The sequence below is a fragment of the Natrix helvetica genome (assembly GCF_964273705.1).
Source record: "Natrix helvetica genome assembly, chromosome: Z".
NCBI lineage: Eukaryota > Metazoa > Chordata > Lepidosauria > Squamata > Natricidae > Natrix > Natrix helvetica.
Window position 1 is genome coordinate 26,532,382 of NC_138554.1, and position 138,733 is coordinate 26,671,114.

Genomic DNA, 138,733 nt, shown 5'->3' on the forward strand with positions numbered 1-138,733 from the left:
CTTGCTGTCAATACAGCCCTAGGCTGCAATGATTTCTTGTCTTCTACCCAATGGGATGTGTTTGTATAGTAGCTTAATTTATATTGCAGGTGTTAGGTGTCAAATTGTCCCCATTCTATTTTCTAATTCTTTGGGCTAAACTATAAATCCATAATGTGTGCCTTTTATTGGATCATATACTTTAGTGGGAGGAAGAAGGAAAACAAATGTATATAAATCAGCTGGGATATTGCTGTCTGCAGCATTCCTAATGCTGTTCAAATTCTCTTGCCACAAACCCCTTAATGTTCCCTTTCCTTAAATAATTCTAAACATGACTGGCAAATTGAGACAAGTTTTAACCCACATTGTGCAAAGCAAATGCTTGAAGTCTCCAGACAATACCATCACAATAGATATATAGACAGCCCAGATATAAAGCTAGTTCATGTGATCCAATATGCAGAAAAATCAAGTAAATTAAATGAGGTGGGAAATATCGAACTTCTCAAGCTATTTTGATGTTCTGTGACTGCTTCAATCCCTTCTCCCATTCCATTAAAGAATACAGAAGCTGCTAGGACAGCTTGTGTACCTTTGCTGTGAAAACCATCCACCCATTTTTTTGTACATCTGGACTGAAGTTTAGACTTCAACTTAATGGGACAGATTTAATAATTGGCCCAAACAAAGGGCTTTATATTGTCTCTAGAGCTTTAATTATGCTCTTGATTGTAGTTTAATTACTGAAATACTGTAATTGAAAACAACAAAAAAGAACAATCACCATCACAAGGGCATGTTAAGATTTTATTATAAATGAAAGCAAACTTCAAGGAATTGTGATATGATACATGTCTGTTCTGCAAGTCCCTTGGACTGCAAGGCGATCAAACCGGTCAGTCCTAGAGGAGATCAACCCTGACTGCTCTTTAGAAGGCCAGATCCTGAAGATAAAACTCAAATACTTTGGCCACTTAATGAGGAGGAAGGACTCACTGGAGAAGAGCCTAATGCTGGGAACGATTGAGGGCAAAAGAAGGAGGGGATGACAGAGAATGAGGTGGCTGGATGGAGTCACCGAAGCAGTCGGCATGAGCTTAAATGGACTCCAGAGGATGATAGAGGACAGGAAGACCTGGAGGAACGTTGTCTATGGGATCAGGATGGGTCAGACACGACTTCACAACTAACAACAACAACACATGTCTGTTCTAGTAATTTAAAAATAAAAAATAAATTAAACCGTGCCCTAATTGAAGTTTATGCAATGCCAAACTGTATGGAGCACAATTTTCTCTTATTGGCAGTAAGTGTAGGATCAAAAACATCTTCAAACAAGGCACATTTACCCAGCGGTTACATTTCGCAATTATACAAGGCCTTAAACTACCCTAGAAGAAATGAAGAATGAGCATACTATTGGTTAATAGGCTGATTGCCACATCCACAGACAGGAGAAATGTAACTGAATACCACAGACTGAAGACAAATCACAAGGGAGACCATTTATTATTTAGTGCCTGGATTTTCAAAGAAGTCCCTGTTTTGAGGGGGCTCTGCTACCATTTCAGAAAGTAAAGAGAGTAGGTTTAGGTAACATTTGAGGAAGTGAGATATGTTGCTCATTCATTAGGCCTACCTAGGTTTTCTGTTCAAAAATGAATACTGGACTGTTTTCATATTCTGCTTTTGCTGTTCCAGATAAAGCCAGCTGCAGCCAGAGAGGGTATGCTAGGCTAGATATGTGGGTATGGAGCCCAGCCTTGTGGGTTAGTTTTCTTCTTATTTTCCAGCCAAAGCACAATCAGTTTCAGCTCCAAAGTTGCTTTTTTCAGGAGACAACTGGACTTTCTTGTTTTTTTTTCTTTTGAAGACGTTTCGCTTCTTATCCAAGAAGCTTCTTCAGCTCTGACAGGATAGTGGGGAATGGAAGGATTTATATTCCTTGCAGACAGTTGGCAATTTGCATCCTTTAGTGGGTCCTTGAAGCACTTGGAAGTTTATCTTTGTCCTCAGGGTCACCTGAAGAAGAAGAAGCTGAAGAAGCTTCTTGGATGAGAAGCGAAACTGCATTCAGTTCTGGTCGCCACGATGTAAAAAAGATGTGGAGACTCTAGAAAGAGTGCAGAGAAGAGCAACAAAGATGATTAGGGGACTGGAGACTAAAACGTATGAAGAACGGTTGCAGGAACTGGGTATAATTAGCTTAAGAGAAAGAAGGACTAGGGGAGACATGATAGCAGTGTTCCAATATCTCAGGGGTTGCCACAAAGGAGAGGGAGTGAAACTATTCTCCAAGGCACCTGAGGGTAGAACATGAAGCAATGGGTGGAAACTAATCAAGGAGAGAAGCAACTTAGAACTGAGGAGAAACTTCCTGACAGTTAGAACAATTAATCAGTGGAACAGCTTTTGCCTCCAGAAGTTGTGAATGTCCCAACACTGGAAGTCTTTAAGAAGATGTTGGATAGCCATCTGTCTGAAAAGGTATAGGGTTTCCTGCCTAGGCAGGGGGTTGGACTAGAAGACCTCCAAGGTCCCTTCCAACTCTGCTATTGTATAGTATTGTATTGAAAAGAAAAAACAAGGAAGTCCTGAAAAAAGCACCTTGGGTACAACTATGACCTGGATGACTGAGAATCTCTACAGAGAATCAGTTTCAGAATACTCCATTGTTTCCTCCTTCTCATATGGTCCCTTTTGTAGATACACACTGGAAGACAGTGGCCCCAAACTTTTTGGGAACCAAGGACCAGTTCTATGGAGAGAGGTTTTTCCGCACAGACTGGAGGGGCTGTTGTTTCACATGCTGCCTGCATCCCATAGATAAGGTGTTGCTTGTTCGTGTGGCCCAGTTTCTGACATGCCATGGACCAGTGCTGATCCATAAACCAGGGGGTTGGGGGCCCCTGCTGTAAGGTGTTCAGACTTAAATGGGTGGTTTGTTGTCCTGCTAGTTTTGCTCTTTAATACATACATGTACTTCTGTACTTAAACCACTCTTTCAGTTCCTGAAAATCATTGTTACTTCCTTATGTACATTTATGTACCAATGGGCCATTTTGACTATTTAATGTTCTTTATTCACCCTGCAGTAGGGAAAAATTGAAGGCAAAAGGACAAAGGGATAGCAGAGGACAAGATGGTTAAACAGTGTCATTGACACAGTGGGTGTGAATTTGGGCAAACTCGGGCAGACAATGGAGGACTTGGGGGTCTAGCATTCTATGTGTCAGGCCTGCAGTTATATTCCTTTTAGGATCTTTGGCCTGCCACACTCTCTATTATTTTACTATGCTGTTTCATTAGTAGGGTAATTGGGAGGGGGAATAGTAAGGAGTAGAATGTATTGTTGTCAACACATTCTAGAAGCCCAAGGTCATTCTTTGTCTCTGCACCTCTGCACCTGACCGGAACTAGATGGGTGGAAATGCCAGTGTGGCAGAGGAAGATTGGACCATGTGATGAACTTGTGGGTGTGGGGGTTTTCAACTGGATGGAAAACCCAGGAAGCTTTCACATTCACGTTTTCCACAAATGTGCCAACATGTCTCCCTTATTAAATTGGAACTTTGATGAAAGCTCTGCCTTGGATTCTGATTTAATTCTGGATGATATTTGGAATGATGACACTATGGTCCATGGAGTTGCGAAGAGTTGGACATGATTTAGCAACTGAACAACCACAAAACTCACTCTTGAATTCTGGAAATGAAAGGGAACTTTTGAGACCTTGTTTGCTGAATCAAATGCAGCTTTGGAGTCATTTCTCCCTTATTCCTGGCTGTCATGACATGGCTTGGTGGCAAAATTGCTGCTAGCTTAACTGGATTTCAAATAATAAATTGTATTTTTAGAAGGCTTCTTATGCTCAGGGGAAGAAAAGAGAAATACGATGCCATTAGAATTATCAGATCAATTTTTAAAATGTTTTAAATTGTGTCCCATGGAAAAATGTGAAACAAGCAGAAAGCATGAAAGAACTGACAAAGTGCATGAACTTACCAAAGTTCCAAACCAAAGGCACTGTATTGAATAATCTCAGCCATGTCAGTGACAAATGTGTGACTTTCAACCTAATGTTCATCTCTCATCACTAGCCAGCAGGGCTGTAAACAAAAAAACAATGGATGCTGAACTCTATCTCTGAAAGACCATAATTAATGACTGAAGAAAAGACAATGGTTATAGGCAGAGGTGGTATTCAGCCGGTTCCCTCTGGTTCAGGCAAACCAGTAGTGGTGGCTGCGGGAGGATCTGCTCACCCATCTCGATGTAATGCGCGAGCACTGCATGAGCACAGAAGGTGGTGCGCATACACGGTGCATGCAAGTGAAGTGAGAGTGCATGATCACATTTGCGAACCAGTAGGGGAGGTAAGTGAATCCCACTGCCGGCGATAGGGAGTCCTCGACTTACAACCAAACTTGAGCCTAACATTTCTGTTGCTAAGTGAGACTGCTGTTAAATGATTTTACCCCATTTTATGATCTTTCTTGCCTCAGTTGTTAAGTGAATTACTGCAGTTGTAGAATTAGTAACACAGTTGTACAGTGAATCTGGCTTCCCCATTGACTTTGCTTGTAAGAAGTCACAAAAAGGTGTCACATGATTCTGGGATACTGCAAGTATGATCAATATGATCCAGTTACCAAGCATCTGAATTTTAATCACGTGACCATGGAGATACTGCCATGGTAATAGGTGTGAAAAACAGTCATAAGTCACTTTTTCCAATGCCACTGTAACTTCAAATGGTCGCTAAAAGAATGGTTGAAAGTCGAGGATTCCTGATTTGGATTGCTTGAGCCTTGGAACTGTCTAAAGCAGTGTTTTTCAACCTTGGCAACTTTAAGGTATGTGGACTTCCTGGGGAGTTCTGCTAGGGAATTCTGAGTGTTGAAGTCCACATATTTTAAAGCTCACAAACACTGGCCTAAAGATTGTGGAAGTTGATGCCAAACCTGATTCCCAGTTATAAGGAGCAGGATTAGCCAAAAACATTCCCTACATCATGTGAAAGACCAGATGTGCTCATCTTACCCATCCCACCTGCAGAATCCGATCGGCTAGTTGTTGGTTCATCATTGGTGACTGGATCATATTTAATGTAGAATAGGCCTCAGGATATGTCTGTGAGCATGTGCATCAGAGAAGGGCTAAGAGGAATTGGTAGCTCTTCCCAGATATTGTAGTAGAGTAGAGTAGAGTAGAATAATAGAATAGATGGAGTGGAGTGGAATGGAGTAGAGTAGAGTAGAATAATAGAATAGAATGGAGTGGAGTGGAGTGGAGTGGAGTGGAGTAGAGTAGAGTAGAGTAGAGTAGAGTAGAATAATAGAATAGAATGGAGTGGAGTGGAGTGGGGTGGAGTAGAGTAGAGTAGAGTAGAGTAGAGTAGAGTAGAGTAGAATAATAGAATAGAATGGAGTGGAGTAGAGTAGAGTAGAGTAGAATAATATAATAGAATGGAGTGGAGTGGAATGGAGTAGAGTAGAATAATAGAATAGAATGGAGTGGAGTAGAGTAGAGTAGAGTAGAGTAGAGTAGAGTAGAGTAGAGTAGAATAATAGAATGGAATGGAGTGGAGTGGAGTGGAGTAGAGTAGAGTAGAGTAGAGTAGAATAATAGAATAGAATGGAGTGGAGTAGAGTAGAGTAGAGTAGAGTAGAGTAGAGTAGAGTAGAATAATATCATAGAATGGAGTGGAGTGGAGTGGAGTAGAGTAGAATAATAGAATAGAATGGAGTGGAGTAGAGTAGAGTAGAGTAGAGTAGAGTAGAGTAGAATAATAGAATGGAATGGAGTGGAGTGGAGTGGAGTGGAGTAGAGTAGAGTAGAGTAGAGTAGAGTAGAGTAGAGTAGAATAATAGAATAATAGAATAGAATGGATGGAGTGGAGTGGAGTGGAGTAGAGTAGAGTAGAGTAGAGTAGAATAGAATAATAGAATAGAATGGAGTGGAGTAGAGTAGAGTAGAGTAGAATAATAGAATAGAATGGAGTGGAGTGGAGTGGAGTAGAGTAGAATAATAGAATAGAATGGAGTGGAGTAGAGTAGAGTAGAGTAGAGTAGAGTAGAATAATAGAATGGAATGGAGTGGAGTGGAGTGGAGTAGAGTAGAGTAGAGTAGAGTAGAGTAGAGTAATAGAATAGAATGGAGTGGAGTGGAGTGGAGTAGAGTAGAGTAGAGTAATAGAATAGAATGGAGTGGAGTGGAGTAGAGTAGAGTAGAGTAGAGTAGAGTAGAATAATAGAAAAGAATGGAGTGGGGTGGAGTAGAGTAGAGTAGAATAAAGGAATAGAATGGAGTGGAGTGGAGTAGAGTAGAGTAGAGTAGAGTAGAGTAGAATAATATAATAGAATGGAGTGGAGTAGAGTAGAGTAGAGTAGAATAATAGAATGGAATGGAGTGGAGTGGAGTGGAGTAGAGTAGAGTAGAGTAGAGTAGAGTAATAGAATAGAATGGAGTGGAGTGGAGTGGAGTAGAGTAGAGTAATAGAATAGAATGGAGTGGAGTGGAGTAGAGTAGAGTAGAGTAGAGTAGAGTAGAGTAGAGTAGAATAATAGAAAAGAATGGAGTGGGGTGGAGTAGAGTAGAGTACAGTAGAATAAAGGAATAGAATGGAGTGGAGTAGAGTAGAGTAGAGTAGAGTAGAATAATAGAATGGAATGGAGTGGAGTGGAGTGGAGTGGAGTGGAGTAGAGTAGAGTAGAGTAGAGTAGAGTAGAGTAATAGAATAGAATGGAGTGGAGTGGAGTGGAGTAGAGTAGAGTAATAGAATAGAATGGAGTGGAGTGGAGTAGAGTAGAGTAGAGTAGAGTAGAGTAGAGTAGAGTAGAATAATAGAAAAGAATGGAGTGGGGTGGAGTAGAGTAGAGTAGAGTAGAATAAAGGAATAGAATGGAGTGGAGTGGAGTAGAGTAGAGTAGAGTAGAGTAGAGTAGAATAATAGAATAGAATGGAGTGGAGTAGAGTATAGTAGAGTAGAGTAGAATAATAGAATGGAATGGAGTGGAGTGGAGTGGAGTAGAGTAGAGTAGAGTAGAGTAAAGTAGAGTAGAGTAGAGTAATAGAATAGAATGGAGTGGAGTGGAGTAGAGTAGAGTAATAGAATAGAATGGAGTGGAGTGGAGTAGAGTAGAGTAGAGTAGAGTAGAGTAGAATAATAGAAAAGAATGGAGTGGGGTGGAGTAGAGTAGAGTAGAGTAGAATAAAGGAATAGAATGGAGTGGAGTGGAGTAGAGTAGAGTAGAGTAGAGTAGAGTAGAGTAGAGTAGAATAATAGAATAGAATGGAGTGGAGTAGAGTAGAGTAGAGTAGAATAATAGAATAGAATGGAGTGGAGTGGAGTGGAGTAGAGTAGAATAATAGAATAGAATGGAGTGGAGTAGAGTAGAGTAGAGTAGAATAATAGAATGGAGTGGAGTGGAGTAGAGTAGAGTAGAGTAGAGTAGAGTAGAGTAGAGTAGAGTAGAATAATAGAATAGAATGGAGTAGAGTAGAGTAGAGTAGAGTAGAGTAGAGTAGAGTAGAATAATAGAATAGAATGGAGTGGAGTGGAGTAGAGTAGAATAATAGAATAGAATGGAGTGGAGTAGAGTAGAGTAGAGTAGAGTAGAATAATAGAATGGAGTGGAGTGGAGTGGAGTGGAGTAGAGTAGAGTAGAGTAGAGTAGAGTAATAGAATAGAATGGAGTGGAGTGGAGTGGAGTAGAGTAGAGTAATAGAATAGAATGGAGTGGAGTGGAGTAGAGTAGAGTAGAGTAGAGTAGAGTAGAGTAGAGTAGAATAATAGAAAAGAATGGAGTGGGGTGGAGTAGAGTAGAGTAGAGTAGGGTAGGGTAGAGTAGAATAATAGAATAGAATGGAGTGGAGTGGAGTGGAGTAGAGTAGAATAAAGGAATAGAATGGAGTGGAGTGGAGTAGAGTAGAGTAGAGTAGAGTAGAGTAGAGTAGAGTAGAGTACAATAATAGAATAGAATGGAGTGGAGTACAGTGGGGTGAAGTGGAGTGGAGTAGAGTAGAGTAGAGTAGAGTAGAGTAGAGTAGAATAAAGGAATAGAATGGAGTGGAGTGGAGTGGAGTGGGGTGGAGTAGAGTAGAGTAGAATAAAAGAATAGAATGGAGTGGAGTGGAGTGGGGTGAAGTGGAGTGTAGTAGAGTAGAGTAGAGTAGAGTAGATTAGAGTAGAGTAGAGTAGAGTAGAGTAGAGTAGAATAATAGAAAAGAATGGAGTGGAGTGGAGTAGAGTAAAGTAGAGTAGAGTAGAATAATAGAATAGAATGGAGTGGAGTAGAGTAGAGGTAGGGTAGGGTAGGGTAGGGTAGGGTAGAGCAGAATAATAGAATAGAATGGAGTGGAGTGGAGTGGAGTAGAGTAGAGTAGAGTAGAGTAGAGTAGAGTAGAGTAGAGTAGAATAAAAGAATAGAATGGAGTGGAGTGGAGTGGGGTGAAGTGGAGTGGAGTAGAGTAGAGTAGAATAAAAGAATAGAATGGAGTGGAGTGGAGTGGAGTGGAGTAGAGTAGAGTAGAGTAGAGTAGAGTAGAGTAGAGTAATAGAATAGAATGGAGTGGAGTGGAGTAGAACTCTCAAGGGGGGAGGGGCTGGTGATGGGGGGTTTTATTGCATCTGGAGGAATGCAGGAGGAGAAACAATTCTGCAGACTAGAAATGACAAGAGGAATGAAAGTCTCAGACCAAACTTCTTCAGTAAAACGTGAGTGCATGCTCCTCCTCCTTCCCCCCCAGCTTGGAGGCAAGGCTTGGAGAAAAAACATAAAACCCTAGAACAGAGGTTTGGGCTCCTTCCAGACGGCAATAAATGAAATGGCTTATTACTCTGCAACTAACTGGGAGAAAGATTTCCTTTCAAAATGGGAATTTCAACCGAGGCAGGAAGAAGGGATTTTGCCAGCATCTTTCACTTGCAAGCCACCACAAATGGGGCTGCAACCAGTAAATGAAGCAAAACCAGATTGGGTTTTCTTCCCAGATTTTGGATGGATGAGATGCCACTGGCCACCTTTGCCATCAGCATTGAAAAATGCTCCAAGCCAGCAGAGGGCACCTACGTGGCCCATAACTCCTCCAAGCCAGCAGGAGGGTCCTTGGCACATAAACCCCACTAGCCAGCTATCATTGGTTGAGCTGCAACCTGTGAAGCAGGCAACCCGGGGATGGGTCTTAACCCCAGGTCATGGATGGGAGGGATGCCAGTGGGAACCTGCCCTCCCTCAGCAGATGGCACCATGGCAGAAAGCTGGGCAGTGGCCAACCGAGGGATTGACCTCCCCACCGGTTCCAGTCTCCCCTGCAAGGCCCCAAAAGGTTCTTACCAGACCTTCCTACAGAGAAGAAATCTCCATGGAAGAAGGTATTATCAAAGGGAGGCCTGCGGGATGGATGGCAGGAAAATGTGCACCTGCAAGGCCCCAAGTGGTTCTTACCCCACCTTCCTACAGAGTAGCAATCTCCAACATGGAAGAAGGGATTACCAAACAGAGGCCTGCAGGATGGGAAGCGGGACAAGGTGCATCTGCAATGCACAAGTAGTTCTTACCCCACCTTCCTACAAAGAAGAATTCTCCATGGAAGAAGGGATTACCAAACAGAGGCCTGCAGGATGGGAAGCGGGACAAGGTGCATCTGCAATGCCCCAAGTGGTTCTTACCCCATCTTCCTACAGAGTAGCAATCTCCAACATGGAAGAAGGGATTACCAAAGAGAGGCCTGCAGGATGGGAAGCAGGACAAGGTGCATCTGCAATGCCCCAAGTGGTTCTTACCCCACCTTCCTACAGAGTAGCAATCTCCAACATGGAAGAAGGGATTACCAAAGAGAGGCCTGCAGGATGGGAAGCAGGACAAGGTGCATCTGCAATGCCCCAAGTGGTTCTTACCCCACCTTCCTACAGAGAAGAATTCTCCATGGAAGAAGAGGCCTGCAGGATGGGAAGTGGGACAAGGTGCATCTGCAGTGCCACAAAAGGTTCTTACCCCACCTTCCTACAGAGTAGCAATCTCCAACATGGAAGAAGGGATTACCAAAGAGAGGCCTGCAGGATGTGAAGCGGGACAAGGTGCATCTGCAATGTCCCAAAAGGTTCTTACCCCACCTTCCTACAGAGAAGCAATCTCCACCATGGAAGAAGGGTGTACCAAGGGGGAAGCTGTAAGTTGGAGAGCAAGGCAATGTGATGAAACGGTTCCTAAGTTTAGAGATGTAACTAGGTTCCATTCCTCATGGGGGCCAATTAAATGCCACCATTGTTGTCAACTTGGCCACAGAGCATCAGAGTGCTTGGCTCCAGCCCCAAAGCCACAAACGTGCGCACTAACCACCACGGCGGTAAAGAGAGGGTCCCAAATGTCACCACAGAAGAGTCATCTGGGCCAACAACCTCTGGAAGAGGATCCCCAACTTAAGGTGACGAAGTGTCCTACCAAGGGGGAGGCCTCGGAAGAGGAAAAGGGCAAACTATCTCCGGAGGAGGATCCCCAACTTAAGGTGACAAAGAGTCCAACTAAGGGGGAGGCCTCGGAGGGGGAAAAGCCCAAACGACCTCTGGAAGAGGATCCCCAACTTAAGGTGACAAAGAGTCCTACCAAGGGGGAGGCCTCGGAGGAGGGAATTGCCGAAGAACAAATGTGTGTACCAATTGCCACGGTGGTAAAGAGAGGGCCCCAGATGCCACCACAGAAAAGTCATCTGGGCCAACAGCCTCTGGAAGAGGATCCCCAACTTAAGGTGATGAAGTGTCCTACCAAGGGGGAGGCCTCGGAAGAGGAAAAGGGGCAAACAATCTCCGGAGGAGGATCCCCAACTAAAGGTGACAAAGAGTCCAACTAAGGGGGAGGCCTCGGAGGGGGAAATGCCCAACCGACCTCTGGAAGAGGATCCCCAACTTCAGGTGACGAAGAGTCATACCAAGGGGGAGGCCTCGGAGGAGGAAAAAGGCCAGCCGTGGATGATTGAATCCAAGAGCTCAGAACCTTCAGCATCTGCAGCAAAGAGCCCTAAATGCCATGGGAAGAGGTCACTCCCAGACAGCAGTGGGCATAAAGTAATTTGGACAGTTATTGATTTGGTTTCTAAGCAGGCACACTTCATTGCTTGCTCAGGATTGCCATCCGCAAACGAATTAGCGAAAATGTTTGTGAAACACATTTATCACCTGCACGGAGTTCCCAAGAGGATCATTTCAGACCGCGGAGTCCAGTTCACAGCCAAGTTCTGGAGAGAGGTTCTGAGATCCATTGGGTCCACACAAGAATTGAGCTCAGAGGTTCATTCCAGCATGAACGGCGCAACAGAGGGAGCCAATGCGGTGGTGGAACAATACATCCAGTGTTTTGTGGACTATCAGCAAGACAACTGGTCGGACTTGCTACCCTTCGCCGAAGTGGCGTACAGCGATACGGTCCACAGCAGCACAGGATTAGTGGGGTTCCAGATTACCAATGGCATGGAAGTTGTTGCCATGCCTGAGTTGCCTAGAGAACCTCCTTCCTTCATGTCTTTGAGTGAATGGATGGACATGGGAGAATACGAAGAAGGCTCTAGCAGTTGCGGCAGAAGCCTACCAGAAGCAAAATAATCAACATCGCTCGCTCCAAAACCCATACCATGTGGGGGACAATGTTTTTGTATCTACCAAATACATAAGATTAGAAATGCCTAGCAAGGAATTGGGTCCAAAATTTCTAGGTCCATTCCCAATAGTGAAGATAGTTAACCCAGTTACAGTTCAACTCAGTCTACCCAGAAGTCTAGGGGAAATTGACCCAGAATTTCATTGTAACTTGTTGAAACCAGTAATTGAGTCTAACAGAAGAGCATCCACCCAAACTCAATCTCCTCCTGTAGTGATAGGAGGGGAAACACAATCTGAGGTGGAAAAAATTGTAGATTTCAGGCTGAATAGGGGTCGCTTACAGTACTTAGTGCATTGGAAGGGTTACCTTTGGTCTGAAGCTACTTGGGTGAACAGTGGGAACCTAAAAGTGGAGAAGTTAGTAAAGCAATTCAATGGGAAGTTTCCCGAGAAGTCAAAGGGTTCCCCTGGGTGGAGAAGAGGTGGTTAATTTTGTTATGTTAACTTTTATGTTATTCTCTTTGCAGGAAACATTTTTCTTCTGAGGAGAGGCCGCCTGTCAGGCCTGTAGTTATGTTCTTTTTAGGATCTTTGGCCTGCCACACTTTCTTATAATTTTCTATGCTGTTTCATTGGTGTAGTAGTTGGGAGGGGGGAATAGAAAGGAGTAGGATTGTGGAATGTATGTTGACATTCTTTTATAGAAGCTCAAGATCATCTTTTGTCTCCGCACCTCGACACCTGACCGGAAGCAGAGGGGTGTAGATGCCAGCATGGAAGATGATGATTGGAACATGTGATGGATTTGTGGGTGTGGGGATAGATCATGAACTTTCAACTGGGTGGAATTCCAGGATGCAGATCAGAGTTGGAATTCCATAGCCGTGCTAACTTAGTAGAGTAGAGTAGAATAAAAGAATAGTATTGAGTAATGTGGAGTGGGGTGAAGTGGAGTGGAGTGGAGTGGAGTGGAGTGGAGTGGAGTGGAGTAGAGTAGAGTAGAGTAGAGTAGAGTAGAGTAGAGTAGAGTAGAGTAGAGTAGAGTAGAGTATAATAATAGAATAGAATGGAATGGAATGGAATGGAATGGAATGGAATGGAAAGGAACGGAACGGAACGGAACGGAACGGAACAGAACAGAACAGAACAGAACAGAATAGAATAGAAGCTGTACCATTTCAGACAAATAGTTGTCCAATCTCTTTTGGAGGCAAGTCCTTCCACTGATTAATTGATCTAACTGTCAAGAAATTTCTCCTTAATTCTAGGTTGCTTCTCTCCTTGATTAATTTCCATCCATTGATTCTTGTTCTGCCTTTAGGTGCTTTGGAGAATAGCTTGACACCCTCTTCTTTGTGGTAGCCTCTGAGATACTGGAACACTTCTATCATATCACCCCTAGTCCGTCCCCAGTTCACTTTCTAGAGATGCCCCCAGTCCACTAGACCTAGAGATGCAGTCCACTATGCGGGTCAGAGGGCTCTTACATTCAGCCTTTTAAAGAGTTGGTCACTGAACCCATTCTATGGACCCATCTAACAATAATAAATCACCCCACTGGGACCCTCAAAAAATCCTGCATCTCTTCCAATTAAAGGAAAAGAGGTAAGATGCGATGTGGAAAAAAATTGCCTGAAACCCTTAAATGTAGCTGACGTTCAGAGCTAGACAGCACTGAATCTAAAGGGACAAAAATTGTAGAGTCAAATGACTGACAGTTATTGCTATATAGCAAAACATTCATTCAACTGTGTTCTCAAGAACACACTGTTAAATGCCTCCCCATAAACATTGCCCTTTAGACAAGTTGGGTTAACAACTTGATAGCAAATTCTAGCTTGCATGACAAGAGGTGTGTCAGTGATAAAAACCCTGGAATTACTATTCTTTGCGCAATGTATCAAGCTTATCTCCTTGGACTTTGTCAGCTGAGGAACAATACATATATTATATTGTTGCCCCTAAACCAATTACAAAGCCTTCCCTCCCATTTCTCTCCTCCTTCACTAGTTTTTATGTTTTCATTTGTCTTATACGGGAACAGCTTTTTAGTTTGCTTTGTCAGGGAAACTCGTGGAATTTAAGGAGAGCAAAAGGAAAAGAAATTTGCCAATATTTTCTTGACAGTCTCTTCCAGAGTCTGATATACAAACTTACTCAACTCTATAAAAAAAAAACACCCGTCCATTAAACAATACTCGTGAACTACTGTATATTCTTTGAGCGTTTGCAAATGTAATTGCACAAATCAGTACAGTTTGGTCCTCGACTTACAACAGTTCATTTAATGACTGTTCAAAGTTACAACAGCACTGAAAAAAGTGAGTTATGACCATTTTTCACACTTATGACCATTGCCGCATCCCTATATCATCAAAATTCAGACGCTTGGCAATTGACTCATATTTATGTCAGTTGCAGTGCCCAAGAGTCATGTGATCACTTTCTGCATCCTTCTGACAAGCAAAATCAATGGGGAAGTCAAATTCACTTAACAACTATGTCACTAACTTAACAACTGCAGTGATTCACTTAGCAACTATGGCAAGAAAGGTTGTAAAATGGGTCAAAATTCACTTAACACATGTCTTGCTTAGCAACATAAATTTGGGGGTCAATTTTGATTGTAAGTTGAGGACTAACTGTAATCCACTTGCATGGTTATAATAACTGTAAATTTACAGCACTAATACCTTTCTAATGTGTTATAGATCATTATGCATCTGGAACAGAACAGTCATAAAAGGTTGGATAATTACTGGTCCTCATATTATTATAATTGCAGAATCAATATATGTGGTGAATATTAACTATCTAGGTATACTTTTATTACAGGTGACATTGCTCAAAATTTCCATTAATTATAAATACTTCATATAAAAAGAGTCCTTTGGAGAGCTATCAAATAGCAGCCTTATCCCTTGGCCTAGGTTAAACATTCTAAAAAGAAATCCAATTTCCAGGATACTTTATATATGCAAACATTTTTTAAAAAAACGAATGCACTGCTCTAAAAATTTATGTGGGTTTTTCCTACTCCAAAAATATCTTTGAAAAAGATGCAGTTTTCTGCTGAAGAAGGGGGCTTTTGTGGATTATGCAAATTTTGTGGCTAGTACCAAATTTTGCTTAATGTAAACCAATCTTCCACAGAGTTTACATTTTAATTTTCAGCATGAAAGACAGCAAGAGAAAGGAGGTAAACATATATAATAGAGGTAGTCCTTGAATGTGGCAACCATTCAAAGTTAGAATGGAACTGAAAAAACTTACGGCAGATTCTTACCAGCTATGACCATTACAGCATCCTTGCAGTCACATGATCAAATTTTGGGTGCTTGGCAACAGGTTTACAATAGGCATGCCTATGGTTATGTGACTACCACCTTTCTAGTTAGTTTTTGACAAGCAAGGTCAAGGGGTTGGGGGAGAAACTGGATTCATTTAACTCCCACTGTGATTCATTTTACAACCATGGCAAAAAAAGATGTAAAATCAAACACGACTCACTTAACAAGTGCCTTTTTTAGCAATGGAAATTCTGGTCCCAATTGTGATCATAGGTTCAAGATTACCTATGTTAATAGCACTTAGCACCTAGACCTATATGCTGCTTTACAGCTCTCTCTAAACAACATATTGCCCCCAACAATCTGGGTCCTCATTTTACCGACCTTGGAAGACCTTGAGCCTGGTGTGATTCAAACTGCCAAATTGCAGGAAGCAGAAGTAGCCTGCAGTACTTCATTCTAACCACTGTGTCACTGCAACTCTTAATGTTTTTATATTGCTTTGGTGAGTATATAGTATAGGGCTTTTTAAACTTTAAAACCATAATGGTTAGCAAGGCTTGAGTGACCTTGTTTGGTCTTACAATATAAGCTAAGTAGAATTTGGCATGATGAGCAATGGAAGATTCTGTCTCAATTTTGATTGATTGATTCATTCATTCATTCATTCATCCATTATGCCACCCACTTCCCCTATAAAATGGCTCTGGGTGGTTTACAGAGTATAAAAAGATAAATAGAAAAGTAATTAAAATATTAAAACTATGCAAATTAAAAATCTAAAGATAAACAAAAACCCAGGACTAAGAGACAAACAGCACAGGGACGAAGTCTTCTTACCCCATCAACCACCTCTAACGTGAGCACCCCTTCCCCAAATCTCAATGCCTGTGACATGTTTGGGATTGGGAATTCGGGATTGGGAATTCGGAGGAAGCCAGAAAAAGCCACAAGTGTGCGCACCTATCGCATTACCAGTTCATTATTTTTTTCTTTTTATTAGTATTTCTGATGGACTAGGCTGGGAAAGAAAGCTATTTCCCCTACTTGGTTACAGATGAACTAAAGAGAGAAATAATAACGATCAGTGGTCCTTGTAAATTTGGTAACATTAACCTGTACATGCAACATGTTATTCAAATCTTTGAAATGATTTTGAAACATAATTACTATTCACAGTTAAACTAGGCGTCTTATTTGGTAGGGAGAAAATAGTGCTTGAAAATTGTTTATAGAATTTGTGAAACTACGTGAAATCACTGTTGGGTTTTCAAACTGGAATGTTGAGGAGACATATTTCCTATCTATGTCTTGTTTTAACTAGCTCCATACAGCTGCCTAGAACTAACATTCCTCATAGCTACACCACAAAATCCTTGACTGAATACTTTGTTTCAGCCAAGAAGCTACTTGTGATCTTTGTCATAAACTAGGTGATCTTCGTCATAAATGTGTGAAGTTTTAACCTTCTAGTTTTCATTCCAGTCTGGGGAAAATGACCAACCACATTCTCTGTGACTAGGGCATTTCACAAATTGAGGAGGGATGATGTCTATTGTATAGCTTAGGATTTGATGATGCTCAAGTGTGGGGTATAAATGTTGTTATATCCTCTAGCACAGGTGGTGGCAACCTATGCATCTTAAAGCCAAAGGCCATAATGTGGTTGGATAATGGGCCGCTCTCTCCCTCTCTCTTGGGCAAATACACTGGCCCTTAGGAGGACTTTGCAAGGCCAAAGGGGAAAATGTGACAAAATCTGTGGCACTGCAAACTAGGGGCTTTAGTATTGGCCTTAACACATCATGTCCATACAAAAGGGGAAGAGGGCTGGATTGTGCCACTGCCCACCGTCTTGCAGATTTTGACCCCTCTTCCAAAGGGTGTTCCTGTGATACCTGTATTGACCCAGGCTTCCCGAGAGCATGAAGCAAATTCCTTGTCCCAACAAAAACCCATTTTATTAATTTACTTTGAATTATGCTCATTCACATCCAGCAAAGTCTTTCATGGGAGGATTTACAGTCACAGACCTTATCTGGCTTGGAGAGCTGACAGGCCGATATCTGCAAAACTTGCCAAGGAGTCTCGGAGAGTCATGAACCAATTAAGCAAATTAATTGTCTCCTGCAAACTCCACTCCCCTTTTGCTCCTCTTTTATTTCTTCTGGGAGGGGCCATTCATTGTCCACCTGTGGTCTTATTCCCAAGTCAACCCCTGTTCTTTAGCTGTTCACTTTGTCTGGCAACTCTGCCCATGCACAGACTGGGAACAGGCTCCAGCTGTTCATCTGCCTCACTGATGTCTGACTCAGAAGGCAGCTGATAACTGGCATATGGCTCTGGCTCTCTCTCTATCCTCGACACCGAGCCCTCATCAGAGTCTTCCCCAGACTTCAGGACTGGCCCATGTTCCTCCCCAACCTCCTCACTGTCCGAATCTACTGACAGCTCTGCTGGTTGCTGGCGGACCACAGCAATACCATCCATTTTAATGCTATTTCAAGATCTGATATCTCTTCCTCCCGTGCAACCAAATTTTACATCTCTTCATTTGATTAAGTTCATCTAGCAAGCTAAGCCACAAGTTAACTTCCTTAGCAAGTTGGCCATAATGAAAACGTCATTTATTCACTTCCTTAAATTTTATGCAGACCTATTATAAATCCATTTTTTTCTCTTCTTCTTCCTGGAGGCAGCAAAACAAAGAATTTAATTTCCTCTTTTCGTGACTCCTTTCCAGATCTGATTCTTTCACAATAACTCATCATGAGTTTAATGTTGTCATCTTAAAAAAAAAACAAGTCAGGCGGGGGGAAAGTGCACTGTCACAAATGGATAGCTTAGTCACATGAGATTGGGAGAGATAGGTTTAAAAGAGATCAAATCTATATGGTGGCTTCTCCACCATGGGTGCCTATCACAATTTGTAGAATTCTCAACCAACAACTGCAGAACATAAGAGTGTGAACCTCTGGCAGACACCAGGAAAATAAAGGTTCTTGGAAATAAGGCATCAATAAACTGACCAAGAGGAGAATGGTGGGAAACAACAATCTGTCTTGCTTCTCTATTTGCTTGTTTAAGGATATTGTGTTGTGCAATGTTTCTGCCAAGGTCACCATCATGTGGCCTATGACAGTGGAAAGGTAACTTAGACACTTTTGTATTCAAGAAAATGGGGAGGTTAGAAGACAAAAATCTATATACGTGAGAAGATAAATAAATAGACAACCCCTGACCCTTTGGGTCATTGTTTCAGAGATACATCCTCATCCAAACTGAGAAACAGAATGACCACAGGTGGGCAAAAAAGCAGTGAGAATGACTTCTGACTTCTTGCCAAATCCTCCATTGGCTTTCCTTGTGGGAAACTGGCAGGGAACATCTGAAATGACTACATGGATATAGCTACTTATGGTGGCCCAATGGCATAGTGGCATTAAACAGACACAGCTTTGCCAGATTTCAATCCCTCTGGAGCAATGTGTCCTGAATTTTGGACACATTGTTTAAGTTAGCCCATCTTCGATTGTTGCCCTTTGCCTAATCAAAGGTTTGTAACAGATAATCAGGATAGTTTTAGTACTATACAAATATTTTGGTTTGTCTTCATCACAAACTGCTCATGTTTTCTAAAAAGTGCGTCACACAACACCCGAAGACATTAACAAGAAAATTTAATAGAGAGGCAAGCATTGTTTTGGTAGGATACAATTTAGCAGAAGCAGTTTTTTTCCAGCATAAATTTCCAGTCTATAATTATATGAGGTTAAACATTCCAATCTACTGAAAAAAATGGGAGTGGGTGGTTGAGTGGGTGGGGAGATCTACCAGACACCTGTCTTTGACTGCTACAATTCTACAAAGATGGAAAATTCCATTTTCAGTGTAAAAATACACTCATCTCTTTTTGTTTAATTTTTGTTTACATAATCTACAAAGGAAAAGGAAAATGCAAATAGAGCCAAATAGAGCCAAATAGAGCCAAATGCATGAAAAAGTGAAAATATTCCGAAGGGCACAAAAATAATAACAAAAGAACTCATTATAAGCAACTTAGTTTTTAAATAAGAAATTAAAGCTTGCAATCTTAATAATCAGCCTTTCCATTTATTTCACAAAGGCCCCATTTGAATGCTTTCTGAATCTTCTACCTTATGACCATTTTTCACACTCATGACTGTTGCAGCATCCCCATGGTCACACAATTTACATTCAGATGCTTGAAAACTGAGTCACATTTCAGTTGCAGTGTCCCCGGGTCATGTGATCACTTTTTGCAACCTTCTGACAAGCAAAGTCAATGGGGAAACCAGGTTCACTTAACAACATGTTACTAACTTAACCATCTTAGCCGTGGGGGCACAGTGGTTAGAATGCAGTAGTAGAATGCACAGTGGTTAGAATGCTCATTCCAGGAGTTCAATTCTGATTGGCTCAAGGTTGACTCATCCTTCCATCCTTCCGAGGTGGGTAAAATGAGAACCCAGATTATTGGGGCCAATTTGATGACTTGGAGAGGCCTGTAAAGCACCATAAAGCGGTAGATACACGCTACTGCTATTAACAACTGCAGTGATTCACTTAACAACTGTGGCAAGAAAGGTCACAAAATGGAGCAAAGCTCACTTAACTAGTTTCTTGCTTAGCAACAAAACATTTGGGCTCAATTGTGTCTGTAAGTTGAGGACTACCTGTAACCACATTTTGTTTTTAAAAAAGTATACATAGCATATTATAATATTACAGCAAAGTTCAGGTAGACCTCAACCAACAGACACAATTCAGAACAGAATTTCTGTGGCTAAGCAAGGTGGTTGTTATGCGAGTCATGCTGTAGGAGATGACCAAGCTGAGTACGAGGGAGGGGGTGAAACATGTCATCAGTCATGAGTCCTTGCATACCTATAAGAGCCCACCTTGAATTCCTTTCTATTCTTAACTTCCCCTAATTCCCTTTGACCATTAGTAGCTCAGATTCTTATAGAGAGCTTAAGTTTACAATAAATCTGTATACACATTTGAACTGCCCGGATCTCCCAATTTCCCTGGTGCTTGACGTTAATCTGGATGGTGGGTCTATAATTCTCTTGTTTTTCTTATTTTATCCTTCACAACATCCAGCTCACTTGGGGTTACCATGATGGAGGAATTAGTCTATGGAAGTGGGGTAGCCTAGTTTTGCTTTAAAAAAAAACAAGATATTTGGTTCCCCACCTCCATGTACCATTCCAGTGAAGTCCCCCCCACCCGTGAGATCAAGGATTAATGGACAAAACAGCCTTGATTTTTTTTTACAAAGAACAGGAACAAAGTATTTTTTGCTGAATCATCCTGAGCTGGTTTCTTTTGGGGGGTCAGACTATGTAGGAGTTCTTTTTGCTGAGTCACTTTAATGAGGGAAGTACACAGAGGGGAGGAGTAACATGATACTCCAGGCTGTTGAACTTCCTCTCCAGGCAATGCTGTCTTTTTTTAAAAACACATTATGAGTGGTGCAAGCACTTTTTTAAAAAAAAAATACCATGGATGGACTTTGTGGTCTTATGGGCTGAATCACTTTGTTTCAAGATAAAGTAGTATAAGTATAATCTTTATTGTCATTGTACTTAAATACAAAGAAATTGGTTAATATGAATGTTTTAAAAATTAAATGAGCATTTGCACCCTTCTATTGTTAATCACGTGTTACAAAAGAAACAAAGAAAGAAAGGATATTATGAGGAAAAGGATCATGGCCTGGTATGCCCTTTGCTGATTCACACAACGCATTAATGTAATCCTGTAATTGGAGTTAATAAAATGAGACTTTAAAGGTGCTTCAAGTCAAACCTGAGTCCGGAGGCAATGGGTATGTCCATATCATTGACTTGGCAACAATTTGCAACAGGTCTGCTGCTATCTTTTCCACAGAGAACTTTTTCAACTACACAGTCCATCCTTCAGCTTAGGATCTCCTCGTGGTCTCTCATCTACTTTCCAGACTTCATCCAATTGGGCTTCAGCCCACCCAGGTGCTGCTGCCTGTAGAGGTGACCTTTGCGCAGTGTTTCTCAACTTTTGCCCCTTGACAACATGAAGTCCGCACATCTTCAAGGGACAGAGGTTGAGTAATACCGGCCTAGTTCAAACCAACCAGGGATGGGTTGCTGCCAGTGTTACTGATGGCTCGCTGCATGCACACTTTGCACATGTGCCTGATGCCTGCTCTGTGTGTGTGCACAGTTGCCCGTAAATAGGTCTGTGCAATGGCAGAACATTAAAAATGACAAAAAAAAAAAAACATGCTGCGGTGAACGGGCCCCCGGTTCGGAGGCGTGGCCAGCCTGGGTTGCTGCCAGTTCTGCGACCCAGGCTAATATTCCACTACCGGTTTGCTTGAACTGGTGCAAACTGGTAGCAAACCATCTCTGAAATCAATGCAGTGTGCAGCGGTAGCCATAAAAAGCCAATGCTAAGTTGCATTAACAAAGGGGTACAATCAAGATCAAGTGAGCTACTAATACCCCTCTATAAAGCCTTAGTAAGGCCACATCAGGAAAACTGCATCCAGTTTTGGTCACCACACTACAAAAAAGATGTTGAGACTCTGGAGAAAGTGCGGAGAAGAGCAACCAGGATGATTAGGGGACTGGAGACTAAAACATATGACGAACAGTTGCAGGAACTGGGCATGGCTAGTCTAGAGAAGAGAAGAACCAGGGGAGACATGATAGCAGCTTTCCAATATTTGAGGGGCTGCCACAGAGAAGAAGGGGCCAAGCTATTTTCCAAAGCATCTGAAGGCCAGACAAGGAATAATGGATGGAAGCTGACCAAGGAGAGATTCAACTAGAAATAAGGAGGAATTTTCTGACAGTGAGAGCAATCAACCAATGGAACAGAAGTTTCCTTCTGTTGTGGGAGCTTCATCACTGGAGACTTTCAAGAAGAGATTGGACTGCCATTTGTCAGAAAGAATGCAGGGTCTCCTGTTTGAGTGGAGGTAGGGTGGGTTGGACTAGATAACCTATATAAGGTCCCTTCCAACTCTGTTAATCTGCTTATCTGCCCTCCAAGTTAGGATCAGCCCTAATTAATGCTGCTACTGTTGTTACTTTCTGATCGTATTCCACAGAAGAGCAACAATACCCCGATAACATTTTCAGCACTCCGGAGCTGGAAGGGAAGCCAAAGACTCGCTCACAACCAGATTTCGCCCAATCTCAACTCACCTCCCCCCTCTGGTCAGCCCCCCTCCCTCCCGTCTAGTCCAGGGGGGCGGAGCCTCGCCTTTGCGGTCGGCGCGGAGGGAGGGTTTCTGGAAGAGCCTCCGACTGCCTATAAAAGGCTCCTCCCGGGCTCGCTGCGCTCAGTTCGGACCTCGCTTTTGGCTTCCGTTCCTTCGCTCTTGCTTCAACAGTGCTTGAACGGAGCAGGATCGCAGCCACCCCGTCCTTAAGTACTTTTGCCAGCCAGTCCAACCAACCTCGACTTGCACCATGAGCTCTCAGATCCGCCAGAACTACCAAGCCGAAAACGAAGCAGGCGTGAACCGCTTGGTCAATCAATTCCTTCAGTCCAGCTACACCTATTTGTCCTTGGTGAGTATCAAAAGGTAGAAATCGCCCCCTTTTTCTCCTCTCCTCCTCTGATGTTTTCCTGGCTTTGCCTAACCCGGCGCCCAGCATTGATCTTGGAATTCAGCTCCCACCATCCGTACCCATCACTTGGTACATATATGATAGGAGTTGGAGATCGGTGTCTCTGGAAAGTATCAGGTTGCTTCGCCCACCCTACCCCCCGTTTTTCCAAAAAGCCGCTTTCCGTGTGTGTGTGCAAAGCCAAGAAAACATTTTTCTCTCCACTTAAGTGATGGCTACACATTTACGTGGTTGGAGGGGCCCGGTTGCTTTATTGGAAGAAACTAGGAAAAATACTGCGCTTTCCTATAGTCCAGGATGGCGGACTGCTGTGTGGGTTGTTGTGATGTGCTACTGTGTACCATAGCCCCACCCAGCGAGTCCTTTTTTAAAAACCCGTCGAGCCTGGCTGCTTCTGTTTATAAACTGCGTAAGAAAAACACTGCCCTTGCCCCCCCCTTCCCCTACAGTAGGCTCTGGTTTTAGATGGGCCTCTCCCCCCCTTCCTTCCTTCCTCCAGAAAATTCACCCCTCCCCCTTTTTTATTTTCCTTCTGTAACCATGGAGACCTAAGCAGAGTTTTCCATCAGCTCTGCTTTTCTGTTCACTTGGCATTAGAGGAGAAAGAGAAAAAAGCTTTTCTTCATGGGGTAGCTTATTGAGACATGAAGATAACCTTCCCCACCCTGCATCTCTCAATGCGTGGGACTTCAGGCCCCATCATCCTCATCTTTTTGGGGGGCCATACTAGCCCTGTAGTTTTCTTTGTCCTCTGCTTTTGATCCTTTTAGTATTCTGATTCTGCGTGAACTCTTTTACACACCAGCTTCTCCAGTTTTATCACACCACCAACGGCTCCCTTTGAGATTCTTGATAAGCTCCATTAATTATATATACATAGTCCTATTTTTAAATGCTATGCAGATGTGCCCTCAGGTTGTCTTCATTTGTTCCAAATCCTGTATATGTATATGTTTGCATGTATGCATATATGAATAGAATATATGTATATATGTATAATATGTATGTGTGTGTATATCAGTGCTTCTCAAATAGTGGGGCGGGCCCCCCAGGGGGGGCGCGAGGCTCCGTAAAGGGGGGCTCAGCTCAAATTATTTTATATATTTTTGTTTTGCAGGTTAAAGTTTTTTTTAATATTGTATTCCTTTAAATCCTGTGCTCCTTTAAATCTTTTCTGCTACAGTTAATAAAGCTATTCTTTGTTCTAAATTGATCCACATTTCTTTCTTTTTTTATTCTCTTATACCTTAATAAGGATACAGTGTTATGCAGAGGTGTACTTATAACAATTTTATAGACAAATGATACTATTTACAGTCGCGCGGGGGGGGGGGAGAAATGTTTTCTTCTTCCTAGGGGGGGCATGACAGAAAATAATTGAGAAGCACTGGTGTATATGTATGTATGTACACACACAGACACACATTCAATTTAGCTCTTTATCAAGAGCTTGCCTAGTTCACCAGGCTGTTCTGGTTGTGGATGATGGAGATCGTATCCCACTCTGGTTAGGAAAGGTGCCATGGCAAATAGTCCCTTTCGCCCTGTAAATAAGATGCCTGTTGTTTGTCCTTGCTGTGTACTTGGTTTTGGCAAGGAAAGAGCTCTACACAATTTATGTTTTGATACAAAGTCCACCTCTTCATGTTTACCAATTATTGCATCCCCTAGAATGATTTTAAGGGAGACACTAGGTAAGGTTAATGATTTAATTATGTCAAACTTCTTTATCAGTACATAAACTAGAAACAAAGGCTGGACTGATAAACTGAGGAAGGGGCAATGGGCATTTTGGCTAAGGTTTAACCATGATTTGTTGGGTATGACAGCACTTACGTTTGGTTAGTCATGAACTATAGTTTATAAACCACAATATATTAAGCCATAAATGGAATGTTTTGGTTATTGGTAATAAAATTTAAATTACCATATTTTAGAAGCAAATAAACATTTTTGTAGCTACCCATAAGTCTCCCATTTTTAACACTTGTGGCCCATCCATATGGTAGATATAAGGGAGATTGTCTTTGAATATGCAGAGACCTAGAAAAAACTTTCAAAGAAGTTAGGAATGCTGCTGGTCAGGGTTGAATCAGGCAATTCTTACATAGGGTTCATGTACCCATAATCACTGCTGATTAGTGCTTTTCCATAAGCATATCCAATTTTCTTGCTAAAGTGACTGTTAAAAACACACACAAGCAACTGCTCAGTTATGCATTGCATCAAACTGCAGATTTGCTGTAATCATGGAAATGAATTACTACATTGAATCTGGAAGTCAAGCTATATTTATTTATTTGTTCTAGCTTTTGGTCTTCTCCAGATTGTTGGGTGGGGGAAAAGGAGAGCTGCAAACCATTACTGTGGATTGGCTGCAAACTATCATGTAAAACATTGCCATATTAAAAAAAAGTATATTCGTGATTCTAGACAGCATAATTCACTCCACTCCCAAAATAAGATGCAGCAGCAAAATATGGTTATGTATTATATTTCAAATCTTAGGCTTTTTGGCTTTGCAGATTAGTTACAAATCTATTATTCTATTTTGAGGTTTATCAAACTGTAATTACACTATTGATTCCAACCCATGATGTGAGAAGCATGCTGGATTAAAACTGCCAGCATTTGGGAATGTAGCATGCTAAAAGATTTATTCACATAGTGATTTATTCACACAATAAAACCAAGCCTAAACAAACTATATTATAACATAGCACAATATGTGAATTAAATCAAAGGGAGGCTGGGCTCTTTCTGTGTAAGTAGGCAATAGTCACTGAGTGATAATCCTACAGGGTGTAAAGGCAATTTTAAACCTCTGCCAATTCTAAACTTTTTCTTTCTTCTGCCCAGAGTTTTTACTATACCCGGGATGATGTGGCACTGTCCAAGTTCGCCTCCTTTTTCCACCACCTATCTGAAGAGAAGCATGAACAAGCAGAGAAGTTCTTGACTTTCCAGAACCGCCGTGGGGGCAGAGCTGTCCTGCAGGATGTCAAGGTGAGAATGAGGAAGTATGTTGTGCCAAACACAGGGCTGGGCTTCAAAAATTGCAGTTCATTGCCCCGTTGCTGGATGGGTGTGTTCTCGTCAGTGTCCTGAACCATGGTAGGGGGAGGGCAGTTTTTTGCCTTCCCCAGGCTCCAGAAGCTTTCTTTGAGCCTCCGGGAGGGCGAAAACTTCCCCCAGGCTGCCGAGACCCTCCAGAGGCTGGAAACGGTCCCATTTCTGGACTTCTGGAACCTCCAGTAGGCCCATTCCCCACCCCCTCCTCAAGCCTCCACGCGGGCCTTGCACTTATCTGGCATGATGAATGGGTTGCGTGGAGACTCCTGGGAGAGGGGGGGGGCTGGCTTGGCCAGCCAGGGGTGGCATTTGGGGGTTCACCAAACTGGGCAGAATCCTAGCTAAAGGATCACCCAAACCCATGCGACCCCCCCCCCACAGCCCATCCCTGGGCACACAGGCTGAATGAAACCAGTGGTTGGCAGATAGGGGACATGTGTGTGTGTGTGTGTGTAGTGCTACTGAGACATGATTAACACTTTCTAATGCTCCAGAAACCAGAACAAGATGAATGGAAGAATGGAATCACTGCCATGGAAGCTGCCCTGAAGGTGGAGAAGAGCCTGAATCAGGCTCTGCTGGATTTGCATCGAACTGCCTCACACAATACAGATCCCCATGTAAGTTGACAGGAGAAGGTTTGCAGGATTAGGTTCAGTCCCATTTTTCTATTACAGTAATGCCCATCAAGGTAGCCTGGAATAATACGTTCTTTAATTACACTTGTCAAACTTTGTTTTGGCACATTCACACAGGGTTAGTTAGGGAAGGAAGGAGAACTTGCAGTTTTCCTCATTGGTTAAGATGGGCAGTTGAGATTCAGCAACATCTGAACATCATGAGTTCCCCATTTAACCCACTCTAAACCACCCAGTTTAGCTGATTAAGTGAATTGTAATTGGATGAACCATCCTCTGAAGAAGTCAACATCTGCTTTCAATTTTTAATGGTGTTATGGTTGAGTTCTTTGCATGGTGTATCACTTTTTTGCATTCCTATTGCCCTAAAATAAGGTTAAATGGATCCCACCTGGCCAACTATCAAGAATGCAGTGGGTGGGTTTTTTTTATTGGTAGAAGATAGGCTCAGCTGATTTTTGAGGTTCCTTCTAGTTCCTGATAGATTGGATGATTGGCAGGCATTCTAATCCTTGGACTATTTAAGATAGGCAGTTTTTTCTGTGGCATCCTTGAATTAAAACTCCTTTCTTTTCCTAAGCTCTGTGACTTCTTGGAGACTCACTATTTGGATGAGGAGGTGAAGTTGATCAAGAAGCTGGGAGACCATGTGACCAACCTGAAGCGTGTGCGTGCCCAGGAGGAAGGTCTTGGGGAATACCTGTTTGACCGTCTCACTCTGGGCGAATCCAGCGACTGACCCCAGAGGTGTCGACTCCCTCCCAGCTCCTGCAGCCTTAAATGTATTAAAAGCTGGCTGCTCAATAAATATGGCCTCTGTACCCCTATCCATTTTTTTGGGGGGGGAAGGAGCTGAGTCTGTAACTGGCATTAAATAAACTTGGCATTAAGCACTATATCCTGTATGTGTGTATATAATTGGGAGAATGTATAGTGGATATGGCTGTCCTTCATGTTTTGACGACTGTTGCATTAGATTAGAGCAAATGTTTGTTTAATTCAGGATCCGGTCAGAAATAATGACCGGTGAACACACGTAACCAAGGCCAAACACACAATCCTCCTAATGTAAACTCCATTTAGTGCTAATGGAAGATTTGAGATAAGAGTCATATGGAATTGGAAGTTCTAGGTAAGGAATGCAGAAAAAAAATTAACAGGACTGTGTCACAAATGCTGGTAGGACAATTTTTTGCTTGCTTTTAGTGAGGATTTTAAATTTCTTAATGTGGCATCTGTATACTGCTGCCCAGTAAGTTGCAAGAAAGAACATTGCTAATTTACACCAACGGTAGTCAGGAGGGATCCTGTTGCCAACTCAATGTAGAATCTGGACCCGTAGATGCTGATATAGTTAGAAAGTGCTCACAAAGGAGGCTGTGTCATTGTAGTTTGCAGCTTCTAGTGTCTGCTTGCGTTTTGCAAACTCAATCCCAATTCTGCTTATCTAATGGAAGAACAGAGAGTAAGGGGGATGGAAGAGGCCTTAGAGGACTTATCATCCAACACCCTGCTCAACCAAGAGATCTTAGATCATTCCTGACAATCTCTTATTGCAAACCACCCATGACTGAGCACACACAATTTCTGGAGGCAAGTCATTTCACTGATTAATTCTCACTGCCAGGAAATTTCTCCTTGGTTCTAGGTTGGATCTCTCTTTACTTCACATTGGTTTGGAGAATAGGCTGACCTCCCCCGCCCCATTTCTGTGTGAAGTAGTGCTCTTCAAGTACTAGAAGACTGCTATCAATTCTGATTACAGGATTTGAAATTACAATGCTTAAGATTTGAGTTAATTTAAATGGGCAAATATGTTTTGTGCCTAAGCATTAAGCATATAGAATTGTACCTGTATTTGCCCTATCTGCATATAAAAAAGTCATAGTTAATGCACCCATCAGAAAGTTAACTTGTGTACTGTGTTCTCAACAAGACACATGGAACTAGAGGTGAAGGCAGAACTTTGAGCCTGCAATACTCAAATCAATTGTGTTAACTCTGAGATACACTCTTTTGCATCATGGCCATCCCTTCCTATGAAGGGGCTCCTTTTCCAGTGCTATCATCAGCAATCCAGCAGGCTTCAGCATTTAGTGCCTATTATTTTCGATGGCTATTTCTGCCTAGGATAAGGGCAAAGTCCCTAGGAGGACCTGAAAGCCAGCAGATTCAGAAGAGTCTAAAAAAAAAGCAGCACAAGGCACACTTCCCATTTTCCAAAACAATTTCCAAAGCAAACTTTATTCTGAAATTATTTGTTTTCTTCGTTGTCTGTTTTTCCACACAAAGGGGGAAGGAGAAAGACACACACAAAAAAATTCAAGCATTTATCTATAAATAAAAACCTAGATGGGGAAAAGTTGGAGAAAAGAGAAAAGGGGTTTAAGGCCCAACCAATGTTCTGCTCTGTTAAAATTGTCTCCCCAGATTTAGTGCCAAGTAGGTCGGGAATTTGCAGGGCTGCATCCCAAAACACCTGGTTCTTCACGCATGATTGCATCACAGAATTATGAGAAAGGAAGTTCACATGATTTTTAAAAAAAAAAAACTGGTTTTCCGTATTGATCAATAAAATTTGCAGGAGAAGCAGAACAGAAAGGGTTTTTGAGTGTGTTGGCATCTGCTTTGCCTTTTGAGGTAGTTGCCTCTCGTGCTAAGGGTGGGTATTATGTGGGTAATACCCACATAACAGCTAATTAAGTCTCCCAGCCTCAAGGAATACTTCTTCGCTGCATGTCTGCACTATAATACCTGCTTTGGTCATAGCTACGTCGTCCCTGATTCAGGGTCACACCGTTCTGTACTGCGTCGTCAGCAAAGCCCTCATCGCAAACATTACAGTATAGGATAGGGACTGTTCAACAGCTCTGGCTGATTCTCAGATGCAACCAACCAAATCTATCTAGAGCAGCGGTTCTCAACCTGTGGGTCATGACCCCTTAGGGGGTCGAACAACCGTTTCACAGGAGTTGCCTAAGACCTCTAGGGCCTAGAGTCAATAACTGGAGAGGGGAATTAATTTGCCTGATGTTAGCCAACGGGAGTATTCGCCAACCTCGGTGTAGAAAGGGAGGCGCTTTGCAGAGACAGCCTCCACACCGTAAACAGCTAGTTTCCGCTGCTTTCTGGGAAGTGTGGTCTTAAGACGCTCCTTTCACCTGCCAAGATGCCACTGGCTCCGGGATTAGTCGGTCATGTGTCGCCTGCCCGGTTCTGCAGCAGCAGCCCTCGGGTGTAGTAGACATATGGCGGCGGGGGGCACGAAGAAGCAGGTGGGGAGGATGCGACCACTGGAGAGTCGCTGCCTGGAAGCTCGGTGCCGCTCACCCTTCAGCCGGTCGTAAAGGTGGCTGATGGGAGCGGGCGAAGAAGCCAGGCAGGTGGCGGCCTTGGCGTGGGAAAGCTGGTGGCGGTGGCTTCCCGGGGGGCACTGAAATGGTGCATTTCAGCTGCTCTTTGTGCAACTTTCCTGGGCCTGGTAAGGAAGCACTTTAGAAGGTCATAAAAATGCACATTCAGATCCTTCGGACACTTTACAATATCTGATGCCTGCCCATGTTGGCTGAGGATGATGAGAGCTGAATCCCAGCACAACATCTGGAGAACAACAACAGGGTGGAAATCATCAAGCAGGGAAGCTGCCACTTTCCTCTCAGTCGGATCCCATATCCTCTTCCAAGGGGACTTTTTCAACGCTTTCTACAACTGCCCTTTTCAGAAAACCCTTTTTTTTTTAAAGACTCTTTGCTCTAAATAGCTTCGCAAATTCCTTTCCAGAAACAGACAGAGCTGACTGACAAACAGTCCCAAAGTATGAATTGAGATTGTCTGGACATATTATGAAACATCCTCTCTTTTTTCTTTTTAAAGGCTCTGCCTAAAGAAGAGCTGAGTTATGGCTTTTAAAGGAAGTTTCCAAACTCTGAGCAATGTTCTGACTCTCATAGTCCTCCAGATCACTATAAAATCCTGCTGAGCATACATCCTCACTGGGCCTCCATGCCAACCCTCTAGGGTTACCCAACAGAATAATAATATTAGATGCATTCATTTTATGAGCATCGTTTAAAAGGCCTGCTCTGTTTCTGGTTCAATGAAACCTTTGTTGGTAGGGAAGGAGGGGGAGAGTTGGGTAACATGATATCTTTCCTGTGTCCTTCCCATGAAGGCCTCCCCTTTTCCCTTTTCTCCATTATTTTTTTAAAAATTCAGCAAGGTTCTTAAGAACTGGAGAACGCCTTCCAAAACATCAGTAGCATACGGAGGGTGTTTGGGAGGAGGAGAATGCAGGAACGTACATTCTTACTCTTGCTCAACACAAGGATGTTGTCTTGTGTTCTGAAAAAAGAGCCAATGGGTCACTTCCTGACTCCTTCCCGAGGAAGAGGTCCTCCACCCTTGGCATTCTGTGATCCAGAGAAGACTGCCTTACTGTCCTTTAACCGAACCACGTCGAGTGTGAGCACCCAACGCTTCTGCCTGGAGCACCCTAGAACTTACAACTCTAGGCTTATTTCAGAACGCAGCGCTAGGTAACAAGCTCTTGAGGATAGGGGGAGGCGTGGGAAAAAAGAGCAGGCGGGCGAGTCAGGACAACCATCCTGCCCACCTAATTCTTCTCTTCGATCAGAGAATTGGTGGGGCTGCTCAGGTCGCTGGGGCTGCTGGGGATGGTGGGGGTGCTAGCATTGGAGGAATTGCTGGCCTCGCTAGACCCTTTCTTGGAGCGCTTTTGCCACTCGGGGACTGGACCCATCATGGATGGCGGTTTGATGTTCTGCCTGTCTTTTTCTGCCTCTTCTTCCTCGTCGTACCGTTCGTCATCCTCTTCAGTCTCGCTGTGATGGGGGCTGGAATGGCGGGAGATGGAAGGAGAGGGTGGGACCGAGGCTGGGCGGGGGTAGCGGAAGCCCTGAGCCTGCAAGGTTGAGGACAGGGGAACAGAGGGGATGAAGAGGGGTGGGGGGAAAGAATGGCGAAAAATCAATCAATGTCACATAGCGTCCCCCTCCCCCCTGCCTTCAACCACTTTCTAGGACCCTGGAACACTTTTTTTCCAAATCACCCTTTCCAGCATCTCCGCTTCTAGTTCATTTTTCCAAGATGAGAACAATACCTGGCCTTTGACAAGTGCATTCCGGGCAACAGAGAGAGGGCCAGGACAAAGAGTGGCCAGGTCCATATTCAAACACATTGTTATGAAATGCCATAAAATAGCATTCCCTTTCATTAGCCACTTGTATTAACTGTTTTTTCCCCCCATTCTACCACAGTTTGCATCACAGGGATAATATTGCAAAGAGGGTTACTAGGACCTGCATCATGGACTTTTATCTCAGGGTGTGCAAAGATTCCCCTTGCACATATTTACTAGTCGTTCCCGACTCTAGGGGGCGGTGCTCATCTCCGTTTCAAAGCCAAAGATCCAATGCTGTCCAAAGACATCTCCGTGGTCATGTGGCTGGCATGACTTAACGCTGAAGGTGCATGGAGCGCTGTTACCTTCCCACCAAAGGTGGCTCCTATTTTTCTACTTGCATTTTTACATGCTTTTGAACTGCTAAGTTGGCAGAAGCTGGGACAAGTAACAGGAGCTCACTCCGTTACACAGCGCTAGGGATTCAAACCGCCGAACTGACGACCTTTCTGATCGACAAGTTCAGTGTCTTAGCCATTAAGCCACCATGTCCCAAAGTAGAATCTATTTTGCCCTTTTATTAGAACCTTGATGTTCACCAACTGGAACTTGCTCAAATAAGTGGACAGATCCTACAAATTTGAAGCAGGGCTCCATTGAAAATTTGCTCAGCTAGGAGTTTGTGATCAATAGTAGAACAAAATCACACACAAATCCCCTCAATCAGAGCTTTTTAGCAAGGCAAAATCTTTTTCTAGATAAAGGTAGTCTTTGACTTACGGCCACAATTTATGCTGCTAAGTGTTGTGGCGCGCCAGCGGCCAGCAGAGCTGGCAGCAGATTCGGACAGTGAGGAGGTTGGGGAGGAACATGGGCCAGTCCTGGAGTCTGGGGAAGGCTCTGATGAGGGCTCTGTATCAGAGGCAGGGAAGGGGCCAGATCCGTAAGCCATTTATCAGCTGCCTTCAGAGGCAGACATCAGTGAGGCAGACAAACAGCTGGAGCCTGTTCCCAGTGTGCACATGTGCAGAGTTACCAGACGAAGGTAACAGTCAAAGAACAGGGGTCGACTTGGGAGTAAGGCTACAGGTGGACGATGAATGGCCCCTCCCAGAGGAAATGAAAGAGGAGCAAAAGGGGAGTGGAGTTTGCAGGAGACAATTAGTTCACTTAATTGGTTGGTGACCAATGTTCCCTCTAAGCTGCGTGGCTGCACACACATAACAAGAAAACGCCGCGCAGCAGTTTCCAACTGCCGCACAGTTTTTTTAATGTCTTAAAATATGACTTAAAATATTCCCCCTCCCTCCTTCCTCTCTCTGCATCGAACTCTCTCCTTCAGCGGGTGAAGTCAAGGAAGACTCTGCCCGGAGACTGATGACACTGCAGAAGGGAGAATTCCCATTGGGGAACCCCTTTCCCTCCCTTCTTCATCCTTTCCTTTTCTTCTTTCCCATTTCCTTTCCTTCTCTCCCCCTCCCTTCCCTCCCTTCCTTCCTGGGGGTCTGAGGGAGAGGGAGGAGACCCTTTTCCTCCTTGCCCCCCTCCCCAACATCTGCTCTGATGGCAATTATGGCTAAAAAAATTCAGATGCTCAGCCATGAAAATGTGCCGCTCAAACACCTTTTCCGCACACACTGAAAAAAATTTAGAGGGAACATTGTTGGTGACTCTCCGAGACTCCTTGCCAAGTTTTGCAGATATCGGCCTGTCAGCTCTCCAAGCCAGATAAGGTCTGTGACTGTAAATCCTCCCTCGAAAGACTTTGCTGGATGTGAATGAGCAGAATTCACAGTCAATTAATAAAAGGGGTTTTTTGTCGGCACAAGGAGTTTGCTTTTGCTCTTGGGAAGCCTAGGTCAGAACACTAAGCAAGAAAGTTATTAAGTGAGTCTTGCCCCATTTTACGACCTTTCTTGCCACAGTTGTTAAGTGAATCACTGCAGTTGTTAAGTTAGTAACATGGTTGTTAAGTGAATCTGGCTTCCCCATTAATTTTGTCAGAAGGTCCCAAAAGGGGACCACATGACCTTGGAACACAGCAATGGTCATAAATATGAGTCAGATGCCATCTGATTCTTGATCATGTGACAAGGATGCTACAATGGTCTTAAGTTTGAAAAATGGTCATAAGTCATACATTTCAGTGCCATTGTAACTTTGAACAGTCACTACCTGTAGTGAGCTATCATCTGAGCTGATGTTAGATTTTAAAGTCCTCAGCTTACAACCACAATTGAGAGCAGAATTAAGCAAGGGAGTTGTTAAGTGAGTCGCAGTTAATTCTACAGCCTTTTTCTGCAATGTTTTTTAACCAAAACCTGTAGCTACTAAGTGAATCCTGTGGTTGTTAAACAAATCTAGCTTCCCCCCCATTGACTTTGTTTGCCAGAAGCCAGCGGGGAAGGTCCCAAGTGGCATTCACATGACCCTGGGATGCTGCAACTCTGGTAAACACATGCCAGTTGCCAAGCACTCAAACTTTGATCATGTGACTGTGGAGATGCTGCATCCGTTCTAAGTGCGGGGATCTATCTTAAGTCACTTTTCCCCAAAGCCATTGTAACTTTGAATGGCCACTAAATGAACAGTTGTAAATCAAGTTTAAGGGGGCCAGAGTAGGGGTGCCATTACTACCAGTTGGGTAGTAAAAAAATTGTGGGCGTGCATGCACATTTGCACTTAAAATGATCTGCGCATGCGCACAACATTAAAAAAGGAATAAAAATTACATTTATTCAATGAAGAGTGTTCTGCACATGTGCAGAACATTAGATCAAGATGGCGCTGCTGAGGATAGAACCGGTACGGTCACATGACCCCCCGGAGTTACTACCTATTTGGCCGAACCTGACTGGATAGGTAAGAACCTACCTCTGGATCAGAGGTGGTATTCTACCAATTCAGACGGGTTCGCCTGAACTGGTAGTGAAAATCGAGGGTGGCTCCGCCCACCCGACCCGGCTCTACGGCATCCCATTTAGGCCCTTTTTTCACCAGAAACGCATGTGCAGAGGTGGGAGTGCGCCCACAGTCACATTGTGAACCGGTAGGGAAAGTAAGTGAATACCACCCCTGAAGGGACCCCATATAAGGCTTATGTCTCTTTCATCTCCCACGAGAGACCTCACTCACCGCAGTTGTTTCGTGTGGCTCATAGGTGAAGTTATCAGGGAATGCCTTTGCGAGGGCCATGTGCCGGGCATACATGTAATACTGCAAAGAAGAGAATGGTGGGAGAAAAGAGAAAATGAATGCTGGCATTCTGCCCCCACCGCTGAATTTCTTCCCATTCCCACTGCAAGCAACAGAATCTTTTTTCATTCAGGCAGTCAACACACTTCTGGTTTCCAAAACATGTGGAAAATATTCCCTCTGGGCCCAGAACTACAAAATCATCTGTTTGGTTCTAGAACAATTAATTTCCATCTTCAAGAGTTGATGGGATCAGGTTTGTCTACATTCAGGTTCTTTGATGGGTAGAAGGTGATGGGGGGGTGATGTGGATAAGCAGGGGAGCTTTCTCTGTGTGCACACTTAAGCTGTGGCATACTTTGCCCTGGGCAGCTCAATTCTTATGTTGCTTTTGCCTCTGTCTATGGAGATTCTCAGTCATGCTTTTTCAAGAGGCAACAGGACTTCCTTGTTTTTTCTTGAATGGTGTGGAGTATGAATGGTTTTCCAAAAAAACGGACTACAGGACCATTTGCACTTCAGTTTGAGGTGCAGTCAACACAGACTTATCCCCAACAGCCTGCACCTGTCTTCAATAGTGAAGGGACACAGGGCAGAAAACATCCTGTAGCCAAGAAGGTTCCATACCTATTTGCACAACTCAGGTGATCCGAGGACAGAGATAAACCTCCAAGTGGCCTCAACAATTCTCTAAAATAATGCAAATGACCAGCTGTCTGCAAGGAATATAAACACTTCCATTCCTCACCATCCAATCATAGCTGAAGAAGCTTCTTGGATGAGAAGCGAAATGTCTTCGAAGAAAAAAAACAAGGTAGTCCAGTTTTTTCCTAAAAAACACCTTTGGGACATTTGCATCTGTGTAACAAAGTGGTCCTCATCTCTTGATCTGTCAACTGGCATCGGGCTGTGGCATGCCAGAAACTGGGTTGCGCAAACAAGCAAAGCCCCATCCACCGAATGTAGGCTGTATGTCCTTGGAAAACCTCTCTCCACGAAACTGGTCCCTGATACCCTCAAAAGATTGGGGGCCTCTGGACTGTAACACTCTTTGAAATCCATGACTAACGTGAGTTGATATGGCTCAAAACAAATGAGCCATATCAACTGGGTGAGATCAAAACATGGTCTCCATCTTCCCCAACCAACTTTCTTTTCTGTAGGTCGTGAACCAGAGGCACTTTTGTCAGCTTACAAAAAAAAATATCCAGCAAATTGGCAAATGCCATATCACTTCCTGAACTGCATGATTGTGGAAAAGAGACAGGTGAGGGATAAGGGCAAGTTACGATATTTTAACGGTTTGTTTAACTTCCTTTTGATTTTAGGAATGAATGAACTTTGCACTCCATAATGAAGACTTCATAACCACATCAAAACAATAAGATGTTGCCTATTTCCGAATAAATGAAATTAATTCATGTTTGCAGCAACGTCATTTATATTGCAGCTTGTGCGGTGGAATGCTTTCCTATAGAAATATGTCTTTCCATTTAAAAAATGAATTATTTTGAAGAATATGCTAGATCAGTAGATCTACAGTAACCTTTTTCTTATAATGAAAATATGGGTAGACTGAGAGTTGTGACCACAATTGTCACTAAGCAAGGTGATGTTAAGTGTACTGTGTCCAATTTTATGTCCTTTTTGGCCATGGTCCCTAAGTGAATGACCACATTGGTTAAGTGAATCACGTGGTTGCTAAATAAATCCTGTTTCCCCCTCACTATGCTTCAACTGACACAAAGCCATGCCAGTTGCCAAGTGCTCCTCAATTTCTTATCATGTGACCACAGGGATACTTTGATGGTCATAACTGTAAAATGTGGTTGTAAGTTTTCAGCACCTTTATAATTTCAAATGGTTGCTAAATGAATAGTCCTAAGTCGAGGACTATTTGTATTATTGTATGAGAAAATTTGCAGTTATTAAGTTCTCATTTAGGGAGTACATGCACAGGCTTGCCACTGGGGTGAATAGCAGTTGCCACAGGAATATGCATCTACCATGCTCATTTGTTTTAACGACTTCATTTATCAAGTTAAGTTGAACAAGAATTTTTCTCTCATTTGTACTAGATTTTTTCTAAATTAGAAACTCAGGACCTGTATGTAAAATTTACTCTTTAGGTAAAAAAATATTTAATAATGATAGTTTATAAAGTAGTCATTTTTCCTTTCTGGATTAATTTTTACTTTAAGAAAGGAAAATCATCCAATCACTTCAAATGCAGAGTTGCGTTTTGACATGAACCAGAATATATTGGGAACAAAACCCTTTCAAGGAGCTTTTACCCAACTTTTCAAAGAGGTGTTAATGAGAATAATTTGTCACTAGCCTTGTTATAGGTGGGGAAAAAAACTTCTTGGAGACTTTATAAATTGTAAATAAATAATTATGTCCATAATTGTTTGTACTAACTTCCCATAATCGCCTGACATGTGCTTTTACTTAACCCCCCCCCCCCGCCTCCAAAAGCTGATAATATTCCTGATCTGTCCTCAAATTTATTTCTGCTTCCAGGAAATTGTACAGAGCAGAGAAGACAAGTTACCATCCTATTAAAGGACTGGTTGAGCACGAAAGGTCCCTCAATGAAAAAATGGATAAAGTAGTATTTGGACTATACGACCTCTGGAGGCAAACATGGGGATTACAACACAGGAAGACAATAAGCAAATGAAATGCAAAGAGTAGAGGAGAAGGACTATCACCATGGCATGTGCATGTCACGGTGAAAAAAAAGCTCACCCTTCCTAGATATTTCCAATCCAGGAGATCAGAAAGCCTCTCGGTGCGGTTTCTCTGTATAATGCGCTGTCGCCGTGACTGCTGGCAGAAGCTGTAGAGGAAAGAGGTCAACTGCGTGCACGACTCATCCAAGCCCCGGAAACGCCTGTCTAAGATGTAGATGCCTGGTGGGAACCAAAAAGATATCAAAGGAGCAGCTTTACCTTGATTCAATACAGAGAGTTTACTTTATTGTCATTGTACGTGGTACAATGAAATTAAATGCTGCCTTCGGTGTACATTATAACTATAAAAATAAAAACATAAACATACTGTACATCCTTTACTTTCTATATAATTGAAATGGAAAACCAATATTGCACTATACCATAAAATTCAATAGGGTTACTGCACTGGGATAGAAGCTGTTTTTCAGCCTATTTGTCCTTGGATTATCCTGCACCGCCTGCCAGATGGTAATAGTTTAAAAAAAGGGTGCCCAGGATGAGATGGATCTTTAAGAATGTTTTGAACTTCCTTAAGGCAGTGGGAGCTATAAAGCTCTTGCAAAGAGAGGAGAGGGCAACCAATGATCCTCTGGGCAATGACGTTGACCCTCTGGAGTGCTGTCCTATCTGCCACTGTGCAATTGGCAAACCAGTTGACAATTCACCAAAGACAGACAAGGATGACTCTCTTCTGCCCAACTGAATGGATGTTGCCTGAGATGCTAGAGAATAATATACACGGTCCTCAAGTTATAACCAAAATTGGGACCGGAACTTCCATCACTAAGTGAGAGGTTGTTAAGTAAATCACTCCCAACCTATTTTGCTGTGGCTGTTAAGTGAATCATCATGGTGGTTAATTGAATCACATCTTTTTTTAAGTGAATCTGGCTTTTCCCACTGACTTTGCTTGTTGGAAGCCGGCTGGGAAAATTGCAAATGGTGATCATGTGAGCCTGAGATGCTACAATTGTCATAAATACATGTCAGTTGCCAAGTGCCCAAATTTTGATCATGTGACTGTGGGAACACTGCGATGGTTGTAAGTGCAAAGACTGGTGGTAAATCATTTTTTTTCAGTGCTGTTGTAACTTTGAACAGTCACTGCGTGAATGGTCCAAAGTCAAGGATTGCCTGTAATGAAAAATGTTTATATGTACGTATGTATGTATGTATGTATGTATGTATTTGTGTTACAACCCCTGGTATGCCCAAAGTCTCCCTTTATTTATTTATCAGCACAAATACAACATATATATATAAATATATTCATTCTGCAATGAGCCGAAGGACAGAAAGGGGGAGTAGTGAGCTCCCTCTCACATTTGGGCATACCAGGGGTTGTAACACACACACACACACACACACACACACACACACACATGCTGGTTTTGTTGTATTCGGGTCTTTTCCCGTGTAAGATTGAGATTGTCTTTGCAACGTTTCGGCAAGATCTCACCTGCCATCTTCAGGCTTGGGCTTAAAATGAGAACGGAGCTGCCGTCTTTCTGTAAATCTTGGTGGGAGGGGATGGGGTGCTGGCTTTGTTTCAGTAAGTGGAATGATTGGTTGTGTGGTTGTATCATGATTGGTAGATTGGTGCTGATTGGTGCTGGCTGTGTGTGCATTGTGTTTTGTATTGTAACGGCTTGGGTGGTGGGTGGTGTTCGTTTGTTGGCTAGGGCTGGTTTCCAGATGTTTGGTAGGCGGGAGGTATCATTACGTTTATTCATGTTGTGGGGGTGTTTCTCTATTTCGATGGCTTCCATACATGATACAACCACACAACCAATCATTCCACTTACTGAAACAAAGCCAGCACTCCATCCCCTCCCACCAAGATTTACAGAAAGACGGCAGCTCTGTTCCCATTTTAAGCCCAAGCCTGAAGATGGCAGGTGAGATCTTGCCGAAACGTTGCAAAGACAATCTCAATCTTACACGGGAAAAGATCTGAATACAACAAAACCAGCATACCTACACCCGTGAAAATCTACGAAAACAAATATATATATATATATATTTGTTTTTGTAGATTTTCACGAAAACAAACATACTTGCCTTTATGAGGCTCTACCATATACAGTAGTTTGAAATGGCTTAATTTCACTAATCTTTGAAGTCTTGCTCTATTGTGTGTCCCAGCACGTGTTGCTTTAATCAGCTAGGTGTGGGATAGTACGGGCAGAATAGAATCATCCTAGATCGCCAACTAAGCTGTGATGGCGCAGTGGCTAGAATGCAGTATTGCAGGCTAATTCTGCTGACTGCCAGCAGTTCGATCCTGACCAGGTCAAGGTTGACTCAGCCTTCCATGCTTCCGAGACTGGTAAAATGAGGACCCAGATTATTGGGGGCAATATGCTGACTCTGTAAACTACTTAGAGAGGGCTGTAAAGCACTATGAAGTAGTATATAAATCTAAATGCTATTATTGCTATTTCACCCATTTTTCCCCTCCAGAAATGTATAGGTTAATCTACCCACCCAATTATTCCCCCTAGATCCACCTGAAGGAATTATCCAATGGTCGAGTAAGGGTTGGTTGCATTATATGCTCCCCTTGTGCCAAAACTGTTCCCAGAGATCCCGAAATGATACCAACCGTAGGCAGATGGATCTGCTATGTGTTCCTCCATGAAGCAGCCAAAGCCAGAGAGATTGGTGGAAATGCTGGGGATCCCCATCACGGTGCATTCAGCTGGAGAATAAGAAAGAGGTCATCGGAGGACACAAAGGGATTAAATCCCAGGGATATGCACTCAAGAATTTACCTTGCAGCCTGTTCAGTTTGGTCACTTGAGTTTACTAAACTTTCCAGTCCCTACAGATTTTACGTACATGTTAAGAATAGTAAATAGCTATTTTACCATCATCAAAACTTTGTTTTAGGCATTACAAGAACCTGTGCTTTCCTCACAATTTACATCCACTTATCTCTCCCTCTTTTCACTTCAGCCACAATTCACAATGCAAACTTGTTTCTATTGTCTTTTCAATTAATGAGGTTCAGAGTTTTCATCCTTTTCTAGCCAAAGCATCATTGCTCACATATTTTATTTATTTATTTATTTATTTATCAAATTTATACACCACCCATCTCACTATCTAGGTTAGGGGTCCCCAACCCCTGGCCCAATACTGGGCTGTGGCCTGTTCATAACTGGCCATGTGAGGAGGAGGCCGGCACATGCACCATACAGCTCAACTTGTGTAAGTGGTGGCCTGGCAAACAGTGCAATGCACATGAAAGTGCAGCTTAACTTGGGCAAGTGGTGGATTGGTGCACATGCCCAGTTCCCTTCTCCCCTTCACCGGGCCGCCAAGCTGTAAGTGACTCTGGCTGATTTACACGATATATGATACGATATGATATATGATATGATAGGAGTACTGCATAGTTATATAAAAAGCTGATTGGCTAATGGGGGAGAAGGAAACAATAATCTGGAATAAGGCACATGGCTAAAACCACTAGCAATCTACTTAAGTGTTTTATTATCATCCCCACTTGGAAAATTCTAATGTATTTTGATGTCATATTATTGGCAAAAATTATTCTGGAAAAGTTTTTGTAATTAATTGTATATAAAACACACCTCCATTATTCTTAATAGTTCCTTTGAGCTATTGAAATTGAAAAATGAAGGAAAAACCATCATTTAGGAAAATACTTGCAGAATTAAGTGGAAAAACATGTGTGAATGGCTAAAAAAGGCCTTATTATTTGCAGTGGGCCAAAACAATGATAAAATCCACTAAAAGAAACGAATTTCAGATGAAAAATTCAAGACTATATTGGCTCTTTCTCTTCCATCACTTTTGGAAAGCAAAGTTACCAGGCCTCAAGACTAACAAGATGCACACATAATTACTTGCAAAACATACCTGGTGCAATCTTGTGTCCCTGTAGTATCCACTGACAACCTGTGCTTGTTTGTCCTTTTAGAGATATTGCCTTACCAGATTCCTCAATGCCTTTAACAGTCAGTGAGTTTCTAATGTATTGCCTTCACTGGAAAAGTTGGGATACATTCATTGAGGTATCTGTCTTGAAAATAGCCCTCAGTCAAACGGCACGGGAAATGTTGCAAGGCATTTTGTATTATGTCATAAACTGTTTTATGATAATTTTTGTCATAAAACATTTTATAACATTTGCCCATTCTGAACCCATACCTTGTTTTAAAAATGTTGCCCTATGATGCACCATTTCACCCAGTGAAAAGTTATATCAACCAGCACTTTAGTAGAAGGTAGATTTTTTTTACCTCTTTTTATAAACAGAAACTGAAAAATTGAAGTACAGCCAAAATATGTATTTGCCTTATTCCAAAGAGGCTATAGTTGGGGAGATTGCCTGGAAATTTCAGTTTTGTTGCGGAAAAAAAATCAGGTTGTCAAAATATAAATTTGCCCTTTTCTCTGAATACTTTCCTAGTTGTTCTCATTTCCAACTGCTCCTTCAATTTTTCGTATTTCTTCTTTTCTGACAGTTAAAACACTACTATACACCATTTAATTGTGCAAAAAATACAATCCTGTATTCCTCAACTTAAAATGCAATTGTCATAAATACATAAAGTGCAGTTGGCAAGCACTTTAATGTTGACCATGTGACGATGGGGATATTGCAACAGTCGTAAGTGTAAAAAATGGTAAGTCACTTTTTTCAATGCTGTTGTAATTTTAAACAAGGGTTGAGTGAATACCCATAAGTCTGCCCTTACAACCCACCTACCTGGTGTGTAGCCCCATGGTTCATAATAGGAAGGGAACACCCCCAAATGGCAGCCTCTAACGAATTCTTCATAATCAACAGGAAGCAACGGACTAGTGGAAGACAGAAATTCTGGATGGAAAATGACCTAGGGAGAAGAAAGGTTAAAAAAAAGAAGAGAATAAAACAGTGATGGTTATCCTTTTTCAGAGTGTCCAAAGTGCCGCATGTGCACCCGAACCCCCCAAATGCAATATGTGCATCCCTCAACGCATGTGCCCTGCCCCTGTGCATGTGCACATGACCTCCCTACATGCCCCACACCCCCTGTGCATCCATGCACACCCTTCCCCCCACGCATGCATGCCTGACCCCCCGTATGTGCCCCGCCTCCGATGCATGCACAGCAGAGACCCAAAGACCAGCTGGCCGGCGGGAGGTGCCTGTGCATGCGTAGAGAAGGTGAACTGGGGCGACAGCTTGCGTGACATAGGTTTGCCATCATAGGTATATAATTTGTTTATATACTTTCAAACTTAGGAACCAACTTCTAGTGATTTAATATAATGTAATACAGGTTGACTTACAACAGTATGTTTAGTGACTGTTCAATGTTACAACAGCACTGAAAAATGTGACATGATTATTTTTCACACGACCATGCATCCCCATGGTCATATGATCAAAATTCAGATGCTGGGCAACTGATTCCTATTTAGAGAGTTGTGCAAGGTCATGTGATCACCTTTTGTGAATTCTGACAATCGAAGTCAATGGGGAAGCCAGATTCACTTAACAATCATGTCTCTAACAACTGCAGTGGTTCACTTAACAACTGCTGTAAGAAAGGCTATAAAATGAGGCAAAGTTCAACTATATTGCTTAGCAACACAGGTGGTAGCTTCAATTGTGGTTGTAAGTCAAGAACTACATGCAATACTATTATGGATAATTATAAAAAAGCCATAAAACACAATAGTGGTATAGTGAGGATACATTTGGAAAGCTATATCACATCTGCCTTTGTAAGCAGAGCTATCCTTAAAATTTTATACTGCATTTTGTCCATATGTATTTTTATGTGTGTTCATATTAGCTGATTCAAGTTTACGCTGCTAGGATTCAATTCATGAGTCTGTAGGGGATTAAGCAGGATCCTTTAAAAAAATAATATATTTCATGGAAATAAATAGTTAAAAACAAAACTAAAAGTACAAAGATTCTGCTAAACTTAACTTTTGTTTTAGGAATAAGGGCAAAAAATGAAAAGAAAAAATAACATCACAGCAACTATAAAACGTAGTAAAATATGGCCATGTACCACAATTACAATAAAACATTTAAAATACATTGGACATATATCTAAACTGCAACTACTAAAAATTCTTAGTATTATTTACAGCGACTATAGACACCAAGACTAAAAGAAAAGAGCCTGAATTTTAAAAATGATAGCACAGGAAATTTGGAATAGACTTCACCATTCTTTCCTTCAATCATTTTCGTTTATTAAAAGTCTGAACTTCTAGATTTGCAAGAATAAATAAAATATGGGGCAAGACAATTAAGAGACAAAAATTAATAGATAAAATCAGGCATTAAATATTCCAGCATCTTCTTAAAAGATGGTAAAAATTATAATATTTTAAAACTCTTCTAAAAATACAGTATGGCAAATATCTCCCCTCACCTGGCATGGACAGGCACCTGTAACTCACCTTGACACGGTCGGCACTGCTATTGAATAGACCGATACGCCTGATGGTGTTGAGAATAGGGTCGGTAGAATCATCCAGCATGTTGTGAGTACAGATTGGGGGGAAAGAATGACGCTGATTGAAAAGGAGAAAGAAAGAAAAAACCCAGACAGATGTTAACAGCTCAAATTTAAAACCTTAAGTCTGGAAGAGAAACAAAGCCTGTAATTGACACATTAAATTGAATTAAAGATGGCTTCTATGTTTTTCTGCTTCTCCTTCTGAGTAAATCTGGCAGGACAACATATTAGGGTTACCTGAAGGAATCACTTTATATTTAAAGATAATCTCTCTCTTTCTGTTTCCTCATATGTTTTCTGAGTGAAGACTGGATTTCCTGTCTAATCACAGATTATATGAAGTGTATTTAGGGCCTGTGCAGAATTTATCACTAGGAATCTTACATATATCAAGTGTTTATTTATTTAATCACATTTTTTATTGCCACTCACTCTAGCTGATTCTGGATGGTGTTATATTTAAAAAATATATAGTTGAAAACAGTTAAGAAACACACAAATGAAATACGTGAAAGCCCAGATTAAAAACAACCATACCAATAAAAGCATAATGCAAAACATTATAGGGGCTTCCCAGACATGCTAACCCAGGCCTGAGAACTAACTAGATTTTAAGGGCCTTCTGGAACCCCAGGACAGCAGGTGACATCCATATTTCTGGGGGATCTTATTCCTCATTTAGAAGCCCTGGAAAGAAAATCAGCTCTTCCCGCTCCACACATATCAATGTGATGTTTTCGACCTAATATTGGAATATTCTCTGCTAAGTGCAGAGATGGTAAACCAGAGACTGAGCTGTAAGTGTCAAATCCCACTTGGCCAATAAACTATTCTATTCTATTCTATTCTATTCTATACTAGAGAGAGAAAGCGCAGGTAGGATTAAATGTTATTTTATACAAAACACAAAATCCTTCCTCAAACCCAAACATTATTCATCTTTTTCTTTTTTCTAAGACAAGTTTAGAAACCAAGTTATCTTAAACCAAGGAATTGGCTTAATTAAGTAGCACAATATCCTTCTTTTCATCTCTGTTCTAATATTGCTTCAATCATAAGAGTGTTTTCTATCCCCAGAGCCAAAATGGTCATTGTTGACAATCCTGAGAGTCAGAAGTCCACACAGCCAATATGGGGAGGCTGAATGAAAGCAACCCATATAATCCAGGAATTTAGATCAACTCCTAGGATCCTCTCTTCCCACTCACCTAACAAGATGTCCTTCTAAGAGAGCTCAGCCTCTTAGCTGCCCTGAATCTTTGCCCAGAATCTTTGTGTGAGATGAGCAGTCTTATAAATAAATGGTTACAGGTAGTCCTCAACTTATGACCAATTGCTAATCAAAGGGGTTATGAGTTGTGCCCAATTGTACAATTTTTTTTTGCTACAGTTGTAAAGCAGAGCTCAGCAATTGTTAAGTGAATTGTGTAGCTGTTACAACAAATCTGGCTTCCCTCATTGACTTTTATTGGACGTTGGCTGGGAAAGTTGAAAATGGCCATCACACAATTCCAAGATGCTGCAACTATTGTAAGTGCCAGTTGTTACCGTATTTTTCGGACTATAAGACGCACCGGAGTATAAGACATGACATCATTTTGAAGAGGTAAATTTTAAAAAAAAGTTTTTTCACTCTGCAGGCCCCCCCCAAACCCTCTGCACGCCTCATTTTTTTGCAAAAAAAGGTCATGCAGAGCTTTGGGAGGCTTGTAGAGTGCTCCTGGGGGCTGGGTGGGTGGGGGGCAAAAACGAGCAAAAAACGGGCCATTTTTTTCTCGCTTTTGACCTCCCCAACCCCCAGGAGCATTTTGGAAGCCCCCCAAATCCTCTGCGCATCCATTTTTGCAAAGGGGGCAGGGTTTTGGGATGCCAAAAATGCTGCATAAGTGTATAAGACGCACCCAGATTTTCACCCTCTTTTTTAGGGGAAAAAGATGCGTCTCATACTCCGAAAATTATGGTAAGAGCCTGAATTTTGATCAGAGATCATACGTGTGAAGTCTGGTCGCAAGTCATTTTTTTCAGTGTAACTTTGAACTGTCTCCAAATGATTGGTTGTAAGTCGAGGAGTACCTGTGTTATTAATGTGAAATAAATTCATTTTTCATGTGCAAATACTCTGACCAAATTTTTTTTCAAGGCTCATTTTCTTCCTGTCCCAAACCTGAGTGGCAAAGATGGCTCTCTTCATCATTGTGAAATCTTCTTTGTCCAACATTTTGTTCATGTCAGGAAGGTTCCCCCTGAATTGGAAAAGCAGGCAGGCAGTGAATAATGTGGAAATTAATGAATAACATTTACAATACTGCTTTACACTTGGACGCACATTCACGTTTTTATGTCAGAACCAAGATTTCTGAAATAGGTTTCTATCAAATCCATATTTCTCAGAAGAGACAACACAAAGAGAAAGAGAAGGTATCTTAAGTTCCCATTCTCTGTAACCATGGCAACCCAGCAGCCCATTCTCAGATGCTCAGCACTTTATCATATTTCTTCTCGCTTTTTCCCAGGAGACTTACACGAGGAGGGATTCATACAGCTTTTTGCCAAACTTCTCCTTCACTGCATTGGCTGTGTCCCTAGAGTTAAAATAGGAGAAAGTAAAGGGGGGGGGGGAAGGGGAAGGGAAGACGAAATTATGATTTGTGACAGAACCTAGGATTCCTTGAATGCTTCTGAATCAAGGATTAGGAAAAATGGCTTCCAGTGGCTGTGGGATTTTTTCCTCTAGAAGAACTAAGTCAGATCTAACAGACTGGAGAAAAGAGGAAGACTATGTCAATATTAGTATTTCTTCAGGAAAAGAACGGACTTTGCTGTAGCTCATAAACTGCACAGCTGAAGGCCGAAATGGGTGGGAATTATGGAAATATTTCATTACTATGTTGTGCCTTTTTATCCAGCCTTTTACAGCCTTTATCACAGCAATTTACAGGGAGGGGTCTCACCCACTAACTTTAGCCCCATAACATTTACTGTATTTGTGGGAGTATAAGACCCACCAATGTTTTGAAGAGTCAAATAAAAAAAAAAGTTTTTGCACTCTTCAAACCTCCCAAAAATGACCCGTTTTTCGCAAAAACGGGCCTGGTTTTCCTCCCCAAAAGACCATGAATAGCCTTTAGGAGGCTCCTCGGGGGGTGGGGGGCACAAAACGGCCTATGTTTTGCAAAAACTGGCCCGTTTTTTGTCAAAAAATGGCCATAAATAGTATTTAGGAGACTTATAGAGTGCTCCTGGAGGCTGGGGGGGGGGGGACAAAATTGAGCAAGAAATGGCCATTTTTTGCACATTTCTGCCCTCTCCAGCCCCAAGAAGCCCCCTGAAAGCCTCCTACAAGCTATCCACGGCCATTTTGGTGAAGGGGGCGGGATTTCAGGAGGCAAAAAATGCTGTATTCAGTGTATAAAACGCACCCAGATTTTCAGCCTTTTTTTTTTGAGGGGAAAAAGGTGTGTCTTATACTCTGAAAAATACAGTACTCTTTGTGGTAGTTTGGACTGTATACAGGTAGCAGTCAACTTATAAAATTCATTTAGCGGCTGTTCAAAGTTACAATGGCATTGAAAAAAGGGAAATAAGACCGTTTTTCACACTTACGATTGTTGCAGCGTGCCCAAGGTCACATGATCAATATCTAGGCACTTAGCAACTGACTCATATTTATGATGGTTGAAGGGTCATGGAATCAAATGATCACCTTTTGCGACCTTCTGACAAGCAAAGTCAGTGGGAAAGCCAGATTCACAACAATCATGTTACTAACTTAACAACTGCAGTGATTCACTTAACAACTGTGGCAAGAAAAGTCATAAAAGGGACTAAAACTCACTTAGCAACATAAATTTTGGGCTCAATTGTGGTTGTAAGTCAAGGACTACTTGTAATAGCCATCAGGCTAAAACAGCGGTTCTCAACCTGTGGGTCGGGACCCCTTTGGGGGTCGAATGAGCCTTTCACAGAGGTCACCTAAGACCATCTGAAAACACATATTTTCAAAAAAATACGGAAAACATAAAATAATTTTATGGTTGGGGGTCACTACAACATGAGGAACTGTATTAAAGGGTCGCGGCATTAGGAAGGTTGAGAACCACTGGGCTAAAACCTGAAGCTTTATGTGAAACAAAGCCTAAGAACAATTCTATTTTCCATTTTACCTTTGCAATCCTCTAATTTGCATGCAGGTGGTCCTCGACTTCTGACCACAATTGGGACCAGAATTTCCATTGATACAAGGTGGCATTAAGTAAGTTGTGCCCAATTTATAACTGTTTTTTTTTTTGCCATGGTTATTAAGCGAATAACTGTAGTTGTTAGTAAATCAGTCGTTAAGTGAATCCTAGTTCCCCTATTGACTTTGCTGGTCAGAAGCCTGCTAGGAAGATAGCAAACGGCCAACATATGATTACAGGATGCTGCAACCATTGTAAATATGTTCCAGTTGTTATATGCCCAAATTTTCATACCGTGTCTGTGGGGAATGCTATGATCGTCTTAAGTGCAAAGACTGGCTATACGTTGCACATTTCAGTGCCATTGTAACTTTGAAGGATCACTAAATGAATGTTGTAAATTGAGAACTATCTGTATAGAGCAGGGACCTCCAACCTTGGCAACTTTAAGCTTGGCGGACTTGAAGTCCGCCAGGCTTAAAGTTGCCAAGGTTGGAGACAAAGGTGGGTTGCAAATCCCTGCGCTACCAGTTTGCTTGTGCTCGTTCACGCATGTGCAGAAGAGTTTGGGCCAAGGGTGGGTTCTGGCTTCTTTTACTGCCAGTTTGCTCAGGGACGCGCTTCACTTACTTGTTGTGTGCTACATGTGCATGCACAGAAGTAAAAAATTGCTTCTGCATATGTGCAGAAGCAAAAACAAGATGGCAGCGCCTACAGCGTCACTGATAGAACCAGTTGGGGCGCGTGTCCAGCCAAGTTACTACCTATTCGGCCGAACCAGTCCAAACGGGTAGAAACCCACCTCTGGTTGGAGACCACTGGTGTAGAGAAAAAAACTATAACATTTGAGTGATGTTCCTTATATCAGCACATCCTTTCCAAATGCACTGAACTTGTATGGACAATTTTATTTTCCTGCTCAGGAAGGTCGGTGTAATGGATTCTTATTTCATTGAATACACTGCCTGATTCCTAAGGAAGTCTGTTAAAAGGACAGATTTATGAGATCCAGAACCTGACACAAACTCACCAGAGCTGCTTGCGGACGGCTTGGCCTTTTAGTGTCTCCACATTGAAATTGTTTGTCCTAGCTGGCATGATAAAAAATGCTACCACTGTAATCTGGCTTCCATTCACCTACAGAGAGAGAAGCCAACAAAAACCGGGTATGAAATGGATAAGCTGATCCATGTTAAGAGAGTTTAATCAATTGAACTCATCGTTTGCTTTTTAGAATTCATCTCCCCACCCCCCTCTTCTACTATGTGGCTGGTTTCCCATGAGTCATCTGCATTAGTCTTACAGCCTAAGGAGTTTTGAGGTGCTTGTTAGAAAGCAGACACTCAGGCCGATAAATGAACAGTGACGTAAAAACTGACTATGTTTGGCAAGATGAGGAAAAGTGGGCAAACACACTGATAAATCAGGGATGTTCCTGGGATGTCCTTCACGGACAGCTTCACGGATCTCCAAGAATCATGAAACTATCATGCAACCCAGGGGTGAAATTCAGCAGGTTCTGACAGGTTCTGGAGAACCACTAGTGGAAATTTTGAGTACTTTGGAGAACTTGCAAATACCACCTCTGGCTGGCCCCAGAATAGGGACGGAATGGAGATTTTGCAATATCCTTCCCCCAGGAGTGGGGAGGGAATGGGGATTTGCAGTATTCTTCCCCTGCCATGCCCACCAACCCACGCCCACCAAGACATGCCCACAGAACCGATAGTAAAAAAATTTGAATTTCACCACTGATGCAACCCCAGGAAAGATGCAGCTAGGTGATAGTAAGGGTGACGTGAACATCTACACCTAATATAGATCTGAAATTCAGTATGTCTTCTCTCTTCCTTTCCATTTTCCTTGGCTGAAGGGAGATGTCCTTGACAGAATATCTCAGCTGGCCAGATTGGAAGATGCTGGCCAGACTAGGTGTTACCCATTATAAGTATCTTTTCATGGAGTATTCTTGGGATATGATTCAATTAGCACTCCTGCCAGCTTGTAATATGAAATAGTTCCAATATATTATTCCTGCTTTCATACAAACGTATCCTGTGTCGTTGTTCTTTCCATTGTCTTTCATCTGCACAACAATGTAAGCATGAAGAGAAATCCAAAAACAACCTCTAAATTCTTTGGGCTACAGCTATTTAATTCTTCAGTTGTTCCAATCAGAACTAGCGTTGCTGTAGGCCACACCGTCTCAACACAGCCACACCTAATTGTCTACCCACCATCTCTCACATCTATGTTCCTTTTTAGCACCCATTTTACTAATCACCCTTAGTAGGTAGTTGAGCCTGGCTAGGGCTTCCAAGAAAATGTCAGCTCCTTTGTTGGAGTATTCATAGCGTCCAGCGATGAAGAAGAAAATAGTTTTGTCAAGGTTGAAGTCCAGGTGCCTAGAAAAATAACACGCAGTGATGGTGAATCTGAATCTGTCAGAGCTTCTTGAAAAATCAGAAAGTCTATGTTATACAATACAATACAATAGCAGAGTTGGAAGGGACCTTGGAGGTCTTCTAGTCCAACCCCCTGCCTAGGCAGGAAACCCTATACCATTTCATACAAATGGCTATCCAACATCTTCTTAAAGACTTCCAGTGTTGGGGCATTCACAACTTCTGGAGGCAAGCTGTTCCACTGATTAATTGTTCTAACTGTCGGGAAATTTCTCCTCAGTTCTAAGTTGCTTCTCTCCTTGATTAGTTTCCACCCATTGCTTCTTGTTCTACCCTCAGGTGCCTTGGAAAATGGTTTGACTCCCTCTTCTTTGTGGCAACCCCTGAGATATTGGAACAATGCTATTATGTCTCCCCTACTCCTTCTTTCTATTAAACTAGATATACCCGGTTCCTGCAACCGTTCTTCATATGATTTAGTCTCCAGTCCCCTAATAATCTAATGCAGTATTTCAAATGTGGACTTACCAAGGCATTCTAAAGTGGTATTAACACTTCACTTGATCTTGATTCTATCCCTCATTTTATGTAGCCTAGAACTGTGTTGGCTTTTTTGGCAGCTGCTGCCAAACAGCCAAGACAAATAAATTGGCTAAATAAATGCAAAAGACGCACTAGTACATTAGAAATATTAACACTGCTTATATCAACAACCACAACAATGCAAAAATAGTTCAGGGAATCCATAGGGAGTGGTGGAATATCATCCCATCCCACCCAAGATGGAGAAACAAGTACTGCTATGTTCAACAGAAATTATTGTACGTGAGAAGAAATCAAAATTAAGTTTGGTGTGATGTTTAAGAGAAAGTATAAAATTTGCACTTTCCAAATCTGTATGAACCAGAATATAATCATCCTTCAATGTTTATAATTTTCTGGTAATATCACGCAATCCTCCCAATAAACTGTTGAGAAATGCTTTTTTTTTAAATGGATGGGGTCAATGTGAATACTTAAATAGTTGTGAGTCTTCCCTAGAAACATGCAGCAAAATCAATTGTTTTAAAACGAAGTGTGTGTGTGTGTATTTCAAAATGGTTGGGGTGTGTGCGTGTGTATACTGGTATGTATATATGTATATGCGTATGTTTTCGTAAATTTTCATGGGTACAGGTATGCAGGTCTTGGCGTATTCGGGTCTTTTCCTGTATACGGTTGAGAGTATCTTGGCGACGAAACGTCGCCAAGATACTCTCAACCTTACACGGGAAAAGACCCGAATACGCCAAGACCTGGGTATACTGTATGTGTATGTGTACACACACACACACTGCACAGCTGGCTGAAATCCTTCTTTTGAACGTCTTAATAATTCCCTGAATTCCAATTGCAATGGTATTATTTAGTAACATTAGTCATCATGCAAAATATGAATGCAAAATGGAAAAACAAACAAAAAAAGAGATGGAGCCTCTTCTGGAGGTTTTCAGTACAATAAAAATAGAAAGGATGGTGGACAAGAGAAAAAGAAAAAAGAACAGGGAAAACGTCAGAGCTGTGATAGATGAAGGGAACAAAACAGAAGCATATACAGATCCACAGTCAACTGCCTTGGGAACATACGCAATACATGAAAATGCAAGGTTAAAATACAGGAATAATGGCCGTGAAACTTCACTTCTGAAATCATTTCTATAGGCCAGCACTAAATATATGAAGGACACCTTGCTGGACTGAACAAAGTGTACAGATAATCCTCGACTTACAACCATTCATCAAGTGACTTGTGACCAGTTTCCACACTTACAGCTATTGCAGAATTCTCCCTGGTCACATAATCAAAATTTGGGCACTTGGCAACTGATTCATATTTATGGCGGTTGCAATGTCCCAGGTTCATGTGAACTTTTGCAACCTTTTAGATAGCAAATTCAATGAGGAGGCCAGATTCACGTAACAACTGTGTTACTAACTTAACAATTCCAACGATTCATTTAATATCTGTGGCAAGAAAAGTTGTACAATGGGCAAAACTCACTTAGCAATTGTTTCAGAAATGTTGGGCTCAATTGTTGCCGTAAATCAGGGGTGAAATGCTCTGAAGTCTGCTACTGGATTGCTTCATGTGCGCATCTGCCCCCAAACACGCGCTTTGCGTGCATTTACACCACAGGCGCTAAGAAACCTTTTCTGAGTCTGCAAAGGTAAGTAGAACGGGGGGGGGGGGGAACAGCTGTGCCACACAATTTAGATTCGCTAAAAAGCAGGATTTCCTGCTTTCTACCGAACATAAATCGTGTGGCAGAGCTGATTGTCACACAACTGATTGTGGGAAAATTTAAAAAAAAACCTTTTAAAAGCATTTTTAACTACCAGTTTGCCTGAATCGATAGTAAAAAAATGCTAAAGAAAGTTTTTAAAAAGTTTCAACGATCAGCTGTGCGACAATCAGCTGTGCCACGCAATCGTGGGAACTTTTTAAAAAACATTTTTTTAGCATTTTTTTTACTACCAGTCAAACCAGTAGTAAAAAAATGCTACAAAAAGTTTTTAAAAAGTTTTGACAATCAGCTGTGTGACAATCAGCTGTGCCACCTGATTTCTAGTGAATATAAATCGCACAGCACAGTTGATTGTTGCACAGCTGATCATTGGAACTACCAGTTTGCCCGAATCCGTAGCATTTTTTTTACTACCAGTTCAGGTGAACTGTTAGCATTTTTTTACTACCAGTTAAGGGCGAACTGGCCCAAACCGATAGCATTTCACCTCTGTTGTAAATCGAGGATTAGCTATATTTCTAATGCAGTATCTGATTTCCATTAATGTACAGATGCCTGTAAGCTGAATAAGAAAGTAATAGGTTCTGAGTTAGTCATTTATACACTTATTGTTTATGAATAACAATGATTTTTCTCTCATATCAACCCTGGAAATTTTTTCTGTACTTCAATATCTGACTTTGCCAGCCTTGAGCAAAAACATCTGTTCATCCCCCCTAATCTTCTTTGAATGAATAACATTATTTATTGTCAATTATTTCATTAATTTATATCCTGCCTTTCCTGTGAGATCTCCTCTCTCATCCAATTTTCCCTTTTTGCATGCTATCGAAGTGGCATTTCTGTCTCCACAAACAGAAAGGAAACTTATTTCGCCTAAAAAATCGAGACCAAAACTGAGTCATTGTCAGGTGAGAAAATCAGACCCACATGTTAAATTTCAGCTAAGATTTATTGCTCATGCCTATACACAAGAATCTAACCAACTAACAGTCAGGCCTAAATTGGTGCTACATAAGAATCAACAGAATTCAAGGGGGGCTGGGCTTCGATCATTTGTGGCAACATGACTCCATACTAATTCCTCTCTTGACTCTACCCCTAGTCTCTGCATCTTCTTCTACAGTCACATGTACTCTTTTAAAAGGAAGAACACTTAAGCTTTCACTTTACACTTGAAGGTGTGCTTTGATAACAGCATTGTGAAAGATGAATGGAGCATAGTCATTTGCTTTTAATTAATAAATATTCTTACAACGCTTGTTACTACTAGCTTCAGGTTTTTTCTTAGGAAACTTCAACTTCATAAGGCAACCTGCTATAATTGATATGATACAAGTGAAGCTCAGGATAACTCACCCATAGAAATGGCCTCGGACAAACTCCTGGATACGAGCTTTGCTCTGGGCATGGAGGTTTTGGAATTCGTGCATAGCAGAGAACTTCTTGACATTCAAACCATTGGGAGTCACAATATCTGGATATGGAATGCATATGGAGATGGGTTTTGTAAAAAGTGGGGAGAGTTTTAGAACTTTAAGTTTCTGAATTTGATAGAACATATTTATGCAGAAAAATACATGTAAGCCACAGCAGGTGTTTTCTCAGATGCTTTCAAACATCCTTGGAAATACAATTGATCAATGCATTTGACAGCAACTGATTCAATGTATAGGAATGGATGGGGTAAAACAGACTCCAAGGAGAAGGAATGGGAGTGGTCTTTGTGACATTATAAGGAGCAAGCCAATCAGAACTAATAGTCTTAGTTGCAAATAAGAATAGAAATTCTCCTCCCTCGACATCCTTCTCTTTCGTCTGAAAAAAAATAAAGCAGGCTGATATTTTTAAAAAAATCATTGGATTTAATCAAAAATTCACAGTGCATTTAATATTGAATGATTGAAAATATTTTACAGAACTTTAAAGTGAATTTTAAAATGGCTATTTTATATTGGGACATTCTTTCTATCTAACAAAAGAAACTCAGATAATCAACCTTCAATGCACGACTTGCACCAACAGCATCTGATTAGTATTGTTCAAGGATTATAAAATTTCATTAAAAACTACAACACTTGAGATTCTGCATTCTATGCAAAGCAACTGATTTCCTTGTAATGTTATTCAGTACGTTCATAAATCCAAAGAAGACTTAAACTGGACAGGATCTTGTCACACAGAGCAAACTTTTCGCTTTTAAGGCAACTCACCAGGTTTCCGTTTTAACAGATGTTCAGCTTCTACTGCTGTGATCTGAGAAACTGTACTAAAAACATGTGTGCAGTGGACAGCAGCTCTCTCCATACAATAACGATGGTAAATTTGCCGATCTCCAGCCTCCTTATCCACATTAAACTGGGGACAAGACAAAGTGTATTAAATATCCTGAAACACACAGATTGCACAGAGTAACAGCAGGAAAGAATATAGCTTTACGATTAAATTACAGTACAGGTAGTTCTCAATTTACGACCCCAATTGAGCCCAAAATGTCTGTTGCTAAGTGAAACAGTTAAGTGAATTTTGTCCCATTTTATGACCTTTTATCACCCTTGTTAAGTGAATCACTGCAGTTTTATATTAATAACATGGTTGTTAAGTGAATCTGGCTTCCTCATTGACTCTGCATGTCAGAAAGGTTGCAAAAGGTGATCACATGACCCTGGGACACTGCAACTGTCATAAATATGAATCAGTAGCCCAGCACCCAAATTTTGATCACATGCTCATGAGGATGCAGCAATGGTCGTTAAGTGTGAAAAATGGTCAGAAGACACTTCCTTTTTAGTAAAGTTATAACTTTGAACGGTCACTAAATGAACTTTTCTAAGTCAATTGCTACCTGTAGTATCTTGAAAGTTGAACAAAGGAGATTGCAATCCAGTAGTCAGATTTCCAAGATTCTAAGAACGTAATTCTACATTTTTCCTTTGTGAAAACTCTTCTGTAATCCTCTCACAAGTGCTAACACAGGGGTGTCCAAACATGCTGGCTGGGGAATTCTGGGAGTTGAAGTCCACAAGTCATAAAGTTCCCAAGTTTGGACACCCCTGTGCTAACACATGGATTCCTAGACTGAAAAACCCAGGTAGCTTTTTTAAAAAATGTTTTCTCTCATTAATCCAGTTCCAACTACAGGTAGCCCTCGACTTACGACCATCATTGAGCCCAAAGTTTCTGTTGTTGAGTGTGACATTTATTGAGTTTTGCCCCATTTTAATGAACTTTCTTGCCTCAGTTGTTAAGTGAATTACTGCAGTTGATAAGTTAGTAGCACAATTGTTAAGTGAATCTGGCTTCCCACTAACTTTGTTTGTCAGAAGGTCATCAAAGTTGATCACATGATCTTGGGACACAGCAATGGTCATAAATATGAACCAGTTGCCAAGCATCTGAATTTTGATCACAAGATCATAGGGATGCTGCAAACTGTGAATAATTGTCATAAGTTGCATTTTCCAGTGCCATTGTCACTAAACGAACTGTTGTAAATCGAGGACTACCTGTATTTCATTTTTGTTCTGCCCAAATTTTCATCCTCACATCTTTACACAGATGTAATTACTGTAGGCATCTTTGCTCAAAGACTAGATACAATAACATCTCCAGTCTACCTGGTAGGCATATTTAGACTACTATCAGTAAAGATGTGAGGATGAATCATATTTTCTGCGCAATAAAAATATTGTTTAAGGGCTGGTTAAGTCTGCCCCACACATCCCTTCGGCCGATCCGCTCACACAGAGAGGGACTCCTCCGGGTGCTGTCCACTAGGCTGTGCCAGCGGGCGACGCCCAGGGGAAGGGCCTTCTCTGCGATGGGCCTGACCCTCTGGAATGACCTTCCCCCTGATATTAGAACAACCACGGACCTCGGCTCCTTCCGTAAGAAGCTCAAAACCCACCTGTTTAATCTAGCCGGCCTGGCCTAATTCCAGCTCTCCCACCTCAGTCTGTATTTTTTAAATTTCATGGGTTGGTCTTAGGCTAAGTTTTAACTTTTATAAACTTGTACAGGGGTTTAAAGTTTAATCCGATTTTAATTATATTTATTATTATTTGTATGGTTTTTAATTTGGTACCTGTACACCGCCCCGAGTCCCTTCGGGGAGAGGGGGCGGTCTAGAAATCAAATCAAATCAAATAAATAAATAAATAAATAAGCGTGATTTCTTTGACCACTGCTTCCTTAAGGGGAAATGGTTCCTGTTTCCTAGAACTGCTTCACTTATGCACTAAAACTTGAATGAAAAGCTGGGGGGGGGGGGGCAAGGGTCAGCAATCTCTTTAGGCACAACCTTAGGCAATAATTTGCTCTCTCTTAAAATTAAAACACTTTGAAATCTTGCAATCGGGTCTCCTATAAGAACAGAATCTTTGTGAGATTGCAGCTGCTTTTTAATATCCATTTAATTGGCAGAGCTATCATTGGACATCTGCAAGGAATTTTAAGGAATGTATTGCCACCTCCTATGCAGGGATTTTGGGAGATGGGAAGATAAGAACTTGAGCCTCTTGGGCAGAATTGAGGGCAGTTGAAAGAAAAGTTCTTATTCTCTAAGCAGCCCAAAGCACTCAGTAAAAAGGGCAAAAACAGGACAGGTCAGTTTCCCATTTTTACCAACAGAAGAGAATATGTGCAGCTCGGGATTGAATTATGGGATCCTCAGTGTTCTCTGAGCCTGGTGGCTTTCTTGCAAATATTTCATTACCATACTAGGTAATATTATTAGTGCAACAGAGAGTCGGCTTACTCCCTTTTTCTGTATAAGTGACTTGCTCTGACTGTGTTGGTGAGAGTGGTCTTGGTGGCTCCTTGATCAGGCTGTTGTTTACTGTTTGATTGATTGTCTGAGTTGGTAGATCCTTGAGTGGAGTATTGCTTACTGCTTGATTGTTGATCTAGTATTAATTTTGGTGTTAACTTCTATTTATCCAGGTACTGATGGCAGGCAAAGAGCTGTTTTGGTCATTTTGTTTTCTTTTTAGCTTTTTGACTGTCTCTTTTGAATGATATGTAGATGTTGTTTATATTTATGTGCCTGTTGATGGCTGATTTGTCTGAGTGCCACACTTCCATAAATTCCTATTTCTTCCCCTTGTTCTTGGATCCCGTAGTTTCACACCCCACCCACCAATTGATTTTCAATCCTAGCAATTAGAAGACTCACATTCTGCAGATTGTTGTAGAAGTCCACACTGCCTGCACACAGGTAGCGGCCAAGCAGGGTAGCATGGGTGGTGAAGATGGTAGCTATTGGAAGTTTCCGGATCCGACAGAGGAAGAGACCAACACCAGACAACCACTCATGGAAATGACCAATGATGAATGGCTTTTCTTCACATTGTGCAGAAAACTTTACAAAAAGCACAAAAAGAGAGTGAAGAGAAAGATGTTCGAAGAGAGGAAGAGAAGAAATTTTCTGATAGAAACATGTTCCCTTACCTCCCCTAGGAACCAGGCTGTGAGGAAGCCAAAGAGGACAGCGTCATTGGCCTCTCGGTCGTACCAGGGAATCCCAATGGAGCAGCTTTCCCACAATTCAGTCTTCCAGCGATCCAAGCTCCAAGCGGTTGCCCCAATGTCAATGAGAATCACATATGGACCTCCCTCAATCAACCAGCGGCCAAAGTAAACCTAGAAAGAAGTTAGAGACAGCAGATTAATGAATAGGAGAGGTATGAATTGACATTTTCGTATCTAATCCAGAGATATTCTGTAAAGCACAATCAACAAAGCATCAATCGTAAAAGTCAGTGCTCAGTTGAGCAAGTTTTATCATCAATTCAATAATATTCACACTCATGAAGTTATGTTGTAGATGAACAAGCATTTCGCCTCTCAGAATGTACATTTTACAATTTCAGGGGGGGGGGGAAGAAATGGTGAATCAGCACACTGCACACAGCAAAAAAAGATAAGGATCAGAGCGAGGAATAAAAAAGAAGGGGAATCCTATATAAGGAAGTTATCTATATACTCCTACTTTAAATCATCTGAATTTTCAGCTCTGCCCATTTACAGTTCAAACCTTGTTTTTGTGTTTTATGTGCTAGAAATATGATCCCCGCTTTCCTGCAGAAGTTGAAATAGCCCAATTTATATCCATTAGATTTATCAATGGAATTATAAAATAAACTTCTTAAAACTATTTACTATGTATATTTCCAAATCTGATGAGAATATCCTAGTAATTTATTTTTAACTGCCAAATTCTCCTTGTTTTCAGTGGACCCTGTAAATTACGATTTTAATCCATAACACTCTTTTTCTCCTTTATCTCTCACACTTGCTTTAACCTATGATATCATCATCCCTTGTCCACACATTTCACATACCAAAGTATGCATCTAGTGTGTTTAGATCTCTAAATTTAGTCTCTGGTTCATGTTACCTCAACTCAATTTTATAAAAGGTCGCTTGCCTGGGGTTGTTTTTTTGCTGGGCAATCCAAAATAACCTCTTGCTCTGAAATGAGGTTACGAACTACAAAAATCAAATAAACAAGAAGGATACTGAATATATCATATATGTACCTTCTATATTTGAAATAGTTAATATCTATATTCAATAGTTCCAGCATACATTTCAGTTTGTTTTTTACACCAGTTTTCTCCTACTCACTTGTAACTGTTTCATCAGGGAGCTGATCATAATATCTTTGCTATCATATCCAATTTGGAACCAGTATTTAAATGATGCAAAGATAAGCCAAAATTCCTGGCTAACTGGATGAATATACAAATCTGTGCTGGATTTATAATCCTAGTTTTGAGAGCTGTAAACCATCACCCTGAGTTTTATCAGAGTGGGTGGGCTCAGTTTATTAATGGAAGGGACTTGTATAAGCCCTAAATCATGGTTTAACCAGCTTTATATAGTTGGATATATGTCTCTCACACACACACATACACACATGAAGCCCCACAAACCAAATATACATAGAACATACCAATACATTTTTCTTGTGATTGGCTTCACCTTCTTGTAGTAAAGGAATACCAGCAAGTGTGGCTATTTGCATTTGTACAATAATCAACAGTGAGAAAATAACTGGGCGTTATCTTAATATTTTAAAGTATTTCTGGCAAGACTTTCTTACAGATATGCAGTGGCACCAAATCCCACAATACAAATCTTTTGCTTAGCAATGTTCTAGTGACTATAAAGCTGACATGAGACTCCCTGGTTCCTTTAGCAGTCATGGGACCACAATGCTCCTCACTGACAAGGGTGAAACTGTTTCAGAGGCCGCGGGAGGCCCCTTTACAGGGTAGGGCAGAGGAATTTGGGAAATATCTGCAGGATAAAGTCGCTCAAATCCGGAAGGATTGGGTCCCCTTCAGTGGCCCAGTCGAGACGCCAATGGCGAGTCTTGAGAAACCTTTTTGGGAGGAGTTTGACTTGGTTGTCATCGAGGATTTGGACAGATTGCATGGACGACTGCGACCTACCACATGTTTACTGGACCCGTGTCCCTCCTGGCTTGTACTGGCATCCTGGGAGGTTACACGCGACTGGCTCCTGGGCCTAGTGAACGCTTCGTTGGGTGAGGGGTCTCTTCCGGCTGCCTTGAAAGAGGCGGTGGTGAGACCCTTGCTCAAGAGGCCTTCCCTGGACCCTACGGAGCTGGCCAATTATCGTCCTGTCTCCAACCTTCCCTTTTTGGCGAAGGTTGTAGAGAGTGTGGTGGCTTCTCAGTTCCCACGACATCTGGAGGAGAATGATTATCTAGACCCACGCCAGTCCGGCTTTCGCCCCGGGCACAGTACAGAGACGGCCTTGGTCGCGTTGGTGGATGATCTCTGGAGGGCCAGAGATAGGGGTTGTTCCTCTATCCTGGTCCTATTAGACCTCTCGGCGGCTTTTGATACCATCGACCATGGTATCCTGTTGCACCGACTGGAGGGGTTGGGGGTCCGGGGCACCGTTTTGCGGTGGTTCGGCTCCTACCTCTCTGGCCGGACGCAACGTGTGTTGGCAGGGGAGCAGAGGTCGACCCTAAGCCCCCTTACTTGTGGGGTGCCACAGGGGTCGGTCCTCTCGCCACTCCTGTTCAACACATACATGAAGCCGCTGGGTGAGATCATCCGTGGTTTCAGGGTGGGATATCATCTGTATGCTGATGATACTCAGCTGTACATTTCCACCCCGAACCACCCCAACGAGGCCGTCGAAGTGATGTCCCGGTGTGTGGAAGCCGTACGGGTCTGGATGGATGACAACCGACTCAAGCTCAACCCTTCCAAGACGGAGTGGCTGTGGGTTCCGGCCCCCCGGTTCAACCAGTTAATTCCATCTCTGGCCATTGGGGGCATTCAACTCGCCCCCGTGGAGCGGGCGTGCAATTTGGGTGTCCTCCTGGATGCCAGGCTGTCCATGGATGACCATGTGACAGCCGTGGCCAGGGGGGCGTTCCACCAGGTTCGCCTGGTGCGCCAATTGCGCCCCCTATTGGACCGGGACGCCCTATGCACAGTCACCCATGCGCTGGTGACGTCTCGCCTGGACTACTGTAACGCTCTCTACATGGGGCTTCCCTTGAAATGCACTCGGAGACTGCAGTTGGTCCAGAATGCGGCCGCGCGGGTGATTATGGGGAGTACTAAGTACTCCCATATGACACCTCTCCTGCGCGAGCTGCACTGGCTTCCTGTGGTCTATCGGGTGCGTTTCAAGGTCTTGATTACTATCTTTAAAGCGCTCCATGGCTCAGGACCTAGTTACCTGCGGGATCATATTCTGCCCCATACATCCCTACGACCCATCCGCTCGCACAGAGAGGGACTTCTCCAGGTGCCGTCCACCAGACAGTGCCATGGGGCGGCGCCTAGGAGCAGAGCCTTCTCTGTGGCGGGCCCAGCCCTGTGGAATGACCTCCCCCCGGATATTAGGACCACTACTTACCTCCACTCCTTCCGTATAAAGCTCAAGACCCACCTATTCCAAATAGCCGGCCTGGCTCAATCATAACTTCATAACGCTCCTGATGGGTTTTTTAATTCAGTAATTTTATTTAATGGGATTTTAAATTGTGTTTTTTAATTGTCTTTCACTTATGAGTCTACCTCCTCCATGCACATGTATATGTCTTTGTTCTTTATGTATATATGTTTGTCTTTATCTGTATTTTATCTGTTTTGATTGTACGCCGCCCCGAGTCCTTCGGGAGAGGGTTGCGGCTAATCAAATAAAATTATTATTATTATTATTCTAATTATTAACAACGTCCCAACAACAATGCCGCAACACTGGAAGTCTTTAAGAAGGCGTTGGATAGCCATTTGTCTGAAATCGTATAGGGTTTCCTGCCTACGCAGAGGGTTAGACTAGAAGACCTCCAAGGTCCCTTCCAACTCTGCTGTTGTATTCTATTGTAACGTTAGAAAACTATAGATTCCCCTTTTATCTACACCTGTACCTTGAAATAAGATGCCTTCCCATGCAAATATTCCCCATACTTGTGGGTTGCATCACGGTGATGCAATTTTGATGTCTGTAGCATAATGGCCTGTAGCATAAATCTACCTCAAATTTCCTAAAAGTATTTTGCAGACTTTCAAGATCCAGGGATTTGGGTGGGATCTCCATATTCATGCCATATCTTCATGGATTTGGCAGTTGAGAAGAAGTAAAAGTAAATGCCTCGCATTAGAAAGATCTTCAACGGCAACTAACATTTCTTTCTAATCCTCTCATGTGGGAAGCCCAAACTTCTCTTGATGTAAAGACGAAAAATATTGGTCCACCAACAGGCAGAAATATTTAGAGACACTCCACTGGAGATGGTCTAGAGATGGAGAATGTTCCTTTTACTTTGAGGAAGAAGATGAATAAGATATCTGCAGGATGCCGTTTCCTGGACAGAACCTCCACAATTCTAGTCCTGCAGAAAGAATTAGTAGGGTAATTATGACTTCCACAGCTTCTTTCGAAGTGTTTTAAGGTGTTCAGGTGCAAAATAGTCCAATTGCAAAAGATGAAGTCATCTTTGCTGGCTGAAGGAAGATTGAGGCTTCTAAACAGCCTTTAAGCAAAGTTTCCAACTCCCTCATAATTTGGTCCCATTTCTTCCATTGATGGTGGACCCATTTAATTAACAGAATAACAGAGTTGGAAGGGACCTTGGAGGTCCTCTAGTCCAACTCCCTGCTCAGGAATCCTGTTGTCCCACTGCTTAAGAAACCTTATACTATTTCAGATAAATGATTGTCCAATCTCTACTTAAAAACTTCCAGTATTGGCACATTCACAACTTCTGGAGGCAAGTTGTTCCACTGATTAATTAGCACTTAGATTTATATACCGCTTCACAGTGCTTTTACAGTAGTTTTACAGAGTCAGCATATTGCCCCCAACATCTGGGTCCTCATTTTACCCACCTCGGAAGGATGGAAGGCTGAGTTAACCTTGAGCCTGGTGAGATTCCAACTGCCAAACTGCAGGCAGATGGCAGTCAGCAGAAATAGCTTGCAGTATTGCATTCTAACCACTGCACCACTACGGCTCTTAATTGCTGTCAGGAAATTTTTCTTAGTTCTAGGTTGCTTCTCTCTTTGATTAGTTTCCATCCATTGTGTTGTGTATTCCACCAGAGGGCGCTGTGCTCGAAGCTGATTGGCTCCCGCTCTGACAGCCCGGCATATATAAAGGCTGTCAGAGCAGGGCACAGCTGTTGCCTGTTAGCTACGCGCTCTCTCTGTCACCCGGGTTCCACCAGACTGGAACATTGGCGACGAAGGTGGGATACACAGGAGAGGAGCCCAGGCAGAGCTGTTGAAGTCACTAAGCTGAGCTGAGTCACAGAGCTGAATTTTTCCCTCAGGGGAAACACTCGACGAGAGGTTGAGTGAGTCACTGATTGAAGCGGGCCGCAGATTACCCCCACAGGAAGAAGATTCTCCTCAGAATGGCATCGATGAACACTCTGGCTGTGTTTAATGGGGCCACAGAGACTTGGGACTCTTTCATCTCCCGATTCGAATGTTTTTTAGAAGCCAACGACTATACCAATTTAACTGAACAGAGGAAAAAGTCGTGCTTCCTAAATTTATGTGGAACTGAAATGTTCAATTTGGCAGGGAATTTAGTTGCCCCTCATACGCTCCAGACAGTGTCCTGGGATGAGCTAATGGAGAGATTGAAAAGCCATTACGCCCCCACTCCATCTCGCACAACGAGGAGGTTTGCTTTCTACAGGTGGTTTCAACGTGAGGGAGAGTCTATAAATGATTACGTGGCTGCGTTAAGGGCCGCTGCTCTCCACTGTAAATTTAAAGATTTGGATGAGGTACTGACAGACTAAATTGTGTGTGGGGGGGGTTAGAGACCTTCGCATCCAGCATCGCCTGCAAGCAAGCCAGAGCTGGATTTGCAGACGGCTCTGGATGAAGCTCGGGCAGTGGAACTGTCAAATAAATCCACTGACGAGATTCAGGGCCTCTCTAAGCTCCCTACGGCCGATAAACACGCAGAGGTTCATCACGAAGACGTTTTCGACAACGACGGGGCAGATGGCAACAATGACATCCATCGTTTGAGAACGGAGCAAGCCAGAAGTCGGCAGGGTAAGAGCAACCCCCAAATTAACTGCCCCGGGTGCGCAGGTAGGCATGATAGAGCGGAGTGCCGTTTTAAAAACGCTACCTGCCTCCGCTGTGGGAGAAGAGGTCATTTGGCTAGGGTCTGCAGGGCTGCGGCGCCTTGCGCAAGCGCTCTTGAAGGCAGCTCGCAAAATAGTAGCCAAAGTGTTAAAAAACCTTTCAGATCAGGCAAGCCTCAGAGTTACAGGAAAAAGGACTCCTGTTTCTCATTGCAGGATGACAGGGAAGAAGCCGAAGTGGACATGATTGTCCATAGCCCACGGGGTAAGATTTTCCTGACAGTAAGACTGGAAGGCAGACCCTGTAAAATGGAGATTGACACGGGGTCAGCCGTTTCCATTGTTTCTTGGGCCACCATCAAACGACTGGTGCCCTCGATTTCCAAAGCCAGCCTTAAGCCCTGTCAGCTGAGGTTAAGGGATTTCCAAGGGAAATCCATCCCAGTCCTGGGAAAATACAATTGTCAGGTCTCCTTTAAACAGTACCGTAAGCAGCTGCCTCTCATAGTGGTCAATGGGCCACGGCCGAGCTTGCTAGGTTTGGAATGGTTTGAGGCCCTTGGATTAGCCATTACTGGCATAAATCAGATCCAGAGCAATCCTCATCTGGATATGCTGATCAAAGAGTTCCCTGATGTATTCGGTGAGGGTCTGGGGAAGTACACCGGTACCCCCATTTCATTTAATCTAGACCCCCAGGTTCCCCGACGGCTGAAGCCACGCAGAGTGCCTTTCACATTGAAACCAAAGGTAGATGCGGAGATAGATAAGCTGCTGGCCCAAGGGATATTAGAGCTTATAGACCATGCTAAGTGGGAGACCCCAATAGTCATTCCAGTTAAGGGGGACGGATCTGTGAGGATCTGTGGGGACTTTAAGAGTACCCTCAATCGCGCCCTGCAACAGAGCGCATACCCCGTGCCCGTGGTACAGCACCTGCTGCATTCTTTGGGCCAGGGCACCGTTTTTGCGAAATTAGACCTTGCCCAAGCTTATCAGCAGTTGCCTGTGGATGAGGCAACTGCTGAAGCCCAAACCATCGTCACGCATAGAGGGGCATTTAAGTGCAACCAACTCCAATTTGGAGTCAGTGTGGCACCGGGGCTATTCCAAAATTTGATGGAAAGGCTATTGCAGGGCATACCTGGCGTCGTGCCATATTTTGACGACGTCCTGGTCTCTGCCCGTTCCCTGACTAACCTCTTGGCCCGTTTACGCTCCGTGCTTCGTCGTTTCCGAAGTGTAGGGTTAAAGCTAAAAACCACAAAATGCAAAATTGCGGTGCCCCAAGTAGAATTTCTGGGTTTCCTAATTGATGGCAAAGGAATTCATCCGGCCCCAGAAAAAGTGATGGCCATTAAACAGGCTCCAACGCCTACCTCAAAAGCCGAATTGCAAGCTTTTCTTGGACTTTTAAATTTTTATAACATCTTTTTGCCGCACAAGGCGTCCGTGGTGGAGCCTCTCCACAGGTTATTAGACCGCTCAGCTAAATGGATCTGGGATAAAAGGGAAGCCTCTGCTTTTGAGAGTGTTAAGAAATTGCTAACCTCTGACAGAGTCCTCCACCAATTCAACGAGGCGCTTCCTGTAGTCTTAACTTGCGATGCCTCTCCCTAAGGCTCCATGGTCACGAGTGCATATGGACTTGGCTGGCCCAGTGAAGGGTCAAATGTTTCTTGTAATTGTAGATGCATATTCAAAATGGGTTGATATTGCATTATTGTCTTCTACAACTGCTAATGCTATTGTAAAGGTATTAAGAGGGCTATTTGCCACCCATGGGCTACCTGATCTTGTCATCTCTGACAATGGGCCCCAATTCACGTCAGCCTTCCTGAGCTCGTTTCTCACTCAGATAGGGGGTCCGACATGCATTTGTAGCCCCCTTTAACCCCGCGGCCAATGGTCTGGCAGAACGCGCGGTACGAACGGCTAAGGAAGCATTAGCCAGGTTTGGCCCCCAGAACTGGCAGGAGGACATTGACAAGTTCCTCCTATGGCAACACGCTACTCCTTGCTCCACCACCAATAAAAGCCCAGCGGAGCTATTAATGGGTCGGCGCATCAGGACCACCCTAGACCGGCTGCACCCTGACTATGCCCCTGAGCGTCCCCTAGACTCCCACAGCACAATAAAGGGTTTTGATATTGGCGCCCAGTTGATGGGATCAGGTTTGTCTACATTCAGGTTCTTTGATGGGTAGAAGGTGATGGGGGGTGATGTGGATAAGCAGGGGAGCTTTCTCAGTGTGCACACTTAAGCTGTGGCATACTTTGCCCTGGGCAGCTCAATTCTTATGTTGCTTTTGCCTCTGTCTATGGAGATTCTCAGTCATCCAGATCATGGTTGTCCCAAAGGTGCTTTTTCAAGAGGCAACTGGATTTCCTTGTTTTTTCTTGAATGGTGTGGTGTATGAATGGTTTTCCAGAAAAACGGCAGACTACAGGAACCATTTGCACTTCAGTTTGAGGTGCAGTCAACACAGACTTATCCCCAACAGCCTGCTCCTGTCTTCAATAGATATGCAAGGAATTACGTAGGCCACCCCCTTTGGGTTCAAGGGGTAATCAAACAAATCACGGGCCCCTGCTCTTATACAGTAGAGCTGGAGGATGGCCGGGTGTGGAAACGGCATCTGAACCAGCTAAGAAGCCGGCGGGAAACCGCAGCGGAAACAAATAGGCAGGGCCTGCCCCTGCAAACGTCAAACAACGAAGAGCCTAGGCCTCGGTCTGTTTCCCCAGCTCAATCCACAGATAGTAATAACTCTAACCAAAGGGCCTTACCTGTTCTTCCCCAAGTGTCTCCAGCGTCGTCAAGGAGGGAGGAGGAAAGGTCTGGGTCCAGAAGGTCAGTAAGTCCAGAAACTGGGGCAGAAATTCTCCCCAGAAGGTCCGGGCGCATTCGACACCGCCCGAGGTATTTACGCGACTACGCATGTGCATTCTAAGTGTGAAGGAGTGTTGTGTATTATAGTTTTCCCTCTGGTCCGTTCCACCAGAGGGCGCTGTGCTCGAAGCTGATTGGCTCCCGCTCTGACAGCCCGGCATATATAAAGGCTGTCAGAGCAGGGCACAGCTGTTGCCTGTTAGCTACGCGCGCGCTATGACAGCCACGCTGGCAACCATTGTTATTCAATAAAGCTGTTAGCTGCTTTTGAAGTCCTGGCTTGCCTCTCTCTGTCACCCGGGTTCCACCAGACTGGAACACATTGCTTCTCATCCTGCTTTCAGGAGCTTTGGAGAATAGCTTGACTCCCTTATTTTTGTGGCAACCCCTGAGATATTGGAACACTACTATCGTGTCACGACTAGTCTTCCGTTTCCCTAAACTACCGTATTTTTGGAGTATAAGACGCTCCTTTTTCCCTCAAAAAAGTGGGTGAAAATCTGGGTGCATCTTATACACTGAATACAGCATTTTTGGTCTCCTGAAACCCCGCTCCCTTTGCAAAAATGACCGTGCATAGCCTTTAGGAGGCTTCCAGAGTGCTCCTGGGGGCTGGAGAGGGCAAAAATGAGTGAAAAACAAGCTGTTTTTTGCTCATTTTTGCCCCCCCCCCCAGTTCCTAGGAGCACTCTACAAGTCTCCTAAAGGCTGTTCATGCCCTTTTTTTGGACAAAAAACAGGCCCGTTTTCACAAAAAATGGCTGTTTTTGAGAGGTCTGCAGAGTGCAAAAACTTTTTTTTTTTAATTTGCCTCTTCAAAATCTTGGTGTGTCTTATACTCTGAAAAATTGGTAGATATACCCAATTCCAGCAACTGTTCTTTATATGCTTTAGCCTCCAGTCCCCTAATCATTTTTGTTGCTCTTCTCTGCACCCTTTCTAGACTCTCAACATCCTTTTTACATTGTGGCGACCAAAACTGGATGTGTTATTCCAAGTCTGGCCTTACTAAGGCATTATAAAGTGGTATTAACACTTCATGTGATCTTGATTCTAATTTATTTAACTATGATAAGACTCATTTCTTTTTGTTTCCTTGTCCTTTTTAATGTATCAAAAGTATACAAAGGAAAAAAAGGAGAACTAATTTTAAAAAGGAACAAACAAATTTAGAAGAGTTGTTTCAAAATGTTCACGTAGTCCAGAGTTATTTATTACACAAAAATTGTGGATCCCTGGAAGTACAGTAATATCTCAAATATTGTCCACAGACCTTCCAAAGTGAATTAAAATAATAATTTTAAATATTGAATAAATCTTGTACAATTTCAGCATTCTCATGGAAGACTTAACAAGATTTTAGAGTGAGATTGCTGGGATTCTAGCCGTATGATTTTTGGAAACCTTATAACAACTCAGGATTTGTATAAGTGTCAGTGTACTGTAAGAATCTTCTGTTTCGTGGAATTTAGGCAACATTATACAATAAATCCATGACAGTTCATTTGGTGACGGGTCAAAATTACAATGAAAAAATGGCACTGAAAAAAGTGACTTATGACTGTTGTTCACATTTACGACCATTGCACCTCATAGTTACATCATCAAAATTCAGACATTTGGCAACTGACTCATATTTATGACTGTTGCACTATCATCCCAGGAGCATGTGGTCCCTTTTTGTGACTTTCTGGCAAGCAAAGTCAATGAGAAAGTCAGATTCGCTTAACAACTGTGTTACTAATTTAAGAATTGCAGTGATTCACTTAACAACTGTGGCAAGAAAGGGCAAAACTCATTTAACAAATGTCTCACTTAACAACAGAATTTTTGGGCTCAATTGTGGTCATAGGTTGAGGACTTCCTGCATTGGTTTACAAGGAAGTCTCTATGTTAGACTGGCCAACGTATTACAAAACTGATCATACGTTTCTATACTATAAGCATGTGGCATGGTGTGACTCACAAGGAAATATGGTCTACATCTTTTTCAACTTATTAAAAAGTATTACTGTATCTAAAAACCTGGATTCATCAAAACCTGAATGGTGGAGAGGGATAAGCATGGGTTCATCCAATGGTGATTACGAAACACTATAACTTGGAATGCAACGGGAGCAAATAGTAAAAAAACATGAAATTATAAAATAGGAAGGGTGATTGCCCAACTGCAATTTTGTAACTGAATTCTTAACTAATTGTTCAACACTAAACAGGAAGTAAGACAAAAATGGGTGACCTCCCCTTGATGGTTTAATGCATTCATGGATAATGCTTGAAATTATTAGTTGTGTAGTTTGGGGGACATTAATATATGTGCATTTTTGTGTGCATAAATGATTTCCAACAAATATTAGACAGAGTATATGATGCACTAAGAACTACGGCTCTAAACACTCCATTAGAGCTGAGGTGGTGCAGTGGTTAGAGTGCAATACTGCAGGCTAATTCTGGTGACTGCCAGCTGTGTGAAATTTGGCAGTTCGATTCTCATCAGCTCAAGGTTGTCTCAGCGTTCCATCCTTCTGAGGTTGGTAAAGTGAGAACCCAGATTGTTGGGGGCAATATGTGAAACTGTGAAGCAGTATGTAAGTCTAAGTGGTATTGCTATTGCTATCAGAAATCAAAGTTCTTACATTTGACAACAAAAATGAATACTTGTAAATTATTCACAAAGAGCAAAAATAGATGAATTTGCATCCATGATGTTTATTAAATATAAAGAAATGGACAAATTTTAAGATGTGCAAATGTTGAAAAAAATACACTAGTATATGGTCTATTATGAGAATGTCTATTGAAAAAGATAAAATGGATGCGTATTAATATAGATTTCTGCCTATATTTTACATGGAAATGAAAGTTGAGTATGTGAGAAGGAAAGCAGCAGGATGAGAATGGAGTTCTTAATAGTCAAGATTCAATCAGTGTTGAATGGATGAATCAAATATAAGAGAGACTTCTAGAAAAAATACACATTGAAATTCTTTGGTCATGTAAGAGAAATTAATACCATGTTTCCCTGAAAATATGACATGTCCTGAATATAAGGCCATGCCACATTTTTCGGGTGGACAAAAATATAATCCCTCTCCCGAAAATAAGGCCCCTGGACAACCCCCCCTCTGGCCAGGCAGAGTGCCACTCACCAACCTGGTGGTATCCCGAAGTGCCAAGCAGCGGGAACTGGGGGGGGGAGGCAAAGACACTTGCGTTGCTTGGCGCCTTTGGGATACCGCTAGATTGGTGAGTGGCGCTGTGCCCAGCTGGAGAGGGGGTTGCCGGGTAGCTGCTCTTTTGCGACCGGGCTCCCGAAGAGCGAATGGCTGTGTTGCGCTGTCACAGCAGTGCAACACAGTAGCCATGAAATGACCACACTTGCCGCATCAAGTGACCCGGCAACCCCCCTTTCCAGCCGGGCACAGCGCCATTCACTGACCTAGGGGTATTGCCAAGCTGCGTGAGTGCCTGTTTGCTGCCGTCCGGCTCCCGCGGCTGGTACCTTCAAAATGCTAGTGAATGGCGCTCTGCAAGGCTGGAGAAGGTGTGTGTGTGAGCAGCTGTTCCGCTCCTACTAGTCCTCCTCCCAGCCTCATGATGCCCTGGCCCACTCTTTCTGCAGAACCAGGGCACCTCCGCCTGCCGCTGCTGCCATCCCAGCATGGCTTTTTCGGCAGCTTGCAAACCAAGTCTTCTGGCAGTGGCTGCTCTGGGTATACGTTCTATGGTTGTACGCTCTATGGTTGTACTCTCTGGGAGTACACTCTGCTGGCAGCCAGCCCACAACCATAAAGCATACGCCCAGAGCGGCCACTGCCAGAAGACTGGGTTTAAAAGCTGCTCTGAAGTCTAGCTAACTAACCAGGGGTCTGGCGGCATAAAGAGTGGCCGTTTCATTTCCAGTGGCGCCGCTGGCCTTGGATGACGCTCTCTCGGGAACGCCAGCCCGTGTTTGAGTAACAAGCTGCTAGGATAGCATAAATCAGCTGTCCAGCAGTTTGAAAACCTCCCCCTCGGGAAAAGGGGGGAGGTGAGCTGTCTGGCATAGGGTAGAGGCGCCCAGCGGCCCCAGAAGCAATTCTGTGGCGTGACGGGTGTGAACTCCCCAGGAAGCCCGACAATCTCCTCATCACGGAATGCTTCTGGCTTTGCAGAAATAAAAGGCAGCGTCCACACCTGCAACTTCAACATTTATTCTACATCTGAACAAGAAGCAGGCAGAGCAAACCAGGAGGTCAACAAATTGCAAGTACAAGCCTTAACTCCGTAGATTATATCTCTTTCTGTAAACTTAAAGGGAACTTTTTTAAAAAAAAAATGGCGCCGGAATAATAAAGGGTGTGTTGAAAACGAAAGTGAAGCAGAAAGCTGATTAGCACTTGTTAAGTGCCTGTTAGTGCTGCTGGAAGACTTCAAAGAATAGGTGGACTTTCTGGACTGAACAAATTGGTTGTTTAAAAGCTTGATTTGAATATTTTGAAATGGCCTCTAAGCAGGCAAAATTCAATGTTTCAAAAAGTGCTGGCAGTTCGCCAGCACAATTGCAAAAGTTGCAATCTTTACTACCTCCGGTGGAAACATAATCACAAACCCTGACACTGAAGGCTCTACAAAATAACTTACAAAATGCATTAAAAGAACAGACAGTTGTCTTGGAGGGGAAAATTACAAGTGCCTTTAAAGATGTCTCTGATGAAATATCTGGAATTAAGGATTTAATCCAAACACGTAACCAAGAGATAAGGGAGGATATAGTTGAGGCACTTAAAGGATTATTTGGCTACGTAGCATCTCTCGATGAGAAGGTGGAATAAATTAATGAGGCTAATTCAAAGTTGGACAACAAACTTATGGAGGCACAAATTAAAATTGATAAGTCAGAGGCGGAGCTTACAATAATGCAATATAGAACAATGGAATTTGCCCTGAGGATAAGGGGGTTGAAACAACATAGCCAAGAAGATTTAAGAGAGATTTTTGCAGACGCTTTTGTCCAATTAACTGGGGAGCCAAAGACCGAATGCGTCTGGCAAATTGACAAAATTTACCGTGTTAATTCATGGATTGCAAGACAAAGACAACTGCCAAGAGATATTGTAATCTATTTTGTCACCAGGAAAATTAGGAATGAAATATTGCAAGCAACCTATAAAAACAAACTGCAAGTGGCAGGTCAAGATGTGATAGTATTGAAGGAAATCCCCCCCCAAATGTTGAGATCTAGAAAGGACTATGCATTTCTAGTGGACGAACTTAGAAAGCGCCAGATTCACTACAGATGGGAGACCCCAGCCAGATTGGTGGTGAACTACTTGGGAGAAAGACATCGCCTCAACTCTGTCTGGAAGGCAAAATATTTCTATAGCCTAGTACTAAAGGCAGGACGCCCTCCATCTCCGGGTCCCAAAGAAAGAAAAGAGACAGAGGACCCCAGGCAGCAAGATAATCAGGCACAAACTGGGGTTGTGAGTTTGCTGCAAGAAACAGAAAAAACCATGGAACAGAGACAAACCCGTGCGGCTACTAAACGTAAAGAACAAGAATTAAAGTCTCAACAAGCCCAGATGATAGTCCAAGATAATATAAACACGAGCACAGAAGCAGTGGGAGGAGCTAGACCAAAGGTGAAATCCCAGCAAGATTTCCAGGCAGCTCTTAGAAAGCTTCAGTGTGCTAAAGATGACAATTAAATTTCTAACATGGAATGGCAATGGCTTAAACTCACCACAAAAAAGGAAAAAAATATTTCACTACTTGAAACAATTTAAAAATGATGTAATTTGCTTACACGAAACACACATTAGAACACAGGATCAGAAATACTTGATGAACGCAAGACTGGGATCGCATTTTGTAGCATCTGCTCTGGAGAAGAAAAATGGTATAGTCATATATTTAAGAAAAGACTTAAAGGCTGAATTAATTGAAGCAGATCCTCAAGGTAGATATATTGCAATTGAACTATTAATAGAAGGAAAGAAAATACACTTAACAGGAGTATATGCTCCCAACCAACAACAAGAAAAATTTTATAAGTTGCTTCACACCAAATTAACACAATGGGGTTACAGATCCTGCGTTTACTGGGCGATTGGAATGGAGTACTGGATTCTGTTCAAGACAAGAAGAGGCTTTTTTAAAATACCCAAACACGAACAAGATTACCTAAATCCTTTTTTGATATGATGGATGACTTTGAACTGAGAGATATCTGGAGAGAATGGAATGTTAAAGAACGGGATTTCACATTCTTTTCTGATAGGCACCAATCCCTTTCAAGAATTGATTTTATACGAATTACAAATGATTTTTTTCCAGGGTAAAGAAGACTAAGATATGCCCGAGAACTTTAACAGATCACAACCCGGTTTGGATGGAACTTGAATATGGAGACCGATTCAGGAGGTCTTGGAGATTAAATGAAAATCTATTTAGATATGAGAAAAATGTTACGGAATGTAAAAAACTATTGAAAGAATATTTTGCTTTTAATATGCATAAGGGAATATCTATGGAAATGGTTTGGGACTCAAGTAAAGCATACGTGAGAGGCGTTTTAATAAATCTGAATAATGTTTATAGGCGCAGAAAAAGGGAGAAACAAAGGGAATTAGAGGAAGAGATTTAAAAAAAAGAGCAGGAGTTAATGTCTAAACCAGATGATAAGAAGACAAAAGAGATAATTACTTTATTGCAGTGCTTCTCAATTATTTTCTGTCATGCCCCCCCTAGGAAGAAGAAAACATTTCGCGCCCCCCCCCGCGCGACTGTAAATAGTCTAATTTGTCTATAAAATTGTTATAAGTACACCTCTGCATAACATAGCACACCGGTCTTTCCTCGACTCCCACCGTAGTCACATGCTTTCTTTCCCCTTTCCCTCTTACTTGTCTATCCTTCCTTCCACCCTCCCTTCCTCCTTCCCTTCCTTCCTGCCTCCCTTCCAGTTCCCTCCTTCCTCTTTCCCCCTGCCTGCCTGCCTTCTTTCCTCTTTCCCTATCCTCCTATCCTTCCTTTCTCCCTCCCTCCTTCCCTGCCTCCCTTCCAGTTCCATTCTTCCCTCCTTCCTTCTGCCTCCTTCCTGCCTGCTTGCCTTCTTTCCTCTTTCCCTCTTGCTTGTCTATCCTTCCTTCCACCCTCCCTTCCTCCTTCCCTTCCTTCCTGCCTCCCTTCCAGTTCCCTCCTTCCTCTTTCCCCCTGCCTGCTTGCCTTCTTTCCTCTTTCCCTCTTGCTTGTCTATCCTTACTCCCTCCTCCCTTTCTTCCCTCCCTCCCTGCCAGCAGCTCCTCCAGCATCCCAGCTGGAAGCAGCAGCACAACAGTCGCCGTTACCAGGGGCGAAGGGGTGGGGGTGGCAAGATCGGGCGACCGCCGCCCCTTTGTCCCTTCCCCAACAGCGGCTGTTGCGCTTCCGCTTCCAGACGGAATGTTGGCGGTGGAGCTGCTGGCGGGGAGGCGAGCTACCTGCATAAAGACGCCGCCGAGGGCATGGCAGAATATATCCCGGCTTGAAGTGGCAGCGCTGGGGACTGCTCAGAGACTCATCAGAGCCGCGGGCTGGAGCTGTGCAAAAAGTCTGCTTGGGCTGGGGGGGGGGAGGGAGGGAAGCCTGGGACAGCCATGCTTCCCTCCCTCCCACCCCCGCCCGAGCAGGCTTCTTGCACAGATCCAGCCCGCGGCTCTGATGAGTCTCTGAGCAGTCCCCAGCGCTGCTACTTCAAGCCGGGATATATTATGCCTCGCCCACGCCGCCGCCGTTGCACCCAGATGGAAAGGGAGCCTTCGCGCCCCCCTTTATGGAGCCTCGCGCCCCCCCAGGGGGGCGCGCCCCACTATTTGAGAACCGCTGCTTTATTGTGAGGGCAGTTCAATATGTTAATGTCAGACCAGATAGCCACTAATTTTCTATATGCTAAACATAACACTTTTTGCAATGCCAATAAACCAGGTCGATGGTTAGCATATATGTTAAGGAAAAAACAAAGATCCCGTAATATAGAGAAAGTAGAATATAAAGGGAAAGAAGCTTTTCAACAGGATATGATTAAAAAGACTTTTTTAGAATTTTACACCAGATTGTATGCTGGTGACAAAATACAAGGGTCAGACATAGACCGATATTTGGAGAAAGAGAAAATTCCTATACTTACAGATGAGCAAAGGGGAAGATTGAATCAACTTGTAACTACAGAGGAAATCTTCCTGGCAATTAAGCAGTTAAAAATCGGCAAAGCTCCTGGCACAGATGGCTTGACACCAGTTTATTACAAAAAGCTACAACAAGAAATGATGGAACCTCTTAGGGAACTATTTAATAAAATCCAAATGGAAGACAGGGTCCCACCATCTTGGAAAACAGCTTTTATTTCATTGATTCCAAAAGAAGATCAGGATCCTACCCAGCCAAAAAACTATAGGCCTATTTCATTACTTAATACAGACTATAAAATCTTTGCTAAAATATTGGTAAACAGGTTAATGCCAATTGCCCAACAAATGATTCACAATGATCAGTCTGGTTTTATACAGGGAAGGCAAATGAAAAGTAATGTAAGACAAATCATTAATATAATGGAATATTTGGGAAAGTATAATCAAGTCCCGGCAGTGCTTTTATTCTTAGATGCGGATAAAGCATTCGACCAAGTCAATTGGCAATTTTTAATAAAAATACTACAAAAGATGCAGTTCGGAGAGCATTTCATGCAATCTATCAAAGCAATATACCAGAAACAGACAGCACAAATTATAGTTAATGGAGGCTTAACAGAATCTTTTAAAATTAGAAAAGGAACAAGACAGGGATGTCCCTTGTCTCCATTATTGTTTATTTTAACCCTGGAATTGCTATTGAACAGAATACGTGGGTCTGACGAACTACAAGGAATTAAGATTAGGCACTACAAATATAGAGTAAGAGCATTTGCGGATGACTTGGTTGTAACTTTAACCCAGCCGGGGGAATCAGTCATAGGTCTAATGAATATAATTAATCAATATGGTCAAGTATCTGGGTTCAAAGTAAATCTAGGGAAGACAAAGATGATAGCTAAAAATATACTACGAACCAAAAAAAGGAATTAGAAAGAGTAACAGGATGTGAGATAGTAAAAAAAGGTTAAATATTTAGGAATTTATATTACAACCTCAAATGGGAAATTATATAAGTACAATTATGAACCATTATGGCATAAAATACAGATATTTTATGAATATGAAATGAAATGAATAAATGGAAAAAATTACAATTGTCTTTGTTGGGAAGAATAGCTGCAGTTAAAATGAATGTTTTGCCCAAGTTTCTATTCTTCTTTCAAATGATACCAATACTTTAAAAAGATACAAATTTGGAAGAATGGCAGAAAGGTATTAACAATTTTGTTTGGGCAGGAAAGAAACCGAGAATAAAACTTAATATAATGCAAGACATACGTGAAAGAGGAGGCTTAAAAATGCCCAACTTAAAATTATACTATGAAGCAGCAGTTTTAACAACAATTAGCGATTGGATTAACCTAACAGAGAATAGAATATTGAATATTGAGGGTTATGATTTGGTATATGGCATGCTTATTTAATATATGACAAGAAGGCCGACAAGATCTTTAAAAGTCATATTTTAAGGAATGCCTTACTGCGTGTCTGGAAAAAATATCAATATAGGCTAAACGACAAGATATCCATATTGGGGGTGCCTAGACACTCTATAGAGAACATAAGTCTAGAACAGTGTTTCTCAAACTTGGCGACTTTAAGTCCTTTGGACTTCAACTCCCAGAATTCTGGGAGTTGAAGTCCACAGGACTTAAAGTCGCCAAGTTTGAGAAACACTGGTCTAGAACAAGAACAAGATGTAACTACATATGCAGAACTCCTTAGCATGGATAAAGGTGCACTACATTTAAAATCTTGGAATGCATTAAGAGACGAAAGGGTAATTCAAACCTGGTTTCAGTATGGTCAGTTACAGGCTAGATGGAAAAAAAGACCAGAAATCTGGTATTATCCAAAATAAGGATAACTTGATAAAACAAATCAGGGACCAGGGTCAAATGCACATAAAAAGGTTGTATAATGTATTGGTAGAAATAGACTCAGAAACAGAATTAGTTAAAGATTGTATGATAAAATGGGCACAAAATTTTGAAGAGCTAATAGTGATGGAAACATGGGAAGAGATCTGGGTAAGAAATGTAAAGTTTACACAAGCTCAGAACTTGAGAGAGAATTTTTACAAGATGCTGTACAGATGGCATTTAGATCCAAAAAGGCTAGCCTGTATGTATCCGAATCTACAATCTAAATGTTGGAGATGTGACTGTGTTGGTGCCACGTACTACCATATTTGGTGGACTTGTAAAAAAGTTAAAGTATTTTGGATAAAAATATGGTGGGTTATTCAAAATATTTTGAAAAAGAGGATAAACTTTACACCCCAGTTGTTTTTGTTAGGCATAGTTTCAGATTGTACTGTTATAGAGACTAATTTGATTTTGAACCTAACGACGGCAGCAAGATTGTTGGTGGCACAATACTGGAAGAAGGAAGAGTTGCCCACTATCCAAGAATGGACGTTAAAAGTAGTAAACTTAGCAGAGATGGCCAAAATTTCAGCGTATCTGAAGGATCACTCAGATGAGAAGTACAAATTGGACTGGAGAAGATGGATTGACTATATTCAAAACAAATACTGGACTAAAAAATTTCAGTTAGCTTATGAATGAAGGCATAAGGAATGTTACAATTTATTCAAAGTTAGCTTAATAAAGGGGGAGTTAAAGTACAAGAATAGTAACATGTTAAAATTAGTTAGCTTATGTTACCGTATGGTTGTTAAATGTTTATACCCTGTATTTTGCTCTGGGAGGTCGGGGGGAGGGAGGGTGGGAAGAGGGAAGGGTAAGGGGGGTGATAATTGTAAAACTTATGTTAATTAATGTTATTGCTAGCACAAAGGTTTTACACAGAGGTTAGGGGTGAAGTAAAAAATAAAAATAAAAATGAGATTTGATTTGGTGATAGAAATAAAGGACAAAACAAAAAAGTTTTAAAAAATCAAATTAAAAAAAAGAGTAGCCGTTTGTCGGTCTCGGAGGGACTCGGTGAAGACGGGGGCACTTTTCTGCAGGTGGGGTGAGGTGCGATCTTGGAGATGCAGAGGCTTAGCCCTGATCCCAGATGTCTGAAGAGGGATGCATGGCAGCCCAAAAGCCATGATGCAGCATTTTTGTTCGGCGTACAGATTTTGGTGTGAATCTGGATGCCCTCAATTTTTTGCTATCTGGTTATCTTTGGCAGTTTTTTTTTTTAATGGGACTTTTAGCGGCAGTGGTAAGTGAGAGCGATTATGACAAGCAGGAGCAAACAAACAAACAATCGAAGAAGGATTAGCATCATAAAGAGTTGGGGGTTTTTTTGAATAATTTTATTGCTTTTTAAACATTTATGGGGAAAGGTAAAAGGGTACGTAGAAAATTTTGGCAGCTCCCGTGCTGGTGGTAGAATCCCTCCAAATCTCACAATTTTTACAATGTTAAAGACAACGTATAAAAGATAAGCAAAAACAGAATCTTGTTCTACATTATATCAACCATGTGTTCAATCATCTCCTTTTTTGTCACTTTTTAGTATATCAACAATTACAATAAAATTTCAAATGTATTTATTTTTGTGACCTGAGCCTTTTCGATATTGCTCCCTCCTCCCTGTCCCCAGATGGAGCCACATCCCCTCCCTCCTTCATATCTTGTACATTACTACCTTTTTCACTACATTTTCGTCCTCTAGGAGAGAACTATGTTTTTAATGAAGGCTTCTGCCTCCCCCACTGTATTAATTCTAACTCTGTTTCCCTCCCAAAAGATCAGCATTCCCTCTGGCAATAATCATCTAAACCAAATTCCTTTATTATATAATTTATTAGATAAGGAGGAGTACTTCCTCCTTTTCTCTCTAATTTTTTTCGGAATTTGCTTAAGAATGGTAATTTCTTTGTCTTTATATTTTAGTGGTTCCCCCCCTTTGAGCCCCCAGCACCTCATCCCTCATGGTCCTCCTAAGAAATTTAACATGTACCTCCCTAGGAACATTATGTATTCTAGCATATGCTGAATTAATCCTATAAGCCAGATCCATATCCCACCACAACTGTTCTTTGTCTCTCTTAATATATTCTGCTAAAATTATACTCATATTTTCCTTAAGGTCTTCATTTTCTGTCTCTGGTAGGTTCTGGAATCTGAGAAAAAAGAACATTCTTTCAAGTTCTATTTTTGCCATAAAATTTTCCAATTCTAAATTCCCGTTCCGGACTGCCTTAACCTCCTCCCCCAGCTCAGCCGCCCCCTCCTCCCTAATTCTTTGTTTGTTTTCTGATATATTGTACACCTCTGAGTTCTTCTTTGAGGTCTGACACCTCCTTTTTCAACTCATTTTGACCCCTCATAATTTCCTGAAACATTTGGGTAATGGATAAGTCTTTTGAGCTCTCTCCAGCCCCTTCTTGTTGTAACAATGAAGTAATTTTCGTCTGATGCTGGAGGTGGCAGATGTGGGAGCCGAGAATGACTTGCTCGTTGGTGGTTTTTTGGGCCCCATTTTTCTGAGTTCAGAGATGGTATAAATCTTTTACAAAGGAAATGGCATCAGTGGAGTGCGCAGCTGTGCCGATCCAAGGAGGCAGGCAAATCCGAAAGTGAAAAGTTAGTTCTGTATCACAGTTCCAAGGCACGGAGGCACACCAGAAAGGGGAAAATCAAATAGTCAATATTGAGGAAGACCATATAACAGGAGAGGTCCAGGGGTCCTTCAGGGGGGATAAATACAATGCCAGCGATTTTTTCAATGGTAGTTTCAAAAGGCAGACTTCATTTGTAAGTACAAAGACGAAGACGAAGGGGAGCCATCTTGGCTCCTCCTTTCACAGGGAGAAGAACAAAGGTTTCCATAAAGTTTTTTTTCCCTTTAAGAAAACAGCTCAGCAATCACCTCTTGCAGTTGGGATATGAATCTTTCTCACATAGTTAATACAGGTCACAAGTCAGCCTTTATTCTCTCTCCATTCCGATGTAGAGAAAGATAATTCAAATGCTGCTTTATCCAAGGGGGTAGAGAGAAAGAACCTCCCCCCTTCTAATCTTCCAGCTTCAAATAGATTGGACACAAATTTACAATAGTCTGCTGTTTATCCATTAACGATGATTAAGGAGATTAGGATGGATCTCCCCCCACCAGCATTCCAGCTGCTCCTCCTAAATTAACTCCTTCCTACCCGGAGCCCATTCAGCAAAAGGGCAGGCAGCCAGATGCTGCTCCATGCCCCCCCTCCGCTCCTGGCTCCTGAGGCGAGGCTGGAAACACCCCCACCGGCTGCCGCCGAATCCGGGGGGGGGGGGTTTCCAGCAAGCCACCCTTTGACAGGTGGCCCCTCCGAGTGTGTGCTGCTGCAGGAGACTGAAGATTCCATTTGAAACAGACAATATTCTATACACTGTGTGTATCGTTTTTTCCCCTGTTTTTGGGGCTGGAGTTGGACACTTGAAAGAGGAATATTGCTCCTGGACAGAACGGATGAACTGAACCTTTTTTTTTCTCTTTGAAGTTTGATTTTTCTTTCTTTTTTTGTATTGGTGCATTTGCTTCTCCTCCCTCTTTCCTTTTTTTCTGATATGAGCTCCCCCTTGTACCTTTTTAAAGATCTTCATATGGGACTATATCCATATATATTTATATGGGACTATACCTTTATCTGATTACATTAACCTATTTCCCCTCATAGATAGCAGTAAAATAAGTGAATATTGCTTAAACGGCTAGCAGATAGCTTATGAAACAGTGGGAGAAGCTTTTTAATCTAATTGATATGAGCTGGGCAAAAGAGGGGAAAAAGACCTTGGCACTACTTACTCAGCCGTCCCGATCTACAACCCCTCCAACACCACACAGAATTTTAGATAATATAGCGGGGGTAGAGAAAGCACCTACACTGCAAAATATACAGATGATTTTGCTATTGATACAAAATAATATGGCTAGGAATCAAGAGGTCACCGAAAAATCCCTGGCCGACATTAAAAATGAAATGGGAGACATGAGGGGAGAAATGAAACAGCTGTATTCACAGCAAAAGGAGATCTGGGCAAAAATAGAGAAACAGGAGGGTCAAATCAAGATTTAGGAGTAAAAATGAAGGAAAGTGAAGAGAACATGGCGAGGTGGGAGATGAGGCAATTTCATATCAACAGAAGATTAGAAGATGAGATTGTTTCGTTGGAACTAGAAAGGTCAGCCTTCTTTCTTAGATTTCAAAATATTCCAGAGGAAAGAGGGGAGGAGTTGAAGGAAATTATGGTTAAGATGATTGCAGGGATCGCCCAGAAAGATAAGCTGTTGATACAGAGTGATATTGATGACGTCTATAGGGTCTATACCTCCTATACCAAAAGGCAGAAACTGCCACGTGAAGTGCACCTGAGGTTTAGCAAAAACCTCCCTCCGGATATTAGGAATACCTCTGACCTCCGCTCCTTTCGTATAAAGCTCAAGACCCACCTATTCCAAGTAGCTGGCCTGGCTCAACTTTGATCTAACTATATCGCTCCTGACGGGTTTTTTATTTGGGTATTTTAATTGTATTCAATTATTTAGGGGTTTTTAAACACTGTGATTTTAATTGTTTTTATTCATTAGCCGACCTCCTCCTTGTATATGTCTTGGTATACGTCTTTGTTATATGTATGTCTTGTCTGTATATTTATTTCATATGTTTTATTGTACGTCGCCCCGAGTCCTTCGGGAGAGGGTGTGGCTAAGAAATAAATATTTATTATTATTTATTATTATTATCTCTGAGAGAAGAAATTTACCAGAAGGCACAGAACCAGAATACCATATATGCGGGAGAGATGGTGACAGTACTGAAACAGCTACCAAGAAGAGTGAGGGAAAGGAGGCAGAAATATCAGGACCTAACAGCACAATTGAGGAAACTTCAGGTGATGTATAGGTGGCTTTTTCCAGAAGGGGTGTCTTTCTTCTGGAAGGGCCAGAGGTTTTGGATTGAATCATTGCAAGATACACAAGATTTTATGGAAAGTCAGTTGACGAGAGGAACCCAGAGTAACGATGGAGAATTGGATAACAAGAGCCGAGGAGATGAGCGAAAGAATAGTGCCCCGGGAGATGAGAAAGGGGGAAATGAGAGTTAAAACAGAGATGAGAGACCGCAGACGAGGCAGACAACAAAATCCAAAGCCCTACATAAATAACCATGGCGGACGAACTCTGCTTAATCTCTTTAAACATAAATGGTTTGAATTCACTAAGAAAGAGAAATAAAATACTGAATGTTTTACGGAAAAAGAATTGTGATCTGACATGCCTGCAAGAAGTACACATAGTGAACCACCAGCGAAATGTGTTGCATTATCCCCAGCTGGGTATAATGCACATAAATTTAGCAGATGAAAAGAAAAGGGGCATTGTGCTGTATGTTAAAGATCATATCGATTCTAAATTGGTGTATATTGATGGGGAGAGAAGGCTTTTAATGATTGAATTGAAATTTGGTCGATATAGAATTCTGCCAGTGGCCATATACGTGAAGAACGATAATCAGAGTACCTTTTTTAGAAAGTTGCATCAAAAAAATTGTAGAGTTAGGCTATGACCATATTTATTTATTATTTATTTATTTACTGCGCTTCTAGACCGCCCCCTCTCCCAAAAGGGACTCGGGGCGGTGTACAGTCCATACAAAAAATACATCATAATATAATTAAATAGCTGAACAATTAAAATTATTAAATAGGTAGAGTTAAATATGGAGGAGGTTAAAAAGAAAGTTAAAAACTGTACAGCTGAGTAAAGTATGTATAAATATAATTTTGAAACCCCTAAAAATATCACACAAATTAAATTTAAAAGCAACACCCCTAAAATAACCAGTTAAAAATATGTCTACCAGGAGGTAACAGTTATAATTATGCCAGGCCTGCTAATCGGAACAGGTGAGTCTTCAATTTTTGTCGGAAGGAGCGGAAGTCAGTGGTGGTTCTAATGTCGGGGGGGAGGTCATTCCAGAGGGTTGGGCCCATCACAGAGAAGGCCCTACTCCTTAGTGTCGCCCGTTGGCATTGCCTAGTGGACGGCACCAGGAGAAGCCCCTCCCTGTGAGAGTGAATTGGCCGCAGGGATGTGTGTGGGAGGATGCGATCCCGCAAGTAACTAGGTCCTGTGCCATGGAGCGCTTTAAAGATGGTAATCAAAACCTTGAAACGCACCAGAAAAACCACAGGCAGCCAGTGTTACGTGAGGTGTTACGTGGGAGTACCTAGTACTCCCCATCACAGCCCGCACGGCTGCGTTCTGGACTAGCTGCAGTCTTTGGGCGCGTCCCAAGGGCAGCCCCATGTAGAGAGCGTTGCAGTAGTCCAGGCGAGACGTCACCAGTGCATGAGTGACCGTGCGCAGGGCATCCCGGTCCAGTAGGGGGCGCAATTGGCGCACCAGGCGAACCTGGTGGAACGCCCCCCTTGCCACGGCTGCCACATGGTCGTCCATTGACAGCCGGGCATCCAGGAGGACGCCCAAATTGTGCGCCCGTTCCACAGGGGGCAATTGTTCGCCCCCTATGGCCAGCGATGGAATCAGCTGGCTGAACCGAGGTGCCGGTAGCCACAGCCACTCAGTCTTGGAGGGGTTGAGTTTGAGTCTGTTGTCCCCCATCCAGACCCCAACGGCTTCCAAGCACCGGGACATCACTATATATGTGTGGTGGGTGACTATAACACTGTGGCAGATAGGACAATGGATTATAACGCAGGAAACAGCCAAAAGGGGGGGAAATTAAGAGATAGAAGGAGGGCCCTCCCCAAAACCTTTGAAGACATGAGGGAGGAATATGAATTAAAGGATGTATGGCGTGAATTCCACCCACAGAAACAACAATTTACCTTCTTTTCACATAGACATCAATCTTGTTCTAGGATTGACATGGCTTGGATTACACCAGAAATCGGGGACCTGATTAAGGAAGTAGTAATTGAGGTTAATACCTGGACTGATCATAATCCACTCTTATTGGTGTGGAAAGGAGTAAGGCGGGGGAGGAAAAGAAGGTGGATGATGAATGCAGAAATAGTGAAAGAACAAGAATTTCAACAAATGTTTAAAAGGGAAATGAGGGTTTTTTTTGAGGAAAATAGGAAGGGAGAAATAACCCCACAGATACTTTGGGATACAACCAAGGCCTTTATGAGAGGCCTAGCCATTAAATATACAATAGGCACACACAGGAAAAAATTAGAAGAGAGGGCAAGATGGGTAGCCCAATTAGAGTTGCCTTGCAACAGGACCCGTTAGATGATTTAAAAAAAAGAAGAAATGGCTAGAATTAAGCACGGGATATCTCTTCTAGACCAGGAGGATGTAGCTCGGAAACTTAGGGGGATTAAGCAAAACTTTTTTGAGCACGCTAACAAACCGGGCCGTTGGCTCTCATATAGACTTCGGAAAGAAAGAGAGAGCAGACGTATAGCACAACTGCAGTAAATTATTCAGGGTTTTTTTCAGCAACTCTATAGTAGAGAGGAAATCTCAGAGGACCAAATTAAAGAATTCTTGGATAATGCAAATCTACCTAAGATTTCAAATGAAGTGAAAGGGATACTAAACAAAAAGATAACAATATATGAACTAGAAATGGCAGTCAAAAAAATGAAAAACAACAAAACCCCTGGCATGGATGGTTTGTCAGTCGAAATTTATAAAACCTTTTTGGAAACCCTAGGATAAGATATGATAGTAATATTTAACGCTGTCTTGATGGATTCTACTGTACTGAAATCATGGGCTGAGGCCTATATAACCCTTTTACCTAAGGCTGGAGCTGATCATACCTAAATTAAAAACTATAGGCCCATTTCACTTTTGAATGTGAATTATAAAATCTTTGCAGCTATATTGGCAGTTAGACTTAATTTTTTTCTTAGCAAATTTAAACACCCTGATCAGAACGGCTTTCTGCCGTCGAGGCTTTTGGAAGACAACGTTAGAATCATTTTGGATGCCTTAGAATATTATGAAGCCCGGCCAGACAAACAAGTGGCCTTTATGTTTCTTGATGCACAGAAGGCATTCGATCGGGTAAACTGGAAGTTTATACTGTCACAGTTAGAAAATATGAAGTTTGGAGAAAACTTCTTAAACACAGTTCGGGCAATTTATGTAAGACAAACCGTGACATTACTGGTAAATGGAGAAGAGGCGGGTGATATTGAGATTGGCAAAGGCACAAGACAAGGATGCCTGTTATCTCCTTTACTGTTCATCCTTACATTAGAACCCCTTCTTAGAATAATGAGGAGTGATATACAAATTAAAGGGTTACAAGTTAAAGCTCAGGAATTTAAGTTCAGGCTTTCGCTGACGATCTTGTTTTTATTTTAGAGGATCCTATGGTTTCTGGGATACAGCTTTTACGGAAAATAGAGGAGTACGGTATGATAGCAGGGTTACGTATAAATAAAGAGAAGACAAAACTGTTAATCAAGAATATGACTTTGAACCAGAAAAGTGGAGTACAAAGCCTGTTAGGGATCAACATGGCCCATAAAGTACAATACTTGGGAATTTGGCTTACGGAGAGATGTTCCTCTATCAAAGTAGATAATTATATGAAACTATTACAACAGGTATCTAAGGATATGATAAATTGGAGTGGTAAACAACTGTCTTTGATGGGCAGGATTGCGACAGTTAAGACACATGTACTACCGAAATTTGTTTTTGTTTCAAACGGCACCGACTAAATTGGACTTTTTAGATCCTTGGAGATAATAGTGGCCCAATTTATATGGCAAGGCAAGAAAGCACGAATTAAAGCCCAAATGTTGCAAAACCGTAAAGAATTGGGAGGCTTCGGAGTACCCAACTGGGAAGCATATTATAGTGCAGCAATTATGACATGAAGGATTGGGTGATGTTGAGTAGAAGGCGCTTATTGGCTATAGAGAGACATGACTTCCCACAGGGATGGCATTTCTCCCTCTGGCAAGAAAAAGATACCCCCCCACAGGTATTTCATGGGACATTATATTCGGAAGATTTTGATGGGGGTGTGGGAAAAGGTGAGGAAAAAGTATTATCTTAAGGTTCCGTGCTGGTTGGCACCGTTGGAGGCCTTAACACATCCCAGTGTATTTAACTGGACAAGAAATATAATATATAAAGACATTATGACAGAAGATAGCAACATGAAAACAAAGGTGGAATTAGAGCAGCAGGGTAGAAATCTGGAATGGTGGGAATATTTACAGATTAGAAATAGGCTTAAAAGCGATAAGGAATGGTTTGGAATCTACACAAACCCTCAGGAGCTGGATAAGATTTTTTTCGGCGGAGGATAAGAAATTGTTGTCGAAGATCTATCAATTTTTGACCTGTCAAGGTGTTAAAGAAGAGATGGATAAAGGCCCTTTAATAGCATGGGAGAGAAATTTTGGCCATGAGATTGAAACGGATAAATGGTGGGATCTATGGAGTAAGACTATTAAACTCACGATATCTACAGCGTTGAAAGAAAATATATATAAGATGGCTTATAGATGGCATTTTCCCCCAACGAGGTTAGCCAAAATGTTTCCTGGGTTATCCCCCCTGTGCTGGAAATGTGGAAGAAGGGATGGCACATTCTACCACCTTTAGTGGTCCTGTATCGAGGCCACGAAATACTGGAGAAAGATTCAAAACTGGCTAAGAGAGGTTACCGGGGCAAGTATGGAATGGAAAGCCAAGACTTTTTTTACTAAGCATAAAACCAGAAAACATGAGTAAATCTATATGGCATTTGAGCCTACATATAATTGTGGCCGCAAGAATAACCTATGCGCCATTTTGGAAATCTACTACCATACCATCGGAAGATGTCATAATTAGAAAGATTTATGAATGTGTAGAAATGGACAGAATGACGGGTTGGCTGAGAGACAAAGGAGAAACGGAATATTATCTTAGCTGGAACTTATGGTATATGTGGGCGACAAAGAGAACAGCAGGGACTTAAAACTGGAAAAGTTAAATAGCAGCTGTTAACAATGGGAACTAAAAGTGAACGTGGGTATTGTAACAGATCCCTGAACTTCATAACAAGAAGATGCTGGTTAGAAACTAAACAATGTTGGGCTGTGAACGACTGTCACCAGGTGGTGGTGGTGTGAGGGGAGGGTTTGTATGTTTAAAGCTGTATTTGTATGTCCTATTAAAAAGAAAATGTATAACCAATAAAGATTACTTTTAAAAAAAAAGACTGGGTTTGGAAGCCCCTGAAAAAGCCATGCTGGGATGGAGGCAGCGGCGGCAGTGGAGATGCCCTGGCAACCGCGAAACAATAAGCCCCCCCCCCCCGATAATAAGGCCCAAGCCATATTTTGTGGGTCAAAAGAAACACGGTAGGGGTCACATTGCCAAACAAAGATATGAAGAAAGAGTGAATGGAGTGACAGGAAGACCAAGAGCGATATAGTTGGATGGAGATTCTCAAAAAAAGCAAGAAGTTTAAAGAACAAAAGGAAATGTATGAAATTATGTATGCGTATAATTTGCAAGGGCTGTTCGTGAGAATATAAAAATGTAGTGATGGTATTAAGAACTACAGATAGTCCTTGATTTATAACAGTTCATTTAGTGACCATTCAAAGTTATAACGGCACTGAAAAAAGTGACTTATGACCATTTTTCATACTTACAACCATTGCCTTTGATCAAAATTCAGACCCTTAGCAAGGTAACTCACATTTACGATGGTTGCAGTGTCCCGGAGTCATGTGATCACATTTTGCGATTTTCCGACAAGCAAAGTCAATGGGGAAGCCAGATTCACTTAACAACCATGTTACTAACTTAACAAATGCAATTTCACTTAACAACTGTGGCAAGAAAGGTCGTAAAATGGGGCAAAATTCACTAAACAAATATCTCAATTAGCAACAGAAACTCTAACCTCAATTGTGGTCGTAAGTCTACCTGTACTTTTCTTACAATGCCTTCTTTCTCCAGCTTACAATTGGTACACTTTTTCTGTACTTGGTATTATGTTGGTTAGCCCAAGACGAAACTGTATATATGCATCTATATATCCATCTATGTAGATTCCTCAGAGACAAAGTTATCAATCTCTAGTCTCTTCTGGCTTGAAATTCTTTCTTCGCAGCCTAAAAGTAGAGCATTTATCTATCACCAGCCATCTGACATCCCTTTTAAACTAGAATTACAATGAACTGAATTGAATATTATTGATGTACCACTGCAACCACAAACATTTCTTCCCAATAGAGGCAAGGAATTGTTTATGAGAATTAAACCCACTGAGGCCCAAGCCCAACACATTTTTCTTCACCCCGCCTCCTGCAGTCTCTTACTTTACATCCTTTTGAATTCATGGAGTCAATGGTTCGACGAATGGCAGAGTTGGGAGGTTCTATCAGCTCCACCTGTGTGCGCACATTCAATTCCAGGTAAGGCCCAATCAGGAAGTAATTCTCGCCCCATTCATCCAGTGTAATCTTGGCTTTTGTTTGGATAACAGTGAAGATCCCACCAACTAAAAGAAAAAAGAATAAGGTGTTTGTTTTCTCCTTACATGTTTGTAAATTACGGTATCCTAAGCACCCACTTTAGTCAAGAAGCTTTAGAGCAATGTAAATTTGCTGTAAAAAAGCTTAGCTGGCTGAGAAATTCTGGAAACTGAAACAGAAAAGAACAGAACCCTTTATTGGCCCAGTGTGATTGGACACACAAGAAATTTGTCTTCAGTGCATAAGCAAAAATTGTTGCCAAAGGTGAGAAGATCTGCTCTAATAGATTTATTTAATGTAATTTATTCTTCTACATTGCATGGATGTGCTAATTCATCCTGAATATGTGACAAGCAATAAAAACCTGCTTAAAATAAATCTAAGAATGTAGAGATTTCAGTATCTAATCAGTCTATACTCACTTGACTTTAAATGTGAAATTCATTGTGGCTGCAGGACAAAGAAGCATATTTTTTTTCTTAAATTACTGGAGATTTTGCTAATGCAATGTTTATAACCATGCTGCTGAGGAATTCTGGGAATTGTAGTCAACCACTTATCAGGTGAAGATCAAGGTAAGCTGATTAAAGCTGAATTACAACATTCTTAACAATCTAAATATGGCTTTAAAAGTACAGTAACTTTGATTAATGCATGGAAAATTGGCCTGTTGTTGGCTATTAGCCCCAATAGCTGTTTCAGTAACTGAAATGAGCTAAATTTAGAGAACTTCTAAAAATAATTTGGAAGTGGCATGTAATTTGTACAAGTTATTGGTGAGCCTTTATGTTTGCATTCCATTTTCCTCCCATTGTACTGAGGGGTCTTTGTCAAAATCTCTGCCTATTGTCTGTTTACAGATTCTTTTTAAAGGTCTCATATTTCTATGAGACCTTCCCAAATGAGCAGAGTGGTAGAGAGTATCAAGGAGATTGATTTGGTCTTTTAGTGACTTATGACACTCACTCCAGGTCACAGAAAGGTGGACTCTGGAGGTAATTAATGCTTCCCTACAGGAGCCCCAGCACTTTAAAGAACCCTCTTCTTAAGAAGCCATCGCTGGACTCCACCCGGCTGGATAATTTCCGACTTGTCTCCAATCTTCCATTTTTGGCAATGGTTGTTGAGAAGGTGATTACGCGGACAGCTCCAAAGGTTTCTGGATGAAATGGATTATCTCAACCCCTACCAGTCAGGATTCAGGCCTGGATTTGGGACAGAAATGGCATTGGTCGCACTTCTGGATGATCTCTGGCAAGAGTGGGATGGGGGCAGTGCATCCATCCTTGCTCTTCGTGCTCCACTTGACCTCTCTGCGGCTTTTGACACCATCAACCATGGTATTCCCCTGGGGCAGCTTCAGGAGATGGGAACCTTGTGATATCCTGGTTCACTTCCTTCCTCTAGGGCCTCTCTCAGTTTGTGTTGATAGGAGGGGAGAGATCCAGCTCTCTCCCACTGCTTTGTGAGCTTCTGCAGGGCTCGGTACTCTCTCCGCTACTGTTCAACATTTATATGAAGCCGCTGGTGAGATCATCCGTCACCAAGGATTGAGGTATCACCAATAGGCTGATGATATTCATCTGTATGTCTCGGCCCATGGTGAGTTAAGTGATGCCGTGTCCCCCCTCTCACCGTGCCTGGAGGCTGTTAGGGGTTGGATGGGGAGCAACGGGTTGAAACTAAGCCCTTGCAAGGCCAAGTGGCTCTGGGTTTGGGGTTCGTTGGCTCAGAGAAAATTGCCACCTTTGGTCTTGGATGGGGTGATACTATCCCAAACAGACCCTATGCGTAATCTATGGGTTTTCCTGGACTCAGGAGTCCTGCTTGAAGAGCAGGTGGCAGGCGTGGCCAGGAGGGCCTTTGCACAACTGCGGCTTGTGTGCCAGTTATGCCCTTTCCTGGACCAACAGTCCCTACTCACAGTCACTCCTGTCCTAGTTCAATGATGGTTAACCTTTTTTGGATCATGTGCCAAAAGTGGGGGGAGCGCAGGCATGCACACACCCATAATATTATGCGTGCACCACCAGTGCGCATGTGCCCCCTTGTGCATGAGCGCACAACCAGCACTCCCCCTGCTTTTGGTGTGCTTTTTTTGCCCTCCCCAAGCTCCAGAGGCTTTCTAGGAGCCCGAGGAGGGTGAAAACAGCCTTCCCCGCCGCCCTGGAGGCTTCAGTAGCTTTCCTGAAGGCTCCAGAGCGGAAAAAACGGCCCTACAGGCAACCCAAAAGTTTGGGAACTGTGACTTCTGGTTTGTCCATAAGGCCATTTTTCACCCTCTGGAGCCTTCCTGGGGCTTCCCTAAAGGTTCCAGAGGGCGAAAAACAGACCTATGGCCAAACCGGAAATCACTTTCAGTTTGCTCATAGCTGTTTTTTGCCCTCCGGAGCCTCAGGGAAGCCTCCTGAAGGCTCTGGAGGGCAAAAAGCGGCCCTACGAGCAAATTGGAAGTCCGTTTGTAAAGTTCCAATTTGCCCATAGGGCCAGCTTTTCTTGCTCCGGAGGTTTCAAGGAAACCTCCGGAGGGCGAAAAACAGCCTTAAAAGAAGGCCAAAGTCAGCTGACAGGGTAACTCCTTGCGTATTCTAACAAATGGCTCCATCACGGCCCTAGTCACTTCCCATCTTGACTATCGCAATGTGCTCTACATGAGGCTGCCCTTGAAGAGCATCTGGAAGCTCCAGTTGGTGCAAAATGCAGGAAACACATGGTTTTGTGCAGACCCCGTGTGCACATGTATCACCTCTCCTGTGGGAGCTGCATTGGTTGCCAATTTGCTTCTGGCAATTCAAGTTGCATGTTGTCACCTTTAAAGCCCTTCATGGCTTGAGACCAGTTTGTCTGAGGGACCATCTCTTGTAAGTCACATTTACCCGACCCATCAGAGCAAGAAGGCAGGGAATGTTGTGGGTCCCATTCCTGAGGGAGGCATACCTGGTGGGACCCAGAAGAAGGGCATTCCCCCAGAGATTAGAACAGCCCCCTCTCTAATACACTTCCGGGAGGCGCTGAAGACCTGTACTGCCATCAAGCCTGGGCAACCTAGGGCAGGATGGAGCCCATTAAGTGTATCGTGTGAGCTGCTGTCACTGGGGCGGGGTGGGTGGGAGGTAATTTTGTTATATTGGACCATATTATTTTATTTGATTCTTTTTGTTAGTTTTTATTGTTTTAAATGTGATCTTATATTCTGTAAGATGCCTCGAGTCGCCATGGGCAAATAGGAGGCAATATAAATTCAATAAATGAATAAATTATGAAATAGATTTCCCAAAGAAGTTAACTTAATATCATATTTATGATCTTTTTGGTCCCGATAAAGATCTTGATTATTCATTCAAACCTTTACAATGCTTTCTCTCTAGTCTAGATCTCACATTTTTAGACTCTGCTCCAGGTGCCATTGTTTCATACTGTTATTTTATACTCTGGATTTTTGAGACACTTGACAGGTCCAGCTAAAATGACCAATACTTCACCAGAAAGCAAACATTAAATGTTATGATTAAACTAAAACTCTTGATGTTCAATTCCCCTAAACCAGCGGTTCTCAAATAGTGGGGCGCGCCCCCCTGGGGGGGCGCGAGGCTCCGTAAAGGGGGGCGCGAAGGCTCCCTTTCCATCTGGGTGCAACGGCGGCGAAGGCGTGGGCGAGGCATAATATATCCCGCCTGGAAGTGGCAGCACTTCGGACTGTGGATTTTCATTGGAGCCGCGGGCTGGAGCTGTGCAAGAAGCCTGCTCGGGCGGGGGTGGGAGGGAGGGAAGCATGGGACCGCCCGTCTTCGCCACCGCGTAGCTCGCCTCCCCGCCAGCAGCTCCACCGCCAGCATTCCGTCTGGAAGCGGAAGCGCAACAGCCGCTGTTGGGGAAGGGACAAAGGGGCGGCGGTCGCCCGATCTTGCCACCGCCACCCCTTCGCCCCTGGTAACGGCGACTGTTGTGCTGCTGCTTCCAGCTGGGATGCTGGAGGAGCTGCTGGCAGGGAGGGAGCGGAGGAGGGGAGGAGGGAGTAAGGATAGACAAGCAAGAGGGAAAGAAAGCAGGAGGGCAGAAGGGAGGTGGAAGGAAGGAAAGAAAAGCAGACACGCTGGAGGGAAAGAGGAAAGAAGGCAAGCAGGCAGGAAGGAGGCAGAAGGAAGGAGGGAAGAATGGAACTGGAAGGGAGGCAGGGAAGGAGGGAGGGAGAAAGGAAGGATAGGAGGATAGGGAAAGAGGAAAGAAGGCAGGCAGGCAGAAGGGAGGGAGGTGCAAGGAAGGAAGGAAGCATAGATAAGCAGGAGGGAAAGAAGGCAGGCAGGCAGGAGGAAAGAGGAAGGAGGGAACTGGAAGGGAGGCAGGGAAGGAGGGAGGGAGAAAGGAAGGATAGGAGGATAGGGAAAGAGGAAAGAAGGCAGGCAGGCAGAAGGGAGGGAGGTGCAAGGAAGGAAGGAAGCATAGATAAGCAGGAGGGAAAGAAGGCAGGCAGGCAGGAGGAAAGAGGAAGGAGGGAACTGGAAGGGAGGCAGGGAAGGAGGGAGGGAGAAAGGAAGGATAGGAGGATAGGGAAAGAGGAAAGAAGGCAGGCAGGCAGAAGGGAGGGAGGTGCAAGGAAGGAAGGAAGCATAGATAAGCAGGAGGGAAAGAAGGCAGGCAGGCAGGGGGAAAGAGGAAGGAGGGAACTGGAAGGGAGGAAAGAAGGAAGGGAAGGAGGAAGGGAGGGTGGAAGGAAGGATAGACAAGTAAGAGGGAAAGAGGAAAGAAAGCATGTGACTACGGTGGGAGACGAGGAAATAAATAATAATAATAAATATTTATTTCTTAGCCGCACCCTCTCCCGAAGGACTCGGGGCGGCGTACAATAAAACATAGGAAATAAATATATAAACAAACATACATATAACAAAAACGTATACCAAGACATATACATATACAAGGAGGAGGAAAGACCGGTGTGCTATGATACTAGACAAATGATACTATTTACAGTCGCGCGGGGGGGGGGGGGGCGCGCGAAATGTTTTCTTCTTCCTAGGGGGGGCATGACAGAAAATAATTGAGAAGCACTGCCCTAAACAAACCATGGTTTTGTCATACCTGCACCCCACATAAAAGCATAAAAATGGATTATGGAAGCAGGCAGGCTGTTATTCCAACAGAGACGATTGCTGAAAGAAGAATTGAGTTCTTAGCCCTTTGTCTCTCCCTCTCCGTGTGTGTGTGTGTGTGTGTGTGTGTGTGTGTGTATTATGCTATACAACTCGGCCAAAAGACCTTTCTTCATATATTCAATCTCCTCTAAGTGGCTGGACTCCAACCCCCTTCCTGGGAAGCAGGCAAACCCAGTCATCACTTACAAACCACTGTATTTACTTTACTCTCAAGGACCCTGGCTCCCTCAACTAAATTCTCCTCCCCTCTTGAGGAGCCTAAGAATCTTGGCTCTTTGCTTCCTCTTCCAAACAGGGAGTTTTACAGGAAAAGCAATAAAAGCACCCACATGAATATTCTATGAGGGAAGAGTGATTAGGAAATACCTCCGCAGAACACAAGAACCTGAAACATTGCAATGGAACCAAACAGAGCCTGGATTGTGCCTAGAGATGAAGGTTTCGAATCGTGAATAAACAGTAATGTCTTATTGCTGAGGAACTGTGTGCATTTAGAAAGGTTTGCCCAAATAATCCTTAAAGCGGCCTTTCGTGCCCTATATGTGTCCACTTCTCCCAGATTTTAACAGTCACCATGCTCTCTGGAAAACTTAGGAATTGAAGTCCGTACTTCTGGAGCATACTTAGGCTGGGGAAGACTCCTTTAATGGCTTCAACTGATTCTCTTTGTGAGATCTTTTCTGTATCATAGCAGAACAGCTAGAAAGAGAATGGGCATTTTGCAATGGATTTGCTCTAAGAAGCAAGAAAAAGAAAAATGAAATCTTCTCCATGAAGTCCTTGGCCCAATCCCTTAACCTTGGTATTTTCTTGAAGGAATGGCAGCCCATAGCTTCTGAAATCTTTTTCTGGGACCCTATAAATTTCTCTGAAATGAATCATTGAGAAGAAACATCCTGCAACTCTCCTAGGGGAAAAAATCCAAGAATATCTTAAATTAACTCAAATTCCTAATAGCACATTGTTCCCCTACCCCCATGATGGAGAACCTATGGCATGTATACCCACAGTAGCACACAAAGCCATGTTGCCCAGCATGTGTGGCCTTGCCTGCTTGTTTTCTGGGTTTCTGGCGTACTTGTGCATGCAATGATCAGCTGTTCTTTGTGCGCATGCCAGTGCCAGCCAGCTGATTGTTGGATGTGCATGTGCACCAGAATCCAAAACTTTGGCTTTTCCAGAGCAAGATTCCTTTGCACACAGCAGTGCTGAAACCTACCCTGCGCATGTGTGCCAGCCATTTGATTGTCGGGTATGCATGCACACTAGAACATAGAAGTTCGACTTTTCTGGAGTTTGTGCCCGATGAGTGCGTGCGCACGCAACATTTCCAGGGGATCTTTTTGGCACTTAGTGCTGAAAAGTTTCGCCATCCCTGTCCTACCCATACTACAACCCTAAGCTGTCTTCTAAAAAGTTAAGCAGCGCTCTCAATTCTTTTACTCATTCTGTAACAAAAAGCAAGCGCATGGCTTAGAAACAATCATATCTTGCTTCCTGATTGCCTCACTACTCTCTCCTTCCTTTGTTGGTTCAGTATACTAGATTTTATGTTGTAAGCAACGCAAAGCAGGAACCCGCCCTCTCAAAGTCCATAAGATGTCGAACACTCTAAGAGCACAACAATGAACAAGTCCAGATTAACTAACACATACTCTGCTAGAGAGAAGTTCCCTGAAGATGGGCTCCAGTAGGAGTCCGAAAGCTCAGAAGACAAAACCGCTGGTCCGCTGGTGACTGACCCAGATTGTATTCTACAACATTATCCTGGGACACATACATTCGTCTTCATTTGTAAGACCAGATTAAATTCTTTTTCAGAGACCTTTCTTGAGCATCTGCCCTCAAACATCAAAAACCCGTTGCCCTCAAATGAAACAATTCTCTCTTCCAGACAAATTGATCATTCACTTTGTATGTTATCCTTCAAGACTTATGAGACCTTTATCCAGATTGATCTAGATAAAACATCCATCAATAATCCAGGTTTTGTTGCCATATCTTCTTGGCTGGAATTGCATTTATATGATCCAGCCAGCCTATTTTACAGGGTTCTTGATGTGGGCACAAAATAAAGGAAGGAAGCTCTTTTGAGAACTCAGGGGAAGTTGAAATACACATAATAAAAATAAAAACATTCTTATTTATTTAAATTGATGTAGGGCCTTTTCACTACTCCTGTCCTTAGGAGCAAACGAGATTGTTGGAAGTGCTGGTGACAAGCAGAAAGCAACTTCTGAAAACAAATATGGGGGGAAAAAGTGAATTGGGAATAGCATTTCTACAAGGGAAAAAGTTTTTTCCCTGTCTCTTCTTTTCCAAAAAACGAATATTGTCCAATGATCACCATTGGACAATCAGATAAGTTGTACAGATCCATAATCCATATTCTTAGGCTTTGAAAGAAAGATGTTACCGGAAACCACCCAAAAGGGTAGTCTTCAATGCTTCCTTCAATAATCAAGTGATTGTCCCACCAGCTCTGGGGGGGCCTTCCTACCATATGTCAATTACATGACATGCTCTTCTAAGGCATTTTAGAACTAGGTAAATGAAGGCCTCTCACACAGATATGACAGGGCATTGCTTCTCTTGATACAGCTCTAGGCCAAGTCTCATCTTGGAGCTGCAATCAGTTGTCAACCAAATGTCCAGAGTGGGAAAAATGAGCAATAAGTTGAACTCTGTCCCATTTCTCCACTGGGTGCCTGCATCACTCACCCAGGATTCTGTATCCTGCATTCCATGATGAATGTAGTCTATTCTGAATGTATTTGCAATCTGTTCTTTCTCCAAAAAGGTTCTTGCCTGAAGCAAAGAAACCCCCTATGCCTCTTTATTCTTACTTGCTTACTTGGACATAAGCGATGAGAGAGTTCTGTAAAATGATCATAGGGTGAAGGACAGAGATAGCCACAAAATATGCAGGTAGCCTTATCTAAGGGAACAACCCACAACCAAGGAATCTACCTTGTTCAAAGGCCGAGATGGCGCTCAGTATCGTCTTTGTATTCTAACAAAGACCATCATCTTTAGTAGCAAAATGATGCCACCCATTGAGAAGAAAAAGGCCATATCTGTGGTAAATTCAGAAAAAGGCCCTATGCAGATTTTTTTTTAAAAAACTGTACGTAAAATATCATTTTGTGGGGAAAGATCACAAAGTCATTCTATTAATAGTTTGTTGTGAGGGCAGATTAAAAACAGGAAATGTATGAAATATAGAGGCTAAAAGCTTGACAAGCAGCATTTCACGCTGCAACATTTCGTTGAAAATACAAGTGGTTGACTAAAATATTTTTCTGACATTCCTGGTGAATTCCCTGATAAAATATTTAAGGTGAAATATGGCATTTAAAAAATCTAATAGGTATATAGTAAGTGTGTTTACATATAGGTATGTACATTCATAAAAAGACTTAAAAGCCAATTCTCTTTTGCAAAAATGACAGTACAAATTCCATTTATATTGGCTTGGAAGTGAAAGCCACTGCATTCAGCAGGGTTCACTGCATTAAACAGATTCTGGTTTACAACTGTTATTCACCGGAGTCCCTGCGTGCACCAACAATTCTGTAAGTCTGTTGTAGACCTTGAGTTCTAATCCTGTTTTAGGAATGAAGTTAGGTGGTAGAAATAGGCCGCTAAGCCAGTCATTCTTTCAGCTCCAGGACAAAAGCAATAGGAAATCACTTCCAAAAATGTTACCAAGTGAACTGCAAGGACTTATGCAGGTATTCACCAGGAATCAAGAGTTAATCAAAGGCATACAGGCAAAAGCTCCTTTTTGCTGGTATTGAGAATTAGAAGCAGGACTGTTTAAAGAGGATCCTGGGTCTCCTACATCCTCCATAGGTTCGGTAACTGGTAGCATGATCTACTCTAGAGAACTTGGTAAAATAATCCAGGTACAATAATCTTTAATACATTAAAAAATTCATTATGTGATGGGGGTGGTAGGGAAGATTCTGCGAACTGGCCATCTGCTGTTCAAATTGGTTATCCTGGCCCAAAGTTGAGTATCTAAACAGGGATGCAGCTTCTCAAGGAATGAACATTTCAAAAAGTTTATTGTGCAGGGGAGGTTGTTGTGGTGAGGGTTATATGTATTTCACATACAAATGTATTTTTCAGTACACATCAAGAATATGCACAGCTGATGCTCAAAATTCAAGCCAGGCCAAGAGATCTTTAATTAGCTTCAAAAGCGGTTATTCCTAAAGCAAGCGCATGAGAATAGTTTTATAGTAACATTGGCAGATATTCAGATTTACTGGGAATCCTTACCCTTTTTAAAAGAACATAGTGCTCTTCTAGTTTTTTGACCCAGTCACTTTACTACAGGGAGAGTCATCCTGAAACGCTGCCCTTGGGATCTCAGTGCCTTAAACTTCCAGATGTGTAGCAGCTGATTCCAGAAGGGGATCTTCTCAATGAACACACAGTGACAAGCAGCTTGCTGAACTGGGCTGCCCTGGAAATGTTCACTATAATAGGCTACTGTTGTCTCAGGCAGCACTAACTCACATATGAAAAAATTATGGACGGGAGGATCTGAGAACAGCAAAGGGAGGGGAAAGGCCTAAGGGATCTCCTAAAGTGCTGAGTAATGTTCTTTCAAAAAAGCCTGCAACATTACATGAACTTCCTTTCCCCCAAAATGGGTGTTTTTTAAAAAAATACAAACATTTTGCTTTAATATTCAGTGTGCCAGTCAAACATGTTTAAAAAGAGACCCAGATAGCCAATATCCCAAAGACCCACATACTGGTCAATTAGGCCTTATCCTTTACTACCTGCTCATCTTTGACCAGCAATCAGATAAGTCTTTGTTTCCTCAGGTAGTCTTCAACTTACAGCAGTTCATTTAGTGACCATTCAAAATTACAATGACACTGAAAAAAGTGACTTATGACTGTTTTTCACACTTACAACTGTTGCAGCATCCCCATGGTCACATGATCAAAATTTGAGTGCTTGTTAAGTGGTTCATATTTACAACGGTTGCACTGTCCTAGGGTCAGGTGATCCTCTTTTGCAACCTTCTGACCAGCAAAGTCAATTTGGAAGCCAGATTCACTTAACAACCATGTTACTAACTTAACAAATGCAATGATTCTCTTAGCAACTGTGGCAAGAATGGGCTCAATTGTGGTCATAACTTGAGGACTATCTGTATAGACTCCGTTCCCAGGTGATTCTTGAATTCTGGTCTCAGTTCTTTCAATACTGCTCATATTTTGTGGCTTGCAAATAGCTCTGTAGAACCTGTTTCCAGCCACATTCCCAATAAGAAATGCAGGCTGGAAATGCAGGCCTTCCAAATCCCAAACACTCTCCTCCACCAGCTTTGGAAACCTGATCATTTCCCCAAGATCTCCTTTAAAAATAGTCATCACATACCTTTATTGGCTACCTCCCAAGCCACTTCGAAAAGAATGGCATTATCAAGGTCAAGTTCATCTTCCCAGTCCTCTAACCCAGAGAGGGAGGTCACAGACAGGCTGCGGGTCAGTGGCATGGCCTCAGGAGGACGAAAGCAAGGGCAAGAGGACTTGGGCCTAGGGAGGGGGTTTCAGTGCCTAACCTGGAGAAAGAGAAAGGAAGATGTGGTCAAAAGATAGGCCAACATCTGCTCAGGACATTGCAGCAGGTAGCATTTTAGAGCTTCTCTGCATTTTAGTTCCTAGCTTTACCTAAACTTTCCCCCTCCTTAATATGTCATGTGTCTGTTTTGCAACCTTGCCCAGCCAGCTGCAGCCCTACCTTGTTCTAAACCATTATAAGCCAATTCCCCCCCACCCGCTTTCTGGCTCTTCCAACCCCTGATCTTTGAAATGCTTGTCTTTTTAGTCTGGAGTAGCAGCGACAGCTGAGGGAAGGAATAGGGTAAGATGGTGGAAATCGCCTGGCAGGGAGGAGGTTGCAACAGATTTATGTCCTGGAGCTTTCCAAAGGGGGGTTTCATTTGCGAGTTAGCCAAGAGACTCTGTATGATTCCTGGACGCAGCCAGGAAAGAAGAATGCTAAATCATTAAAAGCAACTCTTTAAGACAATGGGCTGAAAGAAACGGTGGCCTCCCAGTCCCATCCCCGTTTGACACACTGGGTCCCTTATTTGGACAGGGTGACGTGCAAAGGAAAGAAGAGGCAAACTAAGTTCCTTTAAGGGGCTGCAGGAAGCAGAAACGGGAGTGGGGGGGGGGGAATTGGGGGGAAATCTCAGGTTTGGGGAGACCAAATTTATGTCTCCAAGTTGCTCGGTGGGGAGGGAGGGTTCTGCGAGGGGGAATTTTACACTAATGAGAACGGGGGGTGGGGGGGGAGAGATCAACGTCGCAAGATTTGCCGAGGAGCATTGAAGCATTCAGTCCCGTGAGAAATCGGGGATGCAGGAAGGAGCTGGGAAAGAATAAAAGGTTGTGTGCATTAGAAAACGAACAACCAGCAAGATTCTCTGGGCCTGTAAAAGGGATGCAGGAACCCCGATTTCTAGGCGAAGTCTGGGGAAGCCCGCTCGCACTTACCTCTCGGGAGCCGAAGTCTAAGGACTCCCAATCCCCCCCACAACCAGCTCCACCGATAAGACCACGCAGACCCCGAAGCCACGCCCAGGAGGATGTTCCAAGGACTTAAAGGAGAAGCGTAGGAAGACGCGCGACGGTGGGGGGGGGGGGAGAATTGAGGCTTCCTGAAAATTGCTTTTGGTAGAAGGGAACTCGAAAGGGAGCCCAAAAAATAAAAAAAAATCAGGTGGGATATAACTAATATAAATATATATTATTTGATTATTAATAATATAACAATACAACTGCAGCAACAGAGTGGTCAACGCCTGGAATGCTCTACCGGATTCCCTTGTTACATCCTCAAACCCCACACAGCTTCATCCTCAAACTGTCTACAGTGGACCTCACCCTCTTCCTAAGAGGTCCGTAAAAGTGGGGTGTGCATAAGAGCACCAGCACGCCTGCCGTCCCTGACCTACTGTCCCCATTTATTTGTACTCATTTCCTTGTTCAGATTCATGTTTATACTTGTGCCTGTTATCTTGTACATGTTTGACAAACTAAATAAAATAAAATAAATAAATGCACGGTGAGGTCCGGAGGTAAAAAGAAAACTGTGGTAGATGGGAAGTACAGATAGTCCTCAACTTACAGAACAGTTCACTTAGTGACTGTTCAAAGTTACAACGATGTAAAAAATTGATTTAAGACCATTTTCCATACTGATGGCTGTTGCAGTATCCCTGTTGGTCGCGTGATTTACTTTCAGATGCTTGAGAACTGGCTTGCAATTATGACGATTGCAATGGCCCCGGGATCATGCAATTCCCTTTTGCCATCTTCTGATAAGGAAAGTAAATGGGGAAACCAGATCCACTTAACAACGGTGTTACGAATAGGATGGAATAGAATTCTTTATTGGTCAAGTATGATTGGACACTCAAGGAATTTGTTTTTGAGAGCATATGCTCTCAGTGTACATAAAAAACATGAAAAGATACATTCTACATTCGTCAAGAATCATAAGGTACAACACTTAATGATAGTCATAGGGTACAAATAAGCAATCAGGAAACAATCAGTATCAATATAAATCGTAAGGATACAAGCAACAAAGTTACAGTCCTGCAGTCATGGTCAGATCACTCACTTCTCCGGCTCGACTTCCCGGGCGCTACCCCCCCAACCAGAATGTCCTAGATGGTTCCGCTCCAGGCGCCTGCTGGAACCTGATAGGTTCCGGATGGAGCTTGGGCCACTTCCTGTAGCCCTGACCCGCTCCTGGATGGAGGACCTGGTGGCTGCATGGAACAGTGCAGCGGCCGGGGCCTTGGACCGGGTTGCGCCTTTGCGGCCTCTCCTGCGGCAGCGAGCCACCCTGGCCCTTTGGTTTACCGAGGAGCTAGGGGTGATGAAGCGCCACAAGAGACGCCTAGAGAGCAGATGGAGATCTTCACGCTCCGAATCTGACCAACACAGGTAAGAGCCTATTTACGGACCTACCTTGTGACATTAAGAGTGGCCAAGCATCAATATTATGCCGCTCTTATTGCGTCTGCAGATAACCGCCCTGCCGCCCTGTTTCGGGTGACCCGCTCCTTCCTTTCACAGAGGCCGCGGGAAGCCCCCTTGCAGGGTAGAGCAGAGGAATTTGAGGAATATCTGCAGGACAAAATCGCTCAGATCCGTAGCGAGTGGGTCCCCTTCAGTAGTCTAGAAGGGACGCCGGAGGCGAGTCTTGAAGGACATCCTGGGAGGAGTTTGACTCTGTTACTGCCGATGATATGGACAGGTTGCATGGGCGACTGCGAGCCACTACATGTTTCATTTCATTTCATTTTCATTTATTCGATTTATAAACCGCCCCCTCTTCCCAAGGGGACTCTGTTTATTGGACCCGTGTCCCTCCTGGCTTATACTGGCATCCTGGGAGGTCACACGAGGCTGGCTCCAGGAGTTAGTTAACGTTTCTTTGAGAGAGGGGTTCTTGCCGGCCGCCTTGAAAGAGGCGGTGGTGAGGCCGCTACTCAAGAAGCCTTCCCTGGACCCAGCTATGTTAACTAACTATCGTCCTGTCTCCAACCTTTGCTTTTTGGCGAAGGTTGTAGAGAGTGTGGTGGCACAACAGTTCCCACGCCACTTGGAGGAAATTGATTATCTAGGCCCACGCCAGTCCGGTTTCCGGCCCGGTCACAGCACGGAGACGGCCTTGGTCGCATTGGTGGATGATCTCTGGAGGGCTAGAGATGGGGGTTGCTCCTCCATCTTGGTCCTATTAGACCTCTCAGCTGCTTTTGATACTATCGACCATGGTATCCTATTGCGTTGTCTGGAGGGGTTGGGGGTGAGGGGCACCGTCTTGCGGTGGTTCTCCTCCTACCTCTCCGGTCGAACGCAATGTGTGCTGACAGGGGAGCAGAGGTCGACCCTGAGGCCACTCACTTGTGGGGTGCCGCAGGGGTCGGTCCTCTCGCCTCTCCTGTTCAACACATATATGAAGCCGCTGGGTGAGATCATTCGTGGTTTTGGGGTCGAGTACCATCTGTACACTGATGACACTCAGCTGTACATCTCCACCCCGAACCACCCCAACGATGCCATCGAAGTGATGTCCCGGTGCCTGGAGGCTGTACGGGTCTGGATGGGAAGTAACAGACTCAAGCTCAACCCCTCCAAGACGGAGTGGCTGTGGTTACCGGCGCCCCGGTTCAACCAGTGGGTTCCATCACTGGCCATCGGGGGCGAACAACTGGCCCCCGTGGAGCGAGCACGCAATCTGGGCGTCCTCCTGGATGCCCGGCTGTCAATGGATGACCAAGTGACTGCCGTGGCAAGGGCGGCGTTCCACCAGGTTTGCCTGGTGCGCCAGTTGCGTCCCCTACTGGACCGGGACACCCTTCACACAGTCACCCATGCGCTAGTGACGTCCCGACTGGACTATTGCAATGCTCTCTACATGGGGCCTCCCTTGAGATGCACCCGAAGGCTGCAGCTGGTCCAGAATGCGGCCGCGCGGGCAATTATGGGAGGTACTAGGTACTCCCATGTAACACCTCTCCTGCGCGGGCTGCACTGGCTACCTGTGGCTTTTCGGGTGTGTTTCAAGGTGTTGACTATCATCTTTAAAGCGCTCCATGGCACAGGACCTAGGACCACCGATCTCCACTCCTTCCGCAAGAAACTTAAAGCCCACCTGTTCAACTTAGCTGGCCTGACCTAACCATAGTTTTAATCTTTCTAGCCTATATTTTAAATTTTAGGGGTAGGTTTTTAGGTTGTTTTTTAATTTTTATCACTGTACAGCCTAACATTTAATCTGATTTTAGGGGTATTTAAGATTATCTATTTTGTATATGGTTTTTATCTTGTCGTCTGTACACCGCCCCGAGTCCCTTTGGAGAGAGGGGGCGGTCTATAAATTCAATAAATTCAATTCAATTCAATAAGTGGGAGAAGATGGATGATAGGAATGATGAGTGAACTAATAGTAATAGTAATGCAGCCTTACTGAATGGTATGACAGTGGTGAGGGAATTATTTGTGTAGTAGAGTGATGGCGTTTGGAGAAAAACTGTTCTTATGTCTACCGTGTTTCCACGAAAATACAACCTGTCCCGAAACTAAACCCATGCCACATTTTTCGCGTGGGCAAAAATATAAGCCCACCCCCGAAAATAACCCCCCCCTCCGGCCAGGCAGAGCACCGCTCACTGACCTAGCGTTATTCCGAAAGCGCCAAGTCGCAGGAGCCGGGGGGGGGCGGAGCGCTCATGTTGCTTGCCACCTTCGGGATACCACTAGGTTGGGGAGTGGCGTTCTGCCTGGCCGAAGGGGAGAGTTGCCGGGTGGCTGCTCCCTTGTGAACTGGCTCCCGAAGAGCCGGGCACAGCCTCAGCGGCGAAGCAGCCATGAGGTAACCATGCTCACGAGCAGCCGCCCGGCAAATCCCCTCTCCAGCTGGAAAGAGCGCCATTCACTGACCTAGGGGGTAATCCCTAAGGTGCCAAGCCATGTGGTGCTCTGCCCGCCCTCTAGCTCCCGCGGCTTTGCACATTCGGGATACCCCCTAGGTCAGTGCATGGAGCTCTGCCCGGCTGGAGAAGTGGGTTGCGTGAGCGCCTGTTCCGCCCGCAGCTTCACCAAGCACTTGCGCAGCTCTCCCAGGCCACCGCCGCTGGCTGCTGCTGCCCGCCACCGCCCGCCGCCGCCCCGTTCCGCTCCGCGCATAACTTCCAAATCCAAAAATCGGGGCCGAGTGTTCTAGCATCGGCTGCTCTAGGACTGCTCTCTATGGTGGGCCGGCTGCTGGAAGACTCTGTCCGGAAGACTCTCTGTCCGGCAGCCAGCCCACCATAGAGAGCACTCCTAGAGCGGCCGATGCTAGAACACTCGGCCCCGATTTTTGGATTTGGAAGTTATGCGCGGAGCGGAACGGGGCGGCGGTGGCGGGCAGCAGCAGCCAGCGGCGGTGGCCTGGGAGAGCTGCGCAAGTGCTTGGTGAAGCTGCGGGCAGAACAGGCGCTCGCACAACCCACTTCTCCAGCCGGGCAGAGCTCCATGCACTGACCTAGGGGGTATCCCGAATGTGCAAAGCCGCGGGAGCTGGAGGGCGGGCAGAGCGCCACATGGCTTGGCACCTTAGGGATTACCCCCTAGGTCAGTGAATGGCGCTCTTCCCGGCTGGAGAGGGGATTTGCCGAGCGGCTGCTCGTGAGCATGGTTACCTCATGGCTGCTTCGCCGCTGAGGCTGTGCCCGGCTCTTCGGGAGCCAGTTCACAAGGGAGCAGCCGCCCGGCAGCCCCAAAACAATAAGCCCTCCCTGATAATAAACCCAAGGGCATATTTCGTGGGGCAAAAGAAAATAAGCCCCTGGCGTATTTTCGGGGAAACACGAGTAGTTGTCTGAAGTGCAATGCTCTATAGTGTCACTGTGAGGGTAGGAGTTGAAACAATTTATGTCCAGGATGCTAGGAGTCTGTAAATATTTTCACAGCCCTCTTTTTGACTTGTGCCGCGTATAGGTCCTCAATGGGAGGCAGATTGGCAGTAATTGCTTTTTCTGCATTTCTGATTATCCTCTGAAGTCTGTGTCTGCCTTGTTGGGTTGCAGAACCAAACCAGACAGTTATAGAGGTGCAGATGACAGACTCATAATTCCTCTATAGAACTGTATCAGCAGCTCCTTGGGCAGTCTGAGCTTCCTGAGTTGGTGCAGAAAGAAAATTCTTTGTTGTGCTTTTTTGATGATGTTTTTCATGTTAGGTGTCCATTTTAGGTCTTGAGATATGATACAACCTAGAAATTTGAAGGTCTCTACTGTTGATACTGTGTTGTCTAGTATTGTAAGAGGTGGTAGTATGGTAGGGTTTCTTCTAAAGTCTACCACCATTTCTATGGTTTTGAGTGTGTTCAGTTCCAGATTGTTCTGATCGCACCACGAGGCTACTTCTTCAACCACCCATCTGTACGCGGTTTCAACGTTGTCTGGAATGAGACCAATTACTGTTGTATCATCTGCAAACTTCAGTAGTTTAACAGATGGATTGTTTGAGATGCAGTCATTTAACAACCACAGTGATTCACTTAACACATGTGGCAAGAAAAGTTGTAAAATGGGGCAAAACTAACTTAAATAAATTTCTCACTTAGCAACAGAAATATTGGGTTCAGTTGTGATCATAAGTTGAGGACTACCTGTAATGAAAGAAAACCAAGAATAAAAACATCAGGGACAGAACAGTCGATTAAAAAATTGATTGTAGCTGAACAATGGGGTAATGATGTGAAGAATTGTTGTGAAGTCTGCAGCATAAAGTTTGAAAGGAAAGGAGATTATGGGATAAAAGGAAGTAACTGAAAAAACAATTAAAAAGAAATGGGGAGGCTAGAGAATGATGGAAAATCACAACTAGATGGAGATTGCCAGGGAATAATCTTACAGAATCATAGAATGAGAGTTGGAAAGGACTTTGGAGGTCATTTAGTCCAACCCCCTGCTCCAGCAGGAGACGCTGACAAAAATACAGATTTGAAAGGAACCTTGGAGGTTTTCTAATCTTTTGATTGTTGGGATATTAATAGTCACAAGATAGAACACATAAATCGGGCTACAAAATATCAACCTATATAGCAGGGGCTGAAGACAGCGTAGGCAGGACATCAGAGCTGAAATGATTGGTATGGTGGTAAGCTGAGTTATAAACTATGCAGATCTTAAATCTTAAATGAAGAACAAATTGTACTACTTTGTAGTACCTGATACCTCACAGTACCTGTTTATTTAGCAACTGTAATTTATTTAGTGACTGTTCAATGATACAATGGCACTGAAAAAAGTGACTTATGACTATTTTTCATGCTTACAACCATTGCAGCATTCCCATGGTCATGCGATCAAAACATGGCCACTTGGCAACTGACTCCATATATATGACGGTTGCAGTGTCCCAAGGTCACGTAATCAACTTTGGTGACCTTCTGACAAAGCAAAGACAATGGGGAAGCCAGATTCACTTAACAACCATACTATTAACTTAACAACTACAGTGATTCACTTAACAACTGATAAGAAAAGTTGTAAAATGGGGCAAAACTCACTTAAAAACAGTCTTGCTTATAGCAACAGAAACTTTGGGCTCAATTGTGGTTGTAAGTCAAGCACTACCTGTATTTAGGTACTATTTTACCTCTGCTTATTCTAAGGCCCTCAATGAGAAGTAATTAAGAGATAAACATTATAAAGTTTGCCTGATTTATATTCTGTGTGTTATTCACCCACACGTTAGCTTCATTCAAAAGGCAACATTTACCGGTTTCAAAACAGCCACTGAATGGGCAAGTTTCTAGGGGGAAAATATGTAAGAAAAAATGATAGATAGCTTACTTATACAAAACCTAAAGGCTGTGATCCCATGCGTGAGATTTTACGCACCATATAATTTATAACTGAGATTTAGTTGCATTATATTTTTATTTTATTACTTTTTTCATTTGCCAACCTTGCTTTAAAAAACAAATTCTCCGCAGTGACCGTGAAGCAACCCAGCACTTTTCACCCGAAGTTTTCCCAACTTCGTCCAACACGTTTTTTTGTCAATGGCTTCACGTCGGACCAATAGGAAAGAGTCAAACTTCTACCAACCAGCTTCCACGAGAGAATTAAAAAAGCCCGCCCCTTATTTTCCAGGGAGCTTTCATTCGTTGGTGGAGACGGTTCGCGCCCCATGAATGATCACAAGAGCAGCCAGTGATATCTGTTAGTTTATTAATTGATCTTAATGTCAACGAATGATCTTTACCTATGAGTAAAAAGGACTTCGGTCTTTCCAGTAAAACGTGGATGATGAAGTAGGAGTCCCCTAACTTGGCAACTTTAAGACTTGTGGACTTCAACTGTTCAGAATTCTCCAGCCAGCAGAGTTGGATGGAAAATTCTGGGAGTTGAAGTCCACAAATCTTTAAAATTGCCAAGTTTGAAGACCTCTGTGTATACTAATAACTACTCCTGCTATATTTGATTTTCTACCAATGGCGTATCTAAAATGACAAACAAATCGCTGAAAAGCGAATGAAGGATATTGTAAGAGGTGGGTTAATTCGACCCCCCAAGGCAAAAAAAAAAGGTTTAATAAGCGACGTTTTGCTGTTGAATGGCACCTCGATAACCAATCCTGTTTCCCCTAGTTTTAGGATGGGCATATTCATCTTTGAAGGCAGTTGCAAGGAGCATAGCTTTGAATAATTTGTGGGACTCAAGAGTTTCCGGTCTTAGCCACTGCTCTTTCCCTTTCAAAATAAATGGCGCTTCCTCTTCCTCCCCATTCTTTGTCATATTGCACGTCTCTCATAGGGGTTGCAATACGAGGTTTGAATGCGAACACTCTCCTTTGACAGCCACTTCAGGTAATCAGTGCGCTGCTTCTTCCCGCCCCTTAGAAGTTAAGACACCAAAGGCACGGAGAAACGCAATACTTTGCCGTGACTGACATCTGCGTCCCCCCAATAAATTATCCGAGAAAGTGCCTCAGATTCTTATTGGTGAAAGTTTTCCTTATTTCACTAATGACAATTCACGATCATGATGAGGAGGCGTTCCCCGACATTCCTTACTTGTGTCTATAGTCCGCACCAAAAAAAAAAAAGGGGGGGGGAGCCTGCGCGCGCCGAGCCTTTCCTCTAAATGTGCCCAATACGGTTTGAAATATTGTGAGGGAGGGCCCTTTTCCTTCCTGGCGGACTGACGGAGAACCCGCCGACCAATGAAAACCTGGGAGGCGGGGCTGCACTCCTTCCCCTCCCTCCCTCCCCTTTTGAGTGACGGAGAGGCCGTCCAATGGGACGGCCGGTCCCCTCCCCTCGACTGAACGAGGCTGGGGGAGTTCGGCCCGCGGTTCTCTTTTTCTGTCTCATTCGCAAGATGGCGGAGGCTGCAAACTGCATCATGGAGGTGAGGGAGTGGGGGGGGGGAGAGGAAGAAGGGGGGAGCTGGAGCTGCCCCTGGTCCCCTCCTAGGGGGCCCTAATCCTTCACCCACCGAGTCTCTCCCAGAACCTCATGAGGCCATAGGAACGGGAGAGATTGCTCAACCGAGACCCCCTCCGGAGCCCCCCATCAGATGACAAGCCCAGCCCCCCCTCAGGTTTGACGGGGCTCCTGGGGGGCATCTGCCCCCTCTCCACCGCCTGAATGACCGAACCCCCTTTACTTTCTGCCCCTCGATGCCTCTCCCCTCCTGGCGGCCCCTTAAATAACCATCCCCGCCTTTTCCCCCCACCCCGCCATAGCGGTTCCATTTTCTTCGCCGCCGCCTTCCATCCCCCCACCCCATTCCGGATCGTCCCACATAGGAGACATGAGGGGGGAGATCAGGGCAAAAGGCGCTTCCTCCCCCCGTGTCCCCCCTCGCAATTATTGTGTGGCGCTGTTGCTAGCTCTCTTAGGCGGGAAAGCCTCCGCCGTTTCAAATCCGATAGGCTCCCCTTCCGATCCTTTTCCGCGGAAAAGCCTCGTACGCTTCTGCCCCCCCCCCCATGTTAACGTGGGTCTTTCCTCATGGGAGCCGCATGGCAAGCCTGCCCCGCTGGGCCCCGCCCCCCTCCATGGCCCGGGGGAGGCCCCTGGAGCTCCGCCCCCCCTTCTGCCGTGGGTCCTCCTCAACCGGGGCCGCGTGGGGTTCCTTCTCCCCGAGTGGGTTGGCTTTTCCCGCCGCGGCTCTTCGACCCTTCGGTGCAGCAGCAGCCGCCTCCCTCCCCCCCCCCCATTAAGTTGCGCTCCCTTCTGCTGGAAAGAGACCCCCGTCGCTGCCGCAGATAGTGAACTCTTTGTTCGCCGACGCTCCGGCTTTTTCGACGTGCTGCCCCGCTGCCTCCTTGGCGTTTCCCCTGGGAAAACCTTTGGTTACCCTCGTAATATTACGGCTCTTACGGATCGCCGAATGCTTCCCATTCGTGGAAATAGAAAATCAACCCCCCCCCCCGCCATTCTCCTTCTCCCAGTCCCATCTGCTCCTCTTCCCTCCCTCCCTCCATTTTCCACCCTCATAATTTGCCTGTAAAAGTATGCCTGTTTCCACCATGATTTTGTGGGAAGGAGTCCCTTCCCTCTTAATTTTGCCCCTTCTTTCCGAAAGGAAACGGTGGGCCTTCATGCCTTTGCTTCCCTCGGGATGGTTGCTCTTTAATTTGACAGGCCCATTGTGCTCATTGTCCTAAGGAGGCTCTTTTCTATTTAGAATATAGAATAAGAGAGTGGGAAAAGGGATCTTGGAGGTCTTCTAGTCCAACTACTACTACTACTAGTTCTAGTGCTCAGGCAGGAAACCCTGTATCATTTCAGATAATTGGTAATGCCCAATCTTTTCTTAAAATCTCTGGTGTCTTGTGGTGAGTTACTGCCTTCTGGCTCATTGTTCCCTTATGTTAGGAGGTTCTTGCACCTTATGGTAGCCTAACACTTTACATAGGTTTACTATGGGTGGGAAAATGTTTTTGAGACTAAGCCTCACTAATAAAATGAGCAAATGTTTAGGGGGAACTGCTTTGATGTGTTATGATTTGCACAAATGTTCTTTTGAGGACAGTTAAGATTCCAGGGTCTCCAGAGAAAGCTTGGATGAGGCTGGGGTAAGATTTGGGTGAAAGGCAAAGCTCATAGTGAGTAGGAACTGAATTTGGGAGGTTAGGATATCAGAGGTTACAATGTCTATAGACTTCAGGGGGCTGCAAATTTTGGGAAAAGACTGAGGAGGAGTGGATGAATTATTTAAATTGGCAGATGACAGAAGTTGAAAAAGGTTGGAAGGAAAGAATTACTGGTATGTACTGTATACCTAAATGAGAAATTGAAGTATCTCCTTCTCACCTTGTCACAGAAACACCATTGTTGGGTATCCTTTTCATTTGCTAGTTTTCTTCCTAGAATGGGAATGACGGGGTCCAATAGTTGACTGGGGAAGGTATCCTTGTTACCATCTTCCAGCTCATCCCATTTTAGATGTTCCCCAATCCCACCTGCCCTTTAGTTTTTTGTTTAATAGAGCCCATATAATTGAAATGATCCATTTAGACCAAGCTTCTTGATCTGGACATTCAACATATATTGCTTATTGGGGAGTACTTTGGAAGTTCATGAGTTGAGAGCTAATTTAGGCCACTGAGTTTAACTCCTTGCTTGATGTAAGAATCCAAATCAACTGTAATAAGTGACTTACTAGCTTCTTTTTCAATTCTTTCAATTTAAAGAAGATTGCAGGATCTAATCTAGGTCAATCACCGGAACCAGAGGTTTATGTCTTCGGAGCTTTCGGACTAGTGCTGGAGCCCATCTTCAGGGAACTTCTCTTTAGGCTAGATTGCATCCTGCAACATCCTGGGACACATATATTTGCCTTCATTTGTTAAAGAAGATTATCATCTCAATAGATAACTTGTTGCCTTAATTCTCCTTCAGCCAAATGTAAGAGTAGTTGCAGCTAGAAAGCATGTAGTGATGATGCATAGCTTTGGCACACAGGTAACTCACACTAAGCTTCCAAAAGAAATCCTACAGTTTTACCCTTTGAGGAGTAGGCTAGTACTGACATCTTGTGGTATAACTGCCGCATATATGTCAGATGACAATTTACCAGAGTATTATGGAAATAATTAATAAAAGCTAATCCAAATGGCAGAGTACTAAGGATGTGGGGAACAAGGTGGTTCCAAACAAGGAATGTTGCATGAGGAGGCCCTATCACCGAATGGAGGGTCTTCCATGCAATTTCTTAAGTACCCATGCACATTTTGCATTCCGTTTCACCTTCTGAATGTTTAAGTAGCTATTTCCAATACAGTTGTGTTTATCAATTCCTCTTGGAATGCTGTATCTGAACATACTGAAGGGGAATAGGTGGTGGAAAGAGCTGCCATTTGGTAGGTGTATAACTGAAACCTTGATGTCTGGCATAGCAACTCTGCTGGCATTTCAGATGACTTTTTTCTATTCCTGACATGGGATTGTGATAATCCTATAAAAAGCCTCTTTGTGACTGGAGGCAACCCTGCTCTGTGTGCTATAGTTCTATTTAGTGATATGGTTGAATAGAAAGTGCATACATTATTGGGTGATGGGGGGTGCTAACCTATTTTTACCATAGAGGACTTACTGCTAAAGACTTCCTCTCCGATCTTGCATTTGTCCGCCCTGTTATTTATTCAATTTGTACAGCTGCCCATCTCACACATGTAATTCCAGGTGGATTGTTAAAATCCTAAATGCTGTTTTCCAGTTCTGGAAATTGTTCTTGCTGGATACCATAGGCAAGCCTAGCAGGAAATTACCATTAACCTCTCACATAGAAAGACATCCCAGAATTGCTTCCTTGTTTGTTGGTCAACTTTTATCAGTTTTTTATTTGCCTTACTCCCTCTCCAAATCTTAGTTGTTAAAATGATCCAGGCTCCGGATCAGTTCCCGTTGAGCTCCGAATTGACATTCTTTCCCTTGTTACTCTCTCTCTCCTAGAATTTTGTAACCACGCTGGCTAATGGGATGAGCCTGCAGACTCCGCTAGAAGATGTAAATATCCTTTAAGTACATGAACACTAGGCTAGCGCTCAACCCTGGATGTGGTTGAGCTCAGGCCAAATCTTTCCTTACTGTGTAGCCGGCTTGGTGATGCATCATTCATTAGCCCCCTCGCATCTGCCTTTTCCTAAAATTACATCTATAGTTATCCCCTTGCTTTTGTAGCTCTTGCTTAGATGTACTTCCCTTCTCTCAAACTGCTAGGACTAACTAAACACCATTTCCCATAAGTTCTAGATGTAGAATATACCTACTTTCTAGTTCTTTGCCCCCTTCTTCACAGAATTAGTTTACATTCTTGTTTCTTCTTTCTTGCTTCTGTATGCATCTTTTTAGTCCATATTCTTTAGTTAATTCTATGATGCAGTGCCTGTTCAGTCTGAGTGGCTAAACAGTGCAGGATGTAAAAAGAAGGGGGTTCATGACCATACCTTTTGTGTGTGTGCAGTGAATATTAAACCATACTGGTTGAAAATATGGACCAGGTAATTTATATCAAATTGTTCATCCTGCTGCCCACATAAAGGACATATGTCTTAGTGGAAACTGACAAGAGCCTATCCTCTTTTGATCCATTGATAAAGCTGCAAATAAAATAATAGTATTTTGCTACTTTACCTTTGGAAGTGGAAAAGAGTTCCTACTGTTTTCTCAGGGTGGTAGAAAATGTTTAGGTATTCCTTGATATTTTGGGAGGGGAGAAAACAGACTCATTGCACTTAGCTCAGCTGCCTTTTTCACATAGCTGCTACTTTTGATGTGCTGCTCAGGTATTGTCCCATGAGGTTTTATGAGGGTCTATTCCTAAATAACCACTTTTCAAGTTTTAGCATTTATGTCAGACATACAAATTATTATAATGGGCATTAAATTATATTTGTCTTGCATTGAATCTTTGTTTTAAAAAATCAAACTTATTTTCTGCTTGATGTATCAGCAAGGGGTTTATATCTCAGGGTCCCCCCCCCTTTTTTTTTTCTAATGCAGGTCAGTTTAAACAAAATGTTAACTGCCCAACATTGACATACTGGAGAGAGTTTGTGGGGCAAGCTGGAGGGTTCTAAGCCAGGGTGTTGGTTGCGTTGGGAGTACTTGATCATTCTTTCCTTAACTTTTATTGCAGCTCCCCGCTCCTGGGGACATTCAGGGGGTAGAGCAGCTCAGGAGGTAGGCCATTAATGATAAAGCCTGCCAAACGTTCCTGTCCATTGTGGGAATATAAGACAGAATTGCCCTGGGAGCATTGGGAGGAGGGGGGCAAGGGCGAGACAAAGAGCTGATCTCCTAGATATGGTGGCAGTAAGAAGACTGAAATGGCAAAATTTTAACCATTTCATCCAGAATTTTTTTCCTATCAAATGGAGCTGGTGCACTTTATTTTGAACTTCAATCTGTTCAGCATGTGACTAGCCAAATGGACAGACTTTTGATTTTTAACTCCCCATTTCTCTCCCCCCCCCCCCCTTTTGGGGTAAAGAATCCATACAGCTGAGGTCTTGCAACAGCCTCTAAGGGGAGAAGCAGATTTGTTGTGACATAAGTGAACTATATTGCTTGTTTGTTGAGATGCATTTCAAGTCATTTTTCTGTTACTATAATATTTATCAATTCCCTTTTTGCCCAAGGCCGTATTAACTTTGAAAAACTCAGTTAAGGATAGCATAAAACATCAAAAGAACAGGATAAAACTTCTCCATTAAAAGCAATCTCTATGGTTGCCTAAAGCTTTGCAAATATGGGAACAATTTGACTTCCTCAAGGACTTAGCCTTGAAAACAAAATTCTCCAATCTGGTGCCCTCCAGATGGGTTTGAGCAACCTGGGTGAAAGGAATAGTGTGCTCTTATGGCTTGTTAGGATTTAATACAGGTAGTCTTCAACTTACAACAGTTCATTTAGTGATTGTTCAAAGTTACCACAGCACTGAAACAATTGACTTATCACAGTTACAACCTTTCCAACACCCCAATGATCCTGTGATCAAAATTCAGATGGTTGGCAACTAGTTCATATTTATGACCATGGCTGTCTCCCAGGAACCTTTTGCAACCTTCTGACAAGCAAAGCCAATGGGGAAGCCAGATTCACTTAACAATTGGCATACTAACTTTATCAGCTACGGTGGTTCACCTAACAACTGAGGCCACAAAGGTTGTAAAATGGGGTAAAATGCATTTAACAAATGTCTCACTTAATAAGTGACATTTTGGGCTTAATTATGATCGTAAGTCTAGGACCCTGATGGCAAACCTATGGCACGTGCCACAGGTGGCATGCAGAGCCCTCACTGTAGGCACGCCAGCCGTTGCCCAGCCCCACTGTGCATGCGTGTGTGCCTCCCGCTGGCCAGCTGATTTTCAGGTCTCTCCGCACATGGAGACGCGCATGCATGTGTGGGGGCAGGGGTGTGTGGTGCCCCCTTGTGCCCCGTTTTGGGCTTAACAGACATCTCTGAAGCCTCCTGGGAACAAAAACAGGCCGTGCTCCCCAGTTCTGGTTCCAGGAGGCTTCGGTTTCAAGTAGTTTAATCAAAATGCAGTTAAAACACTATGCAAGCCATCAAGAATATAAATATATATGTATAACAGGAATAGGAAGTGCCCCACAGGAGCAGATAGAGGTAAATTCTAGAGAGGCAGGAAATGCATCACAAAACAATGTAGAATAGATGAATGCTAAAGAGGAATAAAGCTGCATGCAAAGCAGACATAACACCTGTAACAACTTCAGGGAGGCTTTGCTAGGCCCAAAACGGGGGGGTGGGTGGGGTGTTGCGTGCGCATGCGCAAGGGTCGCGTTTGCATTCGCAGGGGGCGGGGCACACGGGGACATTGCACTATGGGTGTGGGCACGAGTGCGCACGCATTTGGCACCCGAGGGAAAAAATGGTTAGCCATCACTGGTCTAGGACTTGCCTGTAAAGGGGCCAGGATCCTCTGAGCTGAGCTCAGCTCTTGGAGATTACACAGAGAACCTGTGTAGAAGTTTTGGTAACAGTATAGACATGGCTTGCCATTGTCTTCCGCAAAAATACTTCTTTTACTTCCAGTTGTACCTGCAGAATTTTGTCGATGCATCCCATCGAACTAATTCTGTTCAGCTTTCTGACATCAGCCAAGGACTTTGTATAACTTGACTCAGTTCCCCATCAATTATAAGGCACTATATGTGCTCCAGAACACCACGCAGGTGATTGAACCAAGCTAGCAATAGAAAGAGGAAGCTACTTAGTATTATCTATATCTTAGTTTAGAAATGCTGCTCTGTATAATCTGTAGCCCCAGCAGTCTAACATGTATAGGATTAGTTATAAGATGGTTTAAATAATCTGGGGTTGCTATATCACTCTACTAGGCAATGACTCTACATTCTGAAATGTTTATACACAACGGGACAACCTCAGTGGGCAATATTGTGGCCAGGACAGAACAGGGAACACAGAAAAGATGGTATGAATTGTTTGTAGGCCATCTGTTTGTTGGAGATTTGTGAATTTCGGACACCTTTCTGGATGCAGAGAAAAAATGGATTCACCTTCTTTTCAAATGCAGGGTTCTGGTCATGAAAAAGGTAATATCTTAGCAGGAATAATTTAAGAGCCTCAGTTATTTGAAGTAGGCAGCGGATGACTAGATCTTGTTTAAGATGGGATCTTCTGACTGAGTGATAATAAAACAGCCTTTCCCCAGTGATAACATCCTTCAAACTTGGTTGGATTGCAACTTCCCTATTGGACATGTGGGGTAGAAACACTGGGAGTTGTAAATACAGGTAGTCCTTGACATACAATCAGTCGCTTCGTGACTGTTTGAAATCACCATGGACCCCCCCCCCTCCTCCTCCTCCCAAAAGCTACTTATGGCCCAGTTCCAATGCTTCTCCCCCTCCCCCTTTAACGTGATTGCATTTTGGGCATTTAGCAACTGCTCCACTTTTACAGCATCCCATATTCACATTTTGCCCAAGAACTTGTGTTTATTTCCAGTGTTTGGTAAAAATGCCCTATAGTGAACAATGGGTTTCCTTAATGACTGCCACAAATAAAGGCAGCCTGTATTATAGCTGTAAATTGAGGACTAGATATAGATATACCTGTAAGGCACCATGTTGGAAAAAACTGGAGTAAGGACTGATTTCTAATCCAGGAAATTTCAGTGAAAATTCAATGTGACTATATGGCTTTTAGCGGTTTCCCTGAAAAAAGAGGATCTCCATTGATAGAGGAATATTGATGCACTCTGAGGGTGGGGGGCAGTGTTGACAAAATGAAAATCATGGACATGGCTGGGGCAATTAAAGACCCTCCTTATTTTACTTGTGTGTATGAGAGAGGCAAACATGTTTGCAATGCATATTAAAAGAGGCAGGATTTTGATCATCCAGTCACACCTCCCATTTTGAATGCTGATACTCTTTGCTAGCGCCTACGTGACGACCTATTTCCTTGAATTCAGCCATCTGCTCTCTGCGTCAGCTATAGCTTTCAGTCACTCAATACTGGGAGAAGCTAAAGTATGTTGCAATTGTCCAGCACTGAAATCTTAAGTAATAAGTGAAAGGTATTAATCTAAGTCCATGATACAGTTTTCTCCCTAGAAGTTTGTTTTTAACAAGGCTCAAATTCCACCTCCAAATTTACAACCTGTTTTAAGACTACATGCTTGAAAATGCAACTTGTGAAAATGTGTCCTGTTCAAGTGATATATGGCCTATTTTATATACCCTTGAGCTATATTTTTTTCCTGCTTTCTCTGTTCTTCTGACTAAGAAATCTTAATTAGAGGAAGATAAAATAGTTAATGCCACTAAGCAATTTCAACTTGGTTTACCAGAAGTTAAAAGGGATTAATTCCCCCCTTTAAATTTCCCTTAAATTGGAAATCAATCAATTTATTTAGAATTTTTACAATTAGCCTCTCATTTTACTTGTCAGTTCCACCAACCACCATCTGCAAAATTGCAAAAATAAATAAATGTCCAAGAATTTCCATTACATGTTTGATTACAATGTCTGGATAACTGGTCTTGGGTTCAGGCTTCTGTCTAAAGTGCTACCATTAGTCAGAACAGACTTAATGCCACTTAGTAGAACATATGTAAACCAAATTCAACATGATAATTAGTCCCAGTGCATTCACAAAGAACATTTCCTAAAACCAGTAAGTATAGAATAGCATCTTGAAACCACCCTAGGCATAGAAGGGATCCTTACCCTCCAACATGTCTATTAAAATTCTCATCATAATGGCAGGGTCACGCCACCTTTCTGACACGAGTCCCTCTTAACCCTTTGCATTGTCAGCCTGTGAATCTGCCAAGAGCCCACCCTCGCCTATATCTCCTCAAAGTGTTACAACCAACCAGGATACAAGCAGAGTGATTTGGTTTCTTGGGAAGAAGGAATTGTTGCAATATCTGTATTGTTCAACCTCATTAAAATAGATGTACAGTGACATGTTCAGAAGAAGAGTATCAATGGACATTGAAACTCTGGTTTTCCCTTAATGAAATAAATAAAAAACAAACAAGCCATTGAATTGAATAAAGGGTTACTTCAGAAACTGCAAATATTTTGTGAAAGGGTGATATGAGTGTGAATTTCTACAAGCTAAAGTACTAATACTCCTTTTTTCTTTATGATCGTCATCTAAGTAATAGTTGCATGAATTTGCTAAGAGTAAAAAACTAATTCTAAAAGAAGCAGCATACTTGTTTCTATAAAGTATATGTACATTGACACCTCACACACAACTTTGTTAAGAAAGCACATTGTTGTATCAATGTTTTTAAAATCCATTTAGTCAGGCATGTATAGATCATATTGACTGATATGAAATTATTAGCTGAGCAGTATAAATTTAAATATTTACTTTAAAGATTATGAAATTGAGTGGGGAAATTGTAAGTTATATTAGGGGGTCCTGGGATGACTTGGACTTTCCTGTATTTTCACCAGATCTCGTGCACCCAGCCAGAAAGCAGCAGCAAACCAACAGCAGAAGAGATGACTTCCAAGGATTACTACTTTGATTCCTATGCTCATTTTGGGATCCATGAGGTGAGAGAATTGGTGGGGATGCGGTTATTTATTTATTTATTAAATTTGTTTGCCGCAGGATATGAAAAATGAGAACCAGTCTTGTCCATTTTGGTGGGAGGGTCTAAATAGATTTTTAGGGAGTTCCCTGATGTGCCCTTTTTCTGCATCTTAGGAAATGCTGAAAGATGAGGTCCGCACACTGACCTACAGAAATTCCATGTTTCACAATCGGCATCTCTTTAAGGACAAAGTAGTCCTGGATGTTGGCAGTGGCACAGGAATACTTTGCATGTTTGCAGCCAAGGCTGGTGCCAAGCGGGTCATTGGGGTAAGTGTAATGCTCATATTATGCTATTGGTCCCTGTTCTGTGATGGAGTTTATTGGATACAAAATTGATGAAAGAATTTGATGGAATCCTAAATGGTAATCTCTGATAGACAGAGATTAAGAGTTCTATGTTAAAATTAGTGCTATTAAAGTTGTACAAATATCACTTATTCTATGAAGATTTGGGATGACAGGCAAGAGAGAGACACCCTTTGATTTTATACTAACACTTGACATTTTTAGTGCCACTTCATCACATGTATTTCCAGCGATGTTTTTTACTAATTTAGGAAGAAAAAAGGCATTATCTTACAAAACATCTCTCTTTATTCTCCCACCCTGTTCTCCACTTATGCCCTCAACTAATAGATTGAATGCTCCAGTATCTCTGATTATGCTGTCAAAATCGTCAAAGCCAACAAACTTGACCATGGTAAGTAAATTCCTTTTTTAAAATATCCTCAATTTCTGAGTCACTTATCTGGGTATCCAAAAAAAACCCACTGTTTTGCAGAAGATGTTTAGAGGTAGTCCTCAAGATCATACTTAACAATGGTTCAATTAACAATGAGCTCATGTAAAGCACTTCTGACTCTTGCAAAATATTTTTTTAAAAAAACACCGTGGTCATATGGGCTCAGTCTGAATGTGTGGCAACCTGTTGGTGCTTATAACTGGTTGCCAAGCACCCCATGATCATGTGATCATGATTTTTGCAATGGGATGTAGTTAGGAGGTGGATTCCCAGGGGAGGAGAAATAAGAGACAAGTCAGTCCTGATACTTTGTGTGCAAGAAAGAAGGTAAAACCACCCCCCTCCCTAATAATTCCCAGAATGTATGGTAGATGCAGATAGTAAAATGCTTAGTTTGGCAAAATTCTCTCTATACATGTGTACGCAAAAAAGAACTCATCTTGAAAGAATGACCACATGTCATTCTTTGTTTTTGGGCCTGATTTGCTGTCTTCTCTGCCGGCTTTCCCACAAAGTCAGTGGGGAAGCTGGTAAGGAAGGTTGCAAGATGCTGCCACCTACCAAGAGAATTCTTACTTCTCTGGGGGCTGGATAAAAGAGCTTGCAAAAGAATTTCAGCTCCATGCCTGCTTAGATTTTGGCATGGAGGTGAAATCCTTAGCCAAATAATTTTTCAGCCAACCCCCAGAAACAAGAAGCTGAAATCCCAGCAGGATTTTCAGTCCCCAAGCAGAAAGGCAGCCTGGTAAGGTGCGGAATACAGAGTGCCTCAGGGAGGTGGAGAAGGCACGTGACTCTCAGTTTGGAGTTTAAAGTCCTGCTTGGATTTCAGCAGGAAGGATTTTCAGCTCCCAAGTGGGAAGAGACCTGCCCACAGCCTCCACCAGATATCACAGGATCTCCCCCACTTCAGTGAAGTAACTGTTTCTTACCTGGGACTCCATCCACTTAACAACCTGTGAGATTGCTTAACAGTTTACAACTAGAAGTGCTGGGTTTGACTGAGCTAATAATATGAAGAAATCATCTTTGCCAAACTGATTTCCATCTGTCTTTTTTGCTGAAACATAATTTAAAAATGTGGTTTTCCTCCACTAAAGTGGTGTCCATCATCAAGGGCAAAGTGGAGGAAGTGGAGTTGCCTGTGGAAAAAGTGGACATCATTATCAGTGAGTGGATGGGCTATTGTCTCTTCTATGAGTCAATGCTCAATACTGTCATCTATGCCCGGGATAAGTGGTTGGTAAGTCTCAATCCTTGATTTCTGCCAGTGGTGCTTAGATCTAAGGTCGCCCTACCCTACCCTTTTTCTCGATTGTGAAAAATTTCATTTGACAAAAAGGACAAGGTGTAGTGGGATAATGGTGTGGTGAAATTTGTTCAGAGGTTTTGATTTTAAACTTATTTTAATTTGAAGCATCCCATTTTGAATGCAAAAGAACTATTTGGTAGTCTAGGAAGCATTTCTAGTTTGAAATGAAGAATTTTGAACTCAAAAAACTTCCAGAATAATTGGAGAAGACCATTTTGCACACGGAATAGCTGTTTTGATCTCACAGCAGCTATTTCAAGGTCACAAGAAGATATTTCAGTTTCAGAAATTTGCACATCACTAATAATAGCTATCAGTCTCTTGACCAAAAGAACATTTCAGAGTGACCTTGTCCCTGTAAAGTCTCAGGATTTTAGTCAGATTCATTAGACTCATTCCAGTGTCTAAATCATCTAATCTTTCAGAACAGTACTAATTCCTTTAAAAGTACAGTAAGATAGAAGGGCACCATTTATAATAGGGGGTTTGTTCAGCTCTTGGTTCATTTTGAAAACCCCGTTAGAAATAATTATTTGTACCTCTGGCAAAAGCTCACCTGCAGTTTCTTGGCTAAAAACGGGAAAAAAGAATAATAACACGTTCCCAAGCTGACTTACCGTATTTTTTGGAGTATAAGACACACCTCCCCCCCCTAAAAGAGGGTGAAAATTTGGGTGCGTCTTATACACTGAACGTAGCCCCACCCACCGGCTCCAACCCTTTGGCCTCTGCCTCCCAGTCTCTTTGCAGCAAACAGGGCTTCAATAAGCTATAGCAATCCCTGCAGCCTGTAACAGCTGATGATGGGGAGAAATTGAAAGTGAAACTTGCTGTTCTTGGCAAATTTCTGGGAGGCAAATTTTTTTTCTTGTGCTAATCAGGCTGTTTACTGCAAGGAGGTAAGTCAACAACTATAAATGCCTACAGAATGTTCAAATTATTAGACTTATTTATTAAAGACTGCTTTATTATTATTTAGACAACTTAACAAAACGAAGAAGTTTTTTAAAATAAATGCTTGACCTGAAGGGGCCCCGTGCTGTTGTTTTAAAAAGTGCTATTCCTTTAAGTAGCAGGGAATAACTATACTTCCAGAAAGCACATCAATTTTAACAGCATCTGTACAAGTATGGCCTGAAATATAACACTACAAACAGTGTATATTGTCTATACTGTTTGTTGCAAGGAGGCAAATTGCTGAGAGGCAGAGGCAGATATTTTTCTCTTGTTTTCCTCTCCAAAATCTAGGTGCGTCTTATACTCTGAAAAATACAGTATGTTCCTAAGAGTCTATAGTCTTGTAACAGAAAAAAAAATTTATGTCCTTGTTGTAAACCATACTCTTTCCTGGTATTTAGTTTTCAAAAGTCCTGTGCCTTATGGGTCTCCCAAGTACATTTATGCTTCATGAAAAATCTGTCCTTGGCTGTTACTCACATAAATCACATAAAATAGAATTAGAATTTCATTCTTAAAGTAAAAGTTGCAAACTTTTTTTTTTCCACACCAGTTTGTTGCCAATAGCAAAGTAGTGCTGATATGACTTAACACTTTATCTGGTATACTTTAATTTACTCTTTATACCTTGCAGCTGTGTACGTTTTATTTAATAGGTTTTATTTGGTCTGGGCTGTAATACAGAATTTGATATGATCTGAAGTAAAGACTGTCTCAAAGTAAGGCAAATGGAACATACCTCTTCGTTGAGCAAACGTATCCGATTGAGTATTTAAGCCACTCAGGATATGATGGCAGTCCCTTTGGCGTTCATTCTGAAACTAGCTTGTTCAGGAGTATCTTACAGTGCAAATTGTTTTTATATCGATGCTAATATCATTATTACACTAGGACGCGCTGCAGTATCTGTAGCCCTCTGAAGTTGGTGAAGGTCTAATTACAGTGCCAATAGGGATGGAAACAAGGATTGAATATAAGTAATATCTGGAGGGCTACAGGTTCCTGACCCCCAGTTTAAGGACCTCTGAGGATGACAAGCTCTGAGAATGAATGTTACCTATTTTGCATTTAAAGACTCGTAATATATTATGGTTTCAAACTATAGACACATATCAGTAATTATAAATTGCTTTTTGTAATTTGTATAGGTCAGAATATGTTGTTTGAATCCTGATTACTCATTTTTACTCTTCATAATTAACACTCACGTTAACATCTCTTTAAGTTACCACTCCTCCTTACAGCGTCCTTAGTACTCATGATACTATGAGAAGGTTCCTAGAAGTGTCCTTATTTTATTTTTATTTAGAATAATTTAAACTGCTTGTAAGCTATTTGGGTACTTTGGAACTGTATTGTTATTCTGAAAGCTGGGGTATAAATAATTGTAAGAAACAGGAATTCTGACATGTATATTGTGTGTCCCTCCCCTGCCCACTCCTCTTAATCAAGAAATTAGATTCTCCACAAGAAAAAGGATTACATTGTTTTGTGACTAATTTTTTTTTAACCATCCATTTTGTGCCAGACCCCAGATGGACTTATTTTTCCAGACCGTGCCACGCTGTACATCACTGCTATTGAAGATCGGCAGTACAAAGATTACAAGATCCACTGTAAGTACCAAGTTCTTTCCCAAAAAGGATGCCAGGCCCTTTGGGCACACAAGGAGCCATATCCATATGGGGGAAAGATATTTCCTAGTAACTCTTTTAAGGGAACAACATTTTCTCTGCTTCTTTTTAATTCTTCTTTTTCATTGTTCCCTTTGTTAGTGGGTGAGCATGCAAAGAATTCCCAGAATCTGAACCCCTTTTAAGCTCTGCGTTTCTTATTGCAGGGTGGGAGAACGTATATGGATTTGACATGTCATGCATCAAAGACGTGGCAATCAAAGAGCCTTTGGTGGACGTTGTTGACCCAAAGCAGTTGGTCACTAATGCCTGTCTCATCAAGGTATGAGGGGCTGGGTTATTCTCTTTTTCTGCCTTTGATTTTCTTAATCACCATTGCTACGAACGCCTGCCTAAAATGGCATTTAGGTGCTCACTGGTCATACGTTGCTTCTACCATTGATCACTTGACCCTATTGTGGGAGGTCTTCAGACCAGTCAATAAAAATCATTGAACAGTGTTGAGCACAATAGTTCCGATTAAGGGGAACATTAAGCTATCCCCAAAGAAGACCGCTCATAGCGGCATGCCAGGAACTTTTCAGAACTTAGAGGAAATATAGTGCCAGCCCAGGGATTTACTAAGAAGCATTTTAAATCTTTCTTAATCTTACTGGGTTAGGTGTCATGTGGATAAAGATTGTAAGTCACTGCATTAGGAACATTATCTTTTTTTTTCTTTTGCTTCACCTGTTTTTTTGGCAGGGCCCTCTCTATGCTTTGTCTTTCTGCAACACTTGCTTGTTTGGATTATGCATGCAAATGACCCTTTTGGGAACTTTGTAGGCAAGAGAGAAGAGCCCTGGCATATAACCAGGAGAAGATGATGGAAGTAGGCAAATGGGGTTTAAGAACAAATGCTAGATTGTTTTACTGAAGAGCAGCAAGGGAGTATTCTCTTCTGTTCCCCAGAGAAAAAAGGGGGAAACAATCAGATTCAATATATGTCACCATATGGCCCAGATTAGACAACCAATGAGGTTACATAGATGCATAAACACTTAAAAAATTTACAGATTGCTCACTTTTTGTGTCAAATGTTAGTTCATCTCATGAAGCCTCCTAAATATTTGGCTTTAAGATGTTACTGTTTGGGCACTAAAGGATTGCTACTTTTGCAATCTGCAGGAGCTTGCTATTAGAAAGAATGAGATACTGTTTTGTGAGGATAATGAAGGTATGTTGACTTTTTTCAACCTGTCTTGTTTTCTCTCTCCTTGTTCACCTGTGGCAGGAGGTAGACATCTACACAGTGAAGGTGGAGGATCTCACCTTCACATCCCCATTCTGTCTCCAAGTGAAGCGCAATGACTACATCCATGCCTTGGTCGCCTATTTCAACATAGAGTTTACCCGATGCCACAAACGAACTGGATTCTCTACCAGTAAGGGCATTCGTTGCCTCAGTGTGGGAAATCGGCAAGGAGGGACTTCGATCCAGTGTGGGGAGTTTGGGTGTTAAAATGTTTATATTCTGGTAAAGGATAGAACTGAACCAATGGAATATTCACTTTTAAAATATGACTAGTTACTATTTAAAGCAATGCAGCACTACTGGAAAGGCTAGAATTGTGTTTCTCAACCTTAGTGACTTTAAATTGAGTTGGCTTCAATTCCCCAACCAGCCATACGGCTGGGAATTCTGGGAATTGAAGTCCACATGTCTCAAAGTGGCTAAGGTTAATTAACACTGAACTAAACTATTGCTGAAAGATAGGACTATTGACGTAAGTTAATTTAGTCTGGTTCTTTTAGGAGCTTGGGTATCCTCCCACTGTAGCATTCTTGTAGATTTTACTGATTGAGAAATTGAAAAGTAGAATTATTGGAGGACTTCAATTTACCTGAAGGAAAATATCTAAAGTCAACTAAGTCAAGCACATGGTTAGAGAAACATTTGGGTAGATCTTTTATTCCTCCTGGCTGTCCCCTTTGTTCAGTTCCATTTTCTTATTCCCTTCAGGTCCTGAATCTCCCTACACCCACTGGAAACAGACAGTCTTTTACATGGAAGACTATCTAACAGTGAAAACAGGAGAGGAGATATTTGGCACCATCGGCATGAAGCCCAACGCCAAGAACAATGTGAGTCAGGAGGGTGGTTCTTTTCCTGTAATGTTTTTCTGGAAAGTTGACATCATTTCCTCCAATGTCAAATAGAAATCGAGTCTATAGAAGCTTCTTTGTTTCTTAGATTTGCAAAAATACAAATACTTCTTTTCTCAAGGCCATATTAGGCAAAACGTAACTCTAACCAGAAAGAATCCAGCAAGGAACAAGCATAGTGATGGCCATGGAGAGTGTTGGATGTGTTGTCAGTGATGGAGAGAGATGAAATGGTTTGCTGGAGAAGGCTATGGTTGGCTGGAATTCTGATTAAGATGCACTTACTCCTATTAAGTGGGGAAGCGTGAAGTGTTCTGTTCCTCTGGTCTAGGTTAATTTATCTGTGCATGTGGTAGATGGACTAGCAGAGAAACATTCTGTTCTGGAATGGAACTTTTGTCTAAAATGCTATTGTGTAATAACACTTTTGACACAGTACTAGTTTTGGATAAATATTCATAACCTGAAATTCCTCAGTTGTGTGTGCAACTCCACAGGCTCTTGTGTAAGTGGTTACCCAAATATAATTTTAATGTGACCAGAGTGGGGGACCAGAGACCCTTAGATTTTAATGAAATAAATTTGTGTTTAGTTTTGGTCCTCATAATATTTGTTCTTCGTCGTGCTGACAGGATAATACAGTTCATGGGTATTCTTCTGCTTCCTTGCTTTGAGGCTGAGTCAATCATTTCTTTAGTCCTGCCGCCTCCTGCGCATGCCCAGTTTTGACTTAGACTTCATGCAAAGAAGAGGCACGGAGAGGTGCTCCAGTGGGGAATAATTGCTTGAGACCACAGGATCCAAATAATAGAAGGGAAATTAACGGTGGCAGAACCTTGAGTAAAAACCGGGCTGGCTCAGGGTGATAGAGCAGCTGTGGGAGAGGGGGAAGCTGACTGGCAGCGAACCCTTAAAGGCACCATCCGTAATGAAAGGATCAAAGTTTGTGGTGCCATAAGTCTATGCGTGCAACCCCCCCTCCTCGGACATTTGTGTGAGAGGGCCCTCCCCCCCACTTTTGATGCACAATGGACCTGTTTTTTGCTCTCCCCAGGCTCCAGAGGCTTTCTAGGAGCCTGGGGGAGGCGAAAATGGCCTCACCCACCCACCCCAGAGGCCCTCAAGAGGCTTCCCTGAAACCTCCGGAGGGCGAAAAACAGCCAAAAATGAAATACAAAGTCAGCTGACCAATGCGTGCTGAAGCTGACAGGGCAATGCCTCGCGTTTCCTAACAAATGGCTCCGCGTGCCACAGGTTCATCATCATGGGGTTAGAGTCACTGCTCAGGTTCGACTGGGGAGGAGCAGGAACTTCCTGCCCTATGCCCAGCCGGAGAAACGAGCTCAGAGGGGCTGCAAGAGCAGCAACACTTGAGATGAGAGGGGAAGCTGCTAATTTCCAGCAAGTCCTCCAAAGCTGAGGAGAAAGACGCTTTGAGGAGGCAGAAAGCCATTGATAAAAGCTTAGCAAGAGCTGAAAAGGAGGCGGAGCAGAATGGAATTTCCCGTGCTTCAGTATTTCAGCCAATAGAGATGAAGCAGCAAGGAATTAGTACCAGAGCTGCAACACCAGAAGGAGCTGGTGAGCAATCAAACCAAGCAATCCTTTGTTTGGGAGAGGATGAATCCTTGCCTGAATAGCAAGAGCTTCAGGACTTTGGAAATCAGTGGGAACCTCACCCAAAGAGGAGGAGACCAGCACCAGTGGCTACATACACTCCCACAATTGCGGGAGATGGATCACCTGCACTTACGAATAAAATGAACGCTCTAATATCAGAGGCTTTAACACAGGTCATGTCTGAGCAAGAGAATCAAACAAGCATTGCAAATGTTGAGAGAATATCAGAGCGGGATCACCCTTTACCAGCAAGGAGGCCAAAAGGGGGACTGGCGTTACACAGGTTCAACTCCTACATTTCATCCACTCCAAATGAGCCTTCAATTTCAGGAGGGGGGGGAACAAAGGGAGTCAGAATTCTCTGCTGAAGAGGAAACTGTGGAAGATAATCCAGCATTTAATGGTATTTTTTGAACAAGCCTATTCAAGCTATTGCTAAGCAAGGCCAAGGCAGCAACTGACATGGGCACTGACCCTATGACAACTAGGATAAAACCATCCTTGACATATCCAAAGGACAGGCTTTTTGCAAGATCTAATGGTGGAAGAAGCTTCTTGGATGAGAAGTAAAAACATCTTCAAAGAATAACCGGAAAGTCCAGTTGCCCCTTGAAAACACCTTTGGGACAAGCAGTCTAGGAAGCTTCAGTTTGGGGAAATTAGTTGCTTCTTACTATAATCCAGGCCAGAAGCTGATCTGAAATCCCCCCCCCCCCCCAGGTTGCATTCATACGCTCTTTAAATTTTTCTCTCACCCCCCCGCCAATCTCCCCATTCTTCCTCAGTTATAAGCTTTGATTGGTGGGAGTTTAAATAAGATGTATTTTTTTAAAGGAATGTGATTGGCCTCTTATTTTTCAACCCTAAAAAGACATTAGAATGTTGTTACCCGTTCGTTTAACCAGTTTCTTTTCCGTCTCATCTCTGCACCACTGACTGCTCTTAACTTGAGGAATAAGGCCAGTTAATTTGTAGCTTTTATTATTTTAAGAAAAGAAATTGGTTTAGTCATGACTCGGGCATAATTGATGAAATTTGCATAAACTTGTGAATATATAAAAGATGGTTCTGTTAAAAACTAACCTGCAAGATCTTGCATAAAATTAATACTGTATAAAATTGAGACTTGGGGATTTCTCGCTTAAAGTGTCATGCAAGGTCTCTTAAAGTCTTTCCTGATTTGGCAAGCTTGTGAAAGTTCCAATTTAGGGTACTTTGAGTTTAATATTTACGTTCCAAAAATTAAACATTAAGGTTCTGTACTGCAGCAAGTGGCGGCGCAGTGGCTTAGTGGTTAAGACACTGGGCTTGTCAGCTGGAAAGTCAGCAGCCCAAGTTCGAGACCCGTGCTCCATGCACCAGGGTGAGCTCCCATCCTTATCCCAGCTCCTGCCTACCTAGCAGCTCAAAAGCATGCAAATGCAAGTAGATAAATAGGTACCACTTTGGTAGGAAGATAACAGCACTCCATGGGGTTATGTTGGCCACATGACCGCGGAAATGTCTTTGGACCGCGCTGACTCAATGGCCTTGAAACAGATGAGCACTGCCCCCGTAGTTGGCAACTAGCGGAGTTAAAAAACACAGGGACTCCTTTACCTTACTGCAAGAAGTTCCTCCTGCTATAGTCATTCCAGGGATAACTTGCTGCATCAAATGTTCATGTTAAAGTTCTTACTGGTTATTTAACAAGCGTTTATTCTTGGTTGGAGACTTCCATTCTGAAGTTTCCGTATGCCCATCAACATTTAGTGTGGTTACCCTGTGTTGTGTTTGGCACAACAAAATTTTGTTTTGCTTGGAAAAAATAGATTGATGAGGGCGAGGGACAAGAAGGAGTTTGGGAGAATTTATTGGAAAAGGATCTGAAATTCAGTCCTATTTGTCCCAATAGCCAAGTTATGTGATGTAGGAGTTAAGGAACACAATAAAATGCATGCTAACATTCTGAAAAGGGAATATAACTATTTTTGCAACACAGGAATGGGAAGTAAATCTTCCTTGTCTCTAAATGGAGATGAGGGTGTGATGGAATACATTGTGTGTGGGAAAAATGTTTTAACTCTTTTTTTTTTCTGTATGCAGCGAGATCTGGACTTCACCATTGATTTGGACTTCAAGGGGCAGTTGTGTGAGCTGTCGTGTTCGACGGATTACCGGATGCGTTAGCCCCTTTGTTCCCGCAGATTTTTTTTCTCCTCCTTCAACAAACCTTGCACCCAGAGCAAATCCTCTCTGTCATCCTATTCCGTTGACGTATCACTAATTCATTTCATTGTGTAGTTCCCTATAGCTGCACTCTGGGCCAGCAAGGAGAGGGTCAGTATTAGAGGCAAGGGGGAAATAACCCAAGATTTCCCCACCCCAAATCCCATTGCCCCTTGTTTTCAAAAGGCTCCCCTTTCCCCAGCTACCAGGAACTGAGGCTGTTAGCACAATTGAAGACATGCACGTGGTTTGTCCGTCCGTTTGTTCTGAGGCTTGAGTGCCAACAGCAGGCTTCCATCATGGATTTTTATTTTTGTTAAATCATTGTTGGTCTTCTCTGCCAAACGGTGTTGCCTAAAAAATTTTCTCCCTCCCGGCCCGTTTTTTTCAATGTAATACTGTTCCTTGTCACCACCTCTAGTGCAAATGTTGCTTGGTTTTCGGGGGTACATACATCAATTTGGCGTCCAGTCAGCAGGATGGGCATCCCAACAGGTTTTTTTAAAAAATCAAGAGGGCACGTGGAGGTGTGGGTGAAAAAGGCATCTCCATTTTATGGGTGTTGCTTTTTCACTGACGGTTTTGTACTTTTCCCTCTTAAATTTCCTGTTCAGATCTGTGGAGGGTGATGGTATTTTTTTTAATCCCTTGCCCTTGGAAAGCTGACATAGTGTGACTTTCATAACTTATGGTTTTTATATGGTTACATTCATGAGGAAAAAAAATAAAGAAGTTGAAACCAGTTGCTCCTTCTTTTAATAAGAAAAGACAATGTGATAATGTGTTCATCTGCCTATTAAATCTCCTGTGCAGTATTTCTATGAGGGAAAAAAATGTGGGGATGGGATGAAGGGTTGGGCTGAACTATGGAGAACTCCGAAGTTTGGTACAGAATTCCCTAATCTTTCCTGGTTGGCAGCCCAGAGCACCGGGGGAGGGGGGAGGTGGTTTTATGAGAGTGGGAGGTGCATACACATGAGCAGGATCGAGAGTGCTTGCAACGCTCACGCGGGTGAGGTCCTAAATACCTGCGATGCTCAGCTGAGTGGGGCTGCGATCCCTTGCAATGCTTGCACGAGTGAGGCTTTGCGCGTGTGCATAGGCGCATGCACCAGGCAGCCATTAACATGACTGTTGCGAATAGACTGTGGACCAATAGTGGGGCAGAGTTTGGGGACCCTTGGTTTAGGACACAAAGGACTTCCATCCTGCTGCTGATGCAGCTGTCAATGTTTTTTTTACAAGCCAGTCCCAAAAGACCCCAGCCTTTCCATGTATAGAAATTAATTGGAGAAATTGTATCTTCCGCAATGGTTCCAGCATAGATTCCTTAACCACACAGGTTTTGAAGGCTTCACCTAGAAGAACAGTGCAGGCCACATTGTGCCCCTAATATCAATGGCAGCTACTCCAAGTGTGTAATAGCCCTAAACCAGGGGTATCCAACTGACTGCTTTTAAGACCTGTGAACTTCTACTCCCAGAATTCCTCAGCCAACATGGCTGGCTGAAGAATTTTGGGAGTTGAAGTCCACAATCTTAAAATTGGCCAAAGTTGGACACCCCTGCCCTAAACTCTGAATTATGAAACCAAGAGAATTTCCCACGTAACACTCACTACAAATGTGGATTCAATCATCCTTAGCATAGGTCAAGTGTATTAACCTCAATTCTTCACATTCTGTGTCAAAATGAAAAATCAAACTTGGCATAACTAAGATGGTAGATGATGCTGACATCCAACAAGTACGTTTGAAGTGTTCGAATTTAATGCAGAAGATGCAATATGTAGAATTCTTTGCCATTTTCATTTTCAATACTACAAGACTAGATAAAAGAATCTGCCTAATTAATTTTCCCAAAAATTTATTCTGACGGATATGAACATCCCAAAACATATTCTACTCTGTTGATATGGGTAAGGGTAGTCATACTGAAGCATTGATTCAGCAGACAAGTTCACATTACTTCAAGTAATTTGTCCAGAGTTGCAGATATGTGGTCATTCAGCCTCCAAAAAGATTTTTCTTTTGAGGATGGATTTTAAAGTTGCATTGGCATCTACAGTACCTCAGAATTAAGCTTAGTGGATGCATTTTATGTAAAAATGAACTTTGGTGAAGAAGTGAAAAACAAGTTCATTTAATGGCAGGGGGCAATATTGAGCTCAGTATTACGGTTCGTAGCTATCCACTCCTAAAATAAAGGCTCATATTGGAAAGTACACCTTACATCTTACTTGCCTGTGTTTCTACTTTATGCTGATAACCAGATTTGTTGCTATAGTTGAACCACATAGAACAGCTTGGTGACCTAGTGCTGAAGACGCTTGCCTCCCCCTCGAAAGATTGAGAGTTCAATTCTAGGTAACAGCAGATGTTTCTCGTAGGGTGCAATGAAATGATAATTGTTGCGGACTGCAGCATCAGGAAGGGCATCTGATCAATAAATGCTCTGCTCCATACATGCCCATCTCTACCCTGAGTTAAGGGATTACAAGGTCAAAAATCTTGAGCAAAATTTTGAAGTGTTTTTCCCATTTCATTCTTGTGAATGATGATTTGAGCTTGCCACAGCTACCTTGCTTTCCTTGGAAAGTCAGTTTTTGAGCAATGACTAATAAATGTGACAGCTCCCTAAATCGGGAGTGGCCCCCAGGATCTGTGCATCCCAACATCCAATTGGAGGCTTCCCAGGACCCCAAGTTTCTGACACTGAATTTTGAAAAGATTTGACTCCAAAGCCTATTTTATGGGGGTTGGATGGCTTTAGAAGTAGAAATGGGACTGGTCTGCCTCAGGAAACTCCGCTGCTACAATCACCTCCAAACCCAGTGGTTAAATGTGAAATGAAAATGTCAGTTGGTCCTACCTGAACTGCATGTCTCGAGGGTGGTGTGGGAGCAGTCACTGTATGGGTATTGTTACGGCCCAATTGCCTGAAGACTGAGGTAAATCTGAGGACACCCCCTCTGCTCCTCCTGGTGACTCCCCAGATCAACCGATGATTCGGAAGAAGGACCTGGAAGGGAAGAGAAGAAAAAAAACCAGCGGCAGCTTCCCTTCCTGAACCTTGGATGGTCTGTGGTTGCTTACTCAGGCCCGGCGCTGGGACCTGATGGGCGGGAAGTGACTACTCCCACACCACCCTCGAGACATGCAGTTCAGGTAGGACCAACTGACAGTCTCCGAGGTGGGGTGTGGGAGGAGTCACTGTATGGGACATACCCAAGCTAGATGTCCATGGGAGGGATTATTGGACCTGAGTCTCCTGAGTGCCTAGGACACCCTGAAGGACCCGCCTCCCGAAGGATGCCTCGGCCGAGGCATAGGTGTCTAGCCGGTAATGCCTGATGAAGAGTGACGGAGAGGACCAGGCTGCACTCAGCAGATGTCCTCAATGGGAGCCTGGGTGGCCCAGGCCGCTGAAGTAGCCATACTCCTGGTGGAGTGTGCGGTAATTCCCTGTGGTACGGGCAGCCCTCGGGCCTCGTAGGCTTGGAGATGGCCAACCTGATCCACCTGCTGATGGTGGTAGGCGAGACCTTGGCGCCCTTGGTTGAAGTGGGGAAGGAGACAAAGAGAGCCTCTGACTGTCTGAAGGGGGCTGTGCACTTGAGATAGATGCGCAGGGCCCTTCTAATGTCTAGTCGGTGCCAGGATTTCTCCCTCTCGGAGGAAGTCACCCTTCCCTCACCGGGCAGAAGTCCGGGAGAATGACCTCCTGTCCCCTGTGAAAGGGGGAATTGACCTTGGGCATGAAGGCTAGGTCAAGCCTGAGAACGATCCTGTTATTGTAAAAGGTGCAGAGGTCTGACCTAGATGACAAGGCGTTAATCTCGGAGACTCTCCTGGCCGAGGTGATCGCCACGAGGAAGGTCACCTTGAGGGTGAGAAGTTGAAGGTTGACCTCCCTGAGGGGCTCGAAGGGCGGCTCCAGGAGGGCCTGGAGGACCGTGGGGAGATCCCATGAGAGGAACCGGTGGACTACCGGAGGCTGGAGGTTGGCCGCCCCCTTGAGGAATCTTTTGATGACTGGAACCTGGGAAAGGGACTGGGAGCCCTCCCCCTTGAGGATGGTAGCTAGGGCCGAGACCTACCTGCGTAGGGTGTTGTGTGCCAAACCTTTATCTAAGCCGTCCTGGAGGAAGTCCAGTACCTGAGGTACGGAGGCTAATGAAGGCTCTACCTGCCTGGCTTGGCACCAGCTGGCGAAGGCAGCCCACATCGCATCGTAAATGCGGGTGGTCGATCTCCTTCTGGAAGTCTCTAGGGTGCTGATGACTCTGGAAGAGATCTGGGACACCCTCAATTGTTCCCGCTCAAGCGCCAGGCGGTCAGATTGAGCCACTCCTGGTCTGGGTGGATCAGACTCCCCTGGCGCAGCTCTACCCTCCCCTGTGGAATCCACCAAGGAGGGAGGACTGACAGCTTCACCAGGTCCGCGAACCAGGGTCGTCGTGGCCAGTGTGGGGCTACTAGGATGATCTCTGCCCTCTCTGTCACTTGCTTCCTCACGACCCCTGGAATGAGAGGGAGTGGGGGGAAAGCATACAGAAAGCCTGCTGGCCACCTGCAGAGTAGTGCGTCGGTGTCCACCCCCCCCCCCGGGAGGGAAACCGGGATATGAAATCCGGAACCTGTGCGTTCGATGGAGAGGCGAAGAGGTCCACCATCAGGTGACTGAACCTCTGGCTGATTTGCGCGAAGATGCTGGGATGAAGTTGCCATTCCCTGTGGTCTACCGTCTCCCTGCTGAGCCAGTCCGCCTGCTGGTTCTCCACTCCGGAGATGTGCTCCACTCGGATCGACAGGAGGTTCCGCTCTGCCCAGCACCCCAGGCACTTTGCTTCGTCGCGAAGAGCCACGGAGTGGGTACCTCTCTGCTTGTTCACGTGCGCCTTTGCCGCCACGTTGTCCGTCAGTACCAAGATGTGTTGTCCCGCGACTGTCTGTTTGAACCGCTGAAGGGCTAGGTAGATTGCCCTGAGCTCCAGCCAGTTGATGTTCTTTTGCAGGTCCGTCGGTGTCCACCAGCCCTGGGCCAACTGGGACTGAAGATGGGCTCCCCAGCCGAACAGACTTGCATCTGTGGTGAGGACCAGCCTGTCCGGTTCCCTGAAAAGAGACCCCTTCGGCAGGGAGGAGGACCTCCACCAGCAGAGGGAGAGCAGTACCTGAGAGGTCACTAGGACCTTGAAGTTTGTGTCGGCTGTTCTGTTCCTCTGGTGGGGAAGAAGGAACCACTGCGGGTCTCTGGCGTGGAGACGAGCCCAAGGGACGATCCCGATGCAGGATATGAGCTTCCCGAGGAGCCTGGAGAGGAGAGCTACGGGAACAGATCGAAGCCTGCGAATCTCCTGGACTAGTTCCACGATGCTGTCCCTGCGTTCCTGGGACAGGAAGACCCTACCCTCCACAGAATCTATAATGGTTCCCAAATGCTGGAGGCTGGTGGAGGGTGTCAGATGGCTCTTCTCAGGGTTGATTGAGAACCCCAAGGAAGACAAGGCACTGATGGTGATAGCGAGATCCTTCTCTGTGTGGGGAGCAGAGGGGGCTAGGACTAGGATGTCATCTAAGTAACAGTGGAGACGGACCGGGAGGGAACGGAGGTAGGCCGTAGCTGCGGCCATTACCTTGGTGAAGGTTCTGGGGGCTGATGCCAGCCCAAAGGGAAGAGCCCTGTACTGGTAGTGGTCTCCCTGGAGGGAGAACCTGAGGAACCTGTGATGACCAGGGGCAATCATAATGTGAAGGTAGGCTTCCGTGAGGTCGATGGAGGCTAGGAAATCCCCCTGCCTGACCCCCTCCAGGATGGATTTGAGGGAGGCCATCTTGAACTTGTGTTAAACAATTCTGGAGTTCAAGAGCTTGAGGTCTAGGATGGCGCTCCACCCCCCTGAACCTTTGGGGACTAGGAAAAGGTGTGAGTAGAACCCTGATCCCTTCTCCTCCTCCGGACCCGGCTCTATGGCTCTAATGTCCCAGAGGTGCTAGATGGCCTCGTGCATGAGGGCGCGCTTGGCCAGGTTCTTGGAGGAGGGAAAGGTGCGGAATCTACTGGGTGGAAGGGAGCGGAACTCCAGATGGAGTCCAGCTCTGATGGTTTGGAGAACCCAGGCATCCAAGGTGATGCCTTCCCAGCGGTCTGTGAAAAAAGAGAGGCGACCACCGATGGGTAGATTCGAGCCCGAATCACTTACTCCTGCAGAAAGAGCGGCCGCCCCCCCCGAAAGGGCCGCTTACTGGCCTGCTGGGGTCTGAACCTCTCCCTGGAGAACTGTCTGTCCCCCTGTCTGGAGTACCTGGGAGCCGAGTACCTTTGTGTCTGGTTGTCCTGATCTGGTGGTCGGTATGAGGCTCTCCTGGGGTATGGCGCTGCTCGGTGGTCTGCGTGTCTGGTGGTGGACGGGAAGACCTTTCTCTTATTTTTATCCTTGACGAGGATGGGATCCAAAGCGGGTCTGAAGAGCTTATCTCCTGTGTAATCCGCCTCCGCCAGGGGCCACTTCACGAAGCCATAAGAGGCGTCTGGACGCCACCGAGGATGTTAGGGCCCTGGAGGAATACTTTACCGCATCCAGGGTTGCGTCGGCCGAGAACTGGGTTGCCGCCAGCAACTTTGTGATGTCCTGCTGGAGCCTTACATCTGAAACAGGCGTCCTATCCCAGATCTGCTCCAGCCACAAAATGGTCGATCTATAAAAAAAGGATGCGGTCGCCGCCGCCTTGATGGCCCATGAGGCAGCCTGGAAGGTCCTCCGCATGACCAGCTCCGCTCTCCTGTCCTCTGCCTTGAGACAGCTGGAGATGTCTCCTGTTATTACGGAGGAAGCGGAGGCCAAGGCTGCTACTGGAGCGTCTATGGCCGGCACCTGCAAGGCTTGGTCAAAGGCTGCATTTAAGTTGTAGAATTTACGGTCGTTACTCCCAGGAGTGGGGAAGGAACCCAGTTTGGACCACTGGGACTTCAGCACCTCGAGGAAGAGGTCCGGTGTGGGAATCTCCTCCTTCTCTACCTGGGGCCTGTAAAAGGGGCCCTGCTTTTTCTTCCCTCCACTAGTGCTAGGGGTGGGAGTGGCTAGTAGCTGGAGGAGGATCCAGGTCTGCTGTGGCCTTAGCCTTGCGCAGAAGAGAACTAAACAACAAGGGAGGGAACAACCCTGCAAAGGAGGGGGTCTCAGGGGTAGAGAGATCCTCATCTTCTGAAAACCCCAGATCCTTCTGTTCCTCCTCCCCCCCGACTCTGAGCCCTCGCTGGCAGTGGATGTCAAGGAGTCCCGAGAGTCCCTGGGGACTGGAGACTCAGGCCTGGCTGTGCGATCCTGTGGAGCCCCAAGGGTAGACCGGGTCCTGGCACTCTGTGGTGCTGCATGCCTGAGGTGATGCCCTCTGCTATGGCCCTGGCCAGCACATTCTGGAAACTTTCAGGTAGCTCTGGATAGGCCGGGGTAAGAATAGGGCCCCCCCTGTTGTCCCTGGGCTTGGGGGCCTGAGGGGCCAAATGCTGCCTGGGGGAGCCTCCTGCCCTACGACCAAAGTGAGCTCTCTGCTCACTTTAAAATGGCGACCACCGATCACGTGGTCCGATGCCTAGAACGGCTCCGACTGAACCGCTCCTTCTTCTCACTGCTTCCGGAGTCTTCGTGGATCCGATGGCTTCCTCTTCTCCTCCAGACGGCAGTAGGCGACGAGGCTTGGCTCTTGGCCCCCCCCTCCACCGGAGCCAATGTTGCGGGGCCTTCGGGCTGCAGCTGGCGCGGAAGCGCTTAGGCAGACAGGCAAAAGGGCGCGAAACCGAGGCAGAAAAGGCAAGGTAAGCTTGCTTAAGGAAAAAAAAAATTCTAACTAACTACAAAAACTCTAATTTAAAATTACTGGAGAGTCACTGTATAGCTCCTGTTAGGCCGAAAACTGAGGTTGATCTGGGGAGACACCAGGAGGAGCAGAGGGAGTGTCCTCAGATTTACCTCAGTCTCCAGGCAATTGGGCCGTAACAATACCCATACAGTGACTCCTCCCACACCCTACCTTGGAGACAGCTCCTGGTGACATTCAAGCATTATCAGCTAGCTTTCTGTGATCTTTCAGGAAATTAGGAAGCTGAGTGGTGGCTCACAGCTTTTCAAAGACTATCCATCCCCGATTTAGATCATTGATTCCTTTTACTGTAAAACCTGGCTACCGAGAGTTACATTAAAGCAAACCCTGTTTTACCAAGATGCTAATATTTCACTGTTGATTCAATAAAAGCAAAAATAAAAGTATTGATTGGATATAGAAACAAACTTGGATTCGTTTATTTGGATTGCAACAGGGATCAGCCTTGGGGCTTGCAAATCCTCAACTTGCAACCAGTCAGTGATTGCTTGAAATTATGACAGACCCCTCTCACTTATAACCAGTAGTTCCAACGTTCAGCCCCTCTGCCTTCCCCAAGCACGTTACTGCATTTTGAGTACTGGATAATTGACCCATCTTTATGGCAGTTTGTGGCATCTCCACAGCAGGTGACTGCGATTTCTGACATTTTGGCAGTGTTTGCTTCTGGTTTCTGGTAAAAAATGCCCCATAGCAAACAATGGGTTTGCTTAACGACCACTGCAAAATTGGGTCTGGTCACATAGTGACCCACTTTAGAATCGTCACAACTGATGAGATTGTACAGGAAGTCCTTGACTTACAATCACCATTGTCTCCACAATTTCTGTTGCTAAGTGAGACATTTAAGTGAGTTTTGCCTCATTTTACAACCTTCTTTGCCAGTTAAATGAATCCGTTCAGTTGTCAATAACACAGTTGTTAGGTGAATCTGATCTCTCCATTGACTGTCAAAAGGTCATAAAAGCTGATCACATGACCCCAGGATATTGCAATTGTCATAAATATGAGTCAGTTACCAAGGGTCTCAATTCTGGTCGCATGACTATGGGGATGCTGCTACGATGGCAAGTGTGGAAAATGGTCGCAAGACACACTTGCCACCGTAGCAGCATCCCCACACACACGGGATCAAAATTTGGACGCATGGCAACTGGTTCATATTTATGACAATTGCAGTGTCCTGGGGTTAAGTAATCCCCTTTTGCAACCTTCTGACAAGCAGTCAATGGGGAGATCAGATTCACCTAACAACCGTGTTACTGACAACTGCAGGGATTCATTTAACTGGCAAGGAAGGTTGCAAAATGAGGCAAAACTCACTTAAATGTCTCACTTGGCAACAGAAACTTTGGGCTGAATTGTGGTTGTAAGTCAAGGGCTACCTCCATTTGGTGTCTTTATTACCTCCAGAGCTAAATGCTATTTTTGGGGACAAGAGGCATTGCTGATGGTAACAGGGAATGCACAGCTCAACCTTTTCTGTTCTGTTGTTGCATTTGCTTTATTCTTCCACTCTATGAGCAAAGCAACGAGAGGCGCAAAGAAAAGAAAGGGGAAGCTTTTGATCGCTCTCCCAAAGGTGGTGCCCACTGTGGCAAAGAAACAGCAACAGGTTGGAGCAAAGCTGACTTAAGAAGTCCCCTTCATGAGCTCTACAACAGGAATCCCCAAT

At 43.4% G+C, this 138,733-nt stretch overlaps 3 protein-coding genes across 6 annotated transcripts; 2 read left to right on the top strand and 1 right to left on the bottom strand.

The window, feature by feature from the left end:
• Positions 1–22,214: 22,214 nt before the first annotated feature.
• Positions 22,215–27,120, top strand: LOC309402152 (ferritin light chain, oocyte isoform-like). The gene is made up of 4 exons (XM_081971785.1): positions 22,215–22,454; positions 25,374–25,520; positions 26,081–26,206; positions 26,805–27,120. The coding sequence occupies exons 1-4, from the start codon at positions 22,353–22,355 to the stop codon at positions 26,961–26,963; spliced, it is 534 nt and encodes a 177-aa protein (XP_081827911.1). The 5' UTR covers positions 22,215–22,352; the 3' UTR covers positions 26,964–27,120.
• A 1,651-nt stretch (positions 27,121–28,771) lies between these two features.
• Positions 28,772–100,758, bottom strand: GYS1 (glycogen synthase 1). Of its 3 annotated transcripts, none has more exons than XM_081970965.1 (17): positions 100,734–100,758; positions 99,288–99,471; positions 88,576–88,757; positions 58,111–58,302; positions 57,836–58,021; positions 54,876–55,020; positions 54,022–54,139; positions 50,257–50,377; positions 49,003–49,109; positions 46,317–46,376; positions 45,959–46,037; positions 43,736–43,849; positions 42,039–42,165; positions 39,903–39,998; positions 37,311–37,474; positions 34,500–34,580; positions 28,772–31,145 (listed from the first exon to the last, which is right to left on the bottom strand). In XM_081970965.1, exons 2-17 carry the CDS (start codon positions 99,403–99,405, stop codon positions 30,837–30,839), a joined length of 2,199 nt encoding a protein of 732 aa, XP_081827091.1. In that variant the 5' UTR covers positions 99,406–99,471; positions 100,734–100,758; the 3' UTR covers positions 28,772–30,836. The 3 variants fall into 3 exon arrangements, with proteins under 3 accessions (XP_081827091.1, XP_081827089.1, XP_081827090.1); XM_081970963.1 differs by lacking the exon at positions 100,734–100,758 and adding an exon at positions 100,412–100,507; XM_081970964.1 differs by lacking the exon at positions 100,734–100,758 and adding an exon at positions 99,708–99,891.
• Positions 100,759–108,698: 7,940 nt separating this feature from the next.
• Positions 108,699–129,918, top strand: LOC309401965 (protein arginine N-methyltransferase 1). Of its 2 annotated transcripts, XM_081971364.1 has the most exons (11): positions 108,753–108,840; positions 112,395–112,448; positions 118,414–118,515; positions 118,670–118,825; positions 119,195–119,258; positions 120,401–120,543; positions 123,098–123,185; positions 123,410–123,525; positions 124,477–124,627; positions 125,206–125,327; positions 129,054–129,918. In XM_081971364.1, the coding sequence occupies exons 1-11, from the start codon at positions 108,811–108,813 to the stop codon at positions 129,135–129,137; spliced, it is 1,110 nt and encodes a 369-aa protein (XP_081827490.1). In that variant the 5' UTR covers positions 108,753–108,810; the 3' UTR covers positions 129,138–129,918. The 2 variants fall into 2 exon arrangements, with proteins under 2 accessions (XP_081827489.1, XP_081827490.1); XM_081971363.1 differs by lacking the exon at positions 112,395–112,448 and having other exon boundaries at positions 108,699–108,840.
• Positions 129,919–138,733: the final 8,815 nt, after the last annotated feature.

Excerpts from the sequence above, each read along its gene's own strand:
- LOC309402152 (XM_081971785.1), top strand. The coding sequence starts at position 22,353 with ATGAGCTCTCAGATCCGCCAGAACTACCAAGCCGAAAACGAAGCAGGC. Across the intron at positions 22,455-25,373 it reads GCTACACCTATTTGTCCTTG|AGTTTTTACTATACCCGGGA; the intron begins GTGAGTATCAAA and ends TCTTCTGCCCAG. Across the intron at positions 26,207-26,804 it reads CACACAATACAGATCCCCAT|CTCTGTGACTTCTTGGAGAC; the intron begins GTAAGTTGACAG and ends TCTTTTCCTAAG.
- GYS1 (XM_081970965.1), bottom strand. The coding sequence starts at position 99,405 with ATGCCACTGACCCGCAGCCTGTCTGTGACCTCCCTCTCTGGGTTAGAG. Across the intron at positions 88,758-99,287 it reads TTGGGAGGTAGCCAATAAAG|TTGGTGGGATCTTCACTGTT; the intron begins GTATGTGATGAC and ends TTTTTCTTTTAG. Across the intron at positions 50,378-54,021 it reads GTCCGAGGCCATTTCTATGG|GCACCTGGACTTCAACCTTG; the intron begins GTGAGTTATCCT and ends TTATTTTTCTAG.
- LOC309401965 (XM_081971363.1), top strand. The coding sequence starts at position 108,727 with ATGGGACGGCCGGTCCCCTCCCCTCGACTGAACGAGGCTGGGGGAGTT. Across the intron at positions 123,186-123,409 it reads CAAAGATTACAAGATCCACT|GGTGGGAGAACGTATATGGA; the intron begins GTAAGTACCAAG and ends TTCTTATTGCAG. Across the intron at positions 125,328-129,053 it reads AGCCCAACGCCAAGAACAAT|CGAGATCTGGACTTCACCAT; the intron begins GTGAGTCAGGAG and ends TTCTGTATGCAG.